General features: G+C 41.6%; 3 protein-coding genes across 4 annotated transcripts; 1 reads left to right on the forward strand and 2 right to left on the reverse strand.

Moving 5' to 3' along the window:
- Positions 1-3,300: 3,300 nt before the first annotated feature.
- Positions 3,301-7,512, reverse strand: LOC125890527 (arrestin domain-containing protein 3-like). The gene is made up of 6 exons (XM_049579202.1): positions 7,257-7,512; positions 6,801-6,861; positions 6,408-6,558; positions 6,200-6,296; positions 3,693-3,949; positions 3,301-3,596 (listed from the first exon to the last, which is right to left on the reverse strand). Exons 1-6 carry the CDS (start codon positions 7,510-7,512, stop codon positions 3,507-3,509), a joined length of 912 nt encoding a protein of 303 aa, XP_049435159.1. The 3' UTR covers positions 3,301-3,506.
- Positions 7,513-9,228: 1,716 nt separating this feature from the next.
- On the reverse strand, positions 9,229-18,189 carry LOC125889944 (arrestin domain-containing protein 3-like). Its single transcript, XM_049578251.1, has 6 exons — positions 17,732-18,189; positions 17,568-17,637; positions 17,093-17,240; positions 14,818-14,920; positions 14,444-14,709; positions 9,229-12,079 (listed from the first exon to the last, which is right to left on the reverse strand). Exons 1-6 carry the CDS (start codon positions 18,006-18,008, stop codon positions 11,981-11,983), a joined length of 963 nt encoding a protein of 320 aa, XP_049434208.1. The 5' UTR covers positions 18,009-18,189; the 3' UTR covers positions 9,229-11,980.
- Positions 18,190-44,591: 26,402 nt separating this feature from the next.
- On the forward strand, positions 44,592-111,105 carry ssbp2a (single stranded DNA binding protein 2a). 2 transcript variants are annotated; one of them, XM_049579061.1, is made up of 17 exons: positions 44,592-44,684; positions 73,488-73,560; positions 77,365-77,426; positions 77,780-77,864; positions 101,550-101,639; positions 103,066-103,125; positions 103,772-103,838; positions 105,054-105,124; positions 105,227-105,294; positions 105,691-105,739; positions 105,837-105,872; positions 106,724-106,778; positions 107,346-107,416; positions 107,517-107,595; positions 107,725-107,753; positions 107,865-107,963; positions 110,353-111,105. In XM_049579061.1, exons 1-17 carry the CDS (start codon positions 44,629-44,631, stop codon positions 110,380-110,382), a joined length of 1,080 nt encoding a protein of 359 aa, XP_049435018.1. In that variant the 5' UTR covers positions 44,592-44,628; the 3' UTR covers positions 110,383-111,105. The 2 variants fall into 2 exon arrangements, with proteins under 2 accessions (XP_049435018.1, XP_049435017.1); XM_049579060.1 differs by lacking the exon at positions 44,592-44,684 and adding an exon at positions 70,422-70,495.
- Positions 111,106-111,883: the final 778 nt, after the last annotated feature.

Raw genomic sequence — 111,883 nt, forward strand, 5'->3', positions numbered from 1 at the left:
ATTCTGGGCCAGGTGAGATATGTAATCCCTCCAGCATGTTCTGGGTCTGTCCCGGGGCCTCCTACCAGTGGGACGTGCCCAGAACACCTCCAACTGGAGGCCTTTCCACACGAAGAAGAGCAGCTCTACTCTGAGCTCCCTCCAGATGTCTAAGCTCGTTATTCTATCTCTAAGGCTGAGCCCACCCATCCCATGGAAGAAACTCGTTTTGGCAGCTTGCAACCGCGATCTCATTCTTTGGGTCACTACCCAGAGCTCATGACCATTGGTGAGGGCCGGGACATAGATGGACCAGTACATCGAAAGCTTCACCTTCCGACTCAGCTCCCTCTTCAGCACATTAAAACTACAGTAGGCTAATCCATATAAAATGTCCCCCCAATATATTGATAAAATGACCATTATTATTACTACTGGTGCTATTATTACTGTGTACTGCAGCTCTTTATGTGGTTAGATAATCAATCAACCATCACTAATGTTAGCTATCATAGCTGAGAAACCTGCAGTTAATAATCCACATGATCAACCAGTGACCAAATCTGCACACAGGAACCTGCGCAAGAACTCCAACGTCCTTGTACACCTTTACCTGATGATAATCTTGAATTTTTAACAGTGGTGCTCACAGGCGTATTCGTCTAGTGTTAAGTTAATAATAAGGACTTAAGTATTTATTTTCAAGATTGTACCTATCTAATGAAACTTTTGGGGTATGTTTAAGATTGTCATTAAGCAGTTTTTTATTTTATTTCTTTATTCCTCCATTTCTGTGTATAATGTTGATTGTTACACTCAGTGATGTTTGGTATTTAGCCCTTCCATGGCATGTGGGTAATGTGACTAAAGATGGTTTCTCTTTGTTACAAAACTGTTTGTATGATGAGGGTCTAGTCACCGAAATGTAACAGCATTAAATCACAAGAAAGCCCGTGTGAAATCTGAGTAAAATGTCAATAATTTGTGAAACACTGCATGTGGAGCACATCTGTTTATTATCAGTTCATTGACGATGCTGCATACCAAAAAACTGCAGATGTAGTCCCATAAGATAAGATGATCTACAGCGCTGAGTGAACCTACTAACTGCCAAAGCTTCAATAAACCACTTTAAATCCTAGTGAAATGTTTAATTGAATTGAAATTAAATTACTTTTGGTCACATGAAAAATTACAAACAACATTTCTCTGACACTTTGTCAACAAAGCTTGAACATTATAACCCTCATAACAGTTGGATTTATTGGACTGTTGTGTTGGAATGAAAGGGGTGCAGCTATAGGTGAATAAAAGCCACAACATTCATTGTAGAGTGAGTTGAGCCACTGGGATACTTGACCTTGTAAAGTCACATGATGCCTGCACTGTTTTATGACCGTTGTTATATAATGCCTCATGACAGCTTATGGAAACATTTATTATGCATAACACATCTATAAATTCACACTCATACTGATGTTTGCAGAGTGAGTAATCTGTTGCACAAACAAATCACAATAAAGGTTTGGAAGGTTTCTGCCTTCACTAATTCCTTCCATCAACTATCTACAGGAATGATTTTTATCACCTTAAAGGCTGGAGCTGTCTTGTTCATATGTAATCAGTTGACAGGTTAAGACTCCCTTTAAAAATCATCGGGGGGGAAATCCACACCCTCCAGCCCACTTTGAACATTAAGGTCAATGAAAGTTACAATATGAAGTGTGTAATTCAAAGATCTCCTAATAATATTCCATTGTCCACTGAGACCCCTATCGAAATCTTTCAGAAAACTGGCTGCTCTCTCCATGTTAAGGAGGTCTAAGTACTCCTCAAGCCATACCTCCTTTGAAAAACAGGTCGGCTTTTGTTCTTTCCAATTGCAAAGAAGTAACCTTTTAAATGAAACTTTGAATTAGATATTGACAGTCTGTATATTTATATAATTTATTTCATATATGAATTATGTTCCCTCATGAGGAAATTAGGGCATGCAAATGTAGGCATTGTCTCGGAGTATCATGTACCATCCCCCCCTCCCCCTTGTTTATTCTGTGTGTGATTTTATCTTGTCTGCTTGCTTGTTGCTTGTCTGTTTTTGTTGCTGTTATGTTATGTAAACTGAAAAAACTTAAAAAAACAAACAAAGAAAAAAACCAATATGAAGTGTGATCACTATCAGTGATTCATGCAGGTTGTATTTCCAGTGGAAAGGAAGTGCACACGCCAAATGATCAGGCGCACTGATAACAATACTTTGGCAGCATCTTGTGACTGAGGGTTTGAGTCATTTGTTATGTCATAAATGATTATTAATGCAGGTACAATATTCAGTGATGATAATCAGTGAGAGTAGTTTGAGAATCCACGGGGGGGGGGGGGGGGCGCAGTTCGGACAAAAAGTGCTTCATTAGTACATCATTTTCATTCACTTTCTTCTCACTTATAAGCTCCTGTTTTTCAGATACTCTTTGTTTTAATTTTTTAAAGGTATTCTTGGGGCTTTTTTAGATAGCACAGATTTAGCATGAAAGGGGGAGAAAGTGTGAGGATCACATGCAGCAAAGGGCTGTGAGTTGGAATCGAGCCCGCGCCCTCTGCAACAAGGACACAGCCTTTGTACATGGGGCGCCTGCTCTACCAGGTGAACTAGTGGGTGCCCCAATACTCTTTTTTTTAATGGTATTGAATTACATCCCAGTCTGCACTGGATGTTAATATGATGTCAGAAAGAAGCTGGACTCTTACATTGGACAGATATTAAATTCTGGTTGGAATGAAAATCGCATTGACGATATTTTAACATTCTGATATTTTGCAGAAGTTGGGTTTTGTACTCCATACCTTTCAACCAAGTGCTGTTATTCTATGTTAAGATGATGTTTGCATGAGATGTCTGGAAGATGCTGGATTTTGGTTACTTAACAACATAACTTAAAACCAGCAGAATATCAGCGTCATCTGTACTCAGTACTCTATAAATTAAGGTTGGCATTAGATGCTGATAATTTTGACCTCACAACCTAAATCAACCAAATATCAACATCTAACAAAGTTGGTGGCCAGCTGGGATATAGCAGTTGCTCAAAAGATTAGATTCTATATCTACAAATCCATTACGCAGTTATAATAGTTTTAGGTGTAACAGACCGACAGAGGAAATGATGAAAAAATTAAAACTTTAACTTAAACATTTTTTCTCTATGTGGTACTATATAGTCCCTGGAATAAGAGTTTTTATTGTTTATTTATAGTTCATTTAAAAGAAGCAAGCACAGCCATATTGTGTACGACTTTTTTTACACAATTTCAGTATTCCTTATTATTGCACACAGCACCATGAGATCAGGGGAAGAGAGGTATTTACTGGCCATCAAGTCATCCCAGTGATACAGCAGCTGATCAGCTCCCTCCTCTCCTCTCTTACTGTTCTTATCATCATCCTAAATACTAATACCACGTCATCATTGTTGCCACCTAGTTAATAGCAATTAACCAAACATGGATGATGTAAAAGTAGACGGATGCTACTCATTATCAGGCTCCTGTAAAGCCGGCAGGATGACTATGGGGAACTTGATCACGGGGTCTCGAGCATATTTGACATCCAGATAGACCTGTGGTGGACAAACAGACAGCATTTATCGTAACAACCATGCAGCCCTATAGACATAAAGACTTAACTGACATGTTTTGAGAGGACAGATACACACCTTGAGCCTGTACTCTGCCTTGATGATGTTGCAGTTTAAGATGGACGCGTGCGTGGTGGGAGGGATGGTGATGATCCTGGTGACAGTCTGGCCCGCAGAAGGCGGGATGACTTCCCCCTCCTCCCTCAGGATATCTTTGGTCTCAACTCTCCTCTTCTCCTTTGCAAAGTAACTGTACTTCTTATACAAACAGAATTTCGGCTTGATTTCACGAGATGATCTGTTCTGAATGGAGGCCATGACCTTTATGCCTTCCCCTGTGAAAACAGAGCAGCACGTAATACACAATGGTTGTAAATGCAAAATATGCTCTCTTAAATATAATTATCCCTCTTACTCTCTGGTTGACGCCAATGCATGAGTGATTGATCGCAATAATCTCACTGCATACGATATAAGGGTTTTTTTTCACAGTGCATAACATTATAAACCTGCACTAACATAACAGCCCCTTTTTAATGATGAGTCAGAGTGCTATGAAATTGAATTGTATCTCATATTGTTAAAAACTCCTATTCTGTTTTAGAGGTATTTAAAGTAATATTAAAGTATTTACATTCATTAAAAGAGGTCTATGTGGCATCAGAGCATTAGTAAAGCAGCAAGCAACTATTTGCTATGTAAAGATATATTGGAGTAACGGCATCCTGAGCACCGAATGAAGGCTCCCTTTGGGTGTGTTGTAATCCAAGCTTCTCTGTTCTTTGTTGTGGTAACATGTTTGGCTGTGCAGCATGTGAAACCTTGTGTATACACCATTGTCTGGCTAATTGCCACCACTTTATTCTGTGCTCATACAACGGTTACTGCTAATAATGTCAGTCCAACCCACAGTGGGGGAGAGGCGTCCTTGCAAGACCCCCCTGTTCCCCCAATGTTAACACCGTTAGCTCTGACAGCACTGTTGCCAGAGTCAGCACTATTAGCACTGTTAGCTGCTAGCCACCAAGTCAGCTACCTCCATGCTGGGAGACGTGTAAAGGCAATCCCAAGTCAGACTCTAGGGAATACCACCTAAATTCAGAGTTTTAGTTTATTATTTCCATGACCTTTGAAAGTTCAGCCAATATTTGTGAACATTAGCTACTCTCTCTCAAAGCCAGAAACCAGATAAGTAAGTCATCAAGTATAAAGTCTGGAGCTGCTCCATAGACAATGAATGGGAGCCTATAGACTCACAGAATGTTTGTTTTCTTTTTTATACCCAATTGATGTTTATTCTTCAGTAGTGTTCTCAGTTCTGACACAGAATTTCGTTCAAATAGTTCAAATAAACACAAGAAATTTGTGCTCTAGAGAAAGGATCAGCACTCAGTGAATAACCTCATAAGCCCTATGATAAGCTATTATGGCAAGGCTTAACTATACAGACCAGTGAGCAGTGATAACTAACATGTCTTTGGGGTCATCAGGTGGGAACCTCCCTTCACCAGTGTTTCGTCTAGTTGGTCCCACGACACCTCCAGGAGGCTAGACAGTGATCTCTGGCGTCCTAGAGACACTCCCCTAAAGCCAGCTCTCACTGCTCCCCGCACCAACCCAACAACCTCCTTTACCTTACTTACACATGACTTTCTCAGCCCAAACAGCACTGCCACCTTCAACAAACCCAGGCTCCGTACATGTGAGCTCCAGGTAGTGACCGTGCCGATACTACCTTTCCAAGCACATTGTACCCACATACTCACAACATTCCCCTGGGTGCTCTTAGTGTCGTCTAGAACAGTGGTTCCCAACTGGTTGGTCACTGGTCCATTCTGAATGGACCGCAATTGACTCGCAAATGTGTCAAATTTGTTAAAAAACACACTTGATTTTGAAGTGTAGTGAGTTTCTGGCATTCTGCAAGTGCCGCTTCCTGCTGTAGAGTGAGTAACTAAGGGACAGCTACTTGACAGAGACAGCAAATTAACTTGACAATATGGCCAAACACAAGTATGACGCTGAATGTAAACTATGTGGACCTTGAACTAATGACTAAGGAGAAATCTGGACCTCGTGACTGAACCAGTTGTGAACCACTGATCTAGAACATCTTTCCCCATTCACTGTAAATGGAGCAGCTCCAGACTTTATACCCTATGACATCACAATTTTGAGTTTTAGCTCTCTTTTTAACATTTTTTTGGATTGAGAGAGTTGTTCATGTTTACTAATATTTTGGACTGTCTTAGACGATAGATATAACATGTATGGATTTTGAAAATGGGCGTAGTTCCCCCTTAATTAATCAATTAAAGTTAGTCTAAATAACTTTTGCTAAACAGTGGTCTCTTCATCTACAAGCAACCTCTAACCTGTAGAGCATCATGTTTAGATTATCTCTCTGCCATCACTATTACTACATGTCTCATTTGTTGCTGTCTTATCTTTACACCATAAAAAATGAAATGTTGCATGAGCAAAGGAACTTTGAGCAACACAAGGTCCAACTGCAAAGAGGTTTTCTTTTACTGCAGCCCACTGTTCAGATAATCTGTGGAGTGAATGTATTATTCAGTCATTACCTTGGTAAAAACCTGTCCGCTCAATATTGACATCCATGCCAACCGTCCCCGACGTACAGAGAATCATTTTCTTATTAATGGTGCTTTGCTGTGGAGTCTGACAAGAAAATGACAAACTATTTAGTGTCACCTCTCATTACTGCAGCAGTGTGTCAACAAAATCAAACAGCAAACACATCTGAATGCATCTGTGAGTGTGTGTGTGTACCATCAGCAGTGGATCACCATTAAGGCTTTGTTTGTGGAGGAGAGTGAACTTCGTCTTTGCTTTGGTGTCTACTCTCATCGACCTGCTCAGATTCGCCTCCAGTCTGTACGTAATTTTTCCATACGAGCCCTTGAAGGAGGACGGCAGGTCCCTGCAAGACGTGATGACACAATGTACAGACAAGACAGACTGGATGAGTGACAGTAATATCCTGTCAGTAACACTACATTTAGATTGTCTGAGGTGGATACTCATATCAAATGGAAATTAAATATTGATCATTATATGATAGATTGTTTTTAATTAGAAAAGAAGAACAAACTGAAATGTGTTCATGTTTAAAGACACTGTGAAAAATTATGTATATTATAATGATTAGACTTTTAGACTCACTTTACAGGGATATGAACGGTGAATGGGTAGACATGGCTGCCCTGGCTAACAACATTGTTACCTGAAAGGCAATAAAGTTAATCATAAATTGTATTAATCAAAACATTAATTAACAAATGTCTAACTCTTAGATTGATCTTGTCAGCATGGTTGCCAAATTTGAATGGTAAAAGTGTTCACTGATCACCCTGAAGAATAATCAGGATAGAGGAGAGAGAAATTTTAACTGTTCCTGTAATGTGATGTGTGCTTGCTATCAGTGTGACTGGGTCAAATGCACACACGCTTATGTATCTTTAAATCTCACTGGTAAAAATCGGGAAATTACAATCCTGTGTGCCATTTTTATCTAAACAGAGATGCACCAGTGCTACATTAATGAAATTTACAATCAATATAATAAATCTGGTTACAGCAGGTTGTGTCTAAATTGAATGACATGAGTAGCTGACTTACCTCGGTCCTTCCGAATGATAAATTGCTTGATACTGAAGTACTTGTGTTTGTCAGAGTATGCTCGGACTTGTCTTCGATATCTGCTGCGCCATTTGACTTGTGCTTTTCCCTTCAGCTTCACACAGAGTGAATCTATTTTGCAGTCTTTGGACAGTTCAAATGTAACTTGTCCTGTAATAAAGTCACCACTGGTGAAATGATCACTTTTGTTAATGGGGTTATATCCCACTGAAAAGCTCTTGATATTGTCTGGCATGTTACACAGTGTAACCACCAAGCAGAGCTGTAAGCAGGTTTACACTGGCTTTGGTAATAATTAAACCACAGTACCTCAATAAATCTCGCTCACTGGTATTGCATAAATCAGTGCAGTGGTTAGACAACTCCATGTAATGAATGAGCACATTGTGAATCAGTTTTACCTGCTTTGGTGCAAATGAAAGTGACAACAGGTGCAATGGAGAGGCAAAAGCAAGACAACCCCCAAAAAGGTAATGGTTTTACATGTGGTGGCCACAGACAGTTGCTCTCTCCTTCTTCTCTAGTTTTGTGTTCTGCTAGTGTCCTTGTCACTACTGGTAGCATGAGGCGGTACCTGCAGCCCAATCAGGCTGCACAGGTAGTCCAGCTTCTCCAGGATGGCACATCTAAACGTGCAGTCGCAAAACGGTTTGCTGTGTCTCCCAGCACAGTCTCAAGAGCATGGAGGAGATACCAGGAGACCAACTGTTAGATGAGGAGAGCTGGACAGGGCCGTAGAAGGGCATCAACCCAGCAGTAGGACTGGTATCTGCTCCTTTTTGTGAGGAGAAACAGGAGGAGCACTTCCAGAGCCCTACAACATGACCTCCAGCAGCTACTGGTGTGCATGTTTCTGACCAAACTGTCTGAAACAGACTCCATGAGGATGGCATGAGGGCCTCCAGTTGGACCTGCAGCCATGCACTGCTGTCTGAAATAATCATTATCAAATGTAATCGTATATAAACATGACAAAATTCCATCACTGCCACAACCCATTCTAGCATCATGGTGTACTGCAGTTCTGCATGTGGTTTGTCTAAGTGGTGTTGCCGTATCCCAGCAGAGCCAGCTCACAGGCGTATTCAACTATCGTTAATGTCTTTATGTTTTAATTGTCAGATAGACCACTTTAAGTCATTAATGTCATTAACATTTTGCCCCTCAATGTTGAACCTATGGCAATGGCCTGAGGTGGAATCCAGGCAAAGTGTATCAGTATACCTGTTTTATTATAAATGTGTGCAAGGATCCTCAATCATAGTTAAATGCTATTTTGGTGTTTTCAGTTCTCAGACAGAGAGGAAGTAAACTCCTTTTTCATATTTTTCAAAACCAGGGTTACAAAATGCTCTAAAGTTATAACATCCATAAAAGCTTTGGTGAATGAATAAATAACTTCAGCAGATGCATATTATTGCCATATTGTGTCAGTGTCCTGTATGCTAAAACCTAAATCATTTTATCATATTACAGTTGAGTACATCACCATTATAGTACAGAAAAGTCTGTCCTGAAAACAACTGTAGGTTGCTGTAAAGGTACCATCACCTGTCCCAGAGTCACCTTGCACATCTGCACTGATTTCATTACTTGATCACCTTTGACAGCGCTATCCACAGGGCCTGCTATTTGCTGGAGCTGAAGTCATATATATAGTCATATATGTGTCATCCAGGAACAGCTATGTGAAATATGCGTGGTAGTGGTAAGCACTTCTCGGCACTCATCTGACAGGTTTGTGGCATTTTGTCAAAAGAAAAGGGTGCAGAAAATATCTGATACAGAGAGCAAGCATGGTGAGATATGCCTCCAAAATTAGTAGCTCCTGACACTGCACGTTGATGCCCCCTATAGGAAACCAGATGCAATGGATCAATGTTTTAAGTTGATAGTCTGATAATCATAAGGCAAAAAGGTTAAATAAAAAAAAACATCTTGACACAAAACATACTAACATCACTTTTTTATTCCAGTTCATCTAAACATTACATATGTTAATCCTACTGTAATTATATGACAATGTTAAAGAATACTTGAAATTCCATCTTGCAAAAAGACACTATCATAAGACCTGAGGGATCAGATGGTGACATCAGAGAGAAAGCAGCATAAGGAGTGTGAGCGAAGTCTTTGGTAGAGAGTTGAGACACATTCACTTTAAAGGTTCTGTATGTAACTTTCACCAGGAGTGGATAGCAGCTCCGACCTATGCCACTGTAGCAACTCCAATCCAGCAAATGCAAACCCCAGCCCTGCGGTTCACAGCGGGACTCAGGGCAGTAGTAAGGGCAGTCTGGGATCAGACACCTAGCGCTTGGTCTTGCTCTGGCTAAATTCAAATTGCTGCAGGGCACTGAGTTAAGTCTTTCTCCAATGGGCTGCCACTACAAAATGCATAGAGGCCTCTTCGTTGTGATGGGGGCTGGTCGTTTGTGATGGTGACGATGGTGGACTCCCTTTATTAGTTAACACTGGCTAGTGTTGCTCTGTAATGGAGCTTAAGAGAAGCCAGGCACTAGAATATTGCACATAACTTCACACCTTTTGGTTGTTTTCTTAAAAAACAAAAAGCCAAAGTCCTTTCTCCAGAAGGCCACATGATGTTATAGGCAACCAAGAAAGGCAGGGAAGGTCTCAGTTTTTGAGTTACATTACAACCTGTTCACCCACTGTCAATGAAAAACTATTAATACATGTGTAAATTTACATACAGCACCTTTAAATAATGTTGTTTCAAACTGATATAAAGCAGCCTTTCAGGCACACTGATGACAAGAAATAGTTAAACCACCTTCAGCTCTGATGCACCACTGTTCACAAGACATGGCACAAATACAACTGTGAGACCTGGAGGGTCTGCATACATTTACTTTGGATGTACTTGCAGCATAAAATCATTGACATCTAGTTTATTGTCCAAAAGAAGAGGCACTGAAGTTGGAGCCCAGCAACTGTTGTAGCTCGTAAATGCGCTCACCAGCTGTGGCTATCAGGGTGTGATCTCACTCTGAATAAAAGCTAAATTCTAGCACTGTAAATCAGTTTCATACATGAAACAAACAAACACATTAAAAGTTTCATTTTCACAGCAGCAATATGAACAAAGCAACCTGAGATAATAGAGCCCACATTGGCAGCCATGTGAAGTTAGTGGATATTAACATACCGGCTGGCTTACAGTGAGTGCCAGCTGAATAGCAAAGAGGAGACGGCTTTCCTCCAGGAAATTACGCTGATGGTGTTCGCAATGACACATAATTAGGCTAAAAAGAGTGAATTTAGTTTACATGGTCCTCGGCGCAGAGTTTTCCCTGTTGAAGGGAGCAAAAAAGTAATCTGGTGCATAGTCTTGAGTCAGTTCAGTCAAGCATTCAGCTGTTTGCATGGCTTTGTCATCATCATCATCATCATCATTTAGTCCACATTTACCCCCACTGTGCCCAAACTTCTGATTTAGTCCGATTATAAGAAAAAATACTTCTCAACACAGTATACTCACAAAACAACACGTATATGGCAGCAGTTAATATATTAAAATACATGATGATAGTTGAGATAAAACTATAAAAACAGGCTTATACTTACAGACATAGACAGACATATACTTACAATAATATATTCCAAATCTTCATATTACATTTTTAGGAATATCTCACAATCCCTTGAAGATTCCTCTGGATCACACATAGTAACATATTTTGCATTTAGATAAGTACAGGAAAATTTTATCGGAATGTAAACACTGGACACTGGAAATACATATTGATAATGAAATCCTGGCTGTGGCTCACGTAGTAATAACATTCTGTAGCACATCTTTTCCCCCCATGCTTCAATCTACCAAATCATACTAAAAAGAAACTAAAACAGAATTAGGGCTGGCTCAAATGCCTTAAAGCTTCAAAGCGTCAATCGTTGCCATGGTAATCAATGTCCAAATCAGTATAGTATGCTTCGATTTTCTTTTTTACCACTAAAACAGTGGGGGAAATTGAAAAGAAGTGGCAAGTATCCGACGCAAATGAGGCCAGTGTTCTTAGCGCAGTCATCGACCCCTTCTTCAAGCATTAAAACTGCAGTAAGAGAAGGAAAATAATAGGTGAGATGAACTGCGGATGCCACCTGTAGCGAAGCACTTGATTTGCATCTAGTGATGAGACTCAACCCGCGGCGTTTCGAGCTATACTAACTTACAGAAACATTGCTTGAAATAGTCCACCTTCCACCTTCTCTATGACTTTCTTTGTAACACACATAAGCAGCTGTACAAAGTCCTACTCAAGTCGACTACTTAGTTGATTGGCATATATGAATATGATTGATTACGGTTATCCCCCTAAGGTCCCATCGCATCCCATCTAAGCTTCAAATATTCGCCGGTAATAATCACTTGAGCCTCAAAGCTCCGCAAATGGTATTTGGGACAGCCCTAAACAGAACAGACTTCCTGTAGAGTGTTTCAATAACCCATAGTAAACAGTTCATAGATAAAACACACACACTCTGAAAGCTAAATGAAGGCAGTATGATGCTAGAAGGCAGTTTCCACAGTATGAATGTCAATGCTCAGTTACAGTACTGAACACTGACACTATTTAGGATACTATCATTAAAAACAACAAGGCAAGAAAGGATAATGCCTGTCATACAGTATAAAAAGCTTCCACCATCATGTCATGTTAGATACGTACATTTGAAACTCACATATAGGGTGGTGGAGCAGAGTTAACAGGGGTGTCACACATGATGATGGGAATCAGCACAGTGAGGTCGGGGGCAGCTCTGACGCTGAGTTTCACCTATAGGAGACAAGAAAACATTGACAGAGCTTGCATCAATTGGTACCGACCATGTCATATATGCTAGCTTGTCAGGAAGGGGGCTAATTAATGCTCCAAAGTAGGGCTAAATTTTGGAAAGGGAAAACTGGCATAGCCATATTCAAAGGAGTTCTCTGACCTCTCAACTCAGGATATTTGCATAAAAATGGTTTCTATGGGTACCCAAGGGTCTCTCCTTTACAGACATACCCACTTCATGTTAATCCAAGGCAGTGTTTTCGCAAGAATCATGCAGTTTTTTTAATGAATGTTATTTTTGCCTATTCTAAAAATGGTATATTACTATATTTCTGCATATTCGGGTCACTTAACAGTCTCAGAAAAGCATAAATTGGGTATGACTGAAAAGCTGAGACGCCCAACTGTATTTATGTGTGATGATGTTACTTCTCAAATTAGTCACTTCATCATAGTAAGATAATTTTTAAGTCTATTGTGACCTCTACAAAAATCAAAAGTCTCATGAGCCTTAACAACCAAAAACTAGAGACTTCAGACATTCAGAGGCTTTCATTGGTATATGAACAATAAGGGAGTTTCTCTCATACCCCTTTTCCACCAAATTAGCTCTGGTTCTTGAAGTGGTTCAGCTCAGGACTCTTGGAACCTTGCTACTATCTAGAAAACCAGCCCACGTTTCCACCAGCTTTGAACAGAACCATTGTAATCAGAGATGTGTCATCAATAGAGGGCGTTGCACAATGGAAGTAAACAGTAATAGCAAGATGGTTTGTTCCATTATTACAGATACTGTATTTGTTTTCATACAAAAAACAAGCATGGACCAACTATTAATCAGCACACTGCATGCTTTCATGACATGCCAACCGATCTTCATGGTTGGCACTCCAGGTCAAGGAAACCTATTTGTTGGTTCTGGGAACCAACTTTTCCAGTTCCAAACCAATTTATTTTTGGTCAAAATGCTCTGAATGGTTGAAAATTTGGTGCGGAAACCAGGAAGGATCCTGCTCCATGTTGGTGTAGAAGAGGTATCCTCAGTATCCAGAACAGAAGTGCTACCATCCAGTCGCCAAATAAAATGATTACAGAAATCCCCAAATGTTTGTGAGACTGAATCACAGCATGGATTTTTCTATGGTGTTCCTCAAGGTTTTTATGTCTCTAAGATATACGATGACCATATGGGGCAGCTGTAACTCAGAGGTAGAGTGGAAAAAGTATCCTTGGGCAAGATACTGAACCCCAAATTTCTCCCGATGGCTGTTCCATCGGTGTGTGAGGGCGTGTGAATGGTTACTGCGTAGCAGATGGCACCCTGTGTGGTCACCTCGGCCACCAGTGTGTGAATGGGTGAATGTGACATGTAATGTAAAAGTGTTTTGAGTGGTTGAAAGACTCGAAAAGCGCTATACAAGTGCAGGTCCATTTACCGAAAAACTACTTATAGACTCAGAAGTCAATGATCAGTGTGTGGCCGTGTATTTTATTGCAGAGACTCTCCTCTCTGCCTGTGCTTTCGTATTTTCTTCCTGTGATCAGTGCTCAAGACGTTTATGGGCGTGTACCTTCACAGCGCACAGGTAAAGTGGGGGCTTTATAAAAAACGTAGCGACCAGGTGCCAGACTGTTAGCAGCGGGCATCCAAGAGACACAGTGCCGAAAGAAACGCAAATACAGTGAGGCGAAACGGCAATTGAGAGTAAATCTGGGGTTGGCTTCTAGTTTCACTCACGCAACAATCCTGCGTAGTATACCTTTAATGTGGCAGTGTGGCGGGATTTTTGACCACTGTTATCAATTTTCAAGTGATCCAAAATAATTCAATTGTGCACAAAATTCATGTGACAAATGATATCAACCCAAAAATTGCTGCAACAACCAATGAGACACTGGAATGGCCATCATATACTTATATCATAACATCCTAAGCCCCTATACACTCTCAACTTTAACACAAAGTTTATTACTATGACAACTAAAACTTGACACAGAGCTGAGTTGCATCTCAAATTAATCTTCCAGTTACCAGCTTTCAGATGATGTTTACTACTTCTATGTGACACACACTGTTGACCTGCCATCTCCCCCGAAACATCCAGTCCCCCATTGAAAAAAAAGACCAAATAGCTCTATGGTGGGTCTAAGAGGACTGAAGAACCAGTGAGTAATCCAAGTTCCGATCCACTGAAAATCAATATCATATATACTAACATGAGTTTTAGATGTATTAAAAGTAGCAAATGAAAGCTCTCTGAACAACTGAGTCAAACTGACTCAGACAGACATGCATGATTTCTCCCATCATCTTATACTGTAGCTCTGCACTCAACAGACCACCAGTCAGTCGTTGGCACCAACCTCTATCAAGTAATCGACGTCTAGCATACTGCAGTTTGAGATGGTGAGATATGCAGACGAGGGAATGGTGAGCATGATCTCAGTGCGCACGTCAGTAGTGTGAGCGCTGACGGGTTGTCCAGTTACATACGCCAGGGTTTTGAGAATCCTCCTCCTCGCGACCTTGCTGCGGTCGTAGTAAACCTGTTTCTGTTGCAGTGACACCTTTGGAGTAGCTGTTCGAGAGGAAGCGTTGCTAAACTCGCAGATTATTTTCACAGTTTCACCTGAAAGAAGAGCAGACACAGTGTTTGGATGTGGTTATTTTAGGGACATTTTCTTGACATCAAAATATTGATTATTTCTTTTTGGGGAAGATTAGATGGAAGCAGCACCAGGGACGAATGCTTTCTTCTCTGCACTGGCTGTCACTGTGATAGGACCTGAGGCACACCACAGGCAGCACAGTGTCATGTTGTTGGAGCCTGAGAGAGGAGCCTGCAGAGAAACAACACAGGGACAGCGGTGCAACAGACAAAGTGAGCGATGTAAATGCATCCACGTGACCGTAGACCGTAGGATATAGTGTCCCTTTAAAGGTTGAGAAAATTATCCTCTTCTTAAGCTTCATAAACTACTACACTCTTTGATCAGCCAGAAAATGCATTAATACAAAGCTGAAACAGTGGCTTTTTTTTTTTTTTTGATACCATGAAAAGCTGACTTTATGTAGATAGGCAGTTCTAAAGCGGGATTTATACTTGTGTGTCAGCTCTGTGCAGAGTCTGTACTGTAGCCTACTCCGTTGTGAGCATTTATACTTGTGCGGTGGTGCGTCTGTGTCACTCTGCAGTTACACCTCCAAAACACTCAGGGTTTACGTGAAGTGCTGTAAAGTTAAGTTGATTCAAAACACACATTAAACATGGCTTAACAGTTTAAATTAGGCTTCACTATAACTTGCAGCAATCACAGACAAAGCATTTGTCTTTTTCTCACCACATTTTCCCCACAAATACAACATGCTAATGTTTTTAGCACAAGCCTATGGCATTTTACATTGTATAAATTAGCTTAGCAGCTAGCTGACTTTTCCTTTACTCAAATGAAGCCAGGGACTACGCAAAATTTATCAAAGGTAACCTTACAAAATTCAGTTGCATCACAGCTCACAAGGTTCACCGACAAAACAACTGTCTCATACTTAACACGTTTTCCAAACAAATAGAACATCCATCCATCCATTTTCATCTGCTTATTCGGGGCCGGGCCAGACATCCCTCTCCTCAGCAACAATTTCCAGCTCCTTCTGGGGGACCTCAAGGCGTTCCCATGCCAGACAAGATATGTAATCCCTCCAGCGTGTTCTGGGTCTACCCCGGGGCCCCCTACCAGTGGGACATGCCCGGGACACCTCCAGCAGGAGGAGCCCTGGAGTCATCCTGATCAGATGACCGAACCACCTCAACTGACCCCTTTCGACACGAAGGAGCAGCAGCTCTACTCCAAGCTCCCTCCGAATGTCCGAGCTCCTTACCTTATCTCTAAGGCTGGGCCCAGCCACCCCATGGAGGAAACTCATTTCCACCGCTTGTATCCGCGATCTCATTCTTTCAGTCACTACCCAGAGTTCATGACCATAGGTGAGGGTTGGGATATAGATGGACCAGTAAATTGAAAGCTTTGCTTTCCGGCTCAGCTCCCTCTTCACCACGACGGACCGGCGCAGCGTCCGCATCACTGCAGAAGCCGCACTGACCCGCCGATCCACCTCACGCTCCATTCTACACTCACTCATGAACACGACCCCAAGATACTTGAACACCCTCATTTGTGGCAAAAAATACAACATGCTAACGTTATTAGCACAAGCCTATGGCATTTTACATTGTATAAATATGCTTAGCGATGAGTGGAGATTTCCTTTACTTGTATGAAGGATATATGACACATAAGACTAAAATGCTATTTTGTGGAGGCCTTGTTGTCTTCACAATTTATTGTTTCTTATCTGTGAAATTAAAGTAAATAAAAGCTTCATCTCCACTGAGGAAAATGGTGTCAGCTTACAAAAATAGACAGGAGGTCTGCCTCGCTGCAACATTTCCATTTCTGGAGAGGTGTACGTCAGGCTACAGGGTAGGATGCAGCTTAGATTACGGCATAGGGTCTGCTGCACAAGTATAGATCCACCTTAAATCCCGCTTAACAGGACAGCGGTGCTTCAAACATATGATAATCTTAAAGACTCTGGTACATCATTGTAGATTAAACTACCCAACAGTATGCAAAGGATTTAAAATTAGCACAGCCTTAAACATCATGTAACAGTAATATTAATCCAAAACCATCATGTATCATAGTTAAACATTCTTCAGCAAAATGTGTCCCTTTACCTTTGGTATTATAAGTAAATTATACTGTTAAAAATTATATACTTATACTTCAGTTAGCTCTGAATGCAAGATTGTGTGGTACTGACAATTTCACTTACATGTTGAATGTTCCTTAAATCACGTGTTCAATCAAATGATCAAACAACAAGCCTGGGGCCAAGCAGTATTCCATTTAAAGAGAAACTGTACATTCTACGCAGGGAGTGGCAAGATAATGGGTGGCAGTTAGGGCCCTGGGGCCCCCTGGCATGTTAATATGGCATGGATCACTTACCCGCAGCTCTGGCTGGTTGGTATTAAAGCGGTTTGCAAAATTTAACTCTGTCACAAAGTCCTTGGCCATATGCCACGGTCTGTTGATGCCCACTGTCAAAGTGTACAATACCTTTCCATGAACGCCATGGAAGGTGGAGGGGAAGTCTCTGCAATGATACAAGAATAGTAATTAAACAAGGAAATGGGAATAGTTAAGATTCTGATGCAACCACTGCAACCATTTTGGACTAAGGTAAAGGTAATAAACAATCTCAGATGTCAAAGGGAACTATCTTAAAGTGATCACATAGTAGACAACATTATTGATGCTCCCTGGGTTTAGTAATCAGTCTTGCTTCTAAATCAAGATTACATGTTATGATGATGAGTGCACATCAATGTGTCTTTATCTAAGGTAGCATGTGACCCCTCTGGAGTTACAGAAACAAGGAAAACAACACACTGGATATGGAAAGAGCTCATATCATACACACCCCTGTGGGAGAAGACATGAAATTGGATACACATGCGTGCCAGGCTGAAGTTTTGTTGTTCCACCCACAGCTGCAAGGGGAAGATAAACTCAGTGACTTTACTGAACAATGACTGATTGTTTGCAAACTTTTCATGCACATGAACGGCCTAAGGGAGCGCATACCTCCCTCTTGTTGCACGAGGACGCTCTTCAAGTCAAAAAAGTCCACTTTTGCTGAGTACACTCGCCGTTGTCTTCTCCTCTTCCTCCCTCCCCCTCCACCGGAGGACCAGTGGACATCCGCCGCCCCTTTCAGTCTCAGCGTTATGGAATTGATCTTGATCTCCTTTGTGACGTCGAAGGAGATGTGTCCCGTTATCAGGTCACCACTGGAGACAGTTTTCCTCTCACTCAAATTGTTGAAGTTGATGGTGAAATTCTTGATCGTCTGCTGGAACATCGTTGAGACTTTAAAAAAAAAAAAAAGAGTCTACTGAAGATAAAATAATCTAGTTTTATAAAAGCAAAAGATTCCCCGAGTTAAAACGGTCCATTTGGTTAAATGCAAACGAGTACGCAGTCACTTATATAAGTATTAAATGGCAAAAACACTGCAACACACAGCTGACAACAAATGTGGAATTTACGGTAGTGCGCATGCGCAGAACATGCCTCTGGCCCAGCCCTGATTTGGGGCGGAGCCAGAGCCCGAGGGGACTGCTGAGCAGACTGTGAAGTAATGTCAGAGCAGTGGTGGAAAGTACACTTACTCGAGTACTACTCAAGTAGGGGAGACCGGGGTTGGTTGTCACACTTCTTGTTATGAGTTGCTCATCATCTAAACATCTTTCAATAGTCATTCCTACATTAAATGAAAGCGTAAGGTCTTGGCTTGAAGTGGGTATCCCTTGCATTTGTACCCCCTTCAAGAAGAAGAAGAAACAATTAATAAAGACTCTAAAAGATGTGCAACTTTTTTAATTTCTTAAGATAGAAATACCAAATAAGTTTTGAAATAAATACCTCCTCATCAATGCCCATTAAGTTTAAACCATGACTTTGAACCAGACTGTTTGAATTATCCTCTGTAAGGAAAGAACAATGAAGGAATTTCCATCCATCCATCCATCTATTGTCATAACCGCTTATTCTATTGAGGGTCACGGGGGGGGGGGGGGCGGAGCCTATCCCAGCTGTCATTGGGCAAGAGGCAGGGTACACCCTGGACAGGTCGCCAGACTATAGCAGGGCTGACATATAGAGACAGACAACCATTCACATCTACAGGTAATTTAGAGTCACCAATTAACCTGCATATCTTTGGACTGTGGGAGGAAGCCGGAGTACCTAGAGAAAACCCACGGTGACGTATGGAGAACATGCAAACTCCACACAGAAGAGCTCCCTCCTAGGATTGAACCAGGAACCCTCTTGCTGTGAGGCGACAGTGCTAACCACTACACCACCATGCTGCCCAAAGCTGAAAAGACACATTACACACATTACTCTGACCCATAGAAACTGCAGAATATCTCCTCTCCTCAATGTTTTGTGTGTGTTCCAAAATGACCACTGCAAAATGAGCAGGAAGTCCCCAGCCAACATTTGTATGTGGGCTGAAAAATGGGCCCTATGGGATTGTTCATGGTTATATTGGCCCCATGCCAATTGTCCACATGGGTGGGTTTACCTAAATGGGCCCCAGATAAGATGCCCAGTGTGGGCCCATACCCACTTGGTACCCAAGTAGCCCTAGCATAACTGTGTGGGTCCCACTTGGGAAAAGTCATCAGTTCGGGCAGTTGGCATGGAGACGATATGGACCCCATGGACAATCCCATATTGGGCTCATTTTTCAACCCATTTGCTACCCACATGTGCCATTTGGGTCAGGCCAACTGTTTGCTATCAACATAGTGTCACAGCGCCCTCTACTGTTGCTGTAATGAGCACCGTGTCAACCAACCCTGGTATCCCCTACTATTTTGAGGTTCCTCTACTTTATTTAAATATTTCCTTTTCTGGTACTTTACCCAGGATGCTCAGGTCCTTTGGAGCACAGGGGGACTCTATTGAACTCCAATGGAGTGGTTTGCTGGGGCAGCACCATCTCGGACAGCTGACAGGATATATTTTTTTCCTCTTTACCCTTTTATTGTAAATCTGTATCTTTTATTACAATTTAATTTTAATTCCTCAGGTTTTTTTTTCATACAAATATTTGAAGTTGTTTTGGAGGCTAAGATAATGTTATCAGTTGAGTATTAAATAGCAGCAGACTGGTTGCTCAAGACAGAAAATCCTTGACCTTAATGGTTAAGGTAGGCCGATGGGAAACTTTTTTTTCTTCTGGTAGTATAGTAGAATCCCTCCACTCATAACTTTATGTCTGATGAAAAACTGGTAACTTGGGTGTTTTCTACAGGAGTGTGTCGGGACAGAGACCAAAGGCAAATGTATTTGCTCTGCAGGGTATTCATCTGATGACATGAATGAATATGATTTGTTTCTTGCTTTCTTTCTTCATCTGTCATAAACACAAAAAGTAATATTCCTCATGCTCTGGCCTGAGGGTAGTGCCTAGTGTGCTTCTAAATTTCTGAATCATTTCATGTCAACACAAACATTATTTTTCAAACATTATGCCTTTTTATGAAAACTCAGTGGTAGATTTGGAATATCACAAACCATATGGTGTTCTGACTGGGATGTTTTTACCCAACAAACATTTCTAAATCATGATCTGTTGATAATGATTGTGACAAGAAGACAGATTGTACAACATTTGAAAAACATACTATTACCATTAAAGCTGTTCAAAGACTTTGGTGACACATTTTCATATTTCCAAAGAAATGTATTTTTACCCACAAGGATGGTATGACTCTAAATGATCATGATCAAAATGTTGGTGTTTGAAATGAAAGTCCAGATACTGGTGTAGACAGTGAACTCCCAAAGCACTTCATGCTGGAGGCTGAAACAACAGAGATTTTGCTGCTCAAAAGACATAGCTGACGGAAAAGCAAGAGAATTCTGTGTATCAGTGTTTCCAAATTCAACACTGAAGAGGTTTCAACTAAACTGCTGGCTCCTGTGCCTTGCAATGAGTCAGGACAATGGACTTTTATTTACCTTTGATTTAAAAAAAAAAAAAAAAAAAAGTGTTCTCATTGTGTTGTGGTTTAAGGATGGAGCGTTGGGTTTGTTCGCCTGAATACACTCACTTCTTGATCTGTCCAGGTTTTGAGATATCTGTCTCTAGATGTATTCTATTACCCCAGTACAATAGAGGTGAATGAAATTTAATTTGTAGTGTGCACAGAATTGGAAAATACATTTAGCAACTCTAGCAGCCTTATCTTAAAAATATTTCCAAAATAATGTCCCTGTTACTTAAACTCAACTCAAACTTTATTTGTATAGCTCCTTGCAGGTTATAGTTAAAAGTGCTGACAGGGTCGATAATAAGACAAGTGTTGACCATAACAACATAAAAAACATTTCAGTCAGGAACACTTTAGTCAAAGAAAACTTTATTTCCATTTGCAGTGTTATATTTAGCAGTATGGCTCTGTTCTGGGGCCCCTATCCCTTCCTAGGCCTACACAGAAAGGCTCTTCCATGCACCTACATGGAAAGCTTAAGGTGGAGAGAGCACACCTCTCCGCCCTTCCACGTGCAAATTAGGAAAGCTTGAGGCAGAGAGGCAAACTTCCCTGCCCTTCCATGTGCCTACGTGGAAAGCCTAAGGCAGGGAGAGCAGCAGCAAAGACCCCTTGGGAACAGAACAGAGCAGCATCAGTGACAAACAGAAATGACATTAATAAGTCAGACACAGCATGAAAAGGAGGAGCTGGGGTGGAGGCAGGTTGCAAAGCAGCTTGCAGAGGATGCAGCAACAGTAGGCAGGCCAGAGCAGTTTAAATAGGGCTTCCTGAATGAGATTCACCAATTGGTTGCATAGAAAGGAATCATGTGATCTATCAGCTGACTCCCTTCCGTCAATAGGCTGCTCCATCAGTTGATTGGGCTGCTTGAGATCAGCTGATGTAGCTGGGATGTGAGCTGGCCTTAACATCGTGTCCTGCCTGAACTGATGCTATGCTCAATTTTAATTATTTAAAAATTTGAGACGAATGCATACAAGACAATAAAAATTATGAAAATGTAACAAAATAGACTTAAATGTTATAATAACAGTAAAAGTAGTTAAACTTAAATTAAAGAGCTAGACAAAATTATAAAAGAAGAATAAAAATGAAAACAATAAAATAGATTTAAGTGCTTTAATAATAATAATAATAATAATAATAATAATAATAATAGTACTAACTATAAAATAGTAAATAGAAGCGAGACTAAAAACTAGATTAAATACATAAAAAGACAAAACAAAATAAAGACAAATAAAATTAAAAAAAGGAATAAATATATGTTAATACTACTAATAATAGAATAACTGATAAGATAAAATAAACAATATTTTACAATATACATACAATAAATAAAATGAATAAAAGTGAATAAAATATTGTAAAAGAAAATGTCTTTAAACCATTCTTAATCAGAAGCCTGACTGAAAAGGTAGGTTTAAAGTTTATGTTAAAGAATTTTAGCACCTTGCTGCTCTCAGATTCCTTAGGCAGACTTTTCCCATGACTCAGAGTACAACAGCCAAAAGATGCACCAATGTTTTAGTTCTGCACTTTGGAACAACCAACAAAATCCTGTTACGATGGATAATCCTGTCTAGCATTTCCATGGGGACTATTTCTTTTGTCAAATGTAGATCCTCAACTATATCTGGTGAGGTTTGATTATCCAGTGAAAGTGGTAAAGTATTTCAGCTTTTTGTAAGTGCTGTCACTACCACAAACAAACTCCATTCATTTGCATTTTATTGGCATCTCAATGATGTAAGTGTGAAAATAAAAAAAAAAGTTATTGGCATGCCTTGGCATCACTAGGGGTTAGTGAGAAAATATGGCTTTTATAATTTGGCTGAATTGACTCTGTGATGATTCAACCACTAGATGGCACTAAATACCTTAGTCTGATCACCCCCTTGCCTCAAACAGTGTAAACCACAACTATACAGAACTTAATGGCAACATAAGTTGTCATCACAAACCCAAATGTCATGTTTCTTCACGGTGCAGATCAGTTATTCCTGAATACACTTAACTGAGGCATTTTTAATATAATGTTTTGTAATGCTTCAATAACAAGTGGTTTAACTGCCCTTTGATAGGTTTATGGTACACAATACAGCCATAAAACGCTGATAACGACCCATTAAAACTGACAGCACAAGGTATATAAAACCTCCTGGCACAAGTTAACTTGACCACATATCTTTTCATACCTGCTGTCTCGCCCTGTTTGAAAGGGGAATAGACCTGCCAGCAGTTTCCTCTGAAGTATGAGATTTTCTTTGGAGTGTAGTGAGGCACAGCATATTGTACAAATGACTTGTCAGAGATTATGTTTGGGCTGTTACAGATGTATGGCAGCCGTGCATTGCTTGCTATACTAGACTTGCCCTTTGGCGGTGCGGCTCGACTGTATGTTGAAACATATTTAACTTACAGATACAGGATGGGATTTTATACACACTGAACCACATGGACAATTGCTTACAATGGATTAACAGCACTGTTAGTACATGTACTTTGAAGGAATTCAGCTTAAGGACTTTAGGAAATTATTTAGGAGCTATTTCCACTCCATCAAACCTCCAGTACAAAGAGTGTAAAACCTCCATGCCTTGTTTTATGGCTCAAGTTCTATTTACTTAGTGTTTATGTGTGAGACTACATCAAGTTAAAAGTTTGAGAACACAGTTTGTGATATTTAGATGAAACTCTTGATGTAACGCTTTAACTGCATTTTGAGACAAGAACAGCTGAAAAGCAGAGGTTGCTTCAATCAACAAACTTTAATCATCATCATCTGTTATTCAATCTAACTGTCCATTAGCCACTGAGAGACTTCATAGTCAGGCTTATAAACAGTGGAAAGAATTCACTGTTGTGATGGTACATGGAGACCCAGACAGCGACATTCATATCCCAGCTGTTTTGCCTGATGTTATTAAGGATTGCTGGTAAAACTCCTGGAAAGTTTAGCTTTTTGATAAACTGTCACTTTTCTTGCTTTTAAAAAATGAAATAATACATTGTATGCAGTGGCATTGCCAAGGAGGAGGCCTTTATAACCCCCCACCCCAGCAAAAATATATATGGAGGCCGATGTTACCGTCTTTAAGAGATTGTAGTGCGCTCAATTTTTAAGCCAGTGAAGGTAGTGGTATCTTGTAAAACTAGACAATCTAAGGCATCCACTAACAATGTTATGCTTGTCGGAAAAGGGGGCTAAATAACAATTTAAAGTTAGGCTAAATTTACAAGGGAAAACAACTGGCATGGCCATTTTCAAAGGGGTATCATGTACTCTCACCTTCGACTGGAATTTGCTCATCAAATACCCTGTCTTTGGTGGTGGACATTGGCATCAGATCAGCACGTTCTCACTCCAACCTCGTCACATATTGATGTTTGGTCATGGACCCTCCATGTCCAGATACGACGTGAAAGGTACCCTGGGTGCGTTGGTTGTTGACGTTCTAGGATGCTGTGTCAAGTTCTGACCGTTACATGCATTGTCTTCTTCCAAAATACACTTCCACAAGTACAAATTAAGGTTCTTTTTTGCTCCAACAACTAACGCACGTGGTTGGGTTTGAGCAACAAAAACACGTGGTTGGATTTAGGAAAAAAGAACAGGTTTGGCTTTATAATCTTATGGGACGCAAACACCACTCTCCCAGGTGAAGGTCGATGTTTGTTGGATCCATCAACTGCGCCTCCCACCCACCCTACTCAGACTTTCACTGCCTTAACTTTCGTCCTTGTCCCACCATGTTTCCCCATTAAGCTGCCGAGTGCCATTAAACTATAATGACAACTGGCTGTGTATCATGCCAACATTGAAACATTTTTTTGTCAGTGTCTGATGCCACAAGTCACCGCCCATGCACCGAATTTCGACCATTTCAGAGCGAGACCGGGTTGAGACACAGACACAGAGAAGCCCTCTTCACTGTGATACGCACCAGTTGGCGGCAGTTTGTAACGCTGCTGGCAATTATAGTAATGTAAAGAGCGAGAAAGTCCATGTAGCGAGGATGGAAGGGGAGGTGGATGAGTCACACAAACTTTCATACAGGAGATCGCTCTTCAGTTCCTGTGTGAACTTCAAGACAAACCATGATTTTTTCAGAACCTAACCACATGCTTTTGTTGGCCAAACTTAAGGAAATCAACCTAAAAATGAAGTTATTTTGAAAAAGACTCCATGTAGGCTATGTAATTAGCAGAAACTGTATCCTGTGAAAACGGAAGAGTATTTTGCAAGGACACAACGCATGTAACAAGCATAAATTCACATGCCACCCGTGAACATCTAAAACAGATGCAGGAGGTTACCTAGCGCTTCATATTTTGACGTGTATGTCCACTGACAAAGCAGCGGTATTTGACGAGTTGGGATAAAAATGTGTTGGTGACTCATTAGCTCATCATATAGTTTTCAACTAGCCAATATACTTGAACAGCATAATCAAATTTCCTGAGATTCAGCTATGGATTTTGGTTTTGGTGTGCCACCCCAAGATTTTCGGAGGCATCATCTGGCCACCCCTATGAAAAGTTTCTGTGGGGCGTCACTGATTGTGATAATAATACTCCAGCTGACTTTATGCCTCCATAGCTGTTCTTCTGTCAAGTAGATCTTTGACTCAAAAACCTAATCTGAATGTTGTAGTGTGAGATGATTTCAGCAAGTCCTGTATTGAATATTTGTTGTTTTTTTATTTTGTTTGTTTTTGTAGCGTCTGAGAGGTCATATGGCTGTAATACGGTAACATGTAATATGGTTTTGTGGCTTTGGGAAAGCTGCTTGTTGTAAATGTGAAAGACAGATGTAGACAAGTGTTTGGCACATTCTGCTATCAAGTGAGAGTCTTAGCAACATGATCTTTTGATGCTGATCTACATGTTAGAAATTAACGTGTGCGTGTATGTGTGTGTGTGTGTGTGTGTGTGTGTGTGTGTGTGTGTGTGTGTGGCCATTTATAATAGGCTTTGCCTTTAGCTGTCTCTGATAAGGGCACCTATCGGGTTTAGTTGAGCTCATGGTGACTTGACTTTGCCTGCCAACTCAGTAAACCAACCACACACAGTATGATGGCTGCACACACACACACACACACACACACACACACACACACACACACACACACATCTATCTCTTCCATCCATCTCTTTATCTCATAGATATCACATCACGTTGTTAATTGGATCATCCAGACGGCAGCAGTTGGTATTTTGATCTGGTTGTACTGGTGGAGTTACATCTGGATGACAACTTAATTTTTGTTTGTCTCAGTTTTTTATGTTGTTTGACTTCATCCCAAAATACACCCAAACAGATTTGGAAACATTATATTTCTTCTGACTTGCGGAATTTCTTTAACAGCCCTCATCAGCTCCCGTAATAAGGCAGCTGGTATGTGCAACATGTTTCCCTCATCATCGACATTTCTGTACACCTGTCCATTTATCATATGAGCTCAAACAGAGGAATTTCTCTGAATTACTCTGTCATATATCCCACCCCTTAATCACTCTTCAGTCTTCATGTAACAATTTCTTTTTTTCACTGTGTCACCCAGTCATAACCCTATTGTTTGTTGTACAGGAACAGAGTAGACATTTCAGCTTATCAGATCTAAATCCAAAGTGAAGTAAAAGAACCCAGAGGATAAGCCGCGTTATTGATCTGTAGTTTCTACACACCGCCTCTCTCCTCTAGTTAATCCACAGGGTCAGCTCTAATGACATTGAGGAGCTCCTCTGGCAGTCAGCACTGCTGCCATTTGCAATTTAGATAGAGGGAAAGGAGAAGAGGAGGAGGTGCATGGGGTGAAAACGAGGAGGGAAAGTGAAGGAGAAGGGAGACGGGTGAGGAACAGGGGGGCTGAAAAAAGTGACAGGGAAAGGGGGGTACAAGAAATGATGGATAAAAGGAACAGACAGGAAAGAGAGACAGTGAGAGGATGGGTACACTGCAGGAAAATGGGGGGAAAGACAGAAAATAGAGTGGGTGGATTTAAATGACAGAAAGTGAGAATTTCAGTGAGAGACTAATGATTGGGTTAAACCATGTCTCACACAATAAAGTCACAATAACTAAATTTGGCAGCTTTCGCTTAATACATGAAGGAAGAGTTTGACATTTTGGAGTTATGCCTATTTGCTTTCTTGCCAAAACATAGATGAGAAAATTGATACCACTCTCATATCTGTCTGTTACCACCTGCAGCCTGTTAGCTTAGCATAATGACTGGAAACAAGGTGAAACAGCTACCCTGGCTCTGTCCAAAGGAAAAAGACTCCAGCTACCAGCACCTCTTAAAGGGATAGTTCTAATCTTTTAAAATGGAATTGTGTGAGATATCCATCCATCCATCGTCCGTGTGTTGCCTTCAATAGATGTCAGTCAGCACAAAGTTACACAATATCACAAACAAAATAAATGACTGAGGCAGCGGTAGACCAGAAGCTCCTTTGCTCAGCAATGTTAAATACTGTTTCCTCAATGGAGTCTGGCCTTGAAGAGATAACTGTCACTATCTGACAGAAAGGTAAAGCAGTGAAAATATTTCCAATATAGTATACTCTGAAACTGATAAATTTTTTTTTTTAGGTGGCTAAAATATGTTTTGCTGCTGACCCTTTCCACAGCAGTATGTCGCTTAGCCTCTGTGGCGGTACTCCTGTCTGCTTCTCCAAACTGGGGGTATACCAATTGACATCTATTGTATGTAATACATTGAATCTAGATAAACACCTTATGACCCATCTCATGAGGCTGTATAGTAACACGTCATATCTGATTTGTTTATTCCGAACAAAAAAACACTGTTTTATGGGATCTGTGAGTGGGGGAATAATTCTTGTCTGAGAGCAGTGACTTCCTGGAGTCTTCTCTGGTTGCCTGGCGACCTCAAGGTGACAACAAGACAGGATACAATCTGCGTCTCAATTCAGGGGCTGCAGCCTTTGAGGGAAGCGGTAGCTAGTTAACAACAGTCAGTTAACTTAAGTCAATGTATAAAAGTCACCGGCGCACAATGCATCTTGGGATAGGCTGGGCCCCAAAGGATTAAACCGCTGCATCCTCCAAATTCTGAGAAAGAGGGCTACATTTCTCGGCCACATTTGAAGGAGCCTTTGTAATGGGAAATCGCGCCTATGTGACGCAATTGGTCTTCAAATGCAGCCGTCGAAGGCTGCAGCCCCTGAATTGAGACACAGCTACAGTCTCGCACATGATGACGACTCAGATTTCTTATTGAACAAAAAAAAGGTAATGTGCTTTTTTGTGGAGGTGCTGGGAGGTGGATTTTGTTACCTTCAGACAGAACCAGGCTCACTGTTTCCCCTGTTTTCCAGTCTTTATGCTAAACTTATCTGACTGGCTGCTGGTAGCAGCATCATATTTTCTGTATACACATGGGAGTGGAATCCAATTTTTTTTTTTTTTTTATCTAACTCTCTTTCCCAGAGGAAAAAAAATGTTTTTCACAGTCTTTTCTTTATGGTATCAGAAAAAAAAATCAGCTTATATTTGGAGATTGCTAACTTCTGATCAGTTTCTCCTGACCCCCCCAGCAGGACTTTTTTCTGTGCTCATTGGCTTTTCAAAGGTTTCTCAGCTCTGAGAACAGATAAAGTACACACAGTGGAGACTTGAATTTGATCTCTGAGACCATTTATAAGCCAATTCAGTTTTTTTGTGGCTCTTACGCTGATCTCAAGAGCTGATTATTTTGGACAAATTAGTGCAGTGAGAGAGGAAAAACAGCATTTTAAGATGTTAAATTAGGATTGGACTGACACAAGAGGAGGGCTATTTCAGAGGAGCTGCATTTATAAGAGGTATGAAAAAATGGTAAAAAAAAAAAAAAAAAACAAAAAAAAAAAAAAACAAATTCCTTTCCTCTGAGTTGAGCTATTCCTTTAACCAAGATCTGAAGAAACCTAAAGTCTCACATGCACCATAAAGTTGGAGAATGAAGAATCTCTTGAGTGTCAACCAAACTAAAACACTGAATATGTAAGTGTTCCAGTAAGGAGTGTGTTAAGAGGAAAGGGTTAACTATGTCAGATTTGTGCAGTTATGTGCTTTTTTTTTTTTTTTTTTTTTTTTGCACCCGCTAAAAGAATTCCTGCAGCCAAACAGGAAGCCACAGAGGGAACAGTTGGCTACCCTAATCTTGTGCAGATCCTCTGATAGCTTTCTTCTCCACAAACAATGCCGGTCAGGGCCGAGGAGGCTCTGGGGGGGTGTTGAAAGACCCAACGACCAGGCAGAGCCAAGATCTTTGTCACCCTCTGACTGATCAACACTCAGACATGTTCATGTAATACCAGGAAAAGATTTTAGTCACCTTTAAACAGTCATACCTCTTAATTTTTTCACTTGCCTTGTTGTTTCTTTGCTTCGTTCCTTTGCACTCACAACATGTTAAATATAAAACTGTTGACTTTCCAAAGCACAGGAGCACAGGCTAGATGTCCAGCCTCTTTCCTCGTTCTGTGAATCATCTATTGTGTGTGTGTGTGTGTGTGTGTGAGTGAGAGAGAGAGAGTGTATTTGTGTGTCTGAATCCATGTCTGCCTGCCTCTTAATTCAATAACAGTCTGTCCATCCAATAACTGTTATATACGAGTCAAACAATGGGAGAAGACCTGTTTGGGGTTTCCTGGAAAGTTTACCACAAAATGAAGTCAGAGTGAAAGAATCCTTTTTCAAAAGAGCATCACAGTTCGCTCACTCTGTGGTCAGACTTTAAAAGCTAATACTGCCACCATGATGTCATTACCACAGGGCCGATACTACAGCTAATGAGCCAGGAACAGTATGGAGTCTCGTAATGTAGTCTACACGTACAAATCAGTCTCTGTCTGTCAGTCGGCCTGTCTCTCTCCCTGCGGTTAACACACAAACACCCCGGCACACTAACACAAAATGGAAGCCACATGTTATATTCATGTCTAAGTTCATGTCTTAAAGTAGTGCTCCATCTCAGAGTATAAGAGTTACCTCAGTAAAACAAAAGAGGTGCTTTGTTCCATCGTCAGGCTAAATCCTCCCTCAGCAATTACCGTTCACCTTCCAAAGACCTCGGCGAGGAACAGAGCAACACTCTCTCTTTTAAAGCAGGCAGTGGAGCATGAAGACACAGGCGCTCGAAAGGCAAAGCCCGATCACTCTTCTTTTTCAGCCGCTGTAAGCTTTGAACAAAATGTTATGATTCTGCACCTCTGTTGGTGTCTGCAGCGGGTATTTTGTCCATGTAGAGTGTATGTCGCTGTCAGATTTGGATTTTTGCGAAAAATAATTGGTATCATGAGACAAGGCTGTATTTGACTATGATTGTTTAGCATTTAAAATAGAGCCAGAAGTAATAAATGGCATGACATGAAAGCAGAGAGAGATGTTGGTGCACAGACACACTGGTATAATTTGAGGTGTTTTTTATGCTTCACGTGTAACTGTCAACTGTTACTGTCAGTAATACATGCTTTTCCCCACAGTTATTATTACTGCTTTTAGCCTAGATTCTGTGTGCGATACCCAGTGATTCACCCATGAAAGATGGGCGCTTCAAGTAAATGTCATGAGCTGTTAGAAAATGTATGAAGATTTGCCTTTCCTTATGAGTTTGTTGATCTCACAGAGGAAGACCCTATTATGTAGAGTCTTTATTTATTGCATTAACATGACATTCATTTACCTCAGCAGCAAAACTTGCTCCCTACGCTCCTGAGTGGCTACATGATCTGCATACCATATCTGTGATACCTACATATAACAACATCAAGAGTCTACAGCCATGCTAACATCTCTGTGAGGCAGTTCTGAGACTCAATGGTGCCATGAACTAAATGCTCATGACACCATGCTAACATCCTAACAGGGACATGTGCTGATGTTGTTCAACGGTAATGGTAACATACACACCAGGATGTACTTTGAGGTCCTCGGGCAGAGGTTTTTTGTCTGTTCCAGAGGCCTGGCTGAAAGCTAAAGGGGACAGAGCGTTTACTGTCAGGGCCCCAAGGCTCTGGAACAGTCTGCCCGAGGAAATCAGGTCAGCCAAGTCAGTGATCTCTTTTAAGTAAAACATACTTTCAGAGAGCCTTTCCTGATTTTACTTGAGTTTTGAGTTCATTTAGTCTTTTATTTCCTCAGGTTTTATATAGCTCGTTTAAAACTTGTTGCTTGTCTGTTTTAAATATTGACATGTAAAGCACTTTATTTTTATTATTACAGTATTATGTTTACCAGGTTCACCATCTTAGTTTATCCTGTTAACATGCTACATTTGCTAGAATCAAACTCAAAGTACAACTGAGACTGATGGGATTGTCATTGATTTTGCAGGTAGTACCCAAAAATAAGGAGCAAAGCAAAAAGTGTTTTATTTATATTGATGATGGTGCAAGATTAAATGTTATGGGATCACCAGAATGATTGCAGTGTATCTCAGGGGCAAAGTCCTGTATGGGTCTGATTTTTCAAATAAATGGAACTGCAAGTACCCGCCACCCACACATATGACCACTTTGTGCTGCAACCCGACCTACCAACACAAGATCTGCAGCCAGCTAGTAACTATAAATCCTGTAAAAAAATTATGCACTGTTTTGAATAATTTTGTATACAATTTTTGAAATATTATGTTTTTAAACTTGAGCAGCACATCCCCACAGTTAACATGCATTTTAGCAACACACCTGACTAAAGCAGCTCTCATATTCCAGCTGGTGCAGAAGAAAAAGTTCACACACAAAGTCAGCACTCAGAGGATTAAAAATTAAATTAAATTAAATTAAATTAAAAATGATTTTCATTTTATTCTAATATATTTATCATCCAACACCCACAGCCTGACCCCATTCTTTTTTCACCTATCACCAAACCCGGAAATAAAATCACCTGACCTGATGCAGGACTCCGCCTAATGGTGACACTAAAGGTAAAGTCAATAGAATTCATCGTCTTGTAATCATTAATACCTGTACCAGATTTAATAGCAATCCATTGACTTGTTGTTAAGACATGTCACTAAGAAACAAAAGTTGCAGCCTGTTGGTCGCCCCAGAGGAAAAGTCAGGGAATCACCAAAGTAATAGGATTCATCATCTGGGGACCATGATTGCCTTTACATAATGTCACAGTCATGCATCCAGTAGTTGTTGAGATAATTCAGTCTGGACTGAAGTGGTGGACTGACCAACATGAACAGCATTTCCATCCATAGAGCCATGACACATGCATGGCTAAAAATACACTCTAGTGTCACTGCAGATGTAAGATGTGTCTGTGCTTTATTATTCACTGATGACAGTCAATGTGAGGTGCTACAAAAGGCACAGAGTAAAGATTTATCTTATCTTTATTGATTGATTTTCATTTATGTGACATTTGCTTCCCTGAGCAGCAAAACTTCACATATGTGTGAAAAACACAGGTGCCATAAAACATGCACACTTTGCTCTGAACTCAAACCATAGTCACCGCTTGAAGCATCACTACTGCAGAATTAGAGCGTTATCTGTCAAAGCTGGGTCAAATATTTGCCTTGAGCTGTCCGGCTGTTACAAAACAAATCTTCCAGCCTGTGACAGAGATCCTTGAAATCAAATCCAGTTGATCTCCCCTCTAAACTCCACTTTATGACTCAGTGAAGAAAGAGACGCCATCACTCAAACCACTGTAGTCCTGACTCTTACTCAACTTGTTCTCATTTCCTGTTTAAGGGAGATGCAGCTTGATCGCATTATGAGGCACTAAAACACCATAAAAGACAGGTTGTAATAAAAAATGAAAATGGCCCTTTTTCCAGGAAACTGCCTGATACATATTTTGTCCACATGATGTATGTTTGAGACCGCTCTCCCCCTCCGTGTCTCACCGCACAGCCACTGTTGCTGCAGTTGTTTACATCAGGGCCAATGGGAGGCTTCCAGACGCAAAGGGTCTGACAGTCTATCAGTGGAAGAGGGTAGTTAATATGGGCACACAACCTCTGTCCTGACCTTGATGCAGGACCATCCATCATCTAGGCTTAGAGAAGGGATGAGGTTGAGAGGTGTATCCAGATGGAGGACACTTTAACCCAGGTTAGAGCCTCTACGTCCTACACAGTATAAAGCCTCCGTCCCGACTTTCTTTAGAGGTGAGCGGTGTAAGAATTAGGGAGAATAAGTGCAAGAGAAGGCACAACACTGCTGCTATTGTTATCGTAAAATCACATTAAAAATATGAACACATTCATGTAAAATACATCTACGCATTCAAAACCCAAGTGTAATTTTAGGTTGTCTGCATTTTATGCTGTTAATGGCAATTGTGATTGGTCTACATGCATATATGCTAAAATTAAAGAAACAGTATTTTGTAATTAGTTCATCAAACCTCTCTGACAAGCTGTATGAGGCCAAAAATATCAGTGCACTTAAAGCTATAAACAGTCCCAGTTTCATATGAAAGCCCCAAATGTAGGATTTAAAGATTTGTGATTTTAGTGCCCCCAAGTGGCAGTAAAGAAAAAACACACTACAGCCTCTTTTACACTGCCAGATTTTCCGCGAATGTTGGGCCGTTTTGCCGGCAAGCTGCAAGCGTTTAAACACAGAGCCGGACTGGCGAGTTGATCAGAGGTGCCCAATTTTCCGCCTCGTAGGGTAGTCATGTTGGCAGAACCTTTTAAGGTTAAACAGACAGGGGCAGCCTTCCGCAACAGGAAGGGCTGTTGAAGACTTGAGGGAGGAGCTGTTGATGATGCCGCACATGCGACCCACTGGCGGTGGATAAACAGGAAACTGATAGCAGGAATTAGCGAGCAGCTAGTAGCAAGAGGGAAACGCAAACCTGACAGACACTGTAAAGATGAGCAACTGGGGAGACAAAGAATTGTGTGCCCTCCTTGCCCTCGCAAACGAAGAGGCCATTAACCGTCAGATGACGGAAACGGTGAAGAATGGGCCGAAATACGAGAGAATCGCCAAAGGACTGACTAGCCGCGGCTTCCCTTCCACTGTGTTTACGTCACACGCTGAGCTACACCTTTTGTTACTTGCTTACACCCCCCATTGCCCCGAAAAAGGCGCCTTCTGTATAAACAAAAGTAGGTAGGCGGCACTCCCCGATTTTGCTTTTATACTGCCAATGCTGAAAAAAGGATACACTCAGTTCACCCTTCACCAAAAACATGAGCATGTTCGATGAAGGAGAAGCACTCTTTTAGCACATGCGTGAGCAATACTTAGGCCCCGTGTCCAGAAAAGCATTCCAGGGGCTCCTCAGGAAAGGCGCAGAGTTATATGAGATATTCGTGTGTGGTTGCTATGATACGAAATATCCGCTGAAGTAAACATGTTGGCACAAAGTAGAGTACTTGCCCTGGATGAGGGGAAGGCTGAAGCAGGTAGGTTGAGAGAACGGACCTGCCAGTCTGTGTGGGTTCATGAGAAGAAACATATACAGTATATTGACAGATTTCTCCTCCATTGTTGTTGTTGTTGTTCAGCACGTGTAATATAAGATGTGATTTGTCTCTCTCCAACTGTGACTGGACGGCCAATGTGACCATGACGAGCGCAGCGTTTTTACCCAAAGTTGAGCATTTTTCAACCCTCAGAAACATCCAACCGGCAGCACTCAGCACTAAGTACACACTCAGCGCCTTGTCGCGCTGCTGGCATTTGTAGCTGGGTGTAGATGTGTGGTGCTCCCGTTGCAAAGCATTACAAAACTACACTTGCCTCAGAAAAAAATACTTTGGTGGCTTTCGGAGCTTTGTCACTGAAATGGCCGCCTGCTGTGTCTGTATATAAGACTGACGAGAGCGATGAGAGTGAACCAAAACAGTAGAGTTGCGGGTCAGAGAAATCCAAAACAATGAGCTGAAAGATGTGGAAAAGCAGCGCACAGCTGAGGGGAACTGCAGAGATGGTAACAATTCTTAGTGGGTTTATCACTATGAGCAATGCAAGTAGTCATTTGATACATTATTAATAGAAAAAATATTGAATACAGCAGCTTTGAACTCTATTTACTCTAAAAACTGCCAAAATGTTATAGCACCAGACAAAATCTTGTTTAATTGAAGCAAATCTCCAGTGATGAAAAAATAAATAAGAAATTCCAGAAAATGTGTACATCTCCAGGAACTATCGAACAGAACCTTTAAAGGTCCAGTGTAGGATTTAGGAGGCTCTATTGGCAGAAATGGAATATAATATGTTTTCATGAATGTATAATCACCTGAAAATAGGTATTGTTTTGTTTTTGATACCTTAGAATGAGGATCTACATATCTATCTAGCTAGCTAGCTAGCTATATCTACAGGGGGAGTGGGTCCTCTTCTATGGAGTCGGCCATGTTGCACTGGCAATGTTTCTACAGAAGCCCAGAACAGACAAACCAGACACTGACTCTAGAGAGAGCCTTTCATGTTTTTATGTTACCTGAAGGCCACGGTAGATTTGCTACATGCTTGGAAAGTGATGGATAAGGGGAGGAGTGTTCAGTTATTGTTCACAATTTGAATTTTGAATTAGTTCAGAGTCCAAAAAAAATTGAGAAAAGTTTACATTCATGTCATCTTTTTTTTTTTAAACAAATAAAAGTTTGTGATCATCATTTACTTGCAGATATTTCCCAAGACTGATTGGATGCTTCAGCTCGATGTGTCATTTCACATTAGCTGCCAATGTAGCTGTTGGTTTTGTTTTGTTTTCAGACCCAGTGGGCACAATTTGCATATAAATATAAGATTTCTTTTTCTGTTGAAACCTGTGACTTACTGATTTGTCAATAAAAGTCTTTAAAAGTCCACATGGACTTGCTTTAGCAGCTGTTGTGTTGTGTTGGCATGCTGGGTGCCGTAGAGGCTCTGGTGATGAAAAATATGCAATAACTGTGGTATGAGTGAATGATGCTGATTTTAAAGTTTATCAGATGGAAACTGTCCGGTTTATCTTATGAGCATGTTCAATGACTGTGCTCTCTTAGCACGTTCATGCACAACACCGGTCACTATGTCTCAAACACTGGTCTTTGTATGTTAAATGCAAGTACATGCAGACAATAATACATGATACAAAAGGTACAGAATGTTTTGTTACTTTATTTTTATCTATAGACTCATACGATAAAAAAAAAAAATACTTCACACATTTCAAATGTTGCCTGGTTTGTGTGTGTGTGTGTGTGTGTATATATATACCACCTGAAGAATGCCCACAGTACTGCCTGTTCTTTCACTTAAGCATGTTGTACTCTTTGGAGAAGTCTGGCTCGGGGTCATCTCAGTATCGCAGATCAGAGAGTGTGCTTTTGGCTGGCGGCATAAGAAGCGTTGTTTCTTCATTGCTCACACACACACACACACACACACACACACACACACACACACACACAGAAGACACACACACTCATCCAATCCCCACTCTCCCATTTTGTTTTTTTGGTAGCACTCATCTACAGCCTTATTACCCAGAGTCCTCTGCAGCAGCCCAACCGGCGCTCCGCTGCTGGAGTGTTCTGTTAGTCACATCAGCACCCAGCGCACGCTCAACCCAGCTCAGATCATCAGGAATTTCACCGATGGAAAACCTGCCCAGAATTCAGAAAAAGGCTGTGCATACATCTAATTGTGATGGAGTTTTCCATCCCGGCTCAACTGCTCTTTTTCTCTGCTCAGTCCCAGGATGAAATGCCGTTTCATCTCACCAGTGTAATTAACCGCAGAAATGAAATCTGCAAGACATAAGAAAGGTCTATTTTGCATGTTCAAATCAGGATGACTGGCTTTTCTGCCCCCTTAGGTATATTTCAATCATCATGACAAATTGTGACTATTTAGTGGTGATTATAATGGCTATGGGGCTTCCTGCGTTCATATTTACATCTGCATCATAACCATTATTTTTAGTGGCATCGCTGCACATAACTCAGTCATCAAAATAAAGTGATATCATCTGTATGATTTCTGAACATCTGTTGAGTGGGAATGCCAGAGGCCCTTTTAGTAATAAACCATTTAACAGCTGCCTAATTGCTGTATGAATCAGCATCATAGTCTGTAAAACGGTCGAACAAATACAGGGTTTGCTCTTCTCTGTTATGCAGAAGTTTAATTTCTTGCGTGTCTGTCTGTTAGAGTAGCTGAAAGTCTGCAAGGGAACAGTCGAGTACCAGATTTTGTCTGAGAAGCTGCATCTTTTGGCGAAATTAGAAACAAATTTAATAGTGTCAGATATGCACAGATATTCTTACAGATATTTAAGCTTAAAAATGTTTGTCTCCTTTTGTTTGTAACTTTCAACACCATTAAAGACACCGCTGCTGTGTCATTAAATATGTGTTAGCAGTCAAAAACCCCTTTAAAATCATCAATAAGCTATGCCTTCTTGAATCGCAGTTCAAGTTAAACACACATTGGTTGGTTGATTCCCTGCAACGAACTGACAGGCTATTTTGCAAACAGGCATTAATCCTTTGAGTCAACCAGCATCAGGGCAGAAGAGTAGGCACAGCAGGGCCTACATTTTCAGGACCGCTTCACTTTAGATGTCTGTTAAATCAGCGAAACGTAGAATGTTACTAGACATGCTTATTAGGATGTTTTCAACTCTTGCTTTCCTGTTGCATCAGCGGTTGAAAGCAAACATTTTTTTTTTCTTCTGCTTGAATGCCAAGTTTATTTCACAGCCCAGTCTGGATGATCTTGAGGCTGCAGCATTTCCATGTTGATTCCTGTTAGATAAACTGTGTAACCAGTTTGTAAGTTGCCTCTTGTTTACACTGCTGATCCAATTACGCCCAGAGGCGAGTTGCTTGTGTAGACCATATTGGAGGTGCCATTGTGCTTATGAAAGCAATTTCCAAGTTTTGCAGCCAGTCGTAGAGTGGGATTTGTAACTTTTTCCACCGTTAACAAAACCCCTGGTTGGGACACCCTCTTCATCAGCAGAGAGGAGGGGGAGGAGGGAACAGCAAATGTTGTTTGGAGCAGGCAGTTTCAAGACGCCCCTGGACCAGAGGAGACTGGGACCGAAGAGTTTTATTTCTTTTCTCCTGTGTACTATGTGTTTATGTTGTACATCTGTGAGCCTGCATCCACACATTTGTCACAATGCGATTCCTCTCCGACAATCTGTATTGCAGGAGCCTGTGATGTATCTGCGTCTGTGCTGTGTTGTGTGTCCATGTATACAGTATGTGTCTAGCACTTGCAGGGCTGACAAGACTGTAAAGCAGCTTCTCACAGGTTTTCAAGGGAGAGCATTTTCCACAGGGGGAGCAGACATGGTTCATTTTAGTGCAGGTCGAGGTGGTGCTGATGGTGAGGTGGTGTAAAGATCTCATACGTGCAGGGTATACTGTAGCTACATGAGCCATGTAAGTTGAATAACAGGGTGTTTTCCATAAGAAAACACCTGTTTACAGTTTACCAATGATGAATAATGACAAATGAAATACATAAAATAAAATAAAAGGGGACACAGGCATGGTGTCATCATGTATAGTAGTGTCCACTACAGAGAGCTGTTGTTGAACAGTGATATATGCTCAGTCCTGACACCAGCGATTACTCATCTGAAAACAAAAACACAGTGTGACAAGGTGTACTATTGTTCATGCTAAATTATTTACTGAGCCACAAGCTTTTGTAAACTTCAGCGCCAATTAATCTCAAGAACCTCTTTTGTGTGAGAGCTTAATCGTTTGCTAATTAGCGTCCTTGCTAACAGACACTCTCAGTGGAAATATACGATTACATAGCCCATCGACAGGCTCAGTAAACAAAGGCTGTTTGCCAAACTGCCAAAGCAGTTGTTGTAAAGCTGGAGAGGGGCAAATCTATCATTTGTTTCTGTGTGTGCTTGCGCGCGGCCTACTGTATGTGAACGCGTGCGCATTTGTGTGTGAATGACTGACAGAGGAAAAACAAAGAAAGTGAAACACAGGAGAGGAAGGGAGGAAAACAAAGGAGAAGAAGAGTGTGATTGTTGGGCACATTATGATTTCACTCTGTGCCTCACAGTGATTGCGTGTTAACCTGATTTAAGTGAACATGTTGGTTTGTTTGTAAGTGACAGCGCTGAGAGTCTGTGGTCTAGACAGTCTGGAATAGGTGACCTCAGACAGATGGCTCGGTGCTGCAGAACTGAGAGTGGTGGGTGGACTGAGAGACGGAGAGGAAGAGAAGGAGAAGGAGGAAGAGGAGTAACAAGAGTGATGTTAGTTGACAGATGTAGGGGTGTTGTTTTTATGACCAGTAGTTAAAAGTTAAATAAGTACATTTACTCAGGTACAGTAATAAGTACTTTACCAGAATATCTCCATTTTAATGCCCTTTCTACTCAGCTACCTTTATTTGACAGCTATAGCCACTTTTTCAGATTAATATTTATATATATAAAACATATAATCACTTAAAATACAGTAGTCATTCATTTTCATCATGTGACCACTTTCTAGTTGGGACTCCTCATGTTTCAGATGCCAATTAAGTTGTTAGCAGTTTCCCCAAAAAGACATTCCCTCCAAACTTCTCAGATGGTTTCATTTAAGTAGTTGCTCAAAGCCAAAAGAGATAAAATGGTCGAAATATTTCACATAAAAACCTGACATTAGTAAATAGCTCAAAAAAGGAAAACAGTTTGTCAAGCAGAATTTCGTTTTGTTGTTGTTGTTCTTTCTCTCGTATTAATTACCTCCTGACCTCTTAGATTTATCATGTGATCCTTTGGAAAGGTGTCCGACCCCTTGGCTGGAATCATAGACTGTGAAAATAATAGATGTAGCTTCTGTGACATCACCCATTGGTTTGTTTGGCATTTGGCCATCACCATCTTGTTTTTTTCTGAAGCCAGACGTGACCATATTTGTGTGAGTCTGGAGCTGTGGACAACCGAAGGGTTGTTCTGTCTGAGAAGCTGAGGACACTATAAGCAGACAGCTCGTCATTCAAAGTGGTTGGCCCTTCATTATGAGTATGGAGCCAGCCTCAAGTGGCCATCAGAGGAACTGCAGTTTCTGGGACTCCCATGTTGGCTTCATTTTTGAGCTCCAGAGGGTGCTGCTTGGTTGGCAACCACCGTCCAAAAGCCACCTAACTGTATTTAAATTAGTTAAAAAACTTCCAGCTTGACCATGGATGGATTACTGAATGGGTCTACCAGGCACAGGCCCAGGGGCCCAAAGTGTCAAGGCCCCCCCTGGCCTTTACCTGCAAAATATCCCTCAAATTAACAAATACTGACCAGGAAGAGTTGAAACAACAGCAAAAAAGTGCAAGTGAACTGCAGGGAGACACAAAATAACTACAAAAGAGGCAAAACAACCACAAGAAGACACAAAATGACCCCAAACAGCTGCAAACTACCACAAAATATGTGTCTTGTTCCTGTATAGGAGAGGTGCTGGGGCCTTTAGCATATCTGCGTCCTGGGGCTCATTGTTTTATAATCCGCCCATGACCTTGACAAACTGCAACAGTAAAATACTGCTTATGCACTGATGCAGAAATATTAACAATGCAATGATGTATAGTAATAAAACACTACCAAGGGATTTTCTGCAGAAGGAGCACTTTTGTCTTTCATACCTTAGGTATATTTTGCTTTCACCACTGTAAATGGTAGTATATTGACTAATAAACAGAGCTACAATAGCCAGATCTTTTTCCATGTATCCTCCAGTCTGTGACATTTCAAGAAGTCAAGGTTTGTGGGATTGTATAAAGGGGAAAATGATAAACAGAAACATTGAATATACAGTGTAGTGTGCAAAGGTGGAGCTAGAACTTACGCTGTAGAAAAGGCAAATCTGAAATACGATTTGTTAAAAAGGAATAGGATGATCTGTGTCTTTTGTCTCGTCCTCACTCTCCCCTCTCTGTCTGTCTGGATCAGATCATTTGCTCTCCTGACTGAAGTTGCGCTTTTCAGTGATGGAGTGTAGCATGCTGGGGCTTAGTTTTGATTGTCACCACAGGCCCACAGATTACATGGGGCCACAGTCAATGGGAAAAGAGCTAAGTCCCCCTGTGATGGAGTACATCTACAGCCTTCAGCCAGACTGCGTCCCGGGCAGCCAGCCAGTTAGGAAACCTGCTAGTCAGTCAATCCTTCAGTTAGTCAACGAGCCAGCCGGTCGGTCCATCAGTCGGCCAAAATGTCAGCAAGTTTATCAGTCAGTAAGACAAGTTTCACGCCATTAAGTCTACTTCTACTTCCTTTCCTTGGGCGGAAGAATGGGGGTTGAGGTGATCAGCTGTGATGAGACTGTGGCCCCCTGTAGCACAACAGAGGTCATCACACCATGTTTCCACCTGAGGCTTCCAGAGGCAGACAGGAAGTTGAAAACAGTGGAGGAAGAAAAAGGAAAGGATGTAGAAACACCTGGTAAAGGACAAATACTGAAGCAAAACATAAGATGCTATATTTAAGGCCCTGTTTATACGACAATGATTTCAACCGAAAACAGTAAACTTTAGTTAAGTTCATTTACACGACAGCAGTGTTTTGGGTGCCTGAAAACACAGCGTTTTAATCTTCTTTTCTTCTTCATCTTTTGGAAAGAGCACCGTTTCCGTTGTCATGTACACTTGCAATATGCAGTTCCTCTTAAAATGGATACTTTTTGCGCATGCGCATTACAGTTCCAGTCACTAGGCATGCGTGAGAAAGCCGACCATCACAACAACAATGGTGGACTCAGTTTGTGCTACTCACCCTGTTGAATTAATCAACGTTCCTCCAGCAAAGTGTAGATTTACTGTAGCAACTCCACCTCGTCGTCCGTCCAGACAAACGTTCGTGCAGTTGCCATTTTGTCTGTGTATACATCACTGCTCTGTAGAAGGAAGCACATGTGCACATGGCGCGTTGTTTCATGACAAAGTCACACCACCAACTACTGGCCTGGCATGTATACTACAGCGTTTTTGCGGATCCGTGTGCACGACAGTTGTTATCAAATGATTTCCGTTTTCAGCGGATCGTTTTCGTGTGAACATACTGTTACTCTATTAGACATTGTTTTTTTGCTTCTGCTCCTTGAAAACACTTCTGTCTGGTATATTTGTATATTTTTAATACTCTATTGTTCTAAAACTGGGCCCAGTGAGTGACCCTGACCCAGCGAATGCACTGATTGGTTGGCACTGGTTGTGAATAGTTCAAATTGTGGTTACTGTACTTGGTGTTACTGTAATTAGAAGCACTCTCTGGCACAAGAATATCCTTAGGGATAAATTAAGTTCTACTGAATTGAATTGAACTGAATATATTTAGCTAAATGGAACAGCCTAATAAATTACAATAGTATAGAGTACAAAAAAGCAGCAAATTCTCACGCAACTAAAAATAGTGAAGGGTCGGTGTATTTGCTTGATGAATGACAACTACTCAACATTTTTGTTGATTTTCTTTCAATCGACTAATTATTATTTCAGTTTTCGAGATGTTCAGTGATTGTTGAGTATTTCTTCTTGCCAGCTGGTGATGTTTTTGTAAGCTTAATAACCAGAATTCTGTAGCAGGTCTCTGTCTCTGTCTCTGTCTCTGTCTTGTCATGCCAAGGCAGCATAATAACATTTTATTTTAATCACAAATTTGCAGACAGGAAACCAGTGGATGTGGGAGTAGCAGAAAACAGGGAGGTGGGGGGGGCAGAAAAGAAAAGAGAGCGCGAGCGAAGGGAGATGGGGAAGAATGATGCAGAAACAAAGGGGGAAGGGAAGTTAATCTCCGAACTCAGGAGAGGCTAACTGTTCATTACCTCGGTGAGGATCTGAGCACTGTGTTGTTAACAGGGGTCACCTCGGCATAGGGGGGGGGGGCTGGCCAGTGATCTTTACCTCTCCCTCTTACTACTCCCCTGTTATCTGGACCTCTATCCATCTATCCATCTCTCTATCTATCCAAATTCTTCCCCTTTATCAGTGTCACTCTGTCCCCCCCTCCTCCCTCTAATCACAGCCTCTGTCATGTTGGAGCTGTGTGGCAACAGCTCACTGAATCCATGCACATATGAATATGATGATAGCACATATTATCAAAACCATCTGGGAGTGTAACAACAAACAGGTGACCCAGTCAGATCATGTCAGATCTGATCTGACTTCTTTATTTGACATAACATGACCTGTTAACCTCTACATTCTCCCTCTGCCTGTCTCTGTGTATCTCTCTTCCTCGTTCTTTCTTGCCTCTTTCCTCCTCCTCCTCCGCCATCCTCTGGAACACATGGTTATCGCCTGCTAGTGGTTGTCATGGTGATCGACCCCGGGGGACTCATCCCAAAACCAAAAGTTCTGCCTGTCTGAAATAGAACCTCCGCCTCTCTCCAGGGGGATGGGGGTTCATTTGGCACATGGGGAGGCAGAGAGAGAGAGAGAGAGAGAGAGAGAGAGAGAGAGAGAGAGAGAGAGAGAGACGGGGAGAGATGGAGAGACAGAGAGATGGAGAGAGAGGTTTCAGTCAAGGAGGGAGAGATGAGAGAGGGAGGACAGGGGAGACAGAGAGAGAAAGCAGGAGAGAATGAGGCAGTGTGCATCCATTCCAACTGGGTCACATCACGGGAGCATTGCGTAAGCATAAACACTGCTGCCCCTGTGCTATGCCCTTAGCGCACGCGCACGCACACACACACACACACACACACACACACACACATACACACACACTGTGTCTTTCCACAGCTTACTACTGTCTGGGAATCAAGCATTTTGTCCATCAGTCTGTAGTGTTTTTCAGGTCCTGGATAGCACAGAGCTATTCTCTTGTGCTCTTTCTCTCAGTGGATTTGTGATAAGTACATCGTGACAGTGGAGTGAACCCTCCTCTCTGTTAGCTGCCAGACTGGACAGCAGCATGACGTAGCACTTCTTGCCTGCTGCATATCCAAAAAACACACACAGTGTTCTGTGAAGATGTTTCCGCAGTCATCATGACCTTTGTTTCTTTTTGTGAACGTACCAAACCTGCGTCATTCCCGTGACCATCAGCACCTCTGATCACTTAGTAAGGGTGAGGCCTTTTGAGGATTGCAGATTAAACTCACACGTGTACTCCAACAGGTCAGCATTTACACTTAACAGCTAATCATCCTCAGTGTCCTATAGCATGTATCCGACACATTAGTATCACTGAAACATTTCCTCTCAGTGATGGAGCAGCTGCACAGTGGCAGTGTTTCAAGCATGTATGTAAAGGAAGCCTTCTTTTGTGGCCACGTCTTCCCCACAGTGCATGCTGGGGTGTGTTGTTTACAGGCCCTCAGTAGTGTTCAGTCTGTTCCCAACATGCTCTGCTCCACACATGTTTGGATATCTTAACACCTTTGTAAATAAACACCAATGCAAATGCAGTTCGTATTTGCGAGAGTTGTTTGCGCAGTGCGCTGTGTGTGCGTCGGTAGAGGGTGTGATTGTCTATAAAAGGAACAGCCAAAGCCAGTTGTTTAAAATCCTAGTTGGACGGTTTCAAATCCCCCCCTTGCACTGAGAGAGGAGAATAGAGGGAGGGGGTGCGGATGTGTGTGTATGTGTGTGTGTGTATGTCAGTCTGTCTGCATGTCAGGAGAGAGCCTTTCCAATCAGGGAAGGGATGGGAGAGACACTGACAGACAGACAGACTTCAGACAGACACACTGGGAAAGCAGAGGGAAAGACAGAGAGAGAGAAAGAGAGAGAGAGAGAGAGAGAGAGGGAAAGAGAGAGAGGCGGGGGGTGGAGCTATCACTGGAGAGGCGTGGCTAGGATGCTGTCACTCACTGGCGGTTGCCATGGCGAGCGGGCGGTCCCGAACAGCGGGACATCCAATGGGAGCCGACGCTGCTTGTGTCACCATGGTGACGGGGCTGTGCCCAGGGAGGTTGTGATGGGTTGACAGGTGCGTGACAATCGGAGCTCTCTGCAAGCATGTACGCCAAAGGCAAGAGTAGCAACGTGCCGTCCGACAGCCAAGCCAGAGAAAAGTAAGTTTTATTTATGGGGGAGGAAACCGCGGCTGTGAGGGAAGTTCATGAGCGGCCAGGGGCAGTCACACACGGAGCTGCGGTAGGGGAGGGCGCACGGCGCGGAGCTCTCAGCTCTGCGCTCTGCAAGCACTGGAAAGTTGACTGCTTCATTTATTTGAAGAAAGATAAGACATTTTGTCGGCGGGGTTTCAGCGCAGTTAGATTAAAATGTAACACGCAGTTTCTGCTCCACTGCTTAATCTCAGGATTTTCCTCTTCTCTTGTCATGTGTTGGCGTTTCTGTGCTTGTTGTCTTGTTTCATTACATGCCGAGCGACTGTTTGTAATTTTGCGTGTGTTTTACGCACAACTGTTTGGCAGTTTTGCAGAGTCCAAACTAGACACCCGTGACCGTGTGTCGGGCTGTGGAAGCGGCAACAAAAAGTCCACGTATTTGGCTGCTCGCGAGCCGCTGCGCGTTTTTTTAAGGTGTCGCTTTTCTGAAAGAGACTGTGTTGCGTTTACGGCCACGCTCCGTGAGTCCAGTCACCGCCACGGTAGAGGAGATTTGTGACAGCAGACAGTCATCTTGTCTCCACATTTTGGCGAGACAGGCACAGTGTGAGATAGTTATTCATAGGCTATAGAAGAGGATGTACAGCAATTTGTGTTTTCATACCAGCAAGGAAAGATATGGCTGTGCTTTGCTTTCTCACAGACAGAACAGAGTTTGACCCAAGAATTGAACTAATCAGGCTTTTTCCTTATCAGACAACAGCTTTTATATTGTAGAATTAAGTCAATTGTGGAGGTGGAAACTGACAGTAGAGTAGTTTAAATAGAAATATCAGGTTGTTAAATATCTACATTCATAAAATGCATGTAATTTGTGCCACTTTTCAACACATCTTGTCTACTTTAATGCATGAGATGTGAAAACGAACACCATAAATTCATTATGTTCTGAAATGCAAAGATCCTTAAGGTGAGGTCATGGCTGCTCGCTACTTTTTTGGATGCTCAGGGTCAGATGGTCAGCGAGCAGGGATCATAGATCAGCACCTGCTAAGCAAAGAAGAGCAAGTACATATTGATGATGTGCCTTTTGGCTGTGAGCAGACAAAAACACTTATTTACGGTGGGTTTGCCTTCCGCAACAGTTACAGTATGACACAACTATATGAGGATAAAGTGCATTTGACTTGTGTTGTTTCAGCTGTTGCCACCTTTGAGAGTCCTTACATGTCCTGTTGAGATGTTCATAAAAGATCAGATGAGTCGTCTCACCTCCACCCCCCAGCCACTGCTACTTATATCGTGTCTTTTGAATCCAGTTCACTCATGTTTGTCAACAGTGTGATTGAGTGTTCAGCGTTTCCCTCGAGCCCCATTCTTTATCCCCCAATCGATATGAAAAGGATAGGACTGAACAGTGTGGCTCTATCGCTGCCTTATTGCATGCACTGACAGAGAGATGGAAAGCTTCCTCCAGGCCTGGGAGATACTCTGTGTCAACACATGTAAGCGTGTGTGTATGTGTGTGTGTAAGCATGTACTGTATGTGAAAGAGCTTTTCTTTGGGAAAACGCAGCAGAGACTTATTCTGTAAAAGTGTTCGTCAGGAGTCCCCTGTGAGTTTGCAGAGCGGCTCAGTTCACCTACGATGAAGAGACTAAAGATCACAGCGCTGTGTTAACATGGCCTATAAGTGGGTTACCTGCTGTCTTTAAAGGGAACATCTGCCTAAACTTTGTTCATAGATGTGACAGACGCGATGTGTCTCAGGTGAAGACCTAGTTTTTTGGAGCTACTTGGGAGGTTTAACGTTCATGAACACCTGGCTCTGTGTGATACTGATGTTACTGAGCGAGTCTTAACATTTCAGCCACAAATACAGTCTGTCAATATGCTGTAAATGATCCCATCTACATTGGTAGATGTGATTGTGGCTAGGTTCCATCTTTGATTTTAGATATCATAACATCATAAGTGTTGTCTTTTCCTGGTTTTAAAGGCTGCATTATAATAAGGTGATGCCGTTTTCTGAACTTAGCAGACTGTTCTATTATTTGCATTTACCCACTTATTCATTATATCCACATTATTGATGATTATTCATCAAAAATCTCATTGTGTAAACATTTCTAAAGGCACCAGTAGTCAACCCTACAATATTGTTGCAATAGATATTGAGGTGTTTGGTTAAAAAATATTGTGATACTTGATTTTATCCATATCGCCCAACCCTATATGATCTTGATTATTTTGGAGATCAGTCTTTGAGATTAAAACGGGCAAGATCCTTCCCACAGTCACTAAACTTAATAATTTTCTGTCTTACTGGGTGGCATCACATTTAATTTAGACTTCCCCGTTGTTACAGATCATTTCGTTATCTGTGTTTACGAGTGTTTTCAAGGCAAGAGTTGATGTTCCACTGGGCGTTAATGCCAAGGCCACGGCAAAAGAAAGGACGGGGTGACAAGAAAACACCAGATGAAAAGGGGCCGGGAAAGGCAAAAATCAGGCGAGGCAGAGTTTCATTCGTCTCTTAACAAGCAGCCTTGTTTATCAGTGGTGTGTATCGGAGAAGCAGAGCGGGGCCCAGCGCCGCCGAGTCTTCAGTTGTTTCTCATTTCTGCAGCGCAGCAGGGGATCAGAGAGTGGGAGAGACGGAGGGCAACAACAGATTGAGGGAAAGAAGGAGGAGGGGAGAGAGCAGGACTGAGGGAATTTGCTGGATCATTAGTTTACAGTGTTGTAGTATTGACCTCAGGATGGACCCCCGCAGACACAGGGCGCTGGCATCTCGCCCATGTAGATGTAAAGGAGCTTGAAATGCAACTGACCTCTATGCTACTCTGTTCACTCGTGTGTGTGTGTGTGTGTGTGTGTGTCTGTGTGTGTGCTCTTAGAATCAGATTTGTGTGTTGTGTCCTTGCTACAAATGCATTTTGGGAATACAATTTTTTGCCCCAGCAGGTTAATATCTAGCAGAATGTTTATCAGGTAGTTTTGCAGTTTGCGTACTTGGAGATAAAAAGTAATAAAGCAGGATGAAAATATTGCTTCAGGAGAATCACAGAATGTGGTGCTTTTAAAAGGCCCTATATTAAAGGCTGTATTACGGTGTACATTTACAGTATGCAGAAGCTGCCTGAGATATTTAAACAAAATAAAGGAAGCTTAATTTTCTTGTACACTATCACTGAGCTTATTGTTCGGCATGTCTGTTAACCTTTTTGTTCTTGATATGAACAATTTCAGACACATAAGGTATTCTGCATACAATTTTATTAATTTGCAAGATTTTTTATAAACATACATTTGTTTTTTTTTGTCCTCCTATATAGGAAAATGTAGTATGTTAAAATATGCCAAAAGGAATTAGGCCTGTAGAGAAAATGATTTTGCTTAAATCATTATATCAAGGCCCAAGTACCTGACATTTTTCCAGATTGTGTATTCTATGCTGCATAAATTATGGTAAGAAAATTACGACTGCACCAAATAGTAGACAAGCATTTTATGAAGTTCACTAAAGATGTGGCTCAAGCTGTTATCACTTATCGATGTCTCCTGTATGTAATCTGTAACCATTACAGAGGAGGATGTGCAGATAAAGAAAAGCAGATGAGTACGAAAATGATGCTCCAAAGACTCACTTTACCCAAGTTATAGAAATAAATAAATAAACAGAAACACATTGTCACACTTAGCGTTAATGGTATCACGTCACGGAGATAGCTCAGGTTGGATGTGCCGCAGTTGTGAGACTTCTGCTTCTAAAAAGTGCAGCTGCACGCCAGTTCAATAAAGGTCCATGGGATTCTGTTTGTGTTGTTCAAAGCTCTAAAAAGTTAATGGAAACATGTGCGCAGAAACAATACAGGGCTCTGCAATAAGGATTGCCTGATCGCCCGGGGCAAGTAGAATGCCACGTCGGGCTAGTAAATCTAGCAATGGTGGAAGAATTCAATACATATTTTTTTTCCAGAGCTGCATTACTGCTTAGCTCTGTTGAGAGTTGCACATGTTCAGCACTGATCGGACAGAGTTTATGAGCTGAAGTGCAAGCTAGAATTTCAGTTACCTGGAAACAGGAGTTTAGTTGGGTGGTGGTAGAGGATTTGGGCCAAAGATTAAACATGACAGTTAATTTTAGTCTTTGTTGTTATTTTATAATCGCTAATAGATATAACAGTTTGTATGGGGGAAAGTAAAAATTGGCTTCAGACAGGTAGATTCAACCCACTTGCCCAAGTGAAAAAACATTAATGTTAGCCATCAGTAGTTTTGATAGGACTTCTTCTTCAGCAGGAAGTACTGTGGTTGCAGTCACAAACTGTTGGCAGCATGGTGTATGGATTATGCTGAGTAACAGGGACATGTGCAAATAAAACCCAAACTGTCTGCAGAGCTAGATACCACTCATACCACCACAAATATGTAGCTTCTGATTTGTTTGAACTGATCCTTTAAGGTTTAAGACAACAGAAATATGAATAGGGAGCAGTCTTTACACCCGTGTGCCTGTAGCAAACGCTCTCAGTGGGTCTCAGACAGCAACACTGTTCCACTCTCTCCTCTCGCTCCCTCTCTCTGGCTGTACCTGTGTTACGGTCTGCACTTGATTTTGATTCGAAGTGACAGTACACGACCACTGACTGTGTACTGCAGTTGTTCGACGAGTGTAGGTTTCAGTCACTGGCAGTTAGAGGACACATTCCACATAGTTCTGGGATTGTGGTCCTGTGCGAGTTGCATTGCAGCACATAGTACACATTCCTTTTTTTTTTTCTTTGCTGTGTAGTGAATCATGGAACAAACACTGCTTCAAATACACATGCTCACAAGTCTTCTCGCTGCTCTCTATTTCTGTCGGACTCACAGACGTATACAGCATATCTGCTTTTGTGGATTTTTTTCCTAGAAAGTACAACTGTTTTTTTACTCATCAGACTGAAAAGCACAAACTGTAAATGCACATTTGTGAAAAGGCCAAGTATCATAGGTGGTATTGTAGTTCAGGTGCCAACCATAAATCTGGTGCAGACTTAAGCATTTCTAGTAAGGATCATCATTCTGCACACACACACACACACACACACACACACACACACACACACACACACACACACACACACAGCTACTTCTGAACCGAGACACCTCAGAATCCTGCCAGGAGGCTGCCAATGCAGCATTGCGCAGACTGAGGCAAAGCAGTGCATGCTGGGAGTGTTTATCCGACAGAAGCAATTCAGGCTGCCACTCTGGCTCTGACAGTGAGTCGCATTACAGGAGAACTACAATAAAAATAGAGCAGTATCTCACACACACACACACACACACACACACACACATAGTGTATTCTCACAATGCCTTGCATCGACTGTGCGGGGAATCTGATTCTGTCCGTGCCAGCTGCCACCTTATGAATGTAATTGATGAGTTTTTTGTTTGTTTACTACATCTCAGTGTCCTTGAGAAATGATGGAGGCGCACTCATTAGGGCAAGGAGAGAGTTGGATCATTTGTTAGAGCATGAAGAAAAGAATGTAGCCAGAGGATAAGCATATGTTCCTGGTCAACTTGGCGGGTGAAATGGGACGCCGAGTATGGAAAATGAGCTTCAAACTATCACATTTAAAAGTCGACATAAGTTCAACAGTTGAGAGGTTAAAAAAAGACGGGCTGAATCGGAGAAAGATCCGAAGGGAAAGGGAAAGTTTTTGTGTCCAGGTCAGACGAGGTCAGGTGATATCCTGCAGGACCTCATGGTCTAATGCTCCATAATGACTGTGTGTCGGACCTCTGCACTCTGCACACATCTCACTCTTTCTGTGGATCACTTACACTGGTAAGTGGCCACACCTGGTTCTGTTGGCTCAAGTCCAGTGCCGGAGTAAAAAGGAACCCTTTAACCCCAAACATAAAGCCACATGGTGGACCTCGGCTTTAGCTCCAGAGAACAATATAAAAGTGTGTGATAATGCGTGTGTGTCTGTCTCCGCTCTTTGCCGCTTTGGGTCAACAGAGAGCATACTGCGTGTGTAAGTCTGTAAGCCCATCTGAGCTGTCTGCTTACAGCACTTTCCCCATATGTTTCATCCCTCAAAATCAACCTCCATCTGTCTGTCACGCTGCCTGTGTGAACGCAAACTACAACATCCAGTGATCATTACACAGCTAATAGCCTCTTCAGCTCTCATGGGATGCTTGTGAACAACTGTGAGAACACGGAGAACTGTCACCGCTCTCCGTTTGTTGTCTTCCAGCAACACTGACGGTCAGTGAAAGATATCGACTTAAAACTGCTGCAGATGTATTTAATCCTCGCAGCGTTTTAGATTAGCATCAGTCTGGGATTACAAGAAAACCTCTGATATGTTTTCTTTTTTTTTTTTTTCTCTGGGTATACAGAGCTGTCTTCAAACGAAAGTGATGATGACAGTTTGACAAGGCCCTGATAGAAAACACTTTTTAACCTGCTGAACACATAGAGGCTGTTAAAAGTCCTCTTTTATCTGCTGGCATCCCTCCTAGTCTCTCTCTTATCCCCGCTGCCAGAGATGTAACTTGCCACAGAACTGCTATCAAAGCAGCGGCCTCTTATTGAGCTGTGTGAGGCGGGGGGAGACAGCCTCTGATCGACACAGGCAGAAAAAGGGGTGACATGTCAATCAACAGAGAGGACCCTGTAGAAGGCATTCTCACAGGACGCCTTGGGGTCCTTGAGAAGGATCGACGTGACAAAAGGCCTCCGTCGGCATCAGATAGCACGCGGGTGAGAAGGGGAAGAGAGGAGGAGAGGGCACAGCATCCTCAAAGTCTTTTATCACTCCCTTCAAAAGACGGAGGGTACAGATGAGTTAGTTTATCACCCGGTGTTGGTCCCTGAAGACCCCATGGGTGTCCCTGAATGCCTCTGCTTTAATTAGGAACACAACATATCTTTCCTTTCTCTTCAGTTCTCTTCAAGGAACATCCTCCCTGCAACAGTTACAGTGTCTCAGCTTTATCTTTGGAGTGAGATACTGACATTCGGGGAGTGGAGGATTCAGATCAGTGCACTGTAGATGAGTGTAAGACACGGAGCAGAGATGAGGGGGGGTATTTCATCGTACGCTTTGTTGACCATGATTGTAAACTGCGATCCATGCTGTCAGGCTTTGTTTGTGTCGTTAGTGGTAGCACTTGTGGTTTTGTTAGGACTTTTTTTTTCTTTTTGCCCCTGGTGACACCAAATATGCGCGGCTTCGCTCCAAACCACAGCGCGGTAGGGACGCTCCCTCAAAGCGCTTCCTGTAACCTGAGAGTTCCAGCCAAAAGTAAATGCTGTCGGTGGAAACAACACTCACTGTCTCTGGGCTCAGATGAGAGAAGCCCAGCTTGTTGCTCTTATTTCTCAGATTTTCTGGAACATAAATTATTTTAGCACTTTTATTTATTTACCTTACCTGTCCTGTGTAATAGTATGTGTGAATAATAGTCATCTTTTTTTAATTTTATTTTTATTTTTTTATTAGTGCCACCCAGCTGTATCACCCTCACTTTCAGTGTGTGACAACTGCTCTCGTGCTCACCAGCGTGGTTTAACTTGCATATTGCCGTGTATAGTGTAACTGCGGATGCTGCTATGCTTTCCCCGCCTGCCGAGTGTAGTGGAGGTTGGTTGGAGGCCTCTCTGCTGATATCCCTCCATCATTGATATGCAAGCTGCATCGCACAGGCGCTAGCGCAAGGTTAAGCATGCGTGACGGCCAGGCTTAGGAACTGCTTCAGACACTCTCTCTCTGTATCCCTCTCTCTTTCTCCTGCACACACACACACACACACACACACACACACACACGTTTTCTCTTACTGTGCCTCCTCTCTGCATAGACCTCAGTTCTTCTATGTCTTGGCCTCAATTGTCCCTTGTCTGTTTTGTGAAGTTAAGCCACAGAGTTCTTCGCTTTAATTCTCCTTAAATGTACTGTCCTTACATGACCAACATACAGGCTGTCTGTCCACTGATCCATATAAAGTCCTTCATGACATTTTCTCCCCTCTGAATGCAAGGCGGTATATCCTCTCGCTCAGGATTTAATTCTCTGACATTGAGTTCTTGACTTTTTAAGGTCCACTAAATGCCATTTCTCATCCATTGAGAAGCAGGGAGGATAAATGAGTGACACAAGGTGCAAAGCAAGGCAACAGTGAGGCTGTTCATCAGGATAGCACCAGTGTTGGCAGCTACCAGTACAGTTAACTAAATTCAATTTATTTATTTATTTCACTGTCTTTTCTGAGTGTGTTTTTCTTGTTATTAACTGGTGCTATTAATTTACAGACACCTCGGTGCATAAATTTTACTACTAGTTTATACAACCTCACGTTGCAGCAAGATGTATTTGTCTGAATGGTTAGTCATTTATTTATACTTCCTCCCGAGCCTCTGTGCAGGCCTTAATAGCCTCACATTCTTCCCCAAATTGCTCTAGATTGCCTTCATCTGTATCAGTTTCTTTTATCTCATCTCGAAACTCTGTTGTTCAAAAGAATAGAGGCCCATTAGAGCCCGTAGAAAGGAATTCTAATCCTATAAGATTAGAGCAACGCCGTCCTCCCAGTCCTCTCCTTCTCCCTTTGGTTTTGTTGGAGTTGCTGCTGATTGTGGAATGTTGCATTGTGCGAGGTGAACAATGACGATGTGTCACTGGACGGTGTGCGTGGCGGGCGGGAGAGGAGAGTGTCCTGGGCGGTCACATACTGCATGCTAGGGGCAGGGAGGTGTGTGTGGCAGCAAGGAAATACCTCAGCTTCACTATGTGTGTGTGTGTTTGTGAAAGGAAGAGTGGGGTGTGTGTAAGAGAAAAAGATTATCCTAAAGTGAAACAACTCAATCTACTGTAAAAATTTATGCGACAGGATTGTGTGTGTGAGTGTGTGAAGTAATCCCTCCCCTGAACAGTGATGGTCCCGTCAGAGAACAAAACAACAGTGTGATCTTACATTGATCCTTATTATATTTATAATTGTAATACGAGGACTAACTAGCTCTCCACTGCGATACAAGAAGATTTTCTTTATTTAAACAGTTTATTAACATGTCTTCTACATCGATTATGAGCTGGTACGTGTGCTAAGTTTTATTTTCATTTTATTTTTTTGCCTTGGACATGTAGCCTTTAGCCTCAGGCCTAACCCACACGTACATGGATATTTTGGAAATAATAAGTGTATTTACACAATTGATACAGACACTGTTCTTGTCCAGAATTTATATAAATAAGGAAAAAACCACAATAGAACTAAAAGAGAAAAAAAGAAAAACTTAAAGCACTCAACCCACCCAACCTAGACACCCAAAACAAAATGGAAGGATCCTTACACTGTTATCCTCTCCAGATATTGAATAAAAGGTTGCCAGATGGCATCAGATAAATTCACCTGCTCATTTCTGTTATATCTGATCCTCTCCATCTCGGGTGTACTGACGACATCATCAAGCCACATATTCACATTAGAAATATTTTTACCCTCCCACAACATCAGCAAGCATGTCTTAGCTGACATAAGGACATAGTTGATAAGTCGTCCTGGAGCTGATGTGAGGTTCAGGCTCAATGCTTGAATCAAGAATGTCTGACATTGTATGGAAAATGTTGCACCAGTACTTCTGAATCTTAGGACACATTATAGCATAATGGTTTATTGACGCTTGTTGCACAGAGAAGAAACTATCTACTAAAAATATGCAGCTTATATACTATTTTAAATTGCATTAGGCATTTCCGACATTAACAGAACATTCATTATTCTGTTTTATACTATAATTTTATTGTTCCTCTACAATCTGGATATTTATTTTTCACATGTCTCTCTTATACAAGAAGTGTCCACCTTTTCAACCTGACATGTACAGTTACTTCTCCACTGGAACATGAACACAGGTGTCAGATAGCACAAGAGGTCATTCCTACTATTTCTTGGTGTGGCAGAGTCTTGTCAGCACTTCAGTTGTTGTTGTCAGTGTTTTCGCTTGTACAGAGATTTTTTTAAAACAATACTTGTGTGGACAGGATTTTCTTTTGAGAATGACCCTATTTTAAGAAATACCTCTGTAAGTGTGGACTAGGCCTTAGTTATTTAGCTTGATTTATGCATGAGTACCCATCAACTAATAAGAGTCATCCTATAACTAAGCGGCAATGTTGGGCTGAAAAATTAAGCCACGTAGAAGTGCCAAAACTGCAGTTCTTTGAATGTCCACTTGAGGCTGGCTCCAGAAGTCAATCTCCGTAGACCCCCATGCTAAAATGCACAGCTTTTCAACAGAAATAAATGTGTTTACAGCCTGGTACAAAAAAACAGTTTTGGTCTTTATAGCTAATTTCAACATCCATGACAACTGTATAGGGGTGAATTTTTATATGAACTCATCCATTTACATTTAATTAAGGCTCATAGTTATGCATGTTTAAGGGTAGTACTGCTTGAGTGACAGGCTGTCTATGAGGCATCACTACAGTTGTTGAGTCAGATCCACTCCTTGCTACCTTGCTTCAAAATGGCAGACTACTTTATACAGTCTGTGCTTGTAATATTAAAATCAGGCAAGAGAGAACATTTTCATTCAATTCATGGAGCTAATGTAAGCAAGGTATAAGAGATAAAATAAACAGGCACCAGCTAGAAATGTAGGGGCCAGACTTCACAAATACTCAATTGTGTTGCCTTTTAGAGCTCATTCACTCAGTCAGCCATCTATTAGGCACTCCCAGCTCAAACTAATGCATTCTAATACAGCAGCACCACAATAAACACTACCTATATGAAGGTTGCAATGTTCAATTTTTGTTGTTTTAGAGAGTTGTTTATTCAACTTCGTCGCCATTTTTGATGTTGCACTGTAGTTTGTAGCACATTTAATCCATTAGCTGATCAACAGACAAATAATCTGCAATTATTTTATGAAGTAATTTATCAGACGTATCCAAAGGGTCAAATTTTAGCTGGCTCAGACTTCTCAAATTCGAGGGTTTGCTGGGCTCTCTGCTTTATATCGTAGTAAATTGGTAAATCGTCTTCCAACATAATAAATACCAGCGTTTTGACAATTTTTTTTTATAAAGAACTGGGGAATATTTTTGTTACATGTATAACTGCCTCTACACTCACAATCCATTAAGCTCCCCTCTTCCTGTGAAAGGCTGGAAATAGACTTTAAAAGAATACAGTAATTAACCTCGTATGATCGCTAAGTGTTGTCATCAAACTCTTAAGTTCCCTCTGTAAACAGGAGTTTAATATTCTGGGCTTTATGGCTGTGTTGCATTCAAGATTTACAGTAATAGCTTGTAGAGAAAGTTGAACAAGGAAAACACTCCTAAAAATCATTGGTGTTCTTTCAGCTGTGAAATTAAACAAACTCCCCATGAGAGGTGACTCAATCTAAACAAATCAAAGCCAATGAAATGGAACTCGAATTAAGAAAGTGATGGATTTGCCCCCGCTTTTATTTGATTTATCCACTTTACATGTTCTGCAAACAAATTCCACTGGTAGAAAAACCTTACTGGCTGAAACCTAATATGTAAATGACAGATTTTTATATAAAGGGCACAACTGGATTTTTGCTCAATTAGTGTGTTGGTAAACAGTGAGCTTCCCATCACGCTCTCTCTCTGTTTCTCCCGCTCTCTGATAAGCTGGCATTTCCTGTTATCTCAGCCCTGGGCATTGTTGTCTGCTGTGTGAGACAGTGGAGTCTCTGCACTGCTGACAGAACAAGAACTGTTTCACTTTGTCTGATTGTGCCTGTATCGGGTAGGGGAATGCTTCCTTCTTTATTGTATTGTCTTTTCAAGTCTTAGTTGCAGCTGCACTAATTTGCTGTTTTCAAGATGTGAGTGTGGGAGTGTATCCTGCCAGAGCTGCCACCAGTCAGTCTGTATAGTCTGGTGCACACCACCCACTGAACAAACCAAGCACACAGCACACTGATGAATTTATCAATATTAAGCCACAATCAAGGCAAACAGCTTAGTTTTGTCTTACTGCGGACATTCCACTGACACAAAGCAGGAATCTACAAACAGAAAAATACAACTAGAAACGTGAGTGAATGGACGAAAACAAAAATGTTGGAAATAGAGCCTGGGCGATATATCGATATTTGAAGTTCCAGTGCTTGTTCCATGTGAAATGTATGTAGTAACCATTGCGAACATCAAGTAAAAATTGTCACGCCATTTTTTTTAAGCTACTGGCACAAACATCATACGTCAGATACACTCTCCCACCCATCCAGACCAGGGTGATAGTGTGTGAGGCGAGGTGTTTGTTTTTGTATCTGAAGTGCTCCAGACTACAACCATTTAGTTGCATTTTGCGACCATGGAGCACCAGTGCAACCTGCAAACATTATTGATGTATGAACTAGACAACTGTTAGTTAACATACGTCAACACGTGTGGACGAAGATGAGCAGGGTGCTCCAAAATAAAAACACCAGTGGTTTCACTTTGATTCATTTCTTTATTACAATGCTTTATTTAACTTTATTATAGCAGTACCTTATTTAACTTTATTATAACAATACTTGAACTTTGTAATGACAGTACTTTATTTAACTTTATTACATCAGTAATTTATTGAACTTTATTGCAACAGTACTTTATTTAACTTTATTATAACAATACTTGAACTTTATAATGACAGTACTTTATTTAACTTAATTACAACAGTACTTTATTGAACTTTATCAGAACAATGCTTAATTCAACTTTATTACAGCAGTACTTTATTTAATTCTATCATAGCAATATTTTATTTGACTTTATTACAACAGTACTTTATTTAACTTAATTATAACAATACTTTATTTAACTTAATTACAACAGTACTTTATTGAACTTTATCAGAACAATGCTTAATTCAACTTTATTTTAACTTTATTCTAACTTTGACTTTATTGCAATCGTGATTTGTTTAACTTTATTATAAGTACTTTAACTTTTTTATAACAGTACTTTATTTAAATGTATTGTCACAGTACTCAATTTAACTTTACTGTGACAGTGGTTTATTTAGTAGATTAGTATTTTAATAGTCTACAGTAGTTTAGGGATGATTTCAAAATAACATGATATATATTATGTATAACTATAAAGCCTAAAAATGTCACAATATTATTTATAGGCCATATTGTCCAGCCTATGTTGGAAACAATTAGGTTTGATCAAAAATACATTACCCCATCCCAGCTTCTAACTTATGACAATGTCATGCTTTTATTTGTCTTATGTATAGTAAACTGAATATCTTTAGGTTTTGCACTACAATGACATGACCTTGTTCTTTAGGAAATTGCGATGGGCATTTTTCACTGTTTTCCTGCATTTTATTGACCAAAAAAATGATCAGCGGATTAATCAATGATGAAAACAATTGTTAGTTACAGCCCTGAAATTGTTTACACCAAAACATGTAGTGAAGTCAAACCCATACCTGCTTGGAGATCCTACTTTTCCTCATGATACTGAATGTGAAGTGTAATTGTTTTGTATTTAATGTAACACGAGGCTGTAACTACACATCAGTTCTTTATTATGAGCCCAGATTCGACATTGCATCAACACTTTTAATTATCTTGTTGCAGAAGTGTCTCATCTATATTGTGCTGTATGTTCATTCATTTGCATTTTGCCTCCACAAAGACATCTCAACACTTAGCTCAATTAGAGGATGTGGTTTACACATTATTTACTCATTCACTACATCGTTCACTTTCTGTTCTGTCTGTTAGACTTTGTGCTCTGTCTGTGTGCTGTTTTTCATGAGCAACGTATTTGTTGATAACTCAGTCTGGGTGGAGTCTTTTGGAGTCTGTGCTGTCCTTACAGCGAAGGGTGGAGGTTTGCAGTTGTGCTTGTGGTCAGAGTATCTTGATAAGTTGGCTGTTATCAGTCTCCATCCTGTTCACCATGTTGCTCGGGTTACTTATTTTTCTCTCTCATAGAGGATCAAGAAAGCAATGGCAGAATCGGCTGTTGTTTATTGCAACATTCTAGTCCTCAGTCATGCATGGTGGCTGATTGATCGATGATTTAATTAGCCTAAATCAAGTTAAGATATGTTGCATCTGGGCTGTGGAGGGTATTTGCCTTTATAAAACGTGTATTTCCCAGTGAATGAGTAGACATAAAAATATAACTCAAGCAAGTACGTTAATACAAACAACAGAAACTGAGCGCTGTCTTTCATGCACATCTATTAACAATTCATAACTCAAACAGTATTATCTCTGCTGCTTTAATATTTGCCTTTCAAGTGTGTTTTACAGCCTTTATGTTCACCTTGTACTGGACTGTCCCAAGGGTGGGGAGGGGGAGGGGGAGGATTCTGGGATCTTGAGTTAATGAAAGGTAAACACAAGGTTTACACTGAGGTGAGCCAAAGAACGCAGGAGTCTTACTCTCCTTCAGGATATGAGCTTCATTCTTTTGACTCATACTTTTACGCATGACATTTCACCCTTCCACTGGCACATTCCTCCTCTCTGCAGGAGGAACACTTCCCTGAAAGCTGCTTCACTGTTTGCAGCCACATGTATTATTATGTGAACTATGAAAAACTTTTCATCTTAAAGGAATACTTCAAAAAATTATAATTTTTATATCAATTACTTACCTGGTGTGATGTTGAATTTATGAACAGTGCGTCCACGGTGAACAAAGAATCCATAAAAGTTTAATTTATATAGTCATATATGCTCAGATCTTCCCAAACACATGCATTTCCACACACACACACTTCCACATTAACAGTCTGAAGCACAGATGAGCAGTGTGCACAGGCAAGCATATGTGTTAAACTCTGCTCAATTGAATGCAGGCGTGATACTAATAGGCAGAAGTGTTTTAAATCCTAAGATTTTAGCAGAAATGCACATGTTTGGGAAGTACTGAACATATGACTGAATAAGATTGCACTTGGATTATACTGCAGGGGTTGTATGAGAGTTGTAAATGGAGGTTTTGCTGTTGGTTAACGCAGTCGCCTATGACGTCAATTCATCAAGGATTTTCTGTTTTTGGATTCTTCGTTCACCATAAAGGCATGTGAGAAAAATAAAGTTTTCTTCACAAATTTAATGTAACGGTGGTGAGTATATGATTTACAAACAATCATTTCGTGCGTGAAGTATTCCTTTAATGTCAGCAGATTGCAGGATGTTCGGTATAGAGCTTCATGTCAGCATCATTATCCCCTGAGTTCAGTTAACTCATGTGACAGCATTTATCAGCCACCTGCGTAATGTCATAGAGATTTTCTTTGTGTGCCTGGTCAACCTCTCACACAGTTCTGAAGTCAGCCAGCTCCAGGCTTCACCGATCTTTGCCAAGCCAGTGTTGGAGCATTCGAGCCTGTCACCCAGCCAATGCTCCACTAAGGGCTTTACTATGTGTTGTGGAAGTGAGATGGATAAAGGCTACGACAAACATTTGCTCAGCAAAGCAGCGTGTGAGACCATCTCAGTGGAGACAAAACAGGGAACGCGGGCAGATAAAGCGCAGTTTATTTGAGTACGAGTGTCTTTCCTCAGGCTGCCTCCAATGCCGGATTATGATGCGTGTTTTGTTAATCTTTAAAGCTGGAGTGAACTTTTCACTGCTCTTCCTGACTCTTCACTGTGCACCAAACCTGAAGTATATGCAGAGGCCAGTCAGCATCAGAGACAATACACTCTATATGAATATCTCAATACAAGTGCTCTGCCTTTAGCAGGGGCCATTAGAGAGGCCTCAGGGGATGCCGCGGAAGGGTAATGGAGAATATAGATTTAACTTGTGACCATCAGCAAAAATACCAATTAGAAATGCATCAGCGAGCAGCCAGCGATAGAACCACAGCACACTGCCAGTTGGGGATTAATTGAAGGCATGTATTTGACTGAGATAGTTGAAGGAGTCTAATGGAAGTCACACTTAAATAATACATCTCAATGTTGATGGTTGTTTTCTTCCAACATAATGAGAGAAACTTTATCTACAAGCAGGTTTTCATGTTATTTGATGCTCTTAAATATTAGGGCTGTGTCAGACGAATGATATCAGTCGAATCAGATACGAATATTCCATTATTTGCTCCTTTTGTTCCATATAGAGTTTTAGAGGTTGAGTAAAGTTCAGTGGGACACTGAAGATGACAGACGTTCATGTATTATAGAAGACAAGCCCTCCGAGCTAATGGGTGCTAACCATGCTAAGACAGATTGGAAATGTGCACCAACATAACAAAAGCCAGAGACTGTATCATATTAAGTTGCAGTGAGCTGTAAATTCACAACTTCTAAGCAGAAGGTGGAAGATAACGTTATCTTGGAGCCTCATCGGGCCAAGCCTCTCTTCCTCCAGGCAGCTGCCTCCAGACTCACCCTGGGTCTGTGTCTGCAGCTGCCTGTGTGGGAGAGCAACATGAAAGCAACGAGTGCTCACTCTACAGCAAAATCTGGGGACCAAAAAGTCCACAGAAGTACACTGACTCAGCTTAAAGGAATCTCAGCCATATTAGGGGTCTGTCACTGATAGTAAAAAAACAGTAAAACACAGAACACAAAACCTCTCAAAGCCATAGTAACCAACTAGTTTTGCCTCTATGAATTAAAAGAGAAGAGATTGTCTCATTTACGGACTGCAATTCTGCCTCATTTTCCCAAGACGTGTTCAGTTCCACTTGTGCAAATTTAGCGTTTATAGGGATGCGTCAGCTTAATACCAGCTCAGTCTCTCTCTGAGATCCTCCCTGATAAAGGTGTGTGACAGCAGCAGGCATGTTCATAATGTTGTCCTTTTCAGTTTCGCTCACAGGCTGCAGCATCACTCCTCTTGTGCTCCGTCCTGACCTCCCTTCGCTGCGCTTCCCAGCTCCTTTCATTAATCATTTACTCTCTCCCTCCTCTGTCTCTCTCTCCATCTCTCTTTCTCTACCTCTTTCTCTCTCCCTCTTCTCCTCTCTTCCTCTCTACCCTCCAGTCCTCTTGTTGCTACTAATCTTTATCTCTTTATCTTACCCTCCATCGCTACATCTTTATCTCTCTGTTGACTGGTAAATTACCTATCTTTGTCCTTCCCTCAATACTATCAGTGTGTGTCATTGCCTTTGCATTCCATAATCTTCCTCTTTTCTGGCTTTTTCCTCTTTCAAACCAGTGTGTGTGAGTTTTACTGTATCCGTGTTTGTGCTTGCAGAAGAGTTAAAAGAAAAGCTCAAACAAAGCGTCTACTGTATGCAGCTCACAGCACTTTCAAACAATGAATCCACTCGCACCTCGCTGTCCAACTCCCCTGCACAGATTCATTAAAACTATCTTTTTGCCTAATGAAAATGCATCAGGGATTAGTCCACTGGAACTTGATTTTCCACATAAAGCGATTTGACCGTGATCTTGTCGCTGTACGTTTCCCAGACAAGGTGTGTGCATAAATAGCCTTGTTTTGAAGATGCTCCTCACTGTATAAAGGCTCCATAATCCCCATGGTTGTTTGGGCTGTTGTTTTTTTTTTTTTCTCTGTTGTTTTCCTGAAGCCCTGCATATAGGATGAATTATTCAGCATTGTAATGGGTCTATATTTGTCGTTGTTTATCTTGCCTCAGTGCCCCCGCCACCCTCATCGCTGCCCTACCACCATCTCTCTCCCAGCTTTCACTTGTCTGTCTGTCTGTCTGTCTGTCTGGCGAGCGCAGCCCCCTCTACCCGCAGAGGATGCTCCACTTTAATGAATGAAGTGAAGTCATTTAGCAAGGCTCTTAATGGCACATAAAGCCCCGCTGCTAGGCTTGATTAATCAGGGAAAGTGTTTGGCTGTCACACACAGGGCTGTCCTCAGCAGGGGCAGCAGCTTGATCGCTGCGCTCTCTTTTATGGCGGGGTCCCTCTCTATTCTCGCCAGAGCTGTCTGGAGCCTGAGCTGCCGACGCTCTCCTCATCCACAGGTGGCATCTGTTTGATGGTGGGCTTTTTGGAGGCTTGATTGCAGAGCAGGAGTCTGCTTGGCTTGGCTGTAGACTGGGCGTGATGGTGATGATAATGTTGATGATTCTACATCTGAGTCAAAGACAGGTGTCTGGGATTTGTATTGCTCTCGTGGCCCGCGGCTCTGTGTTGAGGTTTGGAGTTATGAGAGGACAGTGCTGTTAGTGGGCAAGGATACAAACAAAGGAGTAAACAACTTTCAACTACAGATCTTTACTGCTGCTGGATGCAGGAGATTCAGTCTCATCATATGATTATTATAAAGGGGGCACAAAATAACAGGAATACCTTAGAACACATAGCCCAGCAGTGTAATGCATATATGGTAACGCTAAAACAATAGAGCTAGAACAATGAATCAGCCAGGTGACTATGCAGCCGATTATCTTATCGGAGATGTGTCTGTGTATTTGTATGTGTCAGCAGATAATTCACAAGAAATTGCAGCACAGCATTATCAAAATAACTTTGAGGTAATTTCAAACCATTGCATGTTTTGTTTGGCAGAGGGCACATAAAAGTTGATTTTTACACTTAAAATGTCAGTGTTAGTGTTTTGTTGTCACAGTTCTTAAAGGGACAGTTCACCCCAAAATCAAAAATACATATTTCCCCCCTCTTCTTGTGCTGTTTATCAGTGTAGACTGTTTTGGTGTGAGTTGCAGAGTGTTGGAGATATTAGCCGTAGAGAAGTCTGCCTTCTCTCTAATATAATGTAACTAAATTGCACTCGGCTTTGGATGCTCAAAGTAAAGTGCCAAAAAATACATGTGAAAAATTTACCAGCAATATGTCTTTCCAGAAATCATGACCCGGTTACTCAAAATAATCCACAGAGCTTGTTGTGAGCAGTTTCATGTAGGAACTATTTTTTTTCTACTAAAGTACACCCACCAACTGTATCAAAGTGCTAAAGGAAGTGTGCATCTATGGCTAGCTCACTTAGCACCACTGAGCTAGCTAACATTACAGCTCAGCCGAAGAGGAAGCAAATTTGCAATTACTAGGATAGTGAAGGAATGGCCCTCCTTACTCTGCCTCCTGTTGGCTTACCCTGACATTCTTACCCTAACCTTAACTTTTCCCACTCGTCTTGCCCAAACCCAACCTGTCCAACCGACAAAGGCAATAAGTACTAGCCAATCTTCGGGAGCATAGGACGGGCCATTCCTTCTCTATCCTAGAATACGCACATTTGTGAGGAGGATGCCATTAATGTTCAAGTCTTGCACTGTCACAAGCATGAGCCTCTTGTCCATAACTAGCTGCACACTTCCTTCTGCACTGTGAAACAGGTGGCTGGTGTAGTTTGGTAGAAAGAAAATGGTTCCCACATGAAACTGTCCACAACAAGGTCTGTGCATCATCTGGAGTATTTCAGGAAAGAGACATTGTTGTCAGATTTTCAAATGTATTGTTTTGGCACTTTGAGCGCCACGAGCCAAGTGCCATCTAGTTCCATTATATGTGAGAGAAGGCAGACATCTCTATGGCCGATCTCTCCAGCACTCAGCAACTCACACCAAGACAGTGTAGACTGATAAATGGCACTGCAGATAGGGGGAAAAAATCTTTTATTTTGGGTTGAACTGTCCCTTCAAAAAATGAAAATAAGATCAAGAGGCATCAAGACTCTTCATTTATATTATGTTAAAAAATACTACTGGCTCTATAACAGTATCTGATTTTTTATCAGCCTCAGAAATCAAGGTTTCAAATCAAGGCTTTAGAACATCTGACTTTATAGTACTTACACTGAAAGCCTTAAAACTGACTTGTTTCAATGCTGACGGCCCTTATAAAACTGATGCATGTTGCTAAGTGGAAATCAACTTGGCTCAGTTTTGAACTGGCTGCCTTTGTACTTGCGGTTACTGCTGTCACTGTCTGTATTGCATCAGTCCTATATGCTGCAAAGTTATGTAACATGGCAAGAAAAGTATCTCAAAAATCATGGCAACACACACCAAACAAGCTGCATTAACAAAGAGACACAGGTAGATTCTCACCAACACTGAATGAAAGACATACTGTGGGATATTTGATTAACAACAAGACAAAATACATTGAAAATGATGCTGTAAGGAAACTTCATGAGCTTTACCAAACTGGAGTTTACTGCAGGTCTAATTTATTGTAAGGTATTATTGCTATTGTGTCCATGGGGAATTTAAAGGAGTCACTTTATTTCACCTTATTGCTTTATTATTCTGTAAAGTGTTCCATTCGCTTGAAAGCAAAGTGCTTCAAAGACACTATAGCTCTCAGTGCATACTTCACAGTGTCACTTCCACTAACATTATTCTTTGCTGTGAACACACACAGCAGAGATTTAAGACGGCAATTTAGTCTTTTGTAGTAGGTAAGCATATCCAGGAGATAATTACAGTATTTCAACTTCCTGACTGCGACTTAGTTCAATCTAGGATTACTTTTCCATTGTTGTTACATCTTGCACAGAACCCATTGAAATTCATTTATAAAACTATAATGAAATCCAGTGCATACTCAGCGGCATGGTACGCCTATGTATCTTTTATTATGTCTTTTCTTTATGTTGTGTTTTCAGCACAGCGTGCAGTCATTTGCCTTTTCTCTTAGAGAATGGTAGGAATCAGGTCTTCTTTAGCCGGGCTGTTTTCATTGCAGGGTTTTGTGTTAATTTGCAGAAGGAGGTCACAGCAGGGTGCTTGGCTAACTGAGACACCGCTCAGTGAGAATCCTCAACATTAGAATATGAAAGTTTACAGATCTCACGAGTATTCATCTTGGGGCTCATCCGCTAGCACCCATCACCTCCATCCTCCCCATCTGCCTTTTTTTTCTCCCTGTGTCTCTAATCCCCCTTCTTCACTCTCGTCTCTTCACCAAAACCTTTCATCTCTCTCTGCTACGCTCCCGTCACCCCATCACTCTCTTTCTCTCATTTTCTCTCTCTTTCTGTAATTTTCTTCCACGGCGGAATTGGATAGGGGGGTGTGTTTTACTCTGTTGGCTGTTTGTTCTTATTTTTCGTTCATTTGTCTATCAGAAATCACTTGTCAAATTTTACCAAAATAGGAGAAGAACATGTATTTTACACTTTTGTTAAATACAGGAAGTCTGTGTTTAACACGCTCTGCTGAACAAGTGTTCAACCTGTGCTCGACCTGTTCATAAGAGACATCACAAGTTAATTCCTGGTTAACACAGAGACTTTAGTCTGCAGCTGTTGTTCAATGGACATGACTGCTTAACCTGAAAACTGCACTCTCTGTTTTTTTTTCAGACTTTATAATAATAGTTAACAATATTCCCATAAATGCCAATTCACCAGTCACTGTCTGATGGCATGTTAGCTCTTTCTACACAGAGATCTGTAGGGCCACTACAAAGTAACCCTACATGCCACCTTTGCTTTTTTAACCAGATCCAAATGACGGCGGCATCATTTCACTCCAGTGTGTGATTACAGACTGCATGCCGGCATTGTGGAATCAGAAGAGGCACAACGGGCATGACATGTTACACAACAGTGTCAGTCTCTAGTGTGACATAACATATGCGTAGGTAGTGCTTATGAACAATAACAATGGTAAAACATGGAAAAACAACCATTTAGCGTCCCTGTTATATGGCGTCTCATCTTGTCCTTTGCTTAGAGAGTAGTAACTCCCGAATCTCATTGTTTACCAATTTGCAGACATTTGCAGACGGCTGCTTTTCTTCTTTTTTGAGTTAGCTGCTAACTGCTAACAGCTACTTTTTAAATCCCTCACAGTGGGTCGCACATCAAAATGTCACACCCGACCTGCCAGCTGTCCTGTTTATACAGAGACTGTTTAACCATAGTTACAACCTCCCGTGGCTGCTTAAAGGCGAGACCACTTTGTCCACCCATTCTGCCATGGCACCTTACATACAGCACGGCAAGGCTGTCAAATGGTGTGATATTCCCACCTTGAACAGGCAGTGTAAAAGGGGCTAGTATAACACGTGTCACTGAAAGGCATATAATAGGCTTAATGGGGGCACTACTTCTTAGAAAGCAGTAATGCTCTAGTTATAAAACTTGGAGGAATCACCTTGCTGTGCAGAGAGATTTACAGTACCCTCACGATGTATGATTTAAATGGAACATTTTCATATTTGATAACTTCATACAGAAAATAAAGTCACAAAATCATATCTATATACATACCTGTATCATCATATGACATCATAAACATCACCTTGCATGTAACTGCTCTAAAATTTGACTTGAAGCCGTTATAATCAACAATTTTTATATTAGTAATTATTGTGATATGATAGAAGTCATAGAAACCCACAAAGAATTATAATCTGACGCAGTAAATCTTTTATCATATTTAAACCCTTGTTTTGGTTTTCTAGGCTGCAACTTGACTGTTTTAGTTCAGTCTCAATGCTTCTATTAGTGTCATTTCCAGGCAGTTGTTTTTCCAATGAAAACAGCTCTAAAAACCCATTATACCCTACCTGCCTAGCACCAGTAGACAGACAAAGACAGTGGTATGCTGATGAAAAGGAAAATGGAGTATATAGTGGCTGAAGAGCCGGATATTTCTCTCAGGAGTTGGTGGAGAACAAAACAGAGCTAAAAGAAGTTACATTCATTCACCCATCAGGTGGCAATAAACAAAACTTTAAGTGAATGCTGATGTTAATAAGTGTCCGACAGTTGTGTAAACTAGCCACTGTTTGCTTACAAGTTCTCCATATAAACTTTTTAACCTGTTAATGTTTGGTTTTCAGCTTGTTGCGCTGCCCCCAAGTGGCCAGAAAAGCAGGTCTAGATATCATGTAATTTGACATGCAACATTTAACCCCACTCAGCACACTCTGTGAAGTTTACAATGTGTCATAATTACTAAGTACCAAAAGGGATAAGACAACTTTCTCTGACTGGATCGCTCTCTTGACTGCGGCTGAGGAGACAGTTTGTATTCATCACTTCCTGTGGGCAGAGACGATTTCCTGCCACTGCCCACACCCAACACCAGAATTTAATTTGGGCAAAGAAGGCAGATGGATAACATCTTACTTAGATGGGGTGAGACGCTGCTGTCTCAACTGTGGATAAGACAGTGCATCTTTACAGCTTAAACAGAAACATATCTGCTGCTATAAAAGAAAAGCTGTGACATGCACCATACAGTTTCACTTAAAATGCATCGTGGGAGCGTATCACTGGTTTATCGTAATTGTCACACGTCTGAAGCAGTGACTTGTGTGTATCACCGGTGGGGATGTTTACAGGCAACAATGTCTTTAGGATTTTATTACTTTTCAAATAGGTGTTATTAGGCTATGTCAGCACAGTGGCAAGTCTTGTAAATATGTCAATTAACATGGCGATTCAGATCAGAGGTATAATCACTTTTCCATTTCATCTTTAACAAGGGTGAAATAATCTGGAGCTAATCTATAACAGGCAAATCCAATCAGTGAAGCCATTGTCTGTTGTCATTTGAAGCGCCGCCAGACTTTGATCGCCATGGCAGTAAATTGATTAGCAGTGATCTGCTGGTCCCTCCTAAATGCTGATTTGGGAAAAATCGGTTCACGTCTTTGTCGTAAGCTGAGGTTGTAGTTGAACTACGAGCTACTCTCATCTCCCTGCACTGCTCTCTGTACAGCTCAGTAAGAGAGCAACATAGATGCTGGGCGCTGTTTCTGCCTGCTGCTGTCATTAATCTAAGCTCAGTCTCTGACTGTGGAAGCTCGCTGGCTGTCTGGTCTTGTGCAGCCTCACAGGAGCAGTCAGGGTGGGTTTGGTTGCAAATATGAATTTAATTAAATGTGACTCACAGAAGACAAAACTACTTGAGTTTGAAGGAGAAAAGAGTCAGGTGTGGATCTTAAAGTCTCACTCTGCCCCACCTTCTCTACTTCTGTCCACTCACTTGTCCTGCCTTTGCATTTGTACACCCCCCTACACACACGCGCGCACACACACACGCACACGCACACACACACACACACACACACACAGCATGTACGTGGGGAGAAGAAACAAAGTGGGAGGCACCTGATCGCTTCAATCATCCTGGTTGTGATTAATGTAAAGTGGTTCTTATTTACAACTCAAATTTCCAGGGTAGATGTGCAGGTATTAAAAAAAATATCTTCAATTTTCTGGTCTGTGTCCGACAGCAAGGGCAAACACTGAAAGAGCTTTAATGTGAAGCGACTAATATGGAGTCAGGAACCATTAGAAATGCATTGGCTGCCTCAGTTTGAGCACTTTTTTACCTAAAATCCTAACGCAAAGATTATTTAAAGTGACAGTTTATTTAATGACAAGAGAGTCTTTGTAATGCTTCCACTTTATTGTGTCAAATGTAGAGGATTCTTAACCTTGAACAGTCCACCGTGCTCTAATCCTCAAACCTTATCTCTGCTCTTTATTTTGACTTGTCAGTCAGTCGAGTTCCACATAGTTGGGTGCTTTTTTATATATATATATCAGCGGGAGGCTCAGCTGAACAAGTTGTAAGTGAACAATGAGAGAGCAGCGTGAGAGGGTTTTGTGTTTTCAAAGCCTATCACTCGTCTTTGAGGAAATTAGTAGTTTGAGTTAAAGTTCAATAGATATTGAACACTAACAAAGTGGCGTCTTCTGCTGCTTTGCTGTCTGCTTATCAGCCCCGTTTCAGCTCTGCCTTCTGTTGGCGTGTTAAATAAATAAGTTATAAATTTAATAAATAAGTAGAAGTCTGATTTATGTATGTATTTCCGCAGGCGTCGGCGCATTAAAACCATTGTGTTTAAGGTCAGGAGCATTGAATGAATCAGATCCTTCATTTTTTCCCCTGCCTTTCATGTTTTCTACAAAACTTGCATTAACCTGCATACCTTTGACACCCTGTAATGTTTCTCTTCCTTTCATCGGATCACCTTTCTCCCCCAGCGCCGCCCTCATGCCTCCACCTTTACCGGGTTTCCTCACTTTCTTTGACCCTTTCTCTACATCAGGGCCAAAGGTCACATCTTACAGCTCCTGTGGAATCAATCATAGGTCAAACCTTTCAGTCTGCCTCCAAGGCAGCTACTGAGGGAGCCTGTGTTTTTATGTGGTAATGGGTAGCTGACTGGATACAGGCCAACGCATGCTGAGGACACACTTTCATTTCTTTGGTTTATCCCCACTGACACAATGAATTAATTCGCACAGTCCGTCAGGCTCGTCATCATCGCTGTGAACGTATTCACCGCAGCGACGTGAGATCTTTCAGTATTAATAAACAGATCTGTACTGACGCTGCTGTGGCTGATGTTAGGGTTCACGGGGGAGAGTGACACATTTAGACAGGTTGACAGGAAAACGATGCAGCACAGAGCGACTCGACGAGTTTGTACCTGGGAATGTTCAGAGCTGTACAGTGCCTTGAAAAAAAAATGGCTGCATCTTTTATTCATGTTCTGTTGTCGAGGTGTCAAGAGTTTTGTCAAGCCTCTCACTGTTCCGTTAACCTTGTCCCTGTGAAACATTCTGTCTCTATCTCTTTGGTTAAACATTACTGCCAGGCCACGGGGGGAACGGAGAGAGAGGGGAAGGGATGGAAAAGGGGAGGCGAGGATGGTGAGGAAGAGCTTCTGCTGCTTCCCTTCATCCTTTCATCATTAAACAAACATGGCCTCTTACCAAAAGGAGTGCAAGAAGAAAGCAGAGCCATCAAGACAGTAAGAGGAGGAGGAGGAAGATCGGAGACTGAGGATGAAAGTGATGAAGAGGAGAGATGGAAATGGAGGAGAGGGGTTTTGGAGGAGACGGAGTACCTGTGTGCAGAGCAGAAAGGTGTGCAGTCCATCATCCTCAGACAGGCAGACAGGGCTGTCTGGGGAGTTTATTTTTACCTCAATATGGATGTGTGTGGATCGGCTACAGCAGCCTGGTAGCACCTTTCAGTGGAGGCTCTAGGACAGCTGCTGTCCCAGTGTGACCATCTTTCACACCTGACAATATACAATCATACACACGTGACACAAACACACATAGACACACCAAAGTCTTGTGCTGTGTCATGCTTCAACTTAAGGTTTCTATATTGTCTGTCTTATCTATCTGTACATCAGAATGCAGAATGATTAGTCATGTAACCAGTTAGTCAAATAACATATTGATCTTCATCAGCTAATCATGTCAGTAATTTTTCATGCATAAATGCCAAGCATGCATTAATTACCATTTCTCAAATGTTACCAACAATCTGCTTAGCTAACACACTTGAGGTTCCATTTTACCTCAGTACACCGACCTCTAACTGAGGTTTTTTTTTTTTTTATGTGGCTAAATATTTATATACAGTGCATCTCAGGAATATGAAAACACTTGAGAATACCACCAATCTTGCCCTTAATCTGTTAAATATGATTTAAGGGGAACTGTGAATACAAAGGTATACTATGCAGAGTTGTCACTTACTTTATATGAACACACTTGCCAGCGAAAGTGAAAGTAAAAGCCACACCAGATAATCTCTCGGATGTTTCTTGAGTTTTTTCTGCTCTCAGATGCCTGCTGCTTACAGTCTGGCAGCTGGTCACTACCTTTTTAAAAAGCCGGACCTCACCTGAGCGCTGTGGGGGTACACGTCTATAAAATACAGGCAGGGTCTCTGCAGAAAAATACACTGTCACACACTTTCAGGGTGTTGTAATTGATAAACTGAGAAGGATTTCTTTTGTATGAGTCTAATTGTTTTTTAGAAATATCCTGCGTGACATATCTTTAAGCACAAATGTACTCATTGCTCCCTTTGTTAAAGGGACAGTTCACCCCAAAACCAAAATACATACTTTTCCTCTCATTTTTGGCGCAATCTATAAATCTAGATAGTTTTGGTGTGAGTTGTAGTAAGAGTGTTGGAGATATTGGCCGTAGAGTTAAATGGCACTCAGCTTGTGGTGCTCAAAGTGCCAAAAAAGTACACATGAAAAACAAAAGAGCAGTGTCTCTTTCCAGAGATCATACAGACACTACTACAGATAATCCACAGACTAGGGCTGTACCAACACAGAATTATGTCAGTCGAATCAGTCGACTACCAATATTCAATGAAACTTTTTATTTCTCATATAGTGTTAAAGTTTGAATGGGGTTCAGCGATATGTTCATTGTGACAGTGGCATTCACTTAATATAGTAAACAAGCTAAATGAAGTTGGATAGGAAGTTTGCAACAACATTTTTTCGCAGACAAAAGCCAGAGACTGTCGTATTAAGTTGCTGTGAGCTGTAAATTCACCGCCTCTAAGCAGAAGAGAGAAGATAATGTTATCTCAGAGCCTTACGGTGCAAAGTCTCTCCTCCTCTGTCCTGCTGCATCATGTCAAGTCAAGAGTGCTCACTTAGCAAAATCTGGGGACCAAACTGTCACCAGAAATACATTGCACATCACACTGACTAGCAAAAAACAAAAACGACTGTTTGACTTGAAACAATCTCATCATTTGAGGGGTCTGTGATTGATGATTCGAATCTCCGACTTTCAAGGGGCAGGCCTGTTACAGATCTTGTTGTGAGCAGTTTCATGTAAGAACTATTTTCTTTCTACTGAATTACACCCGCCACCTGTATCACCGTGCAGAAGGAAGCATCCACTGCTAGCTCACCGTGCACCACTGAGCGAGTTAACGTTACAGCTCAGCCAAGGAGGACACCATTAATGTTTACATCTCGCTTGGAGAGTGTAGGTCGGTAGAAAGAAAATAGTTCCTACATGAAACTTCTCACAGTAAGATGCGATTTCTCCAGCCCTCGGCCGCTCACACCAAAACAATCTAGATTGATAAGTGGCACATTTTGATTTTGGGGTGACCTGTCCCTTTAAATCCACTACAAACCTCTCCTTCCTTATGTGCAGTGACTATATGTTGTTACACTAGACCTCCTGACCAACTCTACAGGGTGCTGTTAGGAGTCAGTGTGATCTGCTATTGATCTTCTGTGGATCAATGTTTATCTTGTATTTATAGACCTGGTAGATCATCACTGCTCCCCCTCTTCTCTAAGTTGCTGTTAGTACCAGCACAGACACACTGGGAGGAGAATTGATTAACAAATCAAGCCTGTAATTAATTCTTACTGTGATCAAAGCCTTGGGAGGAAGTCTGCGGAGAGCCCGAGGCACGAGGGTGAGGTGTTTTACAGTGCAATCCCTACCGAGCATACTCTTATCAACACGCTGTTTGTTCTTCAAACAGGTGGGTTTTAGGTTTAGCATAACGTCGGGCGAATTTCAAATGTCTTTAAAGGGTGCCCTGACTGTTGTTTGGCATTGGGGAGATGATTAGTGCTCCTAAGCTGGTGTGTGTCTTTAGGTTTCTCATGAGATTTGTAACGGACTGTGACGCCCTCACACATCACTGCGCGTTGCATCTCGGAGCTGCTTGGCAATCCGTATCCATGCGTAGGCTCCTTCATCTTTATTTTTAGGCAATCCTGGGAGAAACTCCCTCCTAAATATGGATTTATCTTAAATACGGAGTGGGAAGTATAATTGTCTTAGCTCCCAAAGCAGTTGTTTTCTGGCCCCAAAGTTAGAACTTAAAACTTAAAGATGCTCAAACTTACATGAGGTGGATCTTCGGGGGATTTCAAATGCTTAGTTTTTTCTGAACTGTCTATCTCTTACTGTACATATGTTGCCTCTGCTCCTTATGATGTTCAATTTTGTCATATTTCTGAGCTGTTTTTTTTACTCTGCTAACATCTGTTGTTTACTGTTTGGATCTTGAAGAACAAACTGACCCATTTCCTCCCACTGTGTTCTCTATCTCTCCGTGCAGGTTAGCTCTGTATGTGTACGAGTACCTGCTGCATGTAGGAGCACAGAAGTCAGCACAGACCTTCCTCTCAGAGGTAAGCCTCAAAAACTGGTGTACATATTTGTGTGTCAGAGAGTACAGCACATGTACTTTATGTGTCCGCTCTGAAAGGTGGTCTGACCCTAATACAACATGTCCAGTAAGTGTAGCAGCTAATTGAATTAGTCTGGCCTCACAGTGCTGAGCCAACAGGTTAGCAGCAGCAGCAGACGGGCTTTTTAACATTAGTGTTGCATTTAGTGGGACTGGAGCCGGAGCGTGGGGAGAGTTACGATCCTCGGCCTGCCGATGACGTCTTCAACTGACATCATTCACTGATCCGCTCTGCGGCCCCGTCTCAGTCGATCTCTCTCTCACTCTCGTCCTCTCTTATTCCCCCACCTTCTCTTTGTGATCCATCCCCAGTCTTTTTGATCTACCTCTCCACTGCTGTTCCTGCGAAGCGAGCTTGTCCTCACTTTAATTCTGCAGAGGTAAAAAGGTGACGGGGTGAAAAGGAGGTCAGCTGATTCCGGTGCTTTGCTGTAAATGACAGTAAATTACAATGTAGGAGACAGCGGCTGGAGGCTGGTTGTACATTGGCCAGAGGAAGAGGAGAACAAAGAGAGGGGGATGGAAAAGGTTACATCATCAGCTGGCACCAATTCCCATCACTCTGATTTGTTCATGTGCATACACACACACACACCGCGGACTCTCCCTGACACCCCTTCCTCTCTGCCATATCACTTGCTCTTTCTTCGGCAGATGTGGCAGATGAATGGGATAGGCGCCGTCGCATTCAAGTGTGGGAACGCATTAGCTAAGAGTGCAACAAGTATAAACACAGCCACTTGTATCCAATACACATGGCCGTGCACGCATGAGCATGCATACACACACACAGGGTAAACATTACCCTATAATGTAGCTCTCGCTGGAGTAGTAGTGGTGGTGGAGTGAAACACAGTTTTAAAGGCCTGTTATCCACTTTTTATCATCCACATCTGTTTACAGTGTATCCTCAGGCTCAGGAAACAAGAGCCCAGAAAGACAAGTCACGAATCAGACCCAAATACCTCGACGTAAATACCAAATCAGACAGACAGCTCACAGGAAACAAGAAACCATGGAACCCTGTCAAACAAAAAAAAAACAAAACACTTTAACAGAATACACGAGGAGAAAAAAACAGGACAGCTAGAATGAAAAGGTTGACATAAAATAAGTTTAAAGGCTATTTATCGGAGTGAAAAGGAAACGTAAAAGTAAGGCTTTCCCAAGCAATGAGAGCAGCCCCTGCAACACGCAGCCTACATCTGCCAGTAATCACGCTAAAGGCATCTCGCTGTAACATGGTGAAGGTAAATGAACAAACCTCCCGGGAGCGTAGACCACAAGAAGACAGGATATGCGGGCGCAGTCAATGCTCTTTTCTTCTACGCTTTCCAGATGAAAGGGGGAATAAAGGAGCACACTAAAAAGTGTCCTGACCCGAACTGTCTGCAGACGTGTTTGGACTGAGCCACAGCCAATTAAATGTGAGAAATGAAGGATGTCATGCCCATGCTGCATCTTTTGTGCCATTTGAGCAACGATGAGGGGATAAATCCTTCTTTGTCACGGTGTGTATGGAAGCTGCTGGCCGCCTATAATGTTTCAAGTTAACTGATGTCTTTACTAGAACTGCTAACTTGGACTGAAAGCATGTGGCATAAACAAAGAGAGGCAGTTCCTGACCCAACAAGAAAAAACTTCAAAGCAAGACATTCCTTCTAAAAGTCACTGTGTCTGATGTGCAGCTGAGGTCACGACGGTCTGATTTGAAGTGATTCAGTTGTTCCTGTTATTTTAGAGTTTGTTCACTCCACTAGAAGAGCAGGTGGTACAATAGTCGTATTCTTTCACCCATATGAAACATTTCAGTTCATGAAGACAATCGTGAGATCATTCTTAAAAGTGATGTAAGTGTGTTTATGGAGAGGTGAGGCAGACTAAACAATGGCGTCATAGTGTGATAGGAGAAGCCCGACTGCTGCCCACAGCTGCTGCTCAAACTGTGTGCTTTCTTCGTGTGTATCTGCACGTCAGTTGACACTGTCTGCAAACATAAATCATCCCCACTGTGGGTGATGTCAGCAGCGCTCATGTTAGTCACTAACCTTGACGGAGGTGTTAGGGCGTCAAAATGCTTCAGTTGAAGTGTTTGTCAGATGAAACTGTCTTCTCCCACACCTTTCACTGGAACACAGTGGTGGAATTAACCATTTGCTAAGCCCCGCCCCCCTTAGGTACTGTTGGAACATCTGCCTGTCTTTCTGTTCTGGCACGGCACATTATGCAGTGATAACAGTGGCAGATGTATCACTTGGAATTCATTGTAATTTTGAAAGCAATAGGTCCTTGATTTCAGACGACCAGTGCGTGTCATGCACAACAATCTTACTGTAGATGTGAATTTTATTGTATGTATTTTTGTGTGTGTGTTTTGTTCCTTATTAGACCAAAGTAGCTTCTCATTTCTAGCCAGCAATCATTCATTTTTTCCAGCTAAAATTACAACTGTGCCAAGCAGATTTCTATCAGAAGAGGGAGCAAATCTATGTACCCAGCGTCCTCTGTTCCCAGCTCTATATCCTCTGGATATGGCATATTAAAGAGACCTTTTAAAGAGTTATGTGTTGTCTCCCAAGGTCAAATGTTTAATGTATGTCGTCCGGGGTCAATATGTTGAAATCACTCGCCCACAGCTTATAGCCTACACACAGTGGCTGGATGGATTTTTTTTTTAACCATTCAAGCAGCAGTTGTTTGTTTTGTTTTGTTCTGATTTTTCATTTGAACTGCTCCTATTAATCTCCTACATTGTTGGTTTACATCAAGAGACTCGTGCTCATGACTCAACACAAGGCTAGAGTTGGCCCTTGGGAACGCAGGACCCTGGGAACATAGAGATGGACCCCCCCCCCCACTCCTCCCCAGAGGATAGTTAGCGCAGTATGCTAATGTTAGTTTCAGGAGTTGGTCAGACTCCTCAATGGTGTGACTCCTCAAGAGTTTGCTTGGGGTTTCTGGGGTATAAACTCCAGCTCCTATATAGCAGGACAGAGCTGCTAATGTTACCCTGAACTCTGATAGCATCCAGGACCCCTTAATACTATGCAGCTTGTTGTGAGAAGGGCTTTTTTAACACAACCTGTAGCCCCCCAAAAAATGATTTATGAATTGCCCCTGGCCTTTAAAGTGACACAGGGTTAGGTGTAACAGGTGAGAAGGTGGGCAGAATTTGAGCATCTCATTGTCCAGTGTGTCCGTTCAGAACAATATAAACAGCTCTTTATTAAGTTGTGACTTGGACACACATTAGGAAGAAAGGAAGGAAGGAAGGAATGGAGGAAGGAAAAATGAGTAAAGAAGTAATACAGGGTAGAAAGCCACTGTAAGGACGGCCAGACAGAAGCAAAGTGAATGAAACACTGGAAGCAGAAGGACAGACACTGTGGTAGAGGACTAGGCTGAAGGGTGTGTGGGTTATACAAAGGTTTGATTGGGCTCCTCAGGCTGGTACATGTTCCTGACCTCAGACTCTGCATATCCCCTGGCTCTTACACACACACACACTTGTGAATAAACGGGCTTTCAAGCACAGATAGACTCACTTATCCACTTATGATTCCATGGCATGAGAATCATTATATAATTACATAATGGCATGTGTTATAAGAATTCCCTTGCACCCTCTCCAGCCGTGTAAAGCAGGTAATTCAGATGTCGGCCATGTTTTCATACTTAACGTGTTTCTGAAGCATGTCTCTCTGACTCTGTCTCTCTGTCTGTCTGTCTGTCTGTCTGTCTGCAGATCCGATGGGAGAAGAACATCACATTAGGAGAACCTCCGGGGTTCCTCCATTCATGGTGGTGGTGAGTGTTTTTATGTCTAATGATTCAAGTTACGTTCCTCCTCATGCTGTTTTTCTCCATTCCATCATTGACAATATTAATTAAAATGAGTGTTCTCCCTCCTTTCTCTCCTGTTTTAATTTATCTCCATCTCATTAATTGTCCCCGAAAGCTCTTCCTCAGGTTGCTGTTTGCTAATTGTAACGTGCTCTCCTAAAGTTGTGTACTCCGATGATGATAATAGAATTGCACTTATTGCCTCAATGCTGGATTACCCTGCCTGCAAAATGGACTATTATTTTTATCTGTCAGGCTTTAATGTTTCTGTTTTTGCCATCATGCTTCTCTCTGACTGTCTCTCTTGTGTGTCGCAGTGTTTTCTGGGACCTGTACTGTGCGGCTCCAGAGAGAAGAGACACATGTGAACACTCGAGTGAGGCCAAGGCCTTCCATGACTACGTGAGTCTGCACTGATGCAGCTTTCTCTGTTCCCTGGCTTAATGTCACTGTTGGATTAACACCATATTATATGGAAAACTGGAAGTGTTAGATATTATGTAAATAAATCAACAATTATTTTTATTATTAAATGAATATTACTGTGTAGAAGCAGCTGAAACAGTTCCAACACATAATTATAAAGCTTTGTTTGTTGTACTGAGTTTGGGTGTTGGCTACATAAATAGCTCTGCCCTGTTTGTCTTGATTGATGAAGACTTTGTGATAATAAGAAGCAGTGTTGAAATAACATGATCTTGAGGAAAAATGGCTTTACAAATAATGATTTTTTTTCTCTCAAGTGAATGCTTTACGCTTCTGTAAAAAGCTACTGCTTAAATGAAATAAAAAATAACCTGCAGTTAAGCGTCGTTATGAAAAGAAGCAGGATACGATATAATTAGATAATGTTAGAATCTAAAAAAATATATCAAAACTGTCTATATTTATTTAAATATTAATTTCATAACATCTTTTTATTTATTTAATATCGAACACTTTGGTGTCCACATAGGAGATATCTTTAAACTGGTGTTAAAATGTGAAAGTAAGAACCTAAGACTGATTAATTGAATTTACATTACATAATAGGGCTGGGCAGTCCATCGATATTATATCGGTGATACGAGATTAGATATTGGCTTAGATTTTAGATATTGTAAGTGTTGTCTTTTCCTGGTTTTAAAGGCTGTATTACAGCAAACTGCCTTAAGTTTCTGAACTCACCAGACTTTCCTAGCTGTTACATTATTTGCCTTTACCCACTTAGTCATTATATCCACATTACTGATTAGTGTTATCAAAAATCTCATTGTGTAAGTATTTTGCAAGAGCACCTACAATATTGTCACTATATCGAAAGTATTTGTCAAAAAATATTGTGATATGTGATTTCATCCACATTGTTCAGCCCTGTTACTCACTTTGAAAAATTTGGCTTACTAGTTTAGATCATGGAAAGATCCATATAGATGATTATAACGTGAATGAGTGGCTTGCTTGCTGCTGTTTTTTGATTACAATAATAACGTCTAAAAGCGCAAAAAAATTACGGCTTAGGATTTGGACTTGTTTTGATGTCAAAACAACTGGTATAAAATTTGGTGCACGTGTAGGCTGTAAAGTCGAGAGTGTGGATTCAACGGTCTTCATCAGTTTCTCACATCAAAGCCCAGAACAACATACTTAACACTGTTTGCTTATCGTGCGGCTGCAACATGTCTTAACAACCCTGTAAAATAGTTTTATCTCCTTATGAATCTCATTTCATCTGAAGTGGTGTTTAATTGAGTGCCTGGTGTGATGTTCAAAGCGTGTGATAACAAAGTGTGGAGAACATAATGCTTAATGATCGCAGTACCTGCGACATGACTCCGGCTCTAACACGCTGCACGTGCACATATCCTGCCATAGTATTGTGAGCACATTGCGCTGAGGAGCAGACCGGGCAGGCAGACAGTGGCCCGTGTGGTGGAAACATTGTTTATTGCCATGTTTTCTCAGTGTGGCTCCATTTCACTGCTGTAATTCCCGCACATCAAGGCATCGGTTTATTCAGTCATGCGCCGTCCAGTAACCGGAATTCAGCGAGCAGTGCCAGGGCTCTTGAAGTTTTAGATTAGCTGGTGACTAAGAGAGAGGAAGTGCGGCTCTCCTCGTGGGAAGTTGCGACGTGGAGGAGGAGGAGGACGGGGAGGTGTGGAGGGGTCTTCTCCTCTGCTTTTTATGTTGTTGTTTTCTCACTAAGTCTGACTCATCAGATTTGTCTGTACTGTGGTTTATTGAGATGTATTGTTGGAAGTGCACAGGTCAGGGGTTTCTGCCTACCCCAGCAGGATCGTCCCTCCTCTTCTCTCCTCTCCCCTCCTCTCTCTCTCTCTCTGGTTCTGCCCCTCTTTTCCTTTTAGGCTCGCAATCCTGCAGAACCGTGGGGGCTCTCTCCTCTTTTATCTTCTGACAGTAGGTGTATGTGCTTGTGTAAATGTGTGCGCATACGCAGGTGATGCTGCTGATGCCGGCGATGATGATCAGGGTGATGAATAGGCACTCCAAGGACGAGGCAGCTATGTGATGATGTCATCCTGGCTGCTAGGAAGGGAGCTGGAGGGCAGCACGACCTCAGCCCTGGGAGACAGACAGACAGAGAAGACAGAGGGGGAGAAAAACAGGGGAGAGAGAATGAGTCAAAAAAGCAGGACAAACTGTCCAAAAAGAGGAGACATTTCTTCTTTAAATTATCAATTCATCTTTTCGCAGCACCTAAAAACCAAACACATTTAGAGTGATTCAGTCTAATTGTGTTCAAGATGACAACAACAATATCTTGTTGTGTCTTTTTATCTGATCAGAATCAGCTCAGCTCAGGAATCACTCAGAACCTGTCTTAACGTCATTAGCGGAGGCCACCAGCAACATCTTATTCTTACATTTCCTGCAGGGATGTAATCAGAGAATTATAATTAGACCAATTGTAATTAGACCAAGGTCACTTTCAATCAACTGTTCCAATGCTGTGCTGCTTCTCAGATCCAATCAGAGGTACTACTCACATATCTGCCGCTCAATTAAAGCAAAATGAGGGGACAACCGCGGTGGCCGTCGTTGGAAAAAGTAGCACGCCTTAATTTGACGTTGGTGTCTCTCTCTCAGTCTCCTGACTTTGAGGCTGATGGAGATTTTAATCAGACATTTTGATGGTAATTATTTTCAGATAGCTAATTACTGAGTGAAGTCCTAATTAATGCTGGGGAGATGTAGGAGCTCGTTCACATCATCTTTGGGTCCCTTCCTTTTGATAATTGATGGGATTGTGACAAGGCTTTTGACTTGATTTGCACGATTATCCCAGTTTGAACTACCTACTGTAGATACAATTGGCTTTGAGTAAATCTGATTTAAAGGAATTGTCTTAACAGAGTGTTTCTGCTCTGCCTGGTTACATGCGCATGATGCTTTGCATGCAGCTGTAGGTCTGCATAATAATCAAGATACAGAACTGCAATATGGCTAAGTGCAATTTCCATTTGCAGGAGCTGCAATTTTATGATGAATGTGTCCCAACCTACCATTATAAATGAAGCATTGTGGTGCTACAGAGATGCTCCGGCCTGCAAAACATATTCCAGACTTAAGGCAAAAGGCTTGTTTGGACCAGACTTTGCAGTGAAAATGAAATGCAAAAAATACTATTCTTACAAAAATTACAATGCATATCACAATATCCATCCAAAATAATTGCAATGTAACTTTGCATATCATGCAGCCCTGTGCTGCTGTGTGCAGCATGTCTTAATCATATCACCAGACTCGAGTGTGCGGGGATGGTCTTCCAGGACATTAATCCAGCAATCCATTGTTAAAAGGGAAAGAAAGAAAAGACTTATGAACACAGTGAAGAGAGATGCAATGTTATTGATTTCCATCCTCAGACGATGGTTTTCAGGCATCAGAAAGGCCGTTTACAGTTCTGTTAAGTGCTTTGTAAATTGTGTTCTTTATACTAAATGAGCGGTTTCCATTTGCGAGGGGCCATGAAGTCATAAAAACAAGTTATTTTTAAATTCTTATGCTTGGCCCGGAAATCGCCTTATTAGAGACAAATGTCAGCTGCTGGTGCTTTTCTGTCTTTGAAGAAGAAGTCATTAGTCCATGCGGGTCATTTCAGGCTCATCCTGAAAGAGTCATTAGTGTGAAAGTTGAAAGGTAACAGCTGTCATTCAGCTGTAACATCTTCCAGCAAATACTCCACATCATGCAATATTTCAAGGTCTCATAATCGTAAATAAATGGAGATTAATATGAAGGTAATCTTCTGTTTTGAACTGTGTGTTTTCTCTTGCGACACCAAACTTTTGTCCCACCTAATTTCTGTGATCTTTAACAAAATACGGTCAAATTAAAGCGGAGCAGGAAAGAATCGAGCCAGCATGAAATTGCTTGTAAGACTGGTGGAAACAATATTGAGCATATTAGCTGCATTTCGTCTGCTACATTATGACATTTAGACCTTTTAAAATGTTTGCTGTACTGAAAAACACTCTATTTAATTGAAATACAAACGTCTCCATATAAGTTGTGTTGAGTGCAGTGGTGCGTGGTTGTGTATTTGTGTGTGGCACTGTGAGTTTGCATAATAATTATACAGTCACACTCTACATGTTTAAACTTCAAACCCTCAGTGGATTATTCTCACAAGCGTTGGGAGAGATAGATGTTGGCGAGGGAGACTGGTGGTAGAAAGGCTGATGAGTTAGAAAAATTTGGGGGAGTTTGGGAGAGCTGATGAAAAAAAACACTCAGAAAGATATCTCACTCCTGATTTGAGGAGATTATCAGTGTCCGACACTTGTACTGGTTGTGCTGTGCAGCCTCCAGATAAGAATATGCTTATTAACTGAAGCGAGTCGTTGGTTAAAAAAAAAAAAAAAAAAAAAAAAAAAAAAGACAGGAGTCCAACAGCATGAATTGTGGGTTTTTGTATAAAAAGTGATTATTGTGGATGAAAACATGCTGTGAAGTGAAATTAGCAGGTGGTTGTGAAAGTCTTTTGCAATGGCCTCAGCATGTACAGTTAATATCACACTGGACTTCTTGCTTAATATGTTTTTCTCAAAAACTGCACACATGCAGAATCAGCTTGGCATGCAGCCTCTCAGGATGACAGGCAAAGATGGGCATTAAATTTGAAAAACTGCAATGCAGACACACAGAAAGACAGACTGGCTGATGGATATTTTGACTCATAAAAATACCACAAAATTTTGAGAAATGTGCTGACACCAAGGCTAAAGCAAAAATATATATTTCACCTTTAAATATGTTTTTCTACCAAATTAAATTATGCCAGTGCGATAAGGCAATTTCATTTAGTTTAATGAAAGGGTTTTTTTTGCACAGAGTCCTGATACCAGAGTGAATTTTTTATTCAGTTTTAATTTACGACTTTAAAGTTGCAGTCTCGAAGATCGCCGTATCATTGTCTTCGGTGGCACCTGTGACAGTAAAGGTAGTTGTGTGCAGCTCGTGTCACGAGCCCTGCAGCGGGCGAGATGAGAGTTACCACAACATGGATGGTGTGTGTGTGTGTGTATGTTTCCATGTATGTGAGAGTGGATTAATGACCTTGCGCCACTTGTGGTTTTTCTCAGGAAAGTCACCACATACACTCAGTCTGTAATAGGCTACTACAAATGCAAGGGCTGTCATCAGTGGGCCACGGCTCAGTCCCCTTTGTGTTACCTCATTCAGTGATCGATAGCAACTTCAACATTCAAATGAGTGTCTTAAAGTATTACTTCACAACTAAATGTTGCTTATGTTGTGTGTTAATGATAGATTATTTTTTGATTAATTGTTAAAATGCCTCAATATAGGCCATTTCAATCAGGAGAGACAGAAGAATGAAGTAAAGATAATATCTAATACAGAACATGATTGTACAGATTAACAGATGATTTGTGCTGATTAAGATTAACCAGAAGTCTTTGGTGCTTGGAGCACAGCGGGAGATATTTTGTGATTAAGGGACATCTGAGCGGCAGCAAAATAAATCCCCCCATGCAGCCCAGACACTGGTGGTGGTGGCGGTGGTGGCTGATGACTCTGAGGCTGCTGACTGCTGAGGAATATGAGGGTGATGAATACGTAGAGACTGGGTGGTGATATGATGGGGAGGTGCAGGGCGTGTATGACTGCTGCAAGAAAGAACCATATTTAAAATGAGGAGATGACAGGCTGACAGAGAAGGTGAAAGATGAAAAATTGCTGAAGCCAATATTCGATTATTGAAGTAGTTGTACATTAATTTTCTTTTGAGCGACTGATAGATTGATCAACAGATTGTTTCAGCTCAACTCACATGTTATGACCATAGTCTGGGCGCACTGTAAGTTGCAAGTAGTTTTATTTATAATGGCTGAAAAGGTGTAGGTGTTTGAAATTTAAAAGGAAAAAAAGGAATAGTGATGTGTTTCAGAAGTATATATTCCTGTCCTATCCCTTTAATGTTTTCATGACCCGTTAGCTTTATCAAGAGAGACCTTTGTGAGGCCCCACGTCCGGGTTAGGGCCGACTGTTTTTTTTTTTGCTACTTGGCAAAAATGATAAAACTGCAATAAAAACTACTGTCATTGCGCCCCACCGGCTGTAGGCAGCGGTGTTACAGACAACTCAAAGCAAGGAGAGCCTGGTATCATTGTGTGGCATCGCTGTGGGAGATAGCAGGCACACGGCAGTTAGAGGGGAAGAAGAGATCAAGAGGCAGCGCCAACAGCAACCCCCTTTGATAAAAATGCTCCATCTCACGCTGCCAGATCTCACATTCATAACTCTCTCACTCATGCATGGAAATGTATTCACACTGCTCAATTTAACACCAGCACACATATTCTGTCTTGATTGCGCAGCTAAGGGATACACACATTTGTAAATATGTAGTAACACACAGGACTGTTTTATTTATTTACATCCTGATGCACTCTGGGAAAAACAAGTGCGTGCATACTGTACTGCACTGTGTGTGCTTGAATGAAGGACAGGAGGGGGCAGCGACCCTGGGGCTTAACTGAAAACAGCTCCCGCCTGCATTGAGAAACATGCAGTGTACATTATGAACGTGAGCTGCTATACTAAACAGAAGGACACTCACATACACTTGACCATGGACATGTTTTCTATTTTCTGTGGTCTTTTTGGTACAAGCTTTGTTTCTTCTCATAAAATAGGCCTGATTCCCTTTTCTGTAAGTACTGATGTTCTGCAGCCTTAATAACCCACTAACACACAGTGATTCCCAGAAAGTTGCAATCAAATATGCTGTACTGTTAAATTATTAATTATTAATGTTTAATTTCTCGCTAGCACTGCAAGGATGGCACTCTGAGTCAATGTTTTCTGACTAAAATGCCGACGACTTGTTCACTGGAAGTCAAAGAACATGAAGGTCAGAGTGCCATGAAATTCACTAAGCACAGTCACGCTCGCTAGAGGATAAACCCTCTTCATTTTGGACATAGGTGCTTTTCTGTTGTGTCACTAATGGGCCAAAAGACTTTGTTAAGGCTCAGACACACCAAACCAACATTAAAGAACTAGTGACAACAAAGGTCGACTGTTGCATTGCCTCATGTTGCCTGTGTTGCCACCAAAAAGTTGTACCAGAACACACCGCGAAGACTACAGCCTACAGCGAAGCACATTTAATGTGCTTTTGTAAGAGGAAGTAAGGGTGATTACAGACCTAGAGTTTGCTTGCTTTGATCTGAATCAGGGACTAATTTTGTTACAAAGTTGCATAAGTACCTAGAGTTGGTTTGTGTTCTCACAGCAGCATTTACAAGCAGACCAGATAAAAAATACCTTGCATGAGAAAGCTGCTCTTGATTGGTCAGAATTTCCATGCGGGAAAGATCCAGGAAGTAAACAAAACATTACAGAAGAGTACACTTGCAAGATAAATGTGACACTTTCTAATGTCACAATGGAGGGACAACTATGCAGGTTGATTTTAGCGCTGGTCATCGTGGACTATATTGCTGTCATTGTTCATTTTTGGCAAACCACACAGTTTGAAAACGAGGCGCGGCCCCAACTAGAAAACAATGTTTTGATGCATTGAATGTGCAAATGCTGTGTTCACACCTGCTTAAATAAACAACACTTTGGGGGGCAAATGAACTGGAAGGGTGGGGTGAAAACACCCTAACTCTCCCTATCAGCGGGCGGCGGTGGTCTGTAACTGTCATTAAAAAGGGAAAACGTCTAATTCTAGCCAGTTAGCGCATTAACACATTTGTTTAGATCTCATTCCATCTTTGACACTAGTCAGCCAACAAGGGCCAAAAAGGGCTGACTAGTGCCAACGGTGCTGGATAAAATTCCAAAACCAGGACTACACTCACCAACAGCCCAAGATTGACCCATGGTGGACTGTTGGCCTGGTGTGTGAGGGGCCTTATAATTACCTAATACTCTAATTTGACTTGTTTTCTGTCTCCAAACTCTCACAAACAACGCTCAAATTGAAAGAATGCTTCAAATCACTGTGCTTTCCTAGATAAAATAATCCCATTCAGAGCCACTCCTATGAGCCCAGATCAAATCAGTATTCCACCTCAACAATCCAACTTCCTTGCAGCTATGTTATTGACTGTGGGACTTTCTTTCCCCTGAAGTCGTCTTCTCAGGCAAAGCTGCCTCCCAACAAGCTCCACCAATTCACATCTCAACAAAACTTTTCTAACCCTCAGTCTGAGCTGAAGCATCGATACTTGTTTTTCCAAGCCCTTGTTGCATATTGTTGCAATTACCACCAGCTGCATTGAACCTTTTGAAGATAATTTTACCTCTTACTGGAAACATTATTAACTGATTATTAGTTAGTTCCTCAAACTATTTCATTTCTTTCCCCCCAGGGTTGCATTTTTTTTTTTTTACATTACCGTAATTCATCAGGAAATGATATTAAAAGTGCTGCAAACTGCAACACATTGTTTCAGAGGAGCAGTTGTAAATCCAGTCACTCCTGACTGCAGTAATTACAAAAGAAAACATGGTAAGGTCCTGTCAGGGACGGATGTGTTATTATCTTATTATTGATCAGCGTAAAACAAACCTGGCTTGATTCAGCAGCATGAAATGCAAACTTGAATTCTGAACCTGTGTGTGTTTGTGTTCGCATGCATATGAGGAGACAGAGCAAAACAGAGAGGACAGAGACAACCTAGAAACAGAGACTCTGTTGGCTCCAAGCATTGTGGGTAACAAGCTGATTCCAACCAGTTGAGAACCAATGGGGGTTGGGGAGACCCCCAGTCTGTTTCCAGGGAAACAGAGCCCTTTCTCCTCCTCTGTCTCTCTCCCTCTCTCTCTGTCTGTGTCTCTCTGTCTCTCTCTCACATGCTCCCATGTTCCTTCTTGGCGGTGTTGAGGAGGAGGGAGATGTGGAGGTGACTCACTGTAACATCATTGCCATGGCAATGAAGAGTGAGCCGAGTGTGGAGGGAGTGAAGGGAGAAAAAGAACGGGAATTTCCATAGGTTGAGCAGAGATGGAAACGGTTGTCACGATCTCCAACAGTTTGAAAATAAAAACAGAATAAGGGAATTGTCAGTGTTGAACACTTGCTGTATGCTTGTATGATACTTCTCTGCATTTTTATAGAAAAACATCACAATCTCTCCCATTTCTCCCTCCCCTGCTTGCCCCCCCCACTCTCTACACTGCTTCCTCCCTTTCTCTTTCACATCAGCAGTTTTTTCTCCCTTCTTCATCTCCTCTGCCTATCACTGTCCCCGCTCTCCGTCCCTCTGCATTCCTCTTTATGTCTCTTATCATCTTCCTTCCTCTTTCGCTGGCCTGTTGCACGCAGCCCTCTGGTCTCAGAGGAGCGTGTTTTCCACCGGCGTGTTACGCTGAGTCATGTCACATGCGTGTTTGGACATGAACGAGGTGGAGTGTTAATGTGATGTTGACATATGCACGCCTTGCTGGTGGGGGCACAGACGAGGGCATGGCGCAGAGTGGAGGGCGAGAGGTTAACTGGGGGCAGCAGAAGACAAGAAGGTGTAAGAATGAGAGCAAGCGCTAACAGAGCGGTGGGCTACGGAAGAGTGGTTTCCAGTTTGGCTGCGGGTATTAATGTTATTGATTATGAAAATAAGGGGCTTAGTCAGGAGCATATGTTGTGTGTCTGCAGCAGTGTGAGGAGAGGTGATACAGTGCTGTGTGAGCTGTGAAATTCTAACTGGAGTCAGAGTTGAAATTTTCAAAAATATTTAAGAGACCGGGATAAAATATGTCAGTTTGACATCAGTCAAAGTTAGCATCGGACATTGTGTAATATACCATCCAGTCTTCCCCAACCCACCTGGGAAGGAAGTTATAGAAATGTTGCACAAAGTTTACACAGCAGCAACCCGACAGGTTGTGTGTGTGAAAGGGATTATGGTGAGTGATCCAAAAATTGAGCTGTAGAAGTTGCAGCAGGACTACAGAGGGAGAGCAGGAGGGCGAAGCGAGAATGCTGACACGATCAGACCAGCACGTTATCTCTTTGACCCCAACTAACCCGTTTTTTTGTTTTGTTTTGTTTTGGGTTTTTTTTGCTGTTGTAGACACCCATATTCTTATCTCGCGCTGTCTCTTGTGTCTGCCCCTCTCGCGCTATAAGGACTGCAAGGTAAGACACAGAAGGTGACTTCTGAGTAGTTCTTCCTGTGGCTTGGATTGAGGAGTGTTACAATTCTGCCAGTTTTCTAATTCCAATCCACTTTTCAAACGCTGCAATTGCACTCTAATATATCTTAAAAGAATTGGATCGATACAGTTTTGAAGATCATACAATCTGTGGATTTCAGCTGAATCAATATTCTGTCTTTGCAGCAATCTGCCAGATAGAAAAGCCCATGACATAGTCTCCTCTTCATCTGAAGCCGTGGCTTTTGAATCTTCCTCCATGTCTCTGTACCCTTTCCTCTCCTCTGTGTTCAGTCCATCTCCCTTATCTCCCCCGTGTCGTTGAACCAAGCCAGATAGTGGTGGGAGAAGTGTGGCTTCCCAGCGCCAAAGTGACTATCATTTTCAGCTCTGTATGTGTATCTGACAGTGCATCGGCCCACGGCTCCACCTCACATATTATACAGCTCCTCGCAGCCTCAGAGATGTTTACAAGGGTCGATAATGACATCAGTGATAAAGGAAACACGGCCAGTGCCCCCCTCGTGTCACCCCCCTGCACAGCTGATATCACCCTACCTGTAATCACCCAGTGAGACCAAGTAGATTAGTGTTGTGCAGCCATTTTACCTGGTAATCACCTGTAATGTTACACTAGAGAGTGGTGCTGTGGGGAATTCTGTTGTGGGGGATAATGTGCTGCTGGAAGTGATAAAGATTGAAAGATGTAGAAGGATTGGGGGTGAACACAGGGCTGTTGAAATAGGTTGACCTTTCCCTTCATTTCTGTTCAACTCAGATTCTCTTTTCTTTTGTTAAAGGAAATTCTGACTTTGTTACGACTTGGGTCTAATGTTTGTTGTTTTGGCCTTCGTGTCTGCAGATTCTAGTAACACCAGAGATGTGGGAATTGTCTGACAGCTTGTGTTTCATGCTCCATCTTACCTCTTGTTGGTGATGTCACTGCATTCCCAGCACTCAGCAATTAAAGGATAAGATAGTTTACCCGATGCAATGAAAAGACCAAAACATGCTACGCGTTAGTTAACCTCTCAGTACTTTCAGCCTTTCCAAGCCTGACTGTGGCACCCAGCCCCAAGCCCCTGGTTCCTACTGAAGTCAAATCTTTAAAAGAGCTGTACGTGACATTTAGAGTATAGATATGGCAGCATACAAATATTTTATACGTAAAGATATAGTGGAGTAATGGCATCCCGAGCAGAGAATGATGTAACACTTCCTCTGTGTGGGCTGGAATTCAACTTTCTCCATCTGTTGTTTTGGAAGACGGTCTGGTGGCGTGTGCATGCATTTGAGTCCTTATACTGTATATGTGACTAGCTAATGGCTGCCACTCTGCACTGCGCTCATAGGGTAGGGCTATAATGCTGTCCTGATGCACAGCATTGTTGTAGAAGCGTCGCCCAGACCCCAGATTTAGGTTCGGACATAGGGTGACCAAAATTAAATGTCAGGACAACGTCTAATGCCAACGTCAGTTTGATGTAGAATTATGACGACGGATGAGGTTATTTTGTTGGTTTAAGTTACATTGTTAAGTAGTGGTTCCCAACTGGTGGGTCATGATCCAAAAGTGGGTCGCAGGTCCATTCTGAATGGACTTCAAGTGATTTATGAACATGTCAAGTTTGTAAAAAATATATGTTATTTTGAAGTACAGTGAATTTCCGGTACAGGGCTTTGTTCTGAAGTGCTGTCTCCTGCTGTAGAGTGAGTGACTAATGGTCAGCAACTATGACGCTGAATATATTTAACTGTGTGGACCTTGAACTAATGACTAAGGAGAAATCTGGACCCCGGGGCTGGACCAGTTGGGAACCACTGTTCTAAACGGGTTAGGTCATAACATAGAATAATGGCATTTAGTTGTGAGGTATGGAGACCAAAACCCAGTGTCTGCAAAGCGTCATGATGTTTACATCCACAAATAACCTTGTTATTAGACATTTTACATAACTTGAGTTCCGTCAGCACTGTTGTTAGTACTGTTTATAGAGTTAGCATCATTATCTCATAGCCACCAGCTCGGCCCACCTCCATGTTGAGGGCCATGTGAAGACAACATGAATCAGGCTCTGAATCGCAGATATGCTCTGAATATCGTATGCAGCTCCTTTAAAGATGGCTCACAAGCTCTGTTTAGTATTAGATGTTACAATCCCTTGATGCACATACTGAGACTATGAATGAGAGTAATCGTGCCATCTGGGGGTTTCCGAGTGGGGGCCAAAGGGTTAAGGTTAGATAGATAGAAAAGTAGGAAAGTGTATGGGTAGATAGAAAAGTAAGAAAGTGCACATGGAAGGCAGAGCACACATAAACATTTAACGTTCTATGACTATTTACGGCAACAGTGAAGTATAATCAGGATTACATTTAAGACAATATAAAAACATGCATCTAACAACAAACACATGGACACTGACGTTATTTTTTTTTTTTCTTCCTTGGCAGCTTGCACACAGTCAGATATTGTTTCTAACGAGCAGAGATCCACTTTCTTCCACTCGCTGCTGTGTTTTACTGGTGTAACATATGGCATGTTTTGGTTAAGAAAGGGAGCTTTGAATGCCAGAGGGTGATTTTAAGCTTATCTGCCTTGAAATTGAAAAGTGAGTTTGGTTTAGGATTGGACAGTGGAGCGTGTTGATCTGTCTCTGGTCGCCACAGGAGACTGTGAATAATACATGGTTAAAAGCAGAGCACACCCATTCTCATCTCTGCGCTGCACTTCTTCTTCTAACCCTCTGTCTCTCTTACTTCTGTGCAGCCTGGCATTTATTTCTTAGTCAAAACACATAGTTATACAGCTGTACAACAGTCTTACAGTAGATATATATATGCTCTAGTTATGCTTTTGTCAGTGACCGACACACTATAAAAGTATTCTGTGCATTTACACTAATGCAGAAATCAATTGTCTTATTGTGTTTTTGCTCTCACGCTCTAGTGAATGTGTTTTTACTTTTGACTGTGGGTGCGTATGTGAGTGTGTGTCATGCAGACTGGTAGCATCTCCTCTTTCCATTCCCTCCCCTCCCTCCTTCATTCAGGAAGTGGACTAATGGCATTTGAGAGGATGGAGGGAGTGGGAAAGAGGGAAAGAGGGAGGAGGGACGGAGTTCCTTCCTGTGTGGTGTGTCATTTGTAGATCCTGTTGTACTGCGTGTGGCCTTGAGACTCAGTGGTAACTCTTCCACACCCCGTCATTGTGGGGATTTTATGACATTTTATAGAGCAAACAAGCAATTAATAGAGAAAATCACCAGTCATTCACACTAAAAATGATCATTAGTTGCAGCTCTCATAAATAATTTCACATAGAAGTAGTAGTTTAAAGGATAAGGCTGGAGTATATACGGTTTTTCTCAGCAAATTCCATCCAATAACCAAAGCCAATAATACATTAGTCTGTCAGTACCTTTAGACTGTATTATCCTGTCTGTGGGGTCGACCTCAATCCCACTTATTCCTTCCTTCCTTGTTCACAATTGTGTGATTTAATTTCCCTAATTTCCTTAAAACAACTGTGGTTTTTCACAAACACAACTGAAATAGGAGTACATTTGTTTGGAATCATTATATAAATATTATATATACAGTATATTTATTTATATACATTAAGGGTGTCACTATTTCAGTTCTTAATTTAAAATTGATTTAAATGAACATTCAATTTTGGTCGTCGAAATCAAACGCAGGATGTGCGTTTTCCCTCCAGACACCATGGCCACCAGAGTTTGGTACTGAATTCATTACTTTCAGTTAAGGGTACCAACCAAACTACGTCGGTACGTTACTGGGCGTTACTCTTGTGCCTTTTCTGTGCCAGCTTTCAAGAGCGCAGCAGCAGGTTGCATCTGAGGTTGCTAAGCAACCTTTGCAAGCATCATAGCTATAGCCTATTTACCTGAAATCCTGAGTGCAGAGCTGATCTTCTTCCAGGCGCTGTTTATAAGTGTGTAGGCCTATCGTCGGTGGGGCAGATGTAAAGCTCTGGCTAGCCCTGCTCTAACATGATCAACTTTTCCGTATTTATCAGACTGAATATTTACGTAAGAAGAGAAAGACATCTGTCGCCTGTGATTGGTTTGTAACGTGACTCCTGTCTGACTGCTGAGCGTGGCCACTTCCTGTGTCTGTCTTTTCAAATTGAACCCCCACACGGTCCAGTCATATAGGTTTTGATTTACTTAAACAAGTCACAGCTCCTAATAGACGTTCACTTTTTCTTTTCTTTTTTTTCTTTTACGACTAAGCAACCAATAAAATCTTGTCAACTAATGACCTGTCTGGTCAACTAACGTTTGGTTGACTATTATGGGGCAGCCCCCGTGGTACATTCCAAAAATATGTGGCGGTCATTTCACACTTGATACCCTGTAGCTTCATTCAGAGATGAATTTGAAAATGTAAATGACAGGTGTCAGGACATAAAGTCAGTGATCTGTTCTTTATAAATAAGACTTCATAGTCTAACAATGACATAGGAGTCAATGCTGAAACAAAAAATGTTTAAGTCAGAAACTTAATCAAATCATGACCTCAAAATTGAAAGTCCAATAGAATTATGGATTTGGAGAATCGTGGCACTCTTAATGTGAAAACGTGTTAAGTTGTATATTTACCGCAGTCGGACAGTGTATGTGGAACTGATTCCAAACAAAGAGCAGCACCCATGATGAAGAAACATGTCACCCAGTGCAACAATGCAGCTCATTTGTGTGCATCTAATAGTTTTTTTGACAACAATGGAGGAAGGAGGCAACAGTGGGATTTGTTGACAAGAGAAATATAGAATATCACCAGCCCGATCCTTGAAGTCAACTTCCAGATGTGTGATAGAAACAAATTGTTATGGGGTGGTACATGAGTCGAAAAAAACGAGACAGGGCTGATTTGTGCGAGAAGTGTGCCTCTGAGAGACAGAGAGGTGGAGAAAGCAGACAACGGCCGATGCAGGTTGGGACCGTGAGTGTGTGTGTGTGTGTGTGTGTGTGAGAGAGAGAGAGAGAGAGCGATAAACAGACAGAGAGACAGCGAGAGAGAAGATAGACACAGACAGCCTTTTGAGATTCCACTCACGCATCTCTGAGTGTCTCTCGGTCTCTGAAGTATTGAATGAAAATGACTCCCCACCTTCACTCACACACACACGCACACACACACACACACACACACACACACACACACAGTATGCATGCATTACGCAGAGACATTAGCGAGGAACACAATCAGTAAACATATAGGGATGAAAGAGTTTGCGAGTTATCTCATTAAGTATTACTGAGCCCTTTAGTCTGATGGGATTAAGAGAGTCTGATTAGGTTGTAAAGTGGCGAACTGTAGTGTAATTGCACAACATCTCAGCATCTGCACTTCCTTCAACAGTTTTTGTATGTTCTACGGTAACGCATATGTCGGATCACTTCATATAAAATGTTTTCAATCTACTGTAAATGTTTGCTTTGTTTTGTCCATGATGAGTCATCTCTCATCCCAGCACTCATTCCAGCGTCCTGTCAAGCAAAGGAGGTTTGATAAGATAAAAGCAGTGTGATCATATATTGACAAAGTGCGTCATTTCGGATGGAGAAATTGGACACATTGGACGCAATGTGTGTAACACTGTTATGGTCTTCCTTCTCCTTTTTAGGCCTCACACATCTGAACATGTACTCGGACGACTTGACCTCAAACTCATGCAAAGTCCTTTTTGATATTGACATTTCAATTTGGCTTTATTTCACACACATTTGTCCATATTAGTATAATGTACTGTGATAAAAAAAACAGGGATGTAGCACCAGCTTCTGGGTCTGGGTCTTCCTCCTCTCTTGATCAGTGTTTTTCAAGACAGGCAGCTACATAAGTTACAGACAGAAAACATATAACCAAAAAAATACAGAATAAGAATGTAAAGCTCTTAAACAAGCAATATAAAACACAAAATCAGACTACTACAAAGAAAAGCCAAAATGTATGTTAATATATACCAGAAATGCACCATAAAAACGCAAAAAATGGCAACTACACATGATTACAAGGACCAGCTATGACACACTGTGACATTGACATATAGAAGATTGTGCACAAAAATCCTGTAACGCTGCTTTGAAACGGCCGAGAGGAACCAATGAGTGCAACTTTAAGTCCTTCTCCAGAAGATTCCACATATAAGGAGCTGCATACATAAATGCTCGCTTGCAAAACTCTGTACTTAACCTCAGTATAGACAGTAAAAACATGTTTTGTGAATGGAGAGCATAGCCATAGCTTTGTTATCCTTTCCTTCCTATCTGTCTTTTCTGTTTTGGAATTTTCTCAATTTTCTGTTTTTGGGGACGTACAGTTGCCTGATGCTGGTGTGGCAGCTGTGGCTCAGGTAGAGTGGGTCATCCACCAAATGGACAATTGATGGTTTTGATCCCCAGCACCTCCAGCCCGCGTACTTAAGTATCTTTGGACAAGATACTGAACCCCAAATGGCCCCTGATGGCTGTTTCATTGGTGTGTGAGTGCGAGTGAATGGTTACTGAGTAGCTGGTGGCACCTTGTATGGCAGCCTCGACCACCAGTGTGCGAGTGTGTGTGTGAATGGGTCCATTTATCATCATAAACAGTTACTTATGATGTTTTTAAATACTAATCCTAGTGTAGACATGGACTAAACTATTTTGCATCTTTAAGGGGTGAGAGCGGCCTCAGAGAGTCTCTATACAAAGTTTACTTTCTCAACCAGTTTATTCAACAAAATTTAATTTAGTCATGGCTCTAATTACTTAGATAAAAAAGCCACACAGAACCAAACTTTTCATTCCAGGCTATTTGAGCACCCCCTCCCACTGGGGCCCTGGGTAATCACTCCCACTTTCCTCCCCACTACGACGCCCCTGATTCAGACACATACAGACATTTGTTCCACTGTTCCCAAAAACAGGAGTCCATTGTGTCACTTTGTGTGGGCCCAGTTAATGCTATTATAATTACATTTTTTGAATCCACACATACTTTTGTATGTAAAATTCCAGGGTGGGAATATTAGCAGCCACAAACATATGACTTGCACGTGTCTGTCTCGGGACCCCGAGCAAGATCCTGAACGCATCATTAAATGCCACCTGAAGCTTTTGCATTTTTGCTTCATTATAACTGCACCACAAGCGGGCTGTGTATGGTGGAGTAGAGAAGGCTCTGAAAACAGCTGTACACATGTGAAACTTACATGCTAGCATACTGTGCATAGAGAGATGATGTCACCCAGATATCTGACTTTGTTGACCACATTTAACAGTTAGTCTGACATATAGAAAAATTTGCTTATGATTCCAACCAGGATAAGAGTTAAAGTTAACGTCATACTGCACATTATAACTTGAGCAGACTCTGAGCAGTTGCTGTAAGCCAGCACCATAAGGAGACAGGATGACAGTAGACCGTTAATAAGACTTTCCCCCACTGTACATCCAGTCTTACACTGTTTTACCTTTTGAAACATTTATCTCAAATCTTTCTTTGTATGTTTTTGTGGGTGTATGTATCATGTACATCTTGGTGATTCTGTACCACCTCAGGAAACAAATGCACACAGTCCTACACACAAACCATGACTAAGCAGTCCACATGAAATATATAGACTATTCGCCAGTTTTTAAATCACATCAGAATCTATTTTGGCACATACTTCTTCTCATTTTACCCTCTTTTTTGACATTCTGTCTTTGCAGAGGAGTGGCATACTTCAGTGCACATTTAGTGATGTTGTAGTGTGCTGTACTGAATGTCTTGTTGTGTATGTCTGGTATACTGTAGCGTCCTCCTGGAGGGGGGCAGTTTGAATAATTTATGCAACAAATGAGTTTGCCAGGAGATGCAGGTGTTCATCTGAGGACACGCGGGGGCCGTTCCACCGCCTCAGGTTTCATCACAAACACCTTTTGGTTACGTCGCCATACAGTGACTACAAATGCGGTGGGATCACAGTACACAACAAACCGCAAAGAGCAAAGCAATGAGTGATTTGATGACTCATGAAATGCAAAGGCTGAATGGACAAACAGATTAATTGATTGTCTTGTTTTCAGTGTCTTCAGGCTGAAGTCTTTTTGGGATCTCAGAGACAAAGACAGGGGAGGGGGCAGAGCGCTGGCTGAGTGTGTTCAGATAATTTGGAGCGGTTTGGGATGCAAAGGTTGGTTCCTGTTCCTTAACCTGCTTCAAAGTAACACAACAACAACAACAGCAGCAAGTTAGCGTTCATTTACCAGTTTCTGAATTTGTGAGATAATGCGGCTCTTATAATGGGCTCTACAGTTTGTTCTCAAATTGAATCAGCAGTCAACTCCATTAGGTCAAGTGCCATTAATATTATGAGAAGTACTTGACTGTGTTTGAGCTCAGTGAAACATGTACAAAGACTACACAAGACACACAATAATGCGTGCTATGACACAGTGTGTTAATGTGTAAAGCCACCAGCTCAATATCTCATTGTCCCTTTCGCTCGGCCTTGTCAGAAAAGTGTAAACACTGATGTGTGAGAAGTGTAAATGATGGACTCATTAACAGCGTGTAACAATGTGTGTGCGCTTGATGTTTACAAAGGTTAAGTGCTGGAATATGTTGAGCTTGGTTGTGAATCAGTATTTAAACAGAACCGGCTAACAGGAATTCATTGAGTCTAATTTACAGTGGTGTAATAATGACAGCCGACAGTAAACATTAACTTCCTGGTCACCGCGCTGTTGTAGCTAACTGGAGCTAATCGCACCACACTGATGTGTTCACATTAGAGCAGGTGAAGCCCTGCAGGCTCACACAGTTATCAACAGCCATGAGCAGCGCAGTGTTTGAATACAGTTAAGGTGTTGGCACATCAGCATGTTTAATCTAACTGTTATCGAAGTCGTTACCAATGGAATAAACATTAAGTGTTGCTCGAATAATTCTCTGTAACTGTCCACAAGTCAGCAGATGAAGGCGTAAGCATTTCCTTTTTTTTCTAAATGTTGAAATAAGCACCAACTCTCGCCAGTATTTAAAAGATACCAGGTTTTATGAGTCTATAGGTGCTTAAGGCGTTATCGATTGTTTGCCACGGACTCTTTGAATGTCCCTCATATTGTTATCAGTCGAATTTAACTGACGTCGTAGATTGTTTTCTCACTGCTTGAGTGCAACATCTTTCAGGTCCAATGTGTGAGTGTGTGGTTAGTGTCATTTTTATTGTATTCCAGCAGATTTAGAATTTTTGCAGGTCAATACCAATATTTAAGAGGTGGGCTGATCATTTTTAAATTTTCAGAGTCCCTGAAATGAGTTTTTTAGAGGAACAAAGTGCAGTTGATGTGTAGTCACCCACTGATCATTATGAATAAATTGTGAGCTCTCTCTTTTGGACAATCGATGTAACTGTGATAATGTTTCTAAATGGTCTGAAACATATTTTTAACATTTCTGCTCTGCAGTTCCTTGTTACTGATCGACCAACATATAAGCAGGTGCCAGTACACCTGAAACAATCTCATGTTTGCCGATACGTTAGCCCGGCTGATTTATTGCTCTAGCCCTGTGGTTTTCGAACATTGTGTGCCCAAGGCACACCAAAGGGCAAGCCAAAATCTCAAGACACACCTGTATTTATATCTGTGTACAGAAGCTACTATAACATGTGTCGATCTTATTATGACATAAGACAATAAAAATAAGAATAGGTAGCTTTCATGAAACTGTCTACTGACGTATCTTTTGTTTCAGTGGTAGGTCGTCTTTACTGGTGCTTTGTTGTAATTTGCTCCGTACAATAAAGCGATGCATCATCCCACTCACGGCTTTTTCCTTTTAAATGTTATCATCCCTCACACTGGCTGCCAATCAGGGCTCTTGATATGTCACACACTTAAAATTCCCACGTGTGCACGGCTACAAATACATTTCCTGTTAAGGTTGTTTTTTTTTTTAAAATAAATTAAAATCAATTACATTTTTTAGCTAGAGTTTGACTATTTATTAAGAATTGGGTGCCCACAACATATTGATACAGTCAGTTAAAAATGTATTTGTAACTTTTTGTACAGACCCAGTTGAATATTGCAGTATGTGTGGTTATCACAAAATCCCATGGCACACCTGGATAGGCATCCCAGCACACCAGTGGCAGAAATACACTGGTAGATGACCATTCTTTAGCAGTGTAACATGTCATTGTTACATCTCGTTTTCTGCATGGATAATGCAACCAAGATATAATATGTTAATTGAGGAGATTTTGTTACCCTTGGACACAACCAGGCTAGCTTTTACCTCCTGTTTCCGCTCAGTGATGGCAGTGGCGGCAGCTGGAATCGGGCCAGCTGATTTGGCCTAATTCTGGAGTGTCATTCATACCGAGTCTCCTCCGAGTCAAGCAACGGCCCGGCTAATTTCATCCAGCATGCCGAGTTCAGGCCAATTCAGGGCCAGGTCACTTTGGCTACCTGGGCAGGCTTTGTGCTAAGCTAAGCTAAGCTAAGCTAACCAATTGCTTGTGGTAGCTTTATATTAACTGCACAAATATGAGAGTGACATCAATCAAGCTCTCAGCAAGATAGCAAATAAGCCTATTTCACAAAATATCTAGTAATATAGATGCTGCTGCACAATTTTTACACAAGCATCACTATGCAAATTGTGTAACTGGTCCAGGTTTATGCAAAAAAAAAAAAGATTCACAGCCTCTCTTTGAAACAGGCTTTGTGATTCCTTCTCAGCGTGATTCATTCTAATTTTCTAATGTCATTTGAGTCAATCTGATTTGTCATAATCGAGAGAGACTGTCAGCACCAGAGCAGTTGTTGTGTTGTTGCCAGTGTTGTTTTTGTTTTCTGGGTGGTGCTGGTTTTGGGGCAGGCAAATACATCCTGCCGTATTTTTTATTTTTTTTTATTTTTTTCTTGTTGCTGTATTTGGAAAATGCTGCTTTGTCAGCAGGTCAGGTAGATTTTTTTTCCCTCCCCCAGTTCTCCTTTCTGCGCACAAACAAACATTAAGTGCACTCACACACTCACAGTACACACACACACACACACACACACACACACACACACTTATAATCTCTGCTTTGTCCTCCTTTCTCCTCTTTTGCTCCCTCTCTTTCTCTCTCCCTCTCTGTGCGTGAAGGCAAACTCAGCAGACCTCCAGGCTGCCAGGGAGTAAAGGCATTCTGGGTAATCCAGGGTGCGAGAAGGAAGAGGGAAAGAAAGGGGGAAAAACTCTCACAAATTCACAACACACACTTGATGCTGTGCATGACGTCGTACACTCAGACAAACACACACACACAAACAAATCCAGTCTCCCACCGCTGAACTATAGAGATACAATATCCATCTGCGTCCATCTGTACATTCATCTGCTGAGACAAACACAAGCTCTGTTTGCAACAGAATATTGAATCAAAAAGCTGCACGGCATCCTGTTCCCTGTTGCCGAACATTAACGATTGGGAGATGTGAAGGAGAATGAGGGAGGACGAGGGAATAGCGAGGGTGGTGGGGTGGAGCAGAGGAGGATACAGGAGTGTCGTCAGTCCGCTTTTATCTCAGCTCTGATTAAACCCTGTTCCTGTCTGACCTAAAAAGTCAGCTGGCGGAAACTTCAGAGACTGTGGGTGAATTTCACTGGAGCTCTTTACACCCAGCCGATGCCTTCAGAGAGGGAGAGAAAGCGAGAGGGGAGATCAGAGAAATAGGACAGAGAGTGGGCAGATATTTAAAAAAAAAAAAATAATAATACACACAGACATAGGCACGCTGGCTTTATGTGCGCACTCTTCACACATTATCATATATATGGATGCACACTCTCCCACACTGCATGTTGTCTGGTCTCTAGACTTAATGAGGACGAGGAAGAGGCCGGTGCTGGGTGGTAACTCCGGGTTAGTTAGTAGTACAATGCCACAGGAAGCAGACGGAGGCTGTGCTGAAATGTGCCAGCGCCGCCCGTCTGGGACAAGCACAACAAAAAACACAAGGTATAAAAATAAACCTGTGCCAGCATGGCAGGGTATCTGCAGGAACAGGAAATATCCCACTGAGGGAGAGACGGCAAGTGAGACATTGGGGAAGACCTTTGGATTGCAAATTTTCTTTTTGTTGTCATGGCTTTTATTGGTGGTGTGTTCAGAAGAGGTGCTGTATTGACTGAGCAATCAAATTCAGATCCTTTACTTGAAGATATATTATACAGGACTGCCTAAAAAAGCTATCTATAGACTCATACAGAAGTAATCCCTCTCAATCGTCACTTGTGACCCACTAGAAATATGTGTTAGTGTATTTTTCTGCCCTCTGCCTGCATTTTCTTCTTTTCTTCCTTTCTCTGTTTGTTGTTATGGGCATGATGTTTATGGGCGTGAACCCCCACAGCGCTCAGGTGAGGTCAGGGCTTTATAAAAGGAAGCAACCAGGTGCCAGACCATAAGCAGCAGGCATCTGAAGTAGCAAAAGTCAAAGTTCAACACTCAGTACTCAGATAAAAATGTCCCTGTGAGTGTTATACTGTTACTGTTTTTACTCATTTTTACTGTATTACACTGTATTACACATTTCACCAGCAGCAGCAGCCTGAACTGTTGATACAAGGCAGGGTAGATACATGGTTTCATGCTGTTTACTCCACCATCTGAATGTCTCATCAGACTCAGGCAACATTTTTTCAATCTTCTGTTGTCCAGTTTTGGTGAGCCTGTGTGTTATTATAGCCTCAGTTACCTGTTGTTAGCTGACAGGAGTGGCACCCAGCACAGTCTTCTGCTGCTGTAGCCCATCTGCTTCATGGTTCGACATGTTGTTGGTTCAGAGATGGTCTTCTGCATACTTTGGTTGTAACAAGTGGTTATTTGACTGTTGCCTTTCTATCATCTTGACCCAGTCTGGCCATTCTCCTCTCACCTTTGGCATCAACAAGGCATTTTCACCCAGAGAACTGCTGCTCACTGGGTATTTTCTCTTTTTGGCACCATCCTCTGTAAACCCTAGGGATGGTTGTGTGTGAAAATCCCAGTAGATCAGCAGTTTCTGAAACACTCAGACCAGCCTATTTGGCACCAACAACCATGCCACGTTCAAGTCACTTAAATCACCTTTCTTCCCCATTCTGATGCTCGGTTTGAACTTCAGCAGGTTGTCTTGCATTGAGTTGCTGCCACGTGATTGGCTGATTAGCTATCTGTGTTAATGAGCAGTTGAACAGGTGTACCTAATAAAGTGGCTGGTGAATGTATATTATTCTGCATGCAACTGTATGGTAGCATTAAATAGAAAAACTCAAGTCAAGTTAACTACAGTGCTTGACTAAATATACTAAGTTACTTTCCACCACTGCTGAGCAAATAAGTGTTGAGTGTCTGCAGACTGGTTTGAGTTGTGATTTTAACTCTTTGTTTCTTTGTGTGTGTTTGCATCCTCCAGAGTGCTGCAGCAGCTCCCAGCCCCGTCCTTGGGAACCTTCCCCCAGGAGAGGGCATGCCAGTGGGGCCAGTCCCTCCGGGATTCTTTCAGGTATATGGTACACACACACACACACACACACACACACACACACACACACACACACACACATACCAACATACAGAAAGTGAAAGAGAGGAAAGAGAGTTTTCTTTGGGGCCTTCAGGCCACTTACAGATACAGCACTGAATAGTTCTATTGAATATATTGTGAGAATTTAATTCATGAATACTTCACTGTTTGTGTTCATGTACAGAACCTTTGTGTGCATTAATCTGTGTGTGGGGTTGCACCTCTGTGTGTTTCTCAAAACGGACAGAAAAGGGCCTGACAGTTGAAATGAATGTCTCGCAAACAAAAAGTCACATGTGCAGCTTCGCCCCAGATCATCGCTGTTCTCCATCAGAATGACTCTGCCAGTTGCACATTGATCAGCCGTCATTATCAGTCAAACTCAGACGCGTGCATCTGACACACAGATCAATATCCTTCATAGGCATTTCTCAACTCCGCTTTCAAAAAAACTCCAAACATCCTTTTCCATCTCCTTCTGAAGATCAATTGTTCTTTGAAGACAAGGTGTTGTCAGGATCTATCGGTGAAAGAAATGCAACAATTGCCAGATTGCCAGTTCTTCATTCAGGCTCCGTAAAATGATTTGCATATGGACGAGATTGGAGAATATCATATTTATTAGCAAAGCATTGCACATCACAGACAATGCACAGCCGTGCTCACAGACATATAACGTCTATCTTTCAGTGTCATTTATTCATTCATTCAGTTTATTACTTTCTGTGTTTAGTTGTTTGCATTTATTTGTTCGTGCATGCATGAAAACAGGAATGTTAATCATTATAGAGCTTCAATAGACTTAGAATAGTGTAGCTGTTTTCCTTTGATGGACACTCAGCACAGCTGGGAGATGAGACGAGGGGTAATTAAAGAGGAGACCCTGATCAAAACAAGTGGACCATTGCTCTCTAGTGGCAACACATTGCATTGCTTCCCCAACGCTGCAGACTGGCTCCTCTGACCACAGTGGCATCGGTTCAGCAGACATAGCAACAGCATTGCTACTGTCTGTGGTGAGGACAAGTGAAAACCCACTCGCAGCTGCAAAAGAGCTTCTCACTCCTGCTGCCAAACTGCTCACAGTTAACACATAACACTGACATCATTATTAACCAACCTCATCTCTTAGTCTTTCATTCTTTTTCCATAAATCCAGTCCAATGAAAATGTGGTCGGCATACTGAGTCTGCTGTCATGGAACTGTTGTTAAATGTGCCCAAAACTCAACAGCAGATTTTTGCAGTGGTTGTGGTCGGTTTCCTGTTTTGAAGTGTGAAAAAACTCCCCATATGGTGCTCTGTGCAGTTTGTACACCATTATTGTTTCTGTGGGAGAGGTATTAAAATAGCAGTCCTGTGTGTTTGTGATTCAACCTGCTTTAATGTTTTTAATATAATTTCAGCCGTTCATGTCACCTCGATACCCCGGAGGACCCAGACCACCTCTCAGATTACCGAATCAGGTAAGAGCCACACTGACACCTGCAGGTGGCAGACAGAACTGTAGCTAGTTAGAAATGATTGGCTCTTGGTCTAAAAATATACCTGTGAGCACACTGTTTCCCAATTCTGGGTTTGTTTTATTAGTCAAAAGCTCAGTGTTGGTTTGTTTAGAAAAGGCTTGTTTGCAAAGGACAAAGGTCAGTGGGCTGGTGACATACTGACATAGCCAAAACTATGTACTTTTACAATGATAAAAACTGAATTATGGTACAGACACTTATGCTGTGTATAACTTGTTTAAAAGGAGATCTCAGTGTGCTAACTTGAGATCTGCTATGTTGCCTTTGACTGTTAAAACTAGATGGTATTAATTTATAAGAAGAAAAGCAGATTATCTAGATAATCTGTAGAAATTTAATAGTTTTACATGATAACAGTTCATCTGGGATACTGTTTTTGTGTCTCTCTCCTTTTCTTTTTTCACTTGCTTTATATAAGCAAGACCGGGAGATGTTTGTACTATAATTTTGTAATCCCATGTGGAATGGGCCAAATGATTTGGCAAACAAAAATACAAAATAAAGAAATAAATGAATTAGTATAAATGGACAGTATCTGTGTTACTGTGACGATAATGAGGGGATGGGTCTTCTTTTCCCTCTGCAGGGACTTGGAGGAGTCCCAGGTAGTCAGCCTATGTTGCCCAGTGGAATGGACCCCACAAGACAGCAAGGTATGCACACACACTGGTATGCACAAACACAGACATATGATGTTACAGCACATGTGCTCAGTCAGCACCCAGCCTGTTAAGGAATAGACAGACAGACAGAGTCACAGCCTGATAGAGCTTTTATCATAGAACTGATGTCCCAGAACTATTTACAAGATTAAGAGTCTACAGCCACATTTCTGTAAAGCTGCACTTGGCACAGTGGCAGTTTGACCTAAATGCTAATGTTGGCATGCTAATATGCTCCCAATGACAATGCTAACATATTTAATTAGCACTAAAAGGATAATATGAATGTCTTTAGCTTTGCAGGTATTTAGTCATGAATTTAAATTTGACTTGATGGGGGAGCCTATCCCAGCTGGCACTGGGTGAGAGGCAGGGTGCACCCTGGACAGGTCACCTGACTATCACAGGGCTGACACATAGAGACAACCATTCATGCTCACATTCACACCTACAGGCATTTTAAAGTCAGCAGTGACCAATCACCATGTGTTAAGACACAGAGAAAACCCACAGAGCATGCAAACTCCACACAGAAGGCCCAAATGGCCGGCTCGAAACCTGAAAGCTTCTTGCTGTGAGGCAACAGTGCTAACTACTGCACCACTGCCAGGAACATGAATGTCATCTCAAAATCACAACTGTCACCAACATAGGTGCGCTAGAGAAAAAGTCAGGGCGTCACCAAGTCAGTAGGATTCATCCTGTGGGGACTATGGATATCTGTACCAAATTTAATGTGAATGACTTCATTGTTAGTTTAGTCTATTGATGGGATTTGTAGATAGTAATAAAAAGATCTCTTCTTACCCTTTAAGTACAACCCTGTTTACACACACTACTTACTCCTTCAGACAGCACATGAATTATGCAGAAGTAAAAAGACGCAGAATGTTCAGTTACTGTTAAACTCAACATTAGAATGAAAAAAAAAACACTATTTGAATTTTGTATGATGGTTAGTCCCATCATCTCAGAAACTGATGTCTTCTAAGGGTTTTGCAACAATGCGGTGTCCAGATGGAGGTGTAAAATACAACATTACATGAAGGGAACAGGCTTTTTTGAAGAGAGTACAGTAGAAAATAAAAACACATGACAAGAAATTGCTGACTGAATAATAGAAAACTCACCCCAGTCACACCCAAATACACTCATGTGGAACAAACGGATGGTCGGTTGTAGTTTCAAAGTTTTCCTGTGTTTCAGGACATCCAAATATGGGAGGACCAATGCAGCGGATGACTCCACCCAGAGGCATGGTACCGCTCGGGCCCCAGGTACGGGACCAGATGATTTCTTGGGGATATATACAAAGCACTGGTTCTGACAGTTACTCTCATGTAGACGTCAATGAGGACATTTGGTGTCTTCTGTTTCAGGGCTATGGAGGTGGGATGAGACCACCACTGAATGCCCTGGTTGGTCCTGGGATGCCCGGCATGAACATGTGAGTGGTAGCAACATAATGTGATCTACACACACACACACACACACACAATGTAACTGACCTTCCCACATTTCTCTCACTCAGAGGGACATTAAACTGCAAATGTCTTTAATCTCTCTCGACAACAGATGCAGTCAGCCATTTGCTTTCTGTAGCTTTTAATTACACTTTACTGTATGTTCCTGGCTCTTAGAGGACTGGAAGCGGAGCGAGAAGCCAGCTTTCCTCTATTTTGTCTTCTTTTCTTCTTTTCTTTTTTTTTGAAACTTGTTGTTCCCATCACCTCTCGCTGGCAAGAGAGGAGCTTGTTGTTGCCAACGCTGCCCAAATGAATTGGAAACAAAGATGCTTGCCAAAAGCGGACAACTAAAGTGTATAATTGTGTGTGTGTTCCAGGGGACCTGGTGGGGGTAGACCCTGGCCAAATCCTCCAAACTCCAATTCGGTAAGTGCTCTTACAAAGACACCCAAGACAAGGTTTAACAGATATTTCATTTCTTTAATGATTTCTCTTCTTTTTTTTTTCCTTCTTTTTTTTCCAGACCCCATACTCTTCTGCATCTCCAGGAAGTTATGTGGTATGTATGTTTGAGTTTAAATTATGACTATTTTCAGGGTCATATTTGTATTTAAGTTTTCGACTAAAATATATATGTAAATGCTTTAATGTTCAAAACTGTCGGTGCTGGAACACCTACATCCAACCGCTACGTTTTTGCACCTGTCTCTTTAAGATCCACCCCACCCTTCTAAACACAACCTTGATCCAGCAGGAATATGATCAGAAATCAGGGAGAAATTAATAACATCAGCAACCAAGACTGCATATTTCTGTTAGTGCATGTAGGCACATGAAGCAGTGTGGGCTACATGCCTGTAGCAGATCAACAAGAAATTCATCAGGAGCTGATGTCAGCTGGTCTCAAAAGTAGACAATAACAGGCTTTTGCTCACACACAGGGGCATACATTTCTCCTTTCCATATTTGGAGGTGAGGGAACATATGCAATGGGGGGGTTGGAGGTACTCTACCAGAACATTTTAAGAATCAAACATGTCATTTCTCGCATTTTGGAGATTTTTAATGCACCAATTTGTGGTTTCATCCGCATCAATTTACGGTGTAAATGTCTACGATTTTGCCCTCAGCAACTTGAATGTTTTTATCAGGGGAGGGAGAAATGCACAGGTTGTAAATATTGAGGGGGAGGTGTCCTTTGCGTCCCCCTGAAATCAGTACCTTTGTTACATGGGTTCCTTATACATACAATGGCCACGCTTAATATGAACATCCATCATTCTTATATATTTGACAGAAAATGAGAAAAAGTATAACAGGTCCCCATTATACTGTCTTTATTCACTAGCTGTATGGGCTGAAATTTATTAGTTCATTAATGAATCTTACGGAAACCAACTGTGATTTCAGGGACCTCCAGGAGGAGGGGGGCCACCCGGCACTCCAATAATGCCGAGTCCAGCAGGTAAGGCTTGTGTATCCATGTACGTGAGTGTGAGTTTGTACTGTCATGGAAAATTGTGAAGATGTGAAACACCCAGTCACATTATCAATACACACCAAACACCAAAAGAGTTTAAGTAAAATAATTGTAATTATAAGGAGACAAATACAGATCTTCTTATACAGAAATTGTCCCAGTGTGTGAAAGAGACTATATCCATTACATATTATAGAGACAAAGAAAGTCAAAGTGACTGGCTGTTTGCCAAATGATAACAACTTTCCCCCAATCCCAAAAAGCTATTTAAAAGTCATACTATAGTCATGTTACGGTCACCATATCTGGACACTAACTTTTAGTTTAGACAGTTACAAAGCATAGTTCTGTGTATCCTCAGACGCCCACTCAAACCAAAGTCCATGAAGCAGGCTGCGAGAAAAGTCACGATTTAAAAAAAAAAAAAGATAAACCCTAATGTTTCATAATAGTGCTTCCTTATTAAATGATAACCTTATTTGTTTAATCTTCATCTTACTTTCACAGTACACATGTTTATGCTTTTTCATCCTCTTATTGTTTCTCCGTCAGATTCAACCAACTCTGGTGACAACATGTACACTATGATAAACACAGTCCCTCCGGGGGGAAGCCGACCAAATGTGAGACATTTCTCTCTCTGTATACATCACTGTGTCTGGTTGTAGACATTGTGTGTGGATGTAATCATTCTTTGATGTCTCCTGTGTATGTTCTCCTCAGTTCCCTATGGGTGCAGGTGGCGACGGTCCATTAGGTGGCATGGCTGGCATGGAGCCCCATCACATGAATGGATCATTAGGTACAGTGTGTGCTGCACTGACACTAAATCTGACACTAATCTGGTTATATTTTCTTCCCCTAATTTAAGTAAAACCAGTTTTCATTCAATAATGGTGGTTTGTGTTCATCCTTGTGTTCCCTCTCTCAGGGTCAGGTGATATGGACAGTCTCCCCAAGGTGAGACAAGATGCTACCTTGAAACTCCATTTTAAAATTGCAGTATTTTTCTTCCATAGCTTTAGTAGCATTCAGTTACCAATAATCTGTGTCTTACAATCTTTTTTTCAGAACTCTCCTGGTAACCTAAGTATGAGTAACCAGCCCGGGACCCCCAGGGAGGATGGAGAGATGGGAGGAAACTTCCTTAACCCTTTTCAGAATGAAAGTGTAAGTCAGAAGTTAGCGGGATCTCAAAACTTAATACCAAAGTTAGGTTAAAAATGGGTTTGAATAGTTTTGCATTTTGGCCAATACTCTTATTTGTTTCCTTGCAGAGAGTTAGATGAAAAGATTGATACCACTCTCAAATCTGTACGCTAAATATGAAACTACAGCCAGCAGCTAGTTGGCTCTGGGGAAACAAATGACTCTGTCCAAAGAAGAAGAAGTCCACTTAGCATCTCTTAAGTGATACACGTAATATGTCATGTGAAGGAGTTTCCACCTGTTGCTTGGCAACCACACTGTGACAGCAATACTCCAGGAAGTCACTTTGGATTAAATAAACAAGATGTGTGGATGTAGGGCTGTCAAACGATTAAAGATTATCTGATTAATTACATGCTCTGTGATTAATTAATCTGAATGTAATGTGTGAAAAGTGAAAGTATTAAAAAAAATTAAATTCAGGTGAATTTTGGCATATGTGTCTATCACCGAAACTGGTCTGTAGTCCATTGCAATCCCTTTTGTCAGTCGGTCACAGGTAGACTCACTCCGTTTGTGTCTGAATGCCTGGGCCCATATTCACAAAGATTCTCAGTCCTCTCAGAGAGCTCCTAACTTAGCCTAAAAATTCCTAGCAAGGGATCTTAGCTTAAGAGTGATTCAGGAAGTTTCTGAGAGCAACTCTGAGCAAGGAGGGGACAGAAACTTTTATCTTAGTGAGGAGGTGTGGTTGACCCCGTTGCTAGGTATGACGCAGTCTTCTAAAAGTTGTGATTGGTTCTTACAAAAAGGGAAAAAAAAATCTGAAAAAAAAAGCGCTCCTAGTAATGAATGGACAGTGAAATCAACCGATCATAGAACTTAGTCTGTAGGCTATTAAGAAATGTGTAATCGTGAAAATAATTTTATGTCATGATGATGAAACTCAGCAAAATTAAATTCATTGTTACACAGCTCCAAAATGTTTGAACGTACCTCATTCACATGCCGATTATTATATTGATTTGCTTATTGTTATGTTTACTCGCCATGCTGGTAATTTTACTACTTAATCTATTTGATATTAATGGTGGACGCAGAATCAGCTGTCAGCAATTACTGTGATTGCTGGCCTCCTTGTAAAAAGTGGTTTGATTTGGCAGAATGACCAAAACAAACGAATGAAATGGAGAAAAAAAGAACGAGAAAACCGAACCGGACAGAAGAGCAGTGCCTGCTGTTGGCGCAGCTCGTGGAGGAGAACAAAGGAGTTTTAAGAGGGAAATTCGGTCCCGGGATCACGGCACAAGAGAAGATGTAGACTTGGGAGCACATTGCCCGACAAATCAATGCGTCATTCCCTCTCCTTTTACGCACAAGCGATAAATGTGAGAAGCACTGGTACGTGCTGCAATCCAAAGCAGGCGTTATTGCGTTACTACGCTGGGTGGGAAAAGTAAGCTCATCCCTGATGAAGTCAACCACAAACATTATCCCTGCACGATCAAGCCGGTAGCGTCTTATTAAATCACTGTCGTTCAGTAGGCCTATACAGAGAATATCTCTCCTTCCTCTCTGTCTTTCCACCATCTTCTCTGTTTAAGACACTCTTAGGCTTCTTAAAAGTCCTCCTCCCTGCTCTTAACAGTTTTTCACCTTAGGAGCTCTCTTAAGGCCTAAGATGCTTCGTGAATAACTTTTATCTTACCAAGGGAAAATTCTAAGAATGACATCACTAAGAGTTACTTTTAGTCTTAGGATTCTTTGTGAATACGGGCCTTGGTCGTGACGAGGCTGACTTCTAGCACTAGCATCAGAGGCTGTGCCAGCTTGGACCTCTGAGTTTGCTGCTAAATGCTTTGCGCTGAGGTGATATTTTAGGTTTTAATTACTGCGATTGTACGAAAATTCCTTACTGCAGAAAATGCAGAGAACGGTGCTCCTATCAACAGTTCCATCTGGCCGTTTTTAAAATGCTAATGTTCCATTCATTGGGCCAAGCAGCATCGTCTTCCTCCGTCATGTGACAAAGGCACTGTGGCCTTCAATGACGCACCGGGTCAAAGGTCACCATGGAACACAATTAATCAGTGTTGATTTTTTTTTAACATGGTATTTCTTTGTGATAAATTAATCAAAATTACTGTGTTAGTTTGACAACCCTAAAACACAAACATAATTCCCATATTGTCGAACTTTTCCTTTAACTAAAGTTAAAAGTATACATGAAGGTTTTTCCTAAAAAACAATGTACAGACTCACACAGAAGTAATGACAATTACTGCATAGTATACCTTTAAACATTCATAAAAAAAAATATTTGACTTTAAACCATTACATTTGGAGGGATTTTGGTGTATAATGGTGAAAAATACTCACACACGCTTTTCTTCCCATTGTATCTCTGCAGTATTCTCCGAACATGACAATGAGCGTGTGAAGGCTCTGGACGCAGGTTTGGTTCAGTCGCCCAGTAACCTGGTGTGGATCGGTGAAAAGCAGAGAGACAGGATGTGATGTCATCTAGGCCAGTGACTTCACCACCTCCACCACCACCTGCCTAGTCAGGACAGTTGCCCCAGGCTCCGTCCTTCTCCTCCCCACCCCACCCACCCCACTCCTCCGTTGTTCCTGTCCACGTCTCTCTCTCCTGTTTCTTCTCCCGTTCTAAGTGGTGACTCTGCTACATTCATCAGTTCTTCCTCTGCAACTATGAGACTGTACAAAGGAACCAAATTGAAACAACCTGGAGGAGAACTCTTTGTATATTTGCATACGGTGTGTATGAGACTGTGCACACACTCCAGTCACAGACAGACGTGTCTGCCTTTGGCATCATATTACAGAGTTCATGCCCAAAAACAAACAGCCAGTATCTTATTTATGCTAAAGTTTAAATTTCCAAGGGTTTGAAAAATAACAGATACTTTTTGATTGATGCTCAAATTTAATCTAACTGGGTCTCACAAGGAACTTTTTTTTCTTTTCTTTACAAATTAATTTGTCCATAACTGAAAGAGAATTGGAGAGACATCACAATATTACCAATACGTTTATCTGAGGCTTGTGCAGGTGTTTGTCTTTTCAACTTTTGTGGTTGTCTGAATCTTTAAGACCACTAACATTGTGTTTCATGTTTTATACTATGGGCCGTTTCTTTTTTCTGCGCTCCCCAAACTCAAGCCACAAATGTGGGAAATGTGAAATCTCTTTAAAGTTAGCTCTTTAACCATGATTTGCAGAAAGGCTTCAACTGAAATATTTGTCCGCATCTATCGAATGGTTTTTGAGAAAAATAAAGTGCTTTGTTTGAGGCCTAAGGCGAGACGATGCAACTTCAGTTAACAGCGCTACCAGTCATACCTGACCAAGCAAGGCTGTAGAAACAAAATCCCTGAGTGTACTGAATTGAGCAATGCCTATTGATTTAACTTTCTATTCATAAGAGGAAGAATGTGTTACTTCTTTTTTAAAGTTGACATAGTCTCTCTTTAAATCAGATCAGTCACTACGCTGACACTGAGGAATACGGTTAGCACAAAGGTCGATACCCAGTAGTACAGACTGAAAATCTTTTCTATAATTAAGCATGGCATCGTTCTGTATTCAGTGATAAACTTTTGTTGCGTTCAAACTGTTAGACTTCCCAGTGTGAGTGGCTTACATTTGGAGGGTTTTACATTCTGTTGACTGCACAGGCACAGGGCAAAGTTTAGGATAGCTGAGTTTTTTTTGGGACTGTGTTATCTTACAAGAGGGGATACTGAACTTGTGCATGCAGTCATACGATTTTATTTTATTTTTTTATTTTTTTTTGAGGCCTCTCGTCTCTAGTTATTTAAACTTTTTATCCAAATGATTTATCAGTTTATGTCCTGCAGCAACAGTTGCAAAATGGATACAATGGCCCACATTCTCTGGACGTAAAACGTTAAAAAGAC

Source organism: Epinephelus fuscoguttatus, linkage group LG6 (genome assembly GCF_011397635.1).
Source record: "Epinephelus fuscoguttatus linkage group LG6, E.fuscoguttatus.final_Chr_v1".
NCBI lineage: Eukaryota > Metazoa > Chordata > Actinopteri > Perciformes > Serranidae > Epinephelus > Epinephelus fuscoguttatus.

Bases quoted from the DNA above. Each gene is read 5' to 3' on its own strand.
- LOC125890527 (XM_049579202.1), bottom strand. From the start codon at position 7,512: ATGCCAGACAATATCAAGAGCTTTTCAGTGGGATATAACCCCATTAAC. The intron at 6,559-6,800 runs GTGAGTCTAAAA...CACGTCTTGCAG, and splicing joins ACCGTTCATATCCCTGTAAA to GGACCTGCCGTCCTCCTTCA. The intron at 3,950-6,199 runs GTAATGACTGAA...CTGTTTTCACAG, and splicing joins GCGGACAGGTTTTTACCAAG to GGGAAGGCATAAAGGTCATG.
- LOC125889944 (XM_049578251.1), bottom strand. From the start codon at position 18,008: ATGTTCCAGCAGACGATCAAGAATTTCACCATCAACTTCAACAATTTG. The intron at 17,638-17,731 runs GTATGCGCTCCC...TTCCCCTTGCAG, and splicing joins CCTCGTGCAACAAGAGGGAG to CTGTGGGTGGAACAACAAAA. The intron at 17,241-17,567 runs GTGTGTATGATA...GTATCATTGCAG, and splicing joins TCATGTCTTCTCCCACAGGG to AGACTTCCCCTCCACCTTCC.
- ssbp2a (XM_049579060.1), top strand. From the start codon at position 70,437: ATGGAAATGGAGGAGAGGGGTTTTGGAGGAGACGGAGTACCTGTGTGC. The intron at 103,839-105,053 runs GTATGCACACAC...CCTGTGTTTCAG, and splicing joins GGACCCCACAAGACAGCAAG to GACATCCAAATATGGGAGGA. The intron at 105,740-105,836 runs GTAAGTGCTCTT...TTTTTTTTCCAG, and splicing joins ATCCTCCAAACTCCAATTCG to ACCCCATACTCTTCTGCATC.